The sequence below is a fragment of the Anser brachyrhynchus genome, assembly GCF_964034855.1.
Source record: "Anser brachyrhynchus genome assembly, chromosome: 1".
Lineage (NCBI taxonomy): Eukaryota > Metazoa > Chordata > Aves > Anseriformes > Anatidae > Anser > Anser brachyrhynchus.
In genome coordinates, this window is record NC_137694.1 from 195,032,512 (window position 1) to 195,137,983 (window position 105,472).

A 105,472-nucleotide genomic window follows, 5' to 3' on the forward strand; every position below is an offset into this window, starting at 1 on the left:
AAAGCCAGCTATAGCTCATGAAGGGCAGGATCAAGAAGGAACTGATGATACCAACTGCAAAAAGGAAAGCTGCACTTTGCTGTCACTGGATCTTTGGTTGAGTAGCAGCAGACCTGGGCTCATTAACCCGAGCATCAGCACTCTGCTCACACACCTCGTGCTCCACCTAAGAGCACTTCTTTCAGCTGCAGACAACTCGCCGCTTGCAGCAAAGTGCTTCAGCCAGCACTGCCATGCAGAGCACACACCACAAAGTGGGTACAGATGTTTATAAAGGTTGTTTTTCTGTTAATGAGGACAGCGAACTAATGCTCTTTACCCTCTACACCACAGGAAATTTTCCAGTCCAGCTTCAGTGCTGCTGCAGGAGACAGCCAGGAGAAATATTTCTTGAAGCCTCACTGCATGCGTACAATGGAATTTCTCTACTGCTATAAATATGTGTGTAGAAATAAACCAGCCTAAAACTACTCCGCTCTTAATTAAACCAAAACCTGCTCCCTGCAGTGAGTATAAACACTGAGTCTACTTTATTGAAACAACTTTCTACACTTTTTTTTTTTGGCTGTTTCTTTTATTTTCTGTTCTCTAGAGAAAGCAGCAGCCAGTTCCTCACAGGTCACAGTTTGGAGATATGAGTGGTGGAATAAATTATGATTATTTTTTTTAAAGAAAAGTCCAGCTTTTCATTCTAGATTTTCAGTTTCAGCCTGCAGCACAGCCTCTGGGAACACTCTATGCCCCAGGCTTAACAAGGACCTTAAGACTGAGGATGTCACAGGCCACAGCTAAAGCACAAGTGGGCAGTAAAATAAGCTCCACAGGAGAGCAAGCAAGAGCTCTACAGGCGAAAGAACTTCACACATAGCTTCATTAAACCCATCTCCCTGCAAGACAGGAAGAAAAAATCACCCAAAGCAGCTAGATTATAGTGACACAATCTGACACAGAGCCAGATGACATTTGCTGATTTTATTTGAAGTTGACACCCTGGGAAAAGTCATAACAACTAAGAAGATCACACCAGTAAAAAGGTAGCAGGGACCTTCACACCAGCTCCATAAACTCCCGTGCAAAAGATTAAAAATAAACCAGTGCAGACTAACATGTTGCAGAACTAATTTAAGTGAAAGAGATGGGAAAGGAAAGGTGAGTAAGATTTGAAACAGTGAAAACTGTTGTTAGAAAGTGTTATAAGCATCAAGAGCAATACCAAAACCTCCTGTTTTACGTATTATTACCATGTATTATTTACGAGCTAAACATACATACTTTTTTGTTATATTTTCATACAAAACATGCCCTGGTTAATCTCTCCAACTCTGGATTTCTGATGTCATTGGAGAAGACTAGTTATTGCAACACCCCTAGAGTTCAGTTCTCAAAGAATGCAACTTCTTAGCCCTGCAGAGAAATCCTGATCCCCACCTCACATCCGAGCTAAGAAGTTTCCCAAGAAGTGTAAACATTCCCATTGCTTTATTTATTTAGTAAGCAATGCCCCAAGCTATAACCAGGAATACTATAACGAACCTGATCCAGGTAAATTCAGACCACTCTTCAGACTAAGGAGTTATCACAAAGCTGTCACAGCCCCTTTGAACTTATCTAGTAAAGTTGCTTACATCTGTGTTACTACCCATCTTCAAAATAAGACACGTAGTGCTTCAGTTTAGAATGACATAATTTATTCATATAATTCACAAGTAGTTGGACACTACTCCGAGTTTAATCTCCATATGCAAGTGATTTACACAAACATATAATACTAAAATTGCTTGCTTAGAAGGTAAAAAATACCATGGGTATGAAATGCCATGGTAGATGCTGTTCAATATACTACACATTCTTTGTGTCAGACACTTTCACTCATTCATGTTTTTAGAAAAAAATGTGGTTTGCCATTTTTATTTTTTAAAGTAGTCTAGGAAACTTACGTGGTTTTGCTCTAAACCTTCTAGTCAATTATTTCTCCCAGTTCTTATGAACTGAATTGACAACCAACGCTACAGTTTTAGTAGTTCAAAAAATATATATTTTCATTTCTGCTCCCCTGAATTCACCAAGCATGGTGTGATCAAATCACATTGCCTTCCAACATGTGACACAGAATAGTAACCCCGGTACAGCCAAAGGAACATGCAGGAATTTATGCTTCAGCATGGTGGTGTTGGTGCCAGCAACCAGTAGTTGTGTGTTTGCACTTCACTAGGAATGTATTAGCATCACCAGATCATTTGGTATTCATATAGCTGTGGAGTCTGATTGTAATTCTGCATAAATCTCTTACTGAAACTTGTATCTCATAAGCCTCATTAATTCTGCATTAAGCATATATGGCTGTGTGGAGAAAATTGGACTTTAATGTGTTTGTCTGCATCAGATTAAGTTACACACATTATCTTCTAGACGAGGTCCAAACATATATTTTGCTTGAAATGCCAATAATCTTAAAACATACCGAGAAGTTAAAAAGCTTTCACAATACAAGATCCAGCTACTTATTCCACATATACAAAAACACAGCTAGAGAAATACATTTCAATTGTTCAATGCTGAATTATGAGGAAAGTCTAAAAAAATAGAAAAAACTCTGATACCTGGACATCTATTCAGAATGTAACACTGCATAATGCCGCAATATGAGCACCCATTTAAAATGAGAAATCCCCAAAGAGAAGCATAAGGGGATCTAGTACTTGTGACAAAAATAGATGAATACTGCACCAAAAACATGCATACAATCGCCATGGTCTTTCAGTATGCTAGTGATGGTCTAAACAGTGACCTAACACAAGAGTGAGACAGTGTTCCCAAATAAAATCAAGTGAGTAACTACATATTGATTAAACTTTCTGATGCAGCAAAATGAGGGCACAAAGCCATCTCAGGGTTCTGGAGCTGTTTCAAGATTCGCTTGTGAAATTTCTCTCTGACACGGTTGAACTCCATTATATCCAGTGGGTCCTCTTCAACCCAGAATTTGTGGAATTCATGCATTAAGTAGCCTACAAAAGAATAAAAAGAATGAGAAATACAGTAAAGATTACAAAATTAGAAAGAAACCTGCAATTAATAACTATGATGCACACAAAGAATTCTGGTCACCAAGGTCTGAGACTCCATGAAGCTATGCAGGGATAAGATTAAACCCACCTGCAAGACCCCTGCTGCAACACTATATATGACTTCTAGCGTATGAAACTAAAACAACTGGAAGTGCTTGCTGCCATAGCATTGGCATTACACATGCTGGACATTTAACAGCTGGAGATTCACTTCAGGAAGACATCTCATGCTTAGAAAAGTTTCCTTGATTTGGGAATATTTCTCCTTAACAGAATTTTAGGGAAGCTTTTTAGAAAATTCACTCAGGGGCAAACTCGAGATTTGATGAACATTGGCAGAACTTCTTCCAATAATTACAAGAAATCACTAAGCATCTTGACATATGGATGATGAGCTATTAATGTTATTTGGCCATGTTAAATGATACATGAACTAAAACATTAAACTAATGAGTAGGAGAAGATACTACTAATGATATTCCACTGGTCTTTTGTTTATATTGAAGTTCTGCCTCACTGATTTTTCCCCTCATAGAAACAGTGCTTAATATCCACTAAAAAGTGTATACTGGTAAGTAACTAACAGTTACAGCTTCCTCAGACACAACATAGTTTTACTTGTGTGTGCATGACCTTGCAGGAAAGGTTGTTTAACATTTATGTCCATGGTCCTGGAAAGACAAGCAAGGTGATACACAGAACAACTAGCTTTGGTAAGATATCCTTGCCTTACGAAGAAGCTTGATGACAAATTGTGTTTAACACACAAGCTTTTTTTTTTTATTAAGGCCTTTACCCTATTAGTTCTGTGCCACCTTAGGCTTGAAGAGGAACCAGCACTGAGAAAAACCTTACATCTAGCACCAGAACTTCAGTGAACTGGACACCACCTCTTGATCCCAGCTTCCACAGCAGATCAACCATTGAGGATGCATAACCTTTCATTCTGACACAGCAAGGCATACAAGTTATTTGTGCTTTCAAGAAGCGATGACATTTGTTGTAAAAGGGGCTTAATTGCTTTTATTCGTTTATTTCATTGTATTGTAATTAGAAATAAAAAACACATAACTCTAGCTTAAATTTCACTCTATATTTACAAAGTCACATTTTTTTCCTCTCAACCTGTTTGAGAAACTTCATTCAAGAGGTATCTTAAGCACATCTTCAAATCTTAGCAGATATTTAGGTAGATACTTATCTGTCCTTTATTTATCAAGCTGACCACTGACAAAGACAGAAGTGTAACAGCTAAACTGCTCAAGTTCCTACCAGCCAGTGTATCTAGGGCAGCAACCCAGAAGCCATCACAAGAAGGGGATCCCTGCTTCAGTATGGAATCTGCCCATGTAAGATTTTGGGTGAATGAGTCTTGAATAGCAACCTCAAATGCCTGCATTATTTAATAAAAGATGTGCAGGTCACTAATATTTGCTATTTATACGGTCAAGCAATAAAAAGTATTATAGCTGCAAAACAAAAAGTCTGCTACCTAAATAGCCAACTTGCACAGTTTTGGTGGCTTTTTTTTTTTGAATTAACATAAATAGGGAAAACAGCGCATCTTGACTTGTGTTATCAGTTCCTTGCCTACATTTCAAAAAACATTAGAAATGTAGCACCTGCTGCTGTGCCCTTCTGGCAAGGATGCACAGTAGGTCTGTGCTGTAGAAGGGATGCTCAATTACAGGGGAAAGAGATGGAAAAAGAATTAATGCTCAGGGGGGACAAGTCTACTGAAGGGTGCAGTGAGCCACTTGAATGCAGATATCTTAATACAGATGGATTTATGGGGAAAATACCTTAAGTTTCTTCTTATTATTTAAAAGCAGTTTAAGCAGGTAGGAGGGGCACTAGTTCACGCACTTTGTTTTGTTCTACTCCCTGGTTTGATGGTGGCATGCATCACAACTAAGAACTGGATTCAAGTATTCTAAAGTCAGGACAGCAAGACCAGCATGATGGTATTTGTGCTGTGTCAGCCAATTTACAGTACTCTGTTATTTGCAAGAGCAGAAAAAACAGCATTAGTAGGAGTACAATAGGAGTATTTATCCCCCCCTCATTACTTACAGAAGGTCTGCTGAAAGTGGGTGAGTGTTGGTGCCTCTGGAGCAACATTGTAGAAGTGGGTCTTCAGAGCTCCACTCACCAGCAGGTTATATGCAAGGTCTGTTATGTTAATACCCACAATAGCAAAAGAGTAGCTGTAAGAAAGAGAAACATTTGCAGAGAGCTTGTCTTCTTTCCACAGGCTGTAAGAAATTGTCACTGACATGGCAGATTAGGTGATACTGAGGTGTATTGACTCTCCCTCATCCACTTTCCAAGTGTGATGGAAAACTAGAAAAACATTTATCCTGTCTGCTTTCTACTCTCTAATGGCAGTGTTTCCCTAGTGAAACATATGGTCAGAGTGAAAACAGGAGTTTCATCACTGTGCCAGTGTTCTCAGTGGAGCAGCAGAGATTCATTCCTATGAAATGAAAACAAGCCCGGGAGTCCCTGGACTCAATTCTGATACAGGGTAAGCACTCCACACGGTGGCTGTGCCTGCAAGGTGACCTGACATTTGCTGTTTTAACCTGTCTGCCCAACTGGAATTCAGTATCCACAGTTAGAAACATAAAGGTTTATACAATTGATCCCATAATGATATTCATATGACTAAGAAGCCTGTGAAAGAGACGCAGCTGAGTCACCTCCCATTTCTTCCCAACACAGAACTAGATACACAGCCAAAATCCTAAATCAGGGCATGCTAGGAACAGAAAAGAGAATATCTAACCTATGAAACAACACCCTGTCCTGCTAAGACAGATCAGCAAGGAAAGTGTATTTAGGCACAATGGAACTCAGAAGTTAGAAGTTCTTTCTGAATTTGTAAATCTGTTGAATAAAAAGCTCAAGATTTCTGGCAATGACCACTTCACAAAAAAACACAGCAAAGCAAACTTGTTTAGTTGCAGAAACAAGTCCTTAACAGCAAGTTCCACAGTTCCACAGAACAATGAAGTACTGGCATTAAAATACTGCATTACAGATTCTCAGTTACACTCAGTTATACTTTCTTGAAAGCAGATCAGAACCTGCCTCTGACAGAGACAGGTGAGACTCACTCATATTATGCATTAAGAAGAATTAAACAGATATTTATAACTGCACTATTCATAGCACACGCAAGAAAGCCTTTTCTTTGTTACAAGATTCCACCCTCTACCCCCAATTCTTACTTCAAAGTAGGTTAATCTTCGATCAAAACGAAGATATGGTTAAGACAATACATGTTAGTATGTACACTGAAAAAAATCCTTAAAGAAGTAACCAAGCAATACTCTGTTCCCTTCAAATATGCAGCATCAGTATTAACTGTTGTGTTCTGGCAAAAACTTACCCAATTGCCTTATCAAACTTTTTCTTCTCCCATTCAGCTTTGCTGAATTGGCTGGAAAAAATAAAATGCAGATATTAACATGAATTGCTAGTTGACATATATTTCCTTCTGATTTCTTTGTTATTACAACATTAAATAAATAAACTGTATTTTACTTCTATTGATAGGGCTAATCCTCTTTAACTCTGCTTCTGACTGAATAGGTATAGGGAGACTGGAAATAGCTAGAAATAGCTAACTTGGTTTATGGCATCACTGGTAAGCTTGGTAATGATGACCAAAGTACGTACCTACATCACTGCTCTCAGTAAAAGCCAGTTATTTTCTATATTGGCCATAAAAACAATCCACCTCAATTAATTTTGAGCTGCACAAAAACCAGAAGATACCACATTTCTTTCAACAAATGGACGATGATTTTAGCCTTCATTTTCTCAAAGACGTACATGACATTCATCACTGGAGATGCGATCCACTTGAGGAGGCAAACACAACCTTTCTATTGCAGGAGTATTTTTCATGTCCAACCAAATTAGAAGTCATTCAACAGCCAAAATTAAGGAATTGAATTTCTTGTTGTTAAGCACAATAATGCAAATGTTTTCAAGAATACAGAAGATCCCTTCCCATAAAACAGAACTGGAAAGGGAAGCATTTAAATTAAATTTGTTCATTTGTTTAATGTTCAACATTAAAAAAAAGCTGCATGATGCAACTATCAGCAGCTGATATTCCACTAACCAGGTTTTACCTGCATCTACTCAGTGTAAATTTAGAAGAAATCATTGCCTGCATTTATCACCAGCTACAAGCAGGCAAGGGACTGACCCTCACCAGTGCGCTATGGTTTAGAGTCTGGTGGGAGTTTTACCTTACCTTACCGTAAGGCAGCTCTGAGATTGCAGGCTTTAGATCCCAAATTATAGACACCTAAGTGTGCAAGTGTCCTTCTTGGACTATACTTGAATTACAGTAAGCTTATATTATACTAAAAACCATGCCCTGAACTTCAGGCAAGTAAAATATTTAAGAATTATTGCCTTTAAGTATTAAAGTTGCTGAGAGTTTCACACCCACCCTGACCTGTTACCGGGTGACATACGTTGGAACAAAATTTTGCATCTTATGTGGTTTGGTGTGCAGGATTACACCAGTCTATGCTTATTGTCTAAAAACTTAGTCGTTTTTGTAGGTTGTGGCATAACATCTATTAAAAAACCCCAAGCAAGTGTTGAATAATAAAAGGTGGTACTCTTAGGATATGGACAAGCAATGCAGTTCAACAAAAATAGAAGCTACATTGATCATTATCACATCAGAAACCAGCACTGCTGCTAAGCAACCACACCAGGAAAACACCACAGGCACCAGGAGCAGCATCTGTCTTCTAGCAAATGCTCTTTCAAGGGGTAAAAATCGCACATGCTCACACAGAACTGCAAGATGGTCCTTGGAAATCACACACAGAAGTGGAGAACACTGATGGGATTCTCAGCCCTGACAGCAAATATTCAGCATCCGTGCAGTATTGTTTCATTTCCTATGTAATCTTCTGTTCAGTTAAAATTCTTGGCTATTTTCTATAATACTGTTTAAGCATTGTGACAAAGCCTTTTTATCAAGGCACATTAATTAAAAGCATCCATTGGCAGCACAATACAGAAAGGGAAGACCAGACCTAGGGGGATACTGTAGTGAGAAAGTAAGTGTGAATATATAGAAAGAAATGCCAGACAAACTAAATTTGAGCATTTAAGTCAAAGATCAAAGTCTATCGCACTTCCATTCCCCTCAACCCTCCAAGCACTTTTTGTCACAGAATTACCATTGCTAACTCAACCACAAAACACTGGGGAGATCAAAAGCTATACAGGATTCAGATGCAAACACCCCTGCTATGGGGGTATCTAGCACTACTGGCAGAAGAAGAGGGGGGAAAAAAATAAAAGATGTATTTTGAGACAACTGATTCCTGTGGAACTAGCTAAGAGACACCCATTCCCCCAGCAATTACGGAATAAGTCTCCTCATGAATTGTTGTTCACAATACGAGGTTTTCGGCACATGAAGGTACCTGATCTCTCAGAAGTCAGGATATTGGACTAGCCAGATCAGACCAATCATTAGTCAAGGTAGTCAAAGTATGTGAATAATAAAGTGGATTTTCAGCTATGCTAACAAACTCTTGGCATAGAGTGTTTTGGATTATAAAGCCAGTCACAGCTGCTGTGACCATATTTGCACTGCTGAGACACCCTCCCAAAAGTCACCCCAAAACTGTTGGATTTGTTGGTTAAATTTGTTACTAAATAGATCTTAAAATAAAAAAATGAAGTAGCGCTTTAGCTACAGCAAGCAAGGTTGATCTTATTCTTTATATATTTATTAGCATATTCAGATGTACCCAGCTGTGCACCATCAGCTTAAGTTGAAATTAACACTGCAGCGTTTAGAGAAAGGAATAGGGATCTCTGTGTTGCATTAACGATTTTCAGCTTATAACACACCAAATTGCAGCATGGTTTGATCATTATTTACATGTAGAATCTTATAAAACCAAGAGAAAGAAAAAAATACCTTAGTTCCTTCTTAGAGACTTCCCTTCATTATGAAAAGAAAAAAGAATTAAAACAAAGGTAAATAAAAACATAAAATCAATTGAAATCAGAAATTAAGTGAAAACATTTAACGCTAAGTTTCTCTATTTCTAAGATTCAGTATACAAGTTTTCCTCTTAAATTTGATCAATTTTCAAGATCAGCACTTGAAAACAGATAGCATGTGGCAATACTCACACATGTCCAACAAAAGGAAAACACGGTCCCCTTCCCAAAACAACAGCCAGTACAGTACTCTCTCAGATTATTCATTTCTAGGCTAAAGCATTACCTGTATTTAGGCTGAAGAGAATCAGAAAGAACTTGCTGGGCTACCTCAGTGTCCCATTCAGCAAAATACCTGAAGAGATACGTTTAGGTTAAATTGTTAAAACTTGCTTTGCCTTTTTTTTTTTGTTAAGTCACAAGCTGTCCATACATGCCCATGCCAGGCCCTTTAAATATCACTACATGCACTATGCAGTATTAATAGCTTTAACATGTTGAATTCATTCAGCTACCACTCAGACCCCCAAAGAGAAAGATAAAAGCAGCCTGAAATGACAAGTGCAATCCCATAAGCTGCTAGTGAGCGTGGGTTACCAGGCTCGCCTTTCTGCCCATCCTACAAAAGATCTATTGCTTATTACTAGTGCATGTTGACTGCAGAGCTGAAGATAAAGCAGATCAGGCTCCTTGATCCGGCAGATTCACTAAGCAAGATAAAAGTCAACACAGGAGACTGTGACGTGAAATACGTGGTAGGAAGTCCAGTGGAAGTTCAGAGCAGACTCTAGAGTCCAGATCCTTCACTGGTCTTGGCTAGAGATGACATACAGTCATTTATTTTTATTTTTTTTTAATGTCCCTCAACATAGAAAAACAAAGTATTTATTCCCCCCTCCATCCCAGGGAGAGGTTATTTTTAGCAAAATAAATCTTGTATCTATTACCTGCAGCAGATACAAGGGCTGGTGGAAATAACAGGGACCAATCAATTCCTAAATTGCTAGCCCCAGATGATACCAAACACCTGGCCTGCACAAGGCAGAGGGAATATTTACGTAAACCTCACTGCTTAATATTGGGTATAGAAAAATTTAAAAAGCAGTCCAACTACAGAAGTCTGCCATCAGTGGCCAGACTTCAAGTGTTTTACTTAAGAATTCAGTATAAAAATTCCAAAACAAGAAAGATGAGCAGTAACATAACCCTCCCACCTCCCAGGGCATTCTGTTTAAAGAGATCCTCCAGATATTGGTGAAAATATATTTTACAGTTTCTCTCCTGGGGGAAGAGTGTTAACTTACTGTATTACAGGGAGGGGAAAAAAAAAACAGTTAGCAAGCAATATAACCTTGTTGAATGAGGAATACTAAGAGAAAAGACCCCCCCCCCAAAAAAAAAAAAAACTGGGAAAGAAAATAAGTTCTTTCAGTTTTTGATATGGAGTCCCTAACGCTTTTCAAAGTTATTCCCACAGACTTGCTAAAAAAACCCTGCATATTATGCTGCTTTTCAAAACTTTGGATACACATAAATACATCTCTAAAGGAGCATACTTACACCAAGTTATATAATCCCAGCAGACCCATCCCTCTGAAGTCTGTTTTAGGATCATCACCTTGGAAACCAATTTCACACCACTGCTTCGAAATCCGAGCTTTCAGTGGCGAATTGGGCTTCAAGCATTTCCACAGCTAGGAAGATCACAGGTAGAATATAATTAAGCCTCAACACATTGGCATGACTTTTTCTTCTCTTTAAAGCAAGGTAAAATCTCGTGTAACAGATCTGTATTGCTATTCCAGCAACCAGAGCAGAAGAACAAATGAAATTCCTGGGGGTGAAGAAGGTTGCAGGGGGGAACCAAACCACTCAAGTTTTGCAGCCATTTCAGCCCTAGAAGGTCCTTCTGACCTTATCTGCAAGCGCAGCAACATCTCGCACAAGGACTTATTTTGTTCGTGCTTTGTGTATCAAACTAGAGCCTGCCTCCATAAGCACCGAGATAGGAACGGGCTGAAAGTTGGTTGTAAATCACTGGCAGAGAGGAAGGCAATCAGCCCTCAGGTCCCTAAGGCTCCACAGCAATCTTTTCTCCAGCATCTTTTGCAAGTCTCCAGAAGGGTAATAAATCGAGGGTGCTGGCTTGGCTACCACAGAGCTGAAAAGCAAATTGAAGAATACAGAAAGAAAAAAAGCCATACAAGAACAGCTCTTTCCACCTTCGTATTTAACTAAGGGGTGAATCATTCATTGATCTCACAAAAAAAATAAATAAAAAGGAAAAAGTGATTTAACAAGCCAGATCCTCAGCTAGAATAAATCTACTTAGCTGTGCTGGCCCAGTGACTTAGTGCCTAAATATCACGTTGCTAGGCACCTAAAAGCAGCCTAAATTGACATCTGACAAATACATACTTTTCTGCACATCTATGTGCCATATTGCAAACCTATGCTTTCCAGAGTGTATTGAGAAATCAGCTGTTACCCATAAACCATAAGCTGGTGAATATGGCCTCAAGACACACTTAGATAAAAGATAAAGCCTACCCAATGGAAAGAGGAGTATGCACGTTTCTCAAGTAATCCACACAGAAGGTGTATTAATTTTTAGCAATTCAGACTGCATTTAAAGTTCAGTACCTTTGGAAAGTTAAAACTTTTAATGATTTCACTTTGCCACGACTACATAAAGCATCATGCAGTGTTTAAATAATATTTAGTGTCTTCCCTGTTCATCCATCGACACTAAACACAGTATTATTTATTAGTTCAATCACATTAAGTTAATCTTCCTCTCATTCATAAATTGCCCTCCTGGTAAACATGAATAAACGATAGGCATTAGGAACTTGAATTACCCATTGCAGAGACCACTTAGCAAAATACCTAGAAGCAAAGAAAATCTACTGGCTTATTCTTCCCTAGTGTGGACTGGAAGCTGAATTAAACCATTGAACATCTTTCTATTTGACATGACAATTAATTTACAGCAGGCTTTTTGCTTTTGCAAGTGCTATTGCACAGGTTACGCAGAAGACAGATGGAGACACTGATACTTCTTTCAGCATTAGGAATTTTACAGTGTAAGCTGCACTGTTTAACTTCCCTTCTGACAAATGCTCAGGTTCTACTCTGCTTTTGTCTTTAAATGTTACGTGACTACACATCACAGCTACCATTTTCAGGAGCAGCTAAGAACCAGGTCCCCAAATGCCAGGTGGCAAGAAAAGAGCCAGCTCCTCAGTGCTCCTCACCCATGATCACCTCACACCCTACTTCTTGCACACTGGGCAATGCAGGTGCACAATGCGTTTAGGAATATTTTCCTGGAGCAGGGGCAGAGTCAAAGGAACTGCTTAAAGTTTTCAGTACTTAAACTTACTTTATTTAAAAACAGTAAAAACAGATTTCAGTACTTTTATTTAAGAACAAAACCTGATTTATTTTTTATTTTAAGACCTCTGAAATTTCTGTAAGAAAGCATTTTCTTTCTGTACAAGTTAACGTATTCACTATTCTTGCCGTTTCTCTGAAGCATCTTGCACTAGCTATGATCAGAAGTAGGATCAGAAGAATCAGAAGAAATACTGGGACTTGCTATTCGACTATATTCCGTCCTCTTTATTCTCTCCTCAGTTTCCTTCCAATATAAAAAAGCTCTCTAGCTCTCTCCCTGCTTGCAGCTTCAAGACCATCTTCTTCAAAAAACACTTATCTAGTGCTGTGCAAGGTTTTCCTTAAAGCATGAAGTAAAACCCAATTGGTATGGTTTTCATTGTTGTTCATGTATTATCTAAAGAATAGTCTAGTTTTCTTTTCATTTGAAAATACATTCAGTAAATGTAAATGTGCACATTATTTCCCACCCTGCCCTACACTGTGAAAGCTAGAGGCTTATCGCTGGGATATATGAACAATGTCTTTAAAAACACAAGAAACTGAGGAGAAAAAAAAGGTTTATTCTCATTATGAGAACTTGAAGAAAGGTGTACTGAAGTAGGACATGCTGCTGTTTTTTTCCAGAGCTCAGCACTGAGCTGTTACCTGCAGTAAGAGCTGTATATTCAGTACCTAGACACAGTTCAGCCAAGTGACACGTGCTCATCATCAGGGAACAAGCTGCTTGCCTGGCAAGCATTACACCCAGACTAGATGAGCATGCTGTACGGTCTAATCTCAAAGCAGGTACATGATGAAGGGACGTGATAGTATCTCCCAATGTCTTAAGAGGTTTATAAACTAGCCCTTTGGAGTTGGCATGAATAAAGGATGCCTTATCGGTGTCTCTTAAGCACATACCTTCAGGAGCATTTCCTCATGTTGCGGGTTCTCCGAATCGTACGGCTCTCGGCGCAGCTTTTCAACCTCTACAACCAGATTCCTGTACCCGACGATCTGCAGCAGGCAGGCTTGAAGAGATACTCCCAGCCTGGGGGTGGAAGACAAATGTAATCCAACTAAGTCATGTGTAGCCATGCCACAGCACTACAGCATACATACCCGTTTAATAACCTGTTTAACGTTACATCAATGAATTTCAATCCAACATTTTATTTACTGTTAAAGACTTTCCAGGAGATCAGTATTATATTAAATAAGGCCTTGTGAAAGGCATAGTCTTATTTAGTGCCCTACTTTGATTAAAAAGCAAATAAAAATGGATTTTTAAACTTGAAATGGTGAATTTTTCCATAGGAAAGTCTCATAAGCATACACAGCAGCTTTCAAAGCCTATTACAATCACATCACTGAATCTTCCCCCTCATTCAAATGGCAGCTTCCTAAACAATGCCCTGAAACCAGAGAAGTGAACTTAAAAAGGAAGGGGGGAACTCAGCAAAAAGCTAAAAACATGCATTTTATTTCCATGCCACCATAGCCTGCATAAAGAAGATTAAAAAAAATGAAGTAACAGTTCAAAGATCTGCCTCTAGGTAGACTTTTTTTGTTGGACTCATGTTAAGAATCACAATAATGGTTCTTTTCATTATTATGCAGATCAACTTGATGCATCCTTAAAAAAAAAAGCCAAACTTGGCTTTGAAGGTTTTAAATTACAGTTATTTAATTCAGTTTTAGGTTAATTTTTTTTATAATAAAATAAAAGTCATAAGCATGGCAGTTTTATATTTCATTTGAATATTTGATTATATATAGGAATATGACCTTGATTTTAAAACTTATTTTAAATAAAGGCTAAAATGATCTGAATGCCTAGTATGAATTTGGACCACAGTTAGATCTATATCCTCACTGCTCAGTGGAGCACGGGCTGTGCTGATATCAAGCTGCACAGATTCTTTATCTGCCCTATCTGGTACTCCGAAATACTTTGTTTATTCCATAATACTGTTAAATTTTCCTTAGCAGAAGGATTTTCACCGCTTATCTTTTGAGATTAATCCACAGAATAAGAGAGATGTCATCATTAGGCCATTTCTCTTGCCACAACTGCGTGCTACTTCTGTCTGTAACCCTTTTTGAATAACCTAAGCAGCATTTCCCCCCTTTGGTGTTTAGTTTTCGCATGCTTCACTTGCTATACCCTACAGTATTATAGAAAGGCTGCATTTCAAAGAAAGCTGAGAAGCCTGACAGAATTGCCATAGTGCATCACTAAGGCACAGCCATCATGTTTTTAACTACTCAGTAACCTCACAGTAGTTCAGAGCAAAACACCACAAGCAGTGGAAAAGCAGAGCAATTTTATATATTAAAATGTTATTTTTAAGTTCCAAGCTGAACACCATATACTAAGCAAGCAGTATTTGAACTTGCTATTTAAAGCCAGTCAAGTACTCTGCAATGTTGTTCATGGAGGAAGGGGAATTTCTTCATGGAGGAGGGATTTCTTCGTTTTTTTCACGGAGGGAGAGGGAGCTTTCCTCCTTGCCCCAGCAGCACTGAGCAGAGGATGCAGATGAGCTGCTGATGCCTCACCCCTCCTCCTGCCATCCCTGTGCTGGTGGTGGTGGTTCTCAGAGTGCAGGAGTGACCTGCTCACGCTCCCACCCCGTGTGGAGCCTCAAACTGGGAGTGTTTCACAGGCTGCTCCTGTAGTTGGTGCAGATCGCATGGGTCACCACCTGGTTATTCAACCTACCCGCTTCCACCACCGGATATACACACTTATCTCAAAGGCACTGACAAAGGGACACTACTCTGGGCCGCCTCCTCTTCAGATCACAGCAGCCCATTGCTGTCAAGAACAGCTCGGAGCAAACATCCCTGGGATGCTAGCTCAGCTCTGCAAAGACGCTACATGGACAAAACTGACTGCACACAGATTTGTGCAAACACACAGCATGACACGTCCCTGTGTCCTTACCCAAGGAGATTTTAAGTGTCTGCTACACAAGGGAAGGTCAGAGCTTCCCAACAAGACAGTTTGGATGCAGGTTTTTTGATGTTTGAGAACAGGCAAACCAATGGATTTTCCTTAATCCTGCCTAAAGAAATAGCTGACCTGCTTTTGCTGAAGTTTCTCCAGAAGAGTTTAGCATAAAGTAAGTGCCTTGCATATAAAGCTGCAGTCCAGATTGCTGCAATTTAGTAGAACTGTAATTAACGTAAAGTAGGGAGCAATTTAGTGGCAGGGTTTGTCTTCATTCATGTGGCACTACCTCGCACTTCCCAGCCCCACATTCCTCACTGTTTTGAATAGATCTCAGCAAACTAAGGGGGGATGCCATGGAGTCAGGCATGGGAATTAAAGACTCAGTCCTGTAAAACACCCAGCACATAATTTCTTGTCCAAAAACAATTAAGCATTTGTTCTGCGCTTAGTATATGAACTACACCTGGGTTAAATGAAAAATATTAAGTTTTGCTTTCTTATATGAGGACCAGAACACTCAAATGTAACCTAGTTCAGGGGCAGGATTCAGGCAAGCACCATTCATTTGCATCCCTCCTCTCCCTCTCTCCCGAAAGACAGCTTTTACTCAGAGGCCAAAGGCAAAGCCACAAGAAGAATCAGATGATCTCTGGTGTCACACAAATATTATTTTAATGAATTCCCTGCTTCTTCTTGGCATTATTCCACCCTGTTACCCAAGTGTCCAGTGTTGACAAGTGAGTACTTCAATTAGCCCAACTGCTAATGCTGCGGTTACTAATGTCTACAGGTCAGGCTCTGAGCTATGCACGTTTATATTCTGCATTTTTTCCTGGTATGTCACCCTCACTAATTTTTCACCGCTGTTTTTTTTTCCTCTGCATTTCAGCTATCAGTGTCCTCTGCAACACTGAGTATCTAAGCTGTGGCACCCTCCTCCTTTGCCCACTGATACACAATATTTATACCAATAACAGAAGTGTTACTACATACTCCTGAAATACCTGGCTTTAGATTTAGTGGTTTGTTGTTAGTCTCTTCTTACCACTAAGATCTTGGAGCATTAAAAAACTGTGTTGCGTTGTTAAACCTTGTGTTTGAATAACTCAAAGCAGCTTTAAGACAGAAACAATACAATGGTTTGCCCGTTATGACAGACCAACTTCTTCCCTGCCCAAAAGGCTACCTACAGCCTTGCTAAGAAGCCATCACTGTCACTTCCATGACCACCTGCCTTGGCACTATTTTATCCCTGGGGAAGTGGTCCCCATAAATCAATGCATCAACAATGTACTAAGTATGATTCAGGAAGCAGCTAGACAAAGAAACTCAGGACTTGCCTATTACAGTCCCCACAAAAGATAGTTCATTTTTCCATCAGTTTTTTGACAGCAAAGCTTAAGCTGCAGCTTACACTGAGAAACAAAATTCATCTTCAGATTGTGTACCAAAATAGCTATGAAAAAACAGCTGTCCACGGACTTCGGTACTGAAAAGAAATCAATAATTCCCTGTTTATTTCATAAGGAAGTCATGAACTTACTGTGGATTTATATCTGGGTTAATCTTTTTCAGCTCCATGATGTCATCTATAGTTTTTTCAATAGCATCAGGGTGAACACTTACTGAAGTTTGCAGACGCTAAAAAGAGGTTTTAAAACACATTAATTCTTATGGAAGCTATTGTTCAATGGAAGTTAACAACGGTAAATTTAATACCCAAAAGCTTCTAGCTTAAGAGCCAGAAGAGCCAACTCTATATGCACACCTTTTCAGCGTACTCAACCCTAATGACTAGCTTCAGAGCACCATCCCCACATGAAAACTTGAGCTGCTTCTCCATGCCCTTGGAGCCAGTCAACATGTCTGCAACGGCTGCTAGTGAAGATGATCTGTGTTGAGGCTTTCAGCTGAGAAGCAGCTTCAAGCCACCCACCTAATTACTGTGGGATTGCTACCCTTCATTTTGACACCCCCCTCTCCCAACATATTGCAGTAACACAAACACATTTTTTCTTCCTCTTGCACATCATTGCCTTGAAGATACCTCCAAAAGTTCAATTTAAAAAAAAAAATAATCAACATGCCTTCCAAAAAATTAAGGAAAAATTTTCTGGTGCTCTGTCTTAAAATTACATAAATTTATACTGCATCTAAGCAATTTTCTTATATAAGAATCGGCCTTTTTTATTGTGCTAAAAGTACATTTGGAAGTGCCATGCCAAACTATAAGCTACGTGACACCATTCTCATTAGTTTTGAGGTAAGCTTTTCAACAGCACTGGTTCTCATACCAAGGAAAAATGAATGGTTGAGTAATCTTAATGCACACACAAATGCTTTTTTCAGATGAGTGAGAAGCATTTATATTATCACAACCAGTGCTATAGCGAAAGGATGAATTGAAAGTCTTCTCCATAGTGTATTTAAAAAGAAAGCAGAGATCTAAGTTGTCTTTGCAATCTAAGTAATGCTGACTTCAATCTCTTTTATCCTTGCTTTAAAGGCAAAGAAACAAAAAGTTGTTAAGTCTGTAAGTGACTGACTGCAGATTACAGAAGTTTTGGATAGGATGAGGAATCCACCTAAGAAATCCTAAATTACAAAACATCACCCTTATCTCTTCCATGGCCTGTTGCTCCCTTGATTCCAATAGCGCCAGCACCACATTGTGCTGTCCCTGGAGCACAGGACACTCCCCCCAGCTTTGGGAAACCACCTGCCGTGATGGTCACAGCATCTCCTCACTAGGAGATGCTTTTAATGTGAGACCATATCAGCTTCTAAAGTGATTTTGTGGGGTGAGTAAACAGCTGACTGAACAAGCTACTGGATACAACAGGAAAGTTGAACTGAGATCTTTCACTCACCTTACTTTTTGAACCTTTCAGTGACGCCTCTGTAAGAGAACAGTATTTGAAAGCAGAGTGTCAGACAATTTTAAATGAATCCAATATAAATTTAGCTTATTATTATTTCTTAAAGTCATGCTATTTTTAGCACATGCAGAAAGGTACACAGGCATGCAGAACTAAGTTCTTCAGTTACCTATTTTCATAGTTCTGGCAGCTCCAGGCTTTGTATTGTAACAGATCCTTTGCAACTCACATCGCCCTGTTAGTTTCCTCACCACAAATTTCAGGCAGCGCCACAAGAACTTGCAGTAGAAATACAGGCATACCTGGATAAACATCCTGTCAAAAAAAAAAAAAGCCTGATAATAAGACTTGAGCAGATTTTGTTTAGACAAGACACCACCCAAACAGAATGTACTTCCTCACCCTAAATTCTCATTGCATAATGGCAGCTTTAAAGCAAAAGCAGCAGTCACACTACAAACATTTATCCTAATAAATGTTAAAGGACCAGAGACTTCCTGAGGTTCCTCCTGGCCTGAATCATTCTGTCATCTTATGAAAGCCCAGAAAATAAACATCATGAGAAACAGTCTATTTTAAAAGTTTTTTGGGTTTTGTTTTTTAAAGCATTGCAGCTGTTACCTAAGCCCACACACCACGTGCTACCACAATTACATAACACACCCCAAAAACAGGTTTCATAGGCTACATCTCATTTGGAGAAAATTTCACTTTCTTGTTTCTATGATTATGAATGCCCAGCCCCTATACCGTGCCCTGCCACGATACCCAGCTACCCAGCCGGGAGCACAAGGACATGAGATGGAATACAAATAGCCCAGTGTCCTAGGGGTCAGAAGCATATCTCGGAAAAGGCAAATTGCAAAGACTTGACAATGGAAACATTGGAATCTGGGCACGGTTCTTGGCAAGCTGCTCTAGGTGGTCCCATGCCCTGCTCAAGGAGGGCAAGATGGCCTCCAGAGGTCCCTTTCGACCTCAACAACTCTGTGGTTATACTCCACGATTATATTCTAGGAAAACATCAATACAGCTTTAATAAGCTAGCTTGCTGTTGAATGGTCAGAAATAATTTGATCCATTACGTTGTCAGCTGTGCATGTGTAGTCATTAGTAGCCTATTATCTCTTCTACTTACTGTTGACACTTTCAAAGGAAAGTTAGTTGTTAAAAGCCTCCATATTACCCTTTTCAATTGAGTTTGTTGCTTATTCTGAAATACTAAATTCTAGATACTAAAATCAGTATAGCTTTTTTAAAGCTGAAAGAGCTCCACCGCTTCACAACGCATCCTGAAGGGTATGTTGCAAAAGGACATTCAAGAGAAGGAAGGTAAGTTAACTCATGTTAATGTCCACAAAGGAGTTTAATCTGCTTTATGTTCACTTTAGCTTAATCCCCTTTACAGGGATTAAGCTAAAGAAAAATAAAGCCATTTTATGCCTAAATGAAGGGCATCCACACAAGTATTTAACATGCTTTAAAAACATCCACTTTATCTTCACACTTTCAGTTAATTCACTTAACATTCCTGAATGCCTGTGTGTAGGCAACCCCCTTGTCTTTATGCAACATGAAGCCTCTGTTGTATATACAAAGTGAAACCTAAAGAATAAGGAATTAATTCCACATCAGAATCGAACTTTAGGCTAGCAAAAAAGTTTCAGTTGCTGACCTTGAAATATGTGGGTCCTCCCACCCCAAGATGGGCTGCTCACTGTCATGCGAATTTTGTACGTGCTTCACAGCAGATGATCAATTCAGTGTTAAAGAACAAAACCAGTTATCAGAAGCTAAGTCCATCAGCAGCCAAACAGAAGTATAAGCCCTTTAAAGAGCAAGTCTCATATAGAGTCAGCTAAAGCCTTCAATTGCAACATTTAATAGTGGCTTGAAAACAAACCCACAGGCTAACACTAGGCGTTTCAGTTTTTTCAGTAGATAATTGATGTCAACCATCACAGAGTTGACTAGCACCCTTTCCTCCCTGTCAAGAATCTGCACACAATGCACACACAGCCAGCCCTCAGCCTCCTCAGCACACCCCAGCTCTGTACTGAGGCTGAAGGTCCAGAGAAACGGATTCAAAAGGGTTAATGTCAGACCGAAAGGTGGAATGTAGTAAAACAAAGTTCTGGGCTTTCATCGCACATTTGTAGCAGAAATTACACTCTTTCTTTTTGGCCTGTTTTGCTTCCAAAGGTTAGATCTCAATTGGAGCACTTCATTACCCAGAAAGCTCATTTATATGGAAAAAAGAAGACTCACTTAACTTCATATAACAGCCCATCTGAAAAAATTTCTTTCTAATGAACAAGAGACCCACAGAAAAGGGCAACTCCTGTAAGAAAGTTCATGCCTACACTTAATCAGCTCTAGTGCTGAAACATCACAACTCATTTCACTACTCAAAACCTTCTTTTTTTTACCATGGTGTGTGATTCCCAGTAGAAAAAAGAAATAAGATGTTTTAGGTGTATTTGAATTAATCTTTGGGTTATATGTGCTGCTTTAAGGTTCAATGACAGATTAGCAAATCAAAGGAAAAACTCTACATGGGATGGGATGTTATCTTCCAGGGTTGCAAAATCACATTCACAACTGAAAGTTTGATTTGGCAGTGGTTTGCAGAAAGAGTAACTAAGTAAAAATGCACCAAATAAAGAACATCACTACAGCACACAAACACTACATTGATTTACTAAAGTGTACTTAGCCACTGTTACTAATAAAGCAGACAAACACTAGTTTTGACTAGTACGCTAGTTCTGACTAGTTAACTTATAAAAGAAAGTTTGCCTTTGAGGATACCTTCAATTTTCTACTACTCATCCATCTCAAGCTTACAACAGCTGAAATCTTCCGTTCGTAACACGAACAGCATAAAAAGTAACACAAGTTTGTTTTCAGTGGGTTGTTCTTTACAAAAAGGTGCTCTTGCTTGCAGAAATCCTGTAATAAAAGCACACTCATAAATAAAAAAAAGATAAGTTTTATTTTAGCTGCTAAGCACTTCAGCTCACTTCAGCAAAGCAGAGACACTGGCAGCTATAAACAAAATACAGCCTGCCATTACCAAGAGCCCTCATGGAAGCCTTGCAATGAGCCACGTGTCTGACTGCCACAGTGGCCTTAACTTGTTTGTTTTAGAGTCTGATTCCAAGCCTTCTCTCCACTGAATCTCAGTGTTTTTGGCTTTTTTCCCTGCTTGGCCTTGAAGGCTGTCTTGGCATAGAAAACACAGCGTGCTTCACTAGAAGTCTGCGTTTACAGTTTTTAACAGGGATTGCACAGTGATGCCTCAGTTCCTGAGGTGAGCTTCAAGAGCAGAAGTACTACAGAAAGGAAGGTGTTCCTAAGAACACCTCTTCCCAACCCTGATGCAAGCCCCTTCTCCTCCCATATTATATGCTACGGTAACGGTCTACAGATTGCGTTTATACACGCAAAGGATATTAGAAGAGTTCATATGAATATTCTCTCAGGTAAAACAAGAAAATTGTGCATAGCCAGATGCTAATGCACACAGGCCTAACCAACAGGCAATTCCCTTGCTGCAACCATGCTACTTCAATACTACAGAAAAATGTACTTATTTATTAGGGCTCCAAAACAATACAAAAATACATTTGAAAATGAGCATGTGTTTCCTTGCATGTCTAGAAGAGACTTACTAAATACTATCTGATATTTAAAGCCACTACCACAACAGTCTAAATTACAAGTATGCATAATGCAACATTCAGTATTCCACTGACATGACAGAAAGTCCAAGAGTTACTGCGCAGCATTCTTGGAACTGATGAAAACTGAAGGTACTTACTCCCTTCCTTCATTCCCTCTCTGGTAATTTTAGAATATCATTAATATCATAGCTAGTAACAAACAAATACCTTGAGTAAAATGAAAACTAGCACTGGCTACCTAGTTAAAACGATTGGACTTAAAGCTAGATAAATACTACAAAAAACAAACCAAAGAGCTAAAGATAAAAGTCACTACATTTACTTACACATCATTTTCTTCTCTCCTGTGTCCTGTTTTAGGTCATATGGATGGGAAAGACATTTCTGCAACTATTTTTCCAGAAGGACATACTCAGCTCAATGAAGAAAGTGTTGCACATCAGTATTTCCTTACTATTCTGATAATGTCTTGAGAAGTTGAGGACACAGAAGTTAGCCATGGATGGACAAGATGACCATATAGGTGAGTTAGCAAACGATACCACATTGTGAAGGTTTAACTAACTTGACCATCTTTAGCTTATTTGTGCAACTTAAGCTGTGTATACGAGCTCAACCAAGAAGTAACTACCAATATAATTTTTTCCATATACACGTGTGCTATTACCTCTGTTAAAAGAAGAGATTTTTATTCTGTGCTTTTTCAGACTTGACAACTGAAACCCATCTTAGCTCTCCATTTAGAGATGAAAGCAAGTCACCATGGCAACTTAAGAAAACATGAGTAGTTTTTAACAGCAGCTTTCCACTCTTCTCTTGCTTCCTACTGACTTGGGTTTTATTTCATCTGATGTGACTCCAGTCAAACAGAACTTATGCTTAAAGTCTGCTAGTGCTTACAGACTGTTTTGCAGTAGATCAAGAAAAGGTGTAAGGTTTCTAGGATTCATTGAAAAAACTGCCTGCTACAGCTGGTTCTCCAACTTGCTATTATTTCAGATTTTTCAGAGAAGTTACAAGCTAAGTGGAAGTGTCACTAAGAGACTCCTCAAAAACCTTTTACAAAAGAAGGCACCAAAGGATTAAACATCTCACTGAGAAACAGTTCTATTATTTCATAAACAATACTTCAAACTTCAGGAATAATTCAGAGGAGAACAAGCTGAGAAAGAAAAGCAGTCTAGAACAGCTGCTTTCATTTAGACACAGCCTTAGATTAGAGGTATAAATATCAGAGTCCTGTAGATTACTGGCCAATGTCACTCCCCTAAATCTGGAGTCATTCCAGTTACTGGACTGCCTGTTTCAAAGAAGTTTCTCTTTCCCCTGCAAAGCAACAGCTATTGAGAACAGGTAGATGAAGAGGCAGAGAAACTTCAGCTACACTAAAGATGAGTCTAAAAATGACACATAAAATATCTGGACGTCAAAGTAGCTACCACTACTAGCATAAGCATGTAAGCATGTCCCCTTTCTTAGCTATTCTGATGTGCAATACAGCCTGGGACAGGCAGAAGTGCACGAAGTAATTTGGACCAAGGAAGAATGCACAAGCAATTTATGACTTATTTTGAATTCTTGCATTTTAATTGTTCAAGTGCCTTAGGATTTAAGTTTATTAAAAGCAGTCTTATTACATGGCACCAAAGCACACATTTTTCTCACATCTTTTTAATTATGGCCTTATTCAATATCAGAATTTGATTATAAGATGCATTTCTAAGCTTCTTTTACACTGGCAATTTCACTTTCCAGCTAGAGCAGAGACAGTGACTGTCAGTGAAAATTAGTAACTTCAGGGTCAAGCCATTTTGCATTAAGACTACCTTAGAAAGGATACCTAAAAAACACACATGCACAAAAAAGAAAAACACCACCACCTGCATAACCAAAGACTCCATGCAAACAAAACCAAAAATCCTTCAAAACTAAACTACCTGATCCACACCTCAAGTAAATATATGTATCAAAATAGTAAAACATTATGCCATCGTTTTTTAAAAGGGATGTTGCATACTTGTCTATTGTTTTAAATATCAGTAGGAAAGGATTCATCAACTTCATGTAAAATACATTTTACCTATGTAAACAGCATGAAGCAAACTTCTTACTGCTTTCCTTTAAATAGGAGGATGTACAGGTGTAACTTGTACAAAACTAAGCAATTGCAACTGTGGAAGAGTGGTCAACATTGTTTTACATGTCCATTGCCTTTCATGTGAGGTTCCTAAAGCTCCATATATCTGTGGATCATACTCAGGAAAGTGATGTTTCCCCTCTGCTCAGCCCTGGTGGGACGCATCTGGAGTATTGTGTCCACAGCCATGTTTGCCAGTACAAGAGACATGGACTAGTCCAGAGAAGGACTGTGAAGGTTAAGGGACTGGGTCATCTGGCCTACAAGGAGAGGCTGAGAACTTGGGGGAATCTTATCTACGAGCATAAATACCTCATGGGGTAGTAAAGAAGATGGAGCCAGCCTCTTCTCAGTGGTGCCCAGTGACAGGACAAGAGGCAATGGGCACAGAGGGAAATGCAGGAATTACATTTAAACATAATATTGTTTATTTTGAATTGTAAGGTTCATCAAACAATGGAATAGGTTACTCAGAGGCTGTGGATTCTCCATCCTTAGAGGTACTCCAAACTTGACTGGATGCAACCCTGGGCAACCTGCTGTAAGTGACCGATTTGAGCACAGGAGTTGAACTTGACGATTTGTCTTCCAGCCTCACTAGCCACAGAACTATGCAACAGTTAAAGAACAAACAGAAAATCCTAAATAATAATAATAGTTTTGGGGAAAAAAAAAACAAAAAGGACCCCAACAATTCACTGACATTAAATACAAAACAGACTATGTAAAAAGAGAGACAGGAGATTTTAACTTAGTTATGAAAAGCACATCCATCATCTAACAGAGGAATAGTAGTCACAGCAAAATCAACACTGAAACTGCACTGATTCCTTACTTTCTATATTCACATCTGCACTGTTTTGCTTAAAAGACAAACTTCTGTAGCAGGAAGCCCTGATGCAACATATGCAGACTTGCCCTTTGGTAGCAGCAAAGACAGCGTGCCTCCTGTACAAACACCTAACTCAGAGGTGAGTGGCAAGCCTATCTGCTGATGAGACTGTAGAACTTCTCTTCCTAGAACCTGGATTTAAAAGCCACTGCTGAAAGTCCTCCTTGGGTCTCCAGGTGACTATCTACTGCCAGAAGCTGCTGCAAGTAAGCTACTGTCACGGTTCCGAGAGAGCAGTGCAGATTGTCTTCACTTTACAGATGAAAGCTCCTCTTTTCACCTGTTTACTGGCATTTTCTATGCTGCAGTCAACAAGATGACTTGCAGTTTGTGTGGACTTAAATGAACGCATCAGTTTTAAACACAGATAATCTATCCACACAGCGTGGTGTGGAATTGTGCAAGTATATCTGAGCTAATTCACATGCTGGAAGTTGCTGTGGCATCAACCCAGCTTTCTGCCCTTTCACTGTTCCTTTTCTGTTCTACCTTTAAAACAGAGGAAATGGCTCTATAGTAAGTTGAAAATAAAAGAAAGTTTCGTGCCACAGAATCTGAACTTACACAGCATTATTCTGTCAGAACATCTTACTCTTTCTTTCAGTCCCAGGTTACACGTAGTCCTTCAGAACTAACAGTGGGACAGTTTGTTTCACCTGCACAGCCTCTACTCCTCTAAGACTCAACTCCCCACAACTTTTGAAGCTCCTCTCTTGCTTATCATCCCTGATTTTTTACCCTGTCCTATTGTTTTAGCGTATCACATTGGTATCTAAACTTACAGGAACACCATCCAAGCAGGAAAATGGGTAAGATGGGAATTTCATGAAGTATAGATGGCATCAGCGTCATCTAGTCCAATTTCTGCTCCATGTTGTGCACCAAAGGAAAGCTCTTTGCTACAGAGCAGTCCTCACCAGCAGTACACTGCATTCAGCATGGCATTTGATCTTGACAATTTATGACAATTTTAAGCAAGTTCCTGGGCTGCTACTATTGGTAATGGACAGACACCAGGGTACACAATATATGTTACCTTTTTCATTTTCCGGCTGATTTCCAAGTTGGAAGGCTAAATACCTTGTCTTGCACACAAATTTGGATCTGCAGGGACTGCTGTAACTATCACAAACCTGCAACCACAACAATCATGTGCAACAGAGCTTACTGTTTCCAGTAAGCACTCTTCTTGGAGGATGACCATAGCTTATTCATAAAAGCTAAGGACAGTAAGAAATAAGTAAGAAATTTGAGAAATACTCATATCAGTCCTACATCAAAGAATTAATCTGAAATACAAGAATCTGGATTTTTGTTAAGTAAACAGAATAGAGGCTTCATATTTCATGGGTTTTCCTGTTTGAGGAGCTGTGTTCTACCACATGCTCCCCCTCACCTTCTCCACATTCAGAACACTGGACTTTATTATAGAAAATCCTATACTGTACCATTTAGATAAGTTGCTTTTCTCTACCATTGCTCTCAGCACCACCAAGACTTATCCTCAAAGCCTTTATGATTAATTTTAGAAATATCATGAGAGAAGTAGGACTTGGTTTCTTCAGGAGTACCACAGGAACCTAAATACCAAAAACAGCATGGGTTCTCCATGGGAGCTGCAGGGACCAATCCTCTCACCACCCTGATAAGGTCAGGAGGAAACACACTAATGATTAGCCTAATAGCTCATTAATTCTTAGCTGTTTTTTGTGAGTGTTAGCAAATAAATAATTACTTTACACTTTTCACCTGTGCATGTTCTGCTTACAGAGTCTTTTTGCAGCTGGCTCAAAGATTCCTGAAGAAACCAATCCAAGCACCCCACAGAAATGCCTGGAGCAAGGCTGGCATGGCAATAGTCATTACAGATGATCAGCCTAGAGGTAATGATGCTGATACCCATAGCATAAAATATTCTTTACTATAAACAGTCTAAAAAGAGAGAAAAATAGTGACAGATGCTCTATACAGAAGCATATGTTTCAGTCCTCTTGAAAAGGTTTCTCCCAAGCAGACAGAATATGATTGCTTTGGCTTATACACAAGTTAAGCTCTTGAAAAATATTAATTTATAGGAGTGCTCAATGCTCTCCGTTGACTACAGAACAAAGACGACACGAGCTTTCGCAGTGGAGGTTAGTGTTTGCAAGCAAGTCATACACAGTAGCAAGTACTCATTAGACATTCCTCCTAAAATGGAGCACAATCAGCTTCAAAAGTATTTGTATTTCTTCAGCAAGCATCTCCCCTTCTCTGCTTTTACAAGCAGCACTCCAAAAATCCAGATAGCCAAGAATGGGGAGAGGGAAAAAATCCTAACATTTTTCAAGCACCGTTCTGTGTCACTGTTTTTCCTGTTTTCCCCTGACACATTGAGCACTAGAGATCCACTACTGATACGGTGCAATCCAAACCCATATGACACTTCCCACATTCTTTGTTTCTATAAAGAACTGAAAAGGAAAAGCTTAAATTTAAACAGCTTTAGCGAAATCTAGGTGAACAGAAAGCAGTCTGGTATAAATTAGTTATCAGTTGTATGGAAAGTGTAAAGAGCTAAAACACTTGACTCACAGCAGCAGGGAAGTAATTATAATCATTTAACACTTCAAAAAAAACCATACAGAACAGTTACCTCAGGAAGTGTTTCATGATGGCGGTTTTGCTTGTGTTACAGGAGCCGTAATCAATTGATCACTGATAGCCTCTTCTTTGCAGGCGATACCAGTGCTGTAGAAATAAAATTGAGATGCATTTACTAACAGAGGAAAAGAAGTGGTACTTATGTTTTCTGCATTGCTCTTGAAACAACATCTTTCCCACATATTTCCATAGGCATTTAAGAAGTCTTATGTCAATAAAAATAAAAACCATAATTTAACGCTCTTCAGCCTGTGCACATATTTTGATCAGACTATCCATGTCTCTTTTCTGACAAGTCAAATATTTGAATAAGAGCACAAAGTAAGAACATTTAGATTTTTCTTCAAGCTTTTTCAAACACTTGTGTACGTCAAACACGCGAGGCTTACAGCAGCTTCCAAGTGGCAGTTTCAAGAGACACTCAGCTCTCCCAGCTGTTTGGAAGCCCTTTGCTCTCCAGAATTTGCAACAGCACTTGGAGACATTGGGTAAAAGTAGCTTGTAAGCGAAGAGTTACTGTTGGGTCCTGATTTAATTCATAGAATCATCTAGTTTGGAAAAGACCTTCAAGATCAAGTCCAGCCATCAACCTGACCTACTGAACCCTATAATTCAATATAAGGGATGTTAGGTGATCAGCTTCCCTGGTGTCAAGTTTTATGAAGAATTGATACATATGATATCTTAAAATAAATCTATTTGACCAGGCTGACCATCCATTCAGAGATCTGATGTCCTACAGTTAATTTTCGTTACGATTACAACTTTGTTCGAGTGGAGAAGAACAAGAAGAATTCAGGTCAAAAAATAAAAATGCCAAACAACTTCTAAGTGTAACCCTGCCCATGCCCCACAGCCTCTCCCCCATCACCTCTTTACTGTAGGTTTCCCAAATGGATCATTCATATATGAGCAATATTTAAGAGATTCAAACTTCTCAGATTACTGTTCTTCATATCCTGCAAGAGTCAACACAGCTTCCTTGTTTTCTGCCAGAAAACAGCATTGTTCCACACTGTTGGGACAGCTTAATCTAAGATTTAAAGGGAACAAGATAACACAAGTTCTGCACCAGTACAAACCACACACACAGGCTTGAAAGCTACACTGTTAAGAAATTATTTAAGAGCTCATTCTTCATTAGCACTGCATGCAGCCTGCTGAAGAGTACCAGAAGGCCTTCAAAATCTGGCCTCTTTTGTCATATAATGGGAAGCTGTAAGTCCAGAGAACCTCAAATTATTTTTTTTTCCCAAGATCCATCAGCACTGAGGAGATAAAAATATTTTCACCCTATCCTGTTCTTATTTTCTTTCCAATATGTAACTTGCAAGTTTTACATTATGCTGTTGCGTGTTGACAGGAACAGAAGCAGCATTTAAGTTGTGAAAAATACAGCTATCTTGTTGAATTACATCACATACCGTTTACTAAAAATATATAATCCCTGAACTGTAAAAGCTTCATTCATTTATATTGTTTTTGACTGGCTGAATCATGTTGCTGTCCCCTGAATACAGCTGTAATTGGTGCTGGCTGCAGTGACTCTTTCTTGCAAGGGCAGAGAGAGAGGCTAACATCAAACCCTGATTTGTTAATGAACACGGTAAGGCAGGCTCCTAATGCTTCCCTCTACAGCTTTTGATAGGCCTTTGATGACAGCAAGCACAGGCGGCATGGGAGACAGGCAAAAACTGGAGGGGATGTAACCTGCTCCCCTTCTCCAGTCTAATAACTTGCTGTTTAAAAGATAGTCTGTGAAAGACTCTCACAGCCGAGTCTCAGCTTTTTAGCATCAACTTGAACAAAGGCAGCTTCACCGTGATGTTTGACCCACGAGGGCAGCAGGGTAAGGAACACGCCAGAAGCACCAGGAGCTGTCAGATCAACCCCTCCTAAAAGGGTGCACTGGCCTCAGCCTCAGAGGTCAGCTCCTTCTTGATTCTGATCAAGGTCCTCGCTGGAAATACATCAGGAGTAAAAGAGCAGCAAAGGGAAGAGAAGTCACACTTGCCTGCACTCCAGGACTGTCTCATCAAAGCATGGCTTGGTAGGAGCTGCAAAGCAGCCTCTCTCCAAGTAGAATTATCAGCTAGAGCCAACTGTAAGTTAGTACAGTGATAGAAATCAATGCCAGATCAGAGGGCAGGAGTTTCCAGTCATTTTCAAACACGTAGGACTTGAGGTCAGCATTTCCCACTTCTGCATGCCTCCGTAAGTGATCCGATGGTAGAATCCAGCGAAGATTGTGTGTGTGTAGGAAATGTTTATGCTAAGAAAATTATTGCCACAACTCACAGCTGAGTAAGTTCAATTATTCATAAGCCTGTAGAGTCACAACACCTAGTTTCTACAAACGGCTTTTCCTCACAAAATGTAATAATTTAAGTTGGGAAGGAAAAAAAGAAACAAAACTCCAAACAAAATAAATGAGTACTCTAATTTACTTCCAAAGTTGTTACAGCATCTGAGTGAGCAAGAAAAGCAGCTATAGCTTTGGACTACGTTTATACCACTTTAGAGCAGTTTGTCCCAAAAGGAGAAGCATCTGTGGTCCGGGAGAGAGAACCGATTCTTATGCAATTTACCCTTAATTGCAAAGTTCACAACACTTGCAGGTTTGGGGAGACCCAAAGATCAGTTTCTCAAGACTCAAACTCCTGCAGAACTGCCCCTTTTTGCCAGGAAGAACCAGATTCACAGCTGAATGCAAAAAGCCAGCAGACCCCCAGTGGGGAGCAGCACATTGGTCACAGCAGCCACCCGTCGCTCCAGGAGCCTATGACGACACTTTCACATGGTGTCACTCAAACCATGAGCTTGCATTTGCTTTTCCCTCCCACAACACCCAAGTACCCCATTGACTGTAAATGAAGTGGTTTCAACCGGTTTATCTTAAACCACACAGGACTTTACTCTCCTAGAGCTAGCTGCAATTTTTCTTCACTGAGACGCAGTACCGTTACATAGAACAGCAAAACTGTTTCAAGTTCTTTATCAAAATATAAATTCCTTAAACAAGTATTAACTATTTGGACTCACGAGGCTGTTTATGGCCTTGTAAGTAGTAGAGCAAAACAAGCAACCATCTGAAAGGCTATCAGTTGCTGTAGGGTCAAAGAAGTCAAGAGAAAGACTTAGAAGTCACATCTTTCTCTGGAGCTGATGGCTTACTTTTTCTACCTCCAAGAAAGCTGCAGATGCAGTTGAGGAAAAGATGTCTTATTTAATGTAAATCACCATATTCACAGAGTAAAATATAATACAAGGTAGTTGTATTTATTTTGCAAGCTAATGACTCACCTGGCATACTGCAAACATTTTTAGAAGGCTTATATCCCAATTGTAAAGAAGGAATAGCTGTGCTGAGGAGACAAATCATCAGAACTATTAAGATGAGCAGGCTGAACACAGGACTTTGTTAATGTAGATGATTAGATTACAGTTCATCGAAACTTTCCTCCTCAAACAAAAAAAAGACGTGTTTGAAGTAGAAGGCAATAACTGTACAGTCACCTTAAATTCAGGAGAAAAAAAAGAGACCTTATTTTTAGGTTTAATTGTTGCAGTTTTAAAAGGAGGTTCTTCTAAATTGAATACCAGCAACCATCATGACATTGACTTCAGATGGTAACTTCTGTTTCCAGTAGCATTCCAGGTTGCCACCTTCTCCTCATTGACCTCAGAAGCCTACACATTTGTAAGGAGTAAGTCTTATATCACCAAAAGTGTTTTCCTGTTGTATATTTTTTGGAGATGGAAGAGTTAATGCTTCTCTATCCTGAACACCGACATGCAATAGGTTGAATTAGAAAGGGGACAAGTATCTATGTTACAAAGCATCCCAGGAGGTCCTAGGAATAGGGACAGCAAGCTGGTCAAGAGCCAGCAATACGCAAAGTAAGCAGCAGCCCAGGGTGCTGTTGGCTGGGCAGGAGAGAAGACAGAGGAGCTGGGCTTGTTTGGTCCGTAGTAGAGATGGCTTTGGGGGATGTAAAAGCAGCTCCCAGTGACTGCTATGAGGTCAGAGGAGACACAGACTGGCTCTTCGCAGCTGCACAGGGCAGGAGGGCGAGAGATAATGTGCATAAACTGAAAGAGGAGGTTCAGCCTGGATAGAAAGGCAGAACACACACAAGAACAATCAGGAAGAGGCACAGGCTGCCCAGGAAGGTTGTGCAGTCTCTATCCTTAGTGGTTTTCATGCCGGACAAAGCCCTGAGCAGCATGGGCTGACCTCACAGCTGAGCCTGCTGTGAGCACAAGGTTGGATCCTGACCTCTTGAGCTCCCTTCCAGCCTTTGATTTTCTGCTTCTCCCCAGTCATTCTTATGGAGAGATCTCAGATGTCATGAGCTATGTCTGTTGCATAGAGTACTTGGACAGAGTAACATCAGGGTGCCCAAGGTCTTGCTATTTTATTAGTTTAAGAGCTACCAACTTCTCACTAGCAATCATATATAATCAGCAGCACTTCCTAACTTGCATTGAAACCTGAAGGTGGAATAAAATTCACTTTAAAAAGTTATTTAGCAACCCAGTAAAAACATAGGATCTTTGACAGTCTCAACTGCAGTGTATTCGTTTATATGTCTTTAAACATTACAGTGCATACAGCACGTAGACCTCTACTACTTAGAAGACATCCTTGGAAACTGCTCTGTTGCTGAAATGGCTCGTGGGAACAGGTCACCTCAAACTTAAGTTTTATGGAGTTCAACTCTGTGTTGACTCAGAAGTGGCTTTGCCCTATGTTAACAGATGCAGCCGCTGGCAGGACCCACCTCAAAGACCAAGAGCTGATACCTGTTGTGTGAGTTCAGTTTCCCAGCTCAGTACAGAAGGGAGTTTTCATTTCCATGCACTCAAGACAAGGCTGTATTCAACTTCAAGTAGAAAGAAGCCTTGGAACAAAATGTCACACTTGATTGATGAAGCTAATGAGCAAGGCTTGACTTCAGTCACACTGTCACAGGTAATAAGATTTTCTCTCCTAATCTCCATCACACATTGACATTTTGTGTTTCTGTATTTCACTAGGAGAGTGAAGGAAAGGCTAGACATGAAGACAAACTTCACCGAATTTTAGTCCCGTCTAAAAGATTCTTTGACTATGAGCGCATACAACGCTTAACCAATACTAAGAAAGAGCCCTGAGTAAAAGCTTCAAATTACAGCAGGGTTGGGGAGGCAGGGGAGAACATGAAGTCTCCCACCAAACAGCAGATCTTTTAAAGTCTCTAGTTGCACAGTCTTGCCAACACTTCACATCAGTCCATTACTGCCTCTTTAAAGTGGTAAATAGCCTCAGAGATGTGTGACAGAAACAAGTAAGCTTCGAGAGGGTCTCACAGTACCTGTAAGTGTAACAGAGAGAGAGGGGACTGCCTCCAGAAATGAGCAAACTCATTTGCCAAACCTCATATTGCAAGTTACCTCTAACAGCATCCAGTTACGTCTACACACTGCGGTAGATCCTCAACGGGTAACAATTACCTGGCAACTACTAAGCAGGTATGCCGCTTTTTGCCACAGGTAACATCAAACCACAGCTCAACATCACAGAAGTCTCTCATCAATTCATTATTGATCTCTGCCATTGAAAACAAAAAGACTATTATTCCATACCCGACTATTTAAAGACAGAGTCCTAGAAACTCGGTAACAGAAGCACACAAACATACTTTTATTCTGTATTCAGAACTACGGCATTAATTACTTTTACTAATTTCTATTAGCTCTATTGTATTAATGTTCAATGATGTTGAGGAAAAATATATTAAGTTGCTCCAGGTCAGCAGTGAAGAATTCATTGGGCACATTCTATTTCTAATGTGAAATTAAAGTCAGAGAGGAAGCTTTCTGCATCCCAGATTACAGTAAACTTCCAGAAATGCAGCCAGATGCTCACATATTGTAGTTCATTTAAAGTGTCATCTCTGTCTTCAGTGTTTCCATCCTTAACAAGCTTTTTTTCCCCTTTAAGTATTTTATCCAGAAGAGGACTGAGTAGATAACATCAGCTAAAAAAAATAAGTCTCATGCTTGAAAATTGAAAACAGCCTTCAATCTATGGCAAAACATTTATTTTTGCTTCATGCATTATAAAAATGCATCATTTCTAGCCGTTTCTCATGAACTTTCATTTGACCCCTGACGAGTTCACCCAGGAGGACAGCAGCAGCATCTGGGTGGCTCAGGTCTGCCTACATGGCTTTCAGTGCAGTGTTTCTGGCCTACTTGCTCTGTTTCCATACATACTCTACAACAGCTTGTACCACGAGGAAGTCTGTTCTAAATAAAACATCACACTTTGTAGCAACATTCCTTCAAGCTTAGAATAAATCCTACAAGACTAGATGCATAAAATCAAGAAGAGGCAGCCTGGTTAGCTCCCAGACTCATTAGTGCAGAAGCTCCATGAAAGAAAGAAAAGCAAAAACACCACCCAAAATACCCCAACATGTACAAAGTGACTACTTTCAGTGAGTAAGTGACACCCTTTTGCATTCCCTTCATGGTTTCCACCTCACTGCCCAGATTACCAGGGGATATAGGTAAAGGGGAAAGACGAAGTATGGACTTGCTACCAAAATTAAGTCCAGGTTTGCTTTAGAGCCCCACCAATTCCCAATACACAGTACCTTATGTGGAAGAAACATCCTATCAATTGGTCACAGACAGATCCGCAACACCAAAAGAATTGCACCAGAGATGCCTACTGTTTTCTCCTACCTTTACAACATCCGTTATATCTACTTGGACTAGGTAGAATAAATCCTGCCATCATCCAGCCAATACAACCTCACAGCAAGCATCAGCCTGAAAGCATGTAGGACCATGGACTTTCACATTTATTTAGTTAGCTGGCAAAGAGACAAAACAAGGACAGCAGAGGTGTCAGGGCAAAGGCCAGACAACGCTTTCAGGCTATAGGAACACAAAACAATTTATTTACCCTGGAACTTGGTGAGGGTCAGACAAGTCATACTGATCTAACAGAAAATTGTTTTAAGTGGTACCCAGTTCTCCTGTCACTGCCTTCAGATTACTTTGACATGCCAACGACAACTTTTCCATGGAGCTGTCCAAGGCAGACATGCAAGAGTAAAGCATGTAAGAGTTTATGCATGTCCTCCTATGATTTTATAGGCCCACTGTTCCCTAAAACAGGGCTCAAGAATAACCACTTCCCCTTAAACAAGTCAGTAGATAATGCCTTAAAGTACCATATTTGCGAAGCAGTGAGCACCCTATGGCAAGGGTTATGCTCCAACTTTTAGCTGCCCGAGGTCATGCAATCTGCAGATGGACCACAATAAATGAGCAGCATACTTAATCTGTAGTCAAGATGACTAAAAAACCCACTGCATTTTTTTCTCCTCCAAATTTCATAGCCTACTATTTTATCTCCTGGGTGCCGCTCAGTGAGATGTTCTGCATCCCAGGGGGTAGGAAACCAGGACAGTTCCAAGTACACGACCTTGCTAGAAGCTCTGGGTCTTCTGAGCTGCAAGCATGTGAGTTTTTGCAAGGTAGATTGCTCTGGTTTTTACTAATGTCTGGGGTGATGAGAAGTGGAATAAAGAATCTATTTGCCCACAGAAACCAGAAAGTTTTGTTAAGTTGCTGCTCTAAATACTGCAAACTCCATGCTTTGGCTGCAGCCAAAAGCCCTTCTTTAGGGAAGGGAAACAATAAACCACAGCAACCCTTCCCGGGGAGGGAAACACAAAAAACAAAAGCCAAACAGTAACAAGGTCAAAACTCACTTTAGGGGCACCTTCCCAAGTCTATCATTCAGACAGGCCTACATACCAGCAGTTACCAGTCGACACTTCAGCTTGCAAGATTCACAACCCTTGTTAATGGAAACTAAAATTTGGTAATATACTTCTGAACACTAGAACCAACTGTATTTAGACTCATTTCACCCTCTGGAGCTTAAGCTAAACCCAGGCAGCATCAAAATCAAACTCCACTTCTGTCAGAGGTGGAAAAAAGCTCGGATGGAGTTCGGTGACAAGTACATTCACAGCAAGGAGGGAAACAGTGGCAAAGACAACCCACTAACGTTACTAAGAAAAAAGTGAAGAAAATCTGCAAGAGGTGAAGACAAAAAGAATAGTTTGAAGGCTAATAGTTATACCTGCTGGTAAGCAAGATGGATGAAACACTGTCATACAGGGCTCAAAAAGTATTCTTCTGTGATAGTTGTGGAAGATGTCCTTCCTCAAGAAGTAGGAAGATGGTCAGCAGCAAGGAGAGAGTGAGATTCCATGGGGCCCTCCTTCCTCTGCCTCCTCCTCCTCTGTTCTGACAGGTTTTGCTTTATTTTAGGTGCTTACTCTCAGGTAGAAAAGGATCCTGGTAAAGATTAGATGGCAGAAGAATGAAAAATGGGGAGAAGACAGCGTGGGAAGAAGAAAAAGAAGAAACATGAAGACCATTGGAAACTGGTCCTGAAACACTATTACCAAGGGGGAAGAACAAAGCAAAGCCAGGAAGAACGCAAACTAGGACAGGATGATTGACACCAGTGCCATAATGCACTCGTTCTTAACACAATCCGACACCAAGAGCCTTCTTCCTTCAACATCTCTTTCTATTTAGAATAATAGCAGGGCGCAAACATTTTATAGTTCTACCCTTTACTACAAAAGCAAAGCAACAGTTAAAAATACTTTTTAAAGAAAAAAAATAAAACAAATTTCCAAAACATTTGCAGCAGACACGCAATAATAATTCTGTACTGTGAACTGGAAACATACCTGAGATGGTAGCCCATATGATATAGCACAATGCGCATATCCAAATTTCCTCCGGGTTTTTGACAACTGAGTGATGACCACAATTTCATTTCTCATGCTTCAAAGCTACTCCCAAATTGCCTGGTTTGTATATGTTGTTAACTGGACATGCATGAGAACAAGACAACTCCCTGCTCATTTTGTGCCACTCAACTTGCCCCTCAGAATCTTAAACTATCCCTGCAATATGATAAATGAGAGGGAGGGGAAAGAAGAGTCACTAGGTAAAACAGTCTATAGTATCAAAATTTTCTGTTGAAACGTTTTCTCTCCCAAAGGGAAACTTAAATCTAGTAGTTCTCAGGCATCTTATTTGCATATAGGAGCCTAAAGACTACAAAGATCAATGCTGTGTAAGGGCACCAATCCCTGACTCAAGACACTCATACTGTAGGTGGTTGGGACAAGCAAGGTTCAAAGAAGAACATGACTACCTCATATCCTTGCAGACTTCATAGTGGTCCCCCTCCAAATAGCTTGGGTAGACTGTATGGCCTCTTCTTAATTTGCACCCAGGGCGTGCGCCTCACTCCTCTCCCTTCCTTTGCTCCTCTCCCTTCCGCAAATGGTACAGCAAGAACTCCTCTTTTCCTCCTTCAGTCCATCTGTTCTCCTCAGGCTGCCTTAACACTGACAGCGTGAAGGCCTAGCAAGCCCAAATTTAGCAAACCCCACATCGATCTTCATGTTTCACAGAGGCACAACCTGTTTGATGGCACGCATCCAAGCCAATGTTGATATGGATGTGGCTTTGTGAAGGCAAAGTGGGAAAGGGAATAAAAGACTTGCTCTTATAACTGCCTGCCAGAGCTGTGAAAAAGGACTACAATTTCCATGACCACAGGATTTCATTGTAGTAAGGTGCCTATTCCTGTCACCTACCTGTCCACCAGATTGTGCAACTATCATCAGTACAGCAAACAAATTATTGCTACACCATGGACAAGTCTCAATACCTGAAGCATTCTGGAAAAAAAAATGTATTTTTGATATGTATATAATACTTCTAAAATATCAGTGGCAAAACCTCTGTTAGTAATCAGTACAATCTGGAAATGGCCACAGGAGCCCATGCTCAATACGCTGGTCCCATTAGCATCACAGTTTTGGGGCCCTAGGAAACTTACCAGTTCACTTTTGGCAGACTCAGACACAGGCACACAGTGTGGCAGATGGAATACACCAAGGAATAACACCTCTGCTTGTGAAATTGATACCCAGTTGTACACAGACTGTTTCTGTAAAGAATGCTTATTTAGGACTTTCTTCCTTATGCACCTTCAGAAGATATCAGTTAACTGTGAGTGGATTAGCAGCATGGCACAAAGAGGTGTGGAGACAGGTTCTTGTATGACTGATTTTCTTGGGTTTGGTCCTACCACAGTCTCTCTGCCTCAGCATCCTTCTCCAGGAAGCAAGATACATACTTACCACACAAGCTACAGCTATATCATACTAACAGAAGGGGCTCTGCCAAGGAAAAAATCGGTGCCAAGCATTTGAAACTGAAACTACATAGCAAGGAAGGCGGGGGAAGAAGGTGTTTGTTTTTAAAAAAAAAAAAAGCACCTGATGCAGATGCTGGACAAGCTCCAGCTCGGTCCCTGGGACTGGATGCCCAGTGGCAGGCAGGATGCAGTAGGAATACTCCCAAACACGTTTTTTCATTTATTTTCAGCTGCTCCTAGGCTAGTCTACAATGTGAGCTGAAGAACAAAAAGCAGGGACAACTGGGACATTTGCTTAAAAAAAACCCTGTGAGCTAAAACATTAGCATACACATGCCTATTAAGACTGAAAATGCCCGTGAAGTAATTCTGGGTGCAGTGACATCAGAGGGGGGACGCTCACAGGTGCGCAGCTTCCCATGGCCACAGTGCTCACAACTGTACCTCCCAGATCTGCTTTCACAAGTCACAACTGCACCTGCTCAATCTGTAGATTATTTGCAATTCCAGTCTCTTCACCTCCTGTATTTCTCCCACTCTCCAGGCTCCCCTGCACATCTGTGACCGCAGCTGGCCAAAACATAATGGGACACTCAGTCCAGGGATCTGCAGACAGATTAGTACATGAAAACACCAAGCTCAGCCACTTGGTTACAGGCAGGTACTAGCTTCCAGCACTTATCCTGGATATATCTTCTTGAAGGGTCTCTCAGCCAAAACAGAAAGCTGAGAAGTGCTTGCTCACATCTTGTTGGAAGCAGGGGACAGAGCACTCCAGGATGAACTGCCAGAAGCGTTTTAAGCTTACAAAGCTGGTGTGGGGCTCTTAATTGGTTTTGTGCTGAAGTGGATGAGAACTGCTCACTCAATTACAGCTGAGAGGTACTTTCAGGAAACCAACATACTTTGTGGAGTCTCAGTAATTGAACAGGGATGCTCCTGGAGCAGGACTCCTGGTTTCGTTTCATCGGGAGAGTTCAGTTCCCTCCTAGTGAGACTGCTCTGAGACCTGAACCAGCTCGTGGCAACTGGAGAAGGTCTCCAGAGGATGCAACAAACACTCGAGCTGGCTGTAAGCCAGCTTGCTGGTGTTAACATACCTACAATTTGTTTCAAGGCAAGCAGGTTAGTTTACCGCTCAGATGCTTGACTTCACTGGGAGAAGGAACGCTCGCACAGTCCCACACGCAGTCAAGATGTGACTCAGGAAGCTGCTCCTGCAGCCCCTGCCGTCATGCTTCTCTTTCCACAGCCTGGCAGGAACAAGCAGCTTTTCCAGCTCGAGCTCAGGCGCTACCACGCGTCTCCCAGCTCAGACTTGGCACATGGCGCGGTGCAGCACAACTCAGCACTCGAGCTCATGGTACATGGATGTTAAGCCTGAACCACAGCCTCGGTGCTGCGCTGCTGTGACCAGTCCCTGCATCTGTTCACATTAGTTTCATTTTTCATTCTGTTTTTCCTCAATTTATCCCCCTTTCCTGATTGGATTTTCATAGTCCAGCTTCCTTTCAGATATTCCAGCAAACTGAACTCTCTTTAAAGGGCTGAGTCCTCTTCTTGCTGCCTCCTTCCCAAAGCCTGAATTCTAGAAAAGTAACATATTTCATGCAGTCTTTTGGCCTACATCACAGAGCAGAAGATTTCAAAGGAATGTCAAGTAAAACAAGCCTTCCAATCAAGAGAGACAAGCAGATGTTCATTAAAAAAAAAAAAGCTTCATGAGCCAGAGGACATTAAATCCAACAAGATTTGATCTCCAGGCAACCCCAGCTTGTTCTCCTTGCAATTTTCTGCTAACACTTCAAATGACCCCCTGGGAAAAATAAAGCAGGCCTGGCTCTGTTTACCCCTCATGCCCTGTCTGCACAACTAAACAGAATTTTTGCTAACATTGGTTACAGCTGATCACGGCTTAACTGTAAGTACAAATTCTCCGGACAGCATTAAAATACAAGAAGCTTTAAATACAAGCAGCAGCTTGGAGCTACACAAACATACATCAGCATTTGTGCAACAGCATTTCCTCTGCTTCCATCCCTGTAAAGCTACACTCCTGCAAGCAATAGCAAGAGTCCTTTGTGCAGGGGAGAAGACATAAAATAATGCAACACAGCCCTGAAGTTTTCCAGCATAAGTACAGCTTAGCTCAAGGGACTGTAATTCCAGGGCAAGAGCGACAGAAAGATCTGCGATCAGAGAAGAAATTATTGGGTTCACAAGAGTCTGTGCAGTCAATGCGATGCTGTCCCATAGCTAATAAAACCCTGCCTCAAGAGCTGAGCAGGCAAAGGATTTGTGGGCACTTGAGTTATACGCTTAGCCCTAGCAGGTTTTCATAGCAGAACGTGATTTACTGTGCATCGGTGAACCAGCAGGAGAGTTAACAAGTGTGTTGTTTGCTCATTTCCCATTGTTTAGTGCTTTCCTGGAAGTATTTTCTGCTGGCTTTCTGTAAACAGGGATACACACAGTATCTGATGCTGTCACATGATTTCACTCCTGAAAAGTCATAGGCTTCCTGTCGCTGAGCATCTATTAGGCTCGCTGATAATCTATTGTTGCAGGAATGTGGTTTGCATTCGTTTCAGCTCAAAGACTGCTGGAAATATGCAAGTTATGAGCACCGAACAAGTCAGAAGATATTTCTAGATGTAACTCCACCTGTTCTGTTTAGAAATGCAATGGTATACATATATATATATATAAGCATGCTCTCCTAAATACCAATAAGTCTCTCTTGAATTTGCATCCTGCTAAAAACGCCAAATAGACTTAAGTATAAATACATACTAAATTACTGCACATGAGTCTTTAGCTGTTCTCATCTATGGAGAGGAGATGTTCTTACCACAGGCACACTCAGCTGTCTCAGCTGTTACAGGCTCCAGCGGCACAAAATAATGTTCTTTAACAACACCTAACTAGGTGTTTGGGAGGGCAGGCAAACAGGGAGCAGGCTGCAGCGCCGGGGATGATGCGGGATTTAGGGAAGAGATGCCATTTCTTCTCTTTTACTTCATTTCGGGATAAATTAGGCTTGCTGTGGGCGAGGACAGGGGAGATGAATGAAGCCCTGGGTTTACTAAAGCATGCAAGCCACGGCAGAATTTTCTTTCCAACAGTTGCTAAAATGGCTCCTTTGTTCCAAACGCCTTTGTCGCGGAGCCGGCTCGCTGCGGTGCCCACCGGACCGGCACCGGGGCCACCTGGGCGCCCCCCGGCCGCCCCCTTTGGGCTCCTCGGGGGCGAGCAAAGCAGCGCGGGGAGGGCAGGCACGGCGCGGGGGGCGGCGAGCATCAGCCCTGGAGTTACTCGGGAGCCAGTGCAACTTCAGCCCGCGAGAGCCAGCGGAAAAAAAAAAAAAAAAACCAAACCCACCCGGGCCAGGTGCCCCCGCCGGGGCAGCCGAAGCCCCCCCCCCGGTGCTCCCCCGCCGAGGGGGGTCCCGCTTTCGGAGGGGCCGTGGGGTAAGGGGCATGGGGAGCAGCCCCCGGTGCCGAGCCAACTCACCGCTCCGCTCCGTTACAGCCCCATGGCGCAGCGCAGCCGCCGGCCCGGGCCCCGCTCCGCTCCTGCGGCGCCCGGCGAAGGTGAGGAGGAGGAGGAGGAGGAGGAGGAGGAGGAGGAGGAGGAGGAGGAGGAGGAAGGCGGTGCCGCCTACCGGAGGGCGAGGAGCAGCGCCCAGCCGCAGCCTGCGGGAGGAGCGGGCCGGACCCGCCCCGCGGGGAGGGGACGGGGGGCGAGGGGCTGGGGGGCTCCGTCCCCTCAAGGGCAGAGCCCCTCGCCCTCCGGGCACGCTGTGCAAATAGGGTCGTTTATGAGGGGCATCTAAACAGCCTGGCCCGGAATTAATTAATTAATTACCCGGGCAGTCCGTCCCGAGGAAATACTTGTGTCTGTCCGTCTGTCTCTGGGGGTCACGGGCGTGCTGACGGGGCTCTCCCCTCCCAGAGGGAGGCCGGCGGTGCCTGAGGTAGCCCCAGGAGCGCTTCAGGTTGCCCCGTGCTGTAACTGCTGCCAGTGGCAGGAGGGACGAGTAGTCTGGTAGCCCACTGGCAGCTTTCTTTGAAGCCGTGAGCAGGCTGTCAGGCCACATTCGCATCCCTGCCTGGTCCCATAGTGTCTTAGTTTTCGGATATCCTTTGAAATAGAGGTTAATTAGCATTTGCAAAGTGTTTTCCGTGCCTAACCTGAAAATAGCACTCTGCGTGCCTGTTAAAGGGACATAGTTTCATTTCTTCCAAGTCTCCTTTTCCAGTCACTTCAATCCCACTGTCATAGAATACACGGCTGGAAGGGACCTTAAAGATCACCCAACTCCAGCTAATTATCAACTGTTACAAGAGGTATGGTGAAGACACTAAGGTCACTAAGTCACACATTTAAGGATGGCTAGGAAATGCTGTCCATGTCTCCCAACTGAAGGCAAAACAACCTGCTTCTTAACCCTCCTCTGCTGGAGATATGTTCTCTTCCATGTCTTGACACCGACGTGCCTGATGCCCCTGGCTGGCAGCTGCAGAGCTGGTGGGAAGGCAGGGACAGGCCTCAGCAGCCTCCATTTAGCTGTGCTGTCCATTAGCCAAGGCCCAGCGGTCCGAGGAACCCCACTAAGTGATGGGTATCAAGCTGAAGCCTTCCTGCCTCATCTCTCATTTGGGTCATGTCTTGCACATCCAAGGAAGGTTTCAAGCCTATTTCCATGTGTGAACGCAAACAGAAAACTAATTCCTTTTCCCCTCTCCTGCATTACAGTGGTGTTCCTATTAACTATATCCCAATTAACATTATGCCAATACAGACCCTTGTTTTCAGTTTCTGAGCCTGTCGGCAACTGTTCTAGCACTAGACAGCAGAAGTTACTTTCAGGGGCTTCAGTAGCAGAGTTCAAAGATGCTTCCCAAAATAGGTTTACAAACTGAGCTTTGAGAGACAATTCACTCGAAATTCTGCAAGATGCATCATGAGCATTGAAAGACATATTCACAGCACAGAAGTAGCCTCCTTTCCCAGACGCCATACTCTTGTCCACAAACATGGAGGCATTTAAAACATAAGCTGGAAAGGATCAATGACTGTAGCCCCTTCCTCTTACAGCAAACTTAAGGGATTAAATCACTGGGCATGGAGTTTCCAGAGGGCCTCCTGCCCATTCCCAGGTCATAGCACCTGGTGTATGGTAGTCATACAATACCATTTAGGACTGGATGGGATTACTGAAAAGCCCCTGTTATCCAGCTGTAGTTTGATGTACCCATTCACTCAGCATTTTAGGATGGAAGTTACCTGTGCTTACACCTCTTCTGTTGAGCATCACTGTTCTCATGGAAAGTTAAAGCTAAGCAACATTTTAAAGCTGTCAGGGGCACAGATTAAAAAACTCCTAGCTCTTTTGATTATAAAGAGAGAACTTCCTACTATGCTGTACTTTCCATCTAAGAGCATAATTATATTTATGTCAAATGACAGAAACTATGCATTACAGCAGAAATACTTTCCTCTACTACTTCTAAATACAGGCTGTACGTTAGGAAAAAGGGATAGAGGACTCCACTAGTTGAGCAATGTCACACTTTCTCAGCAATAGCTCATGCAGCCTGCTGTATGCAATAAAAATAAAAAGAAAACAGCAAGGTCACCTGCATGATTAATTTAGTATTGCAAAGAAGGTGACAGAAGTGGTCAAAAAAAAAAAAAAATATAACAACCTAGCTCACATATTGGTGAAAAAATCAAAAGCGCAAGTCCCTCATTATTTTGTTTGGAAGCTCTTGTTGTTGTTGTACCATTCACTGATAAGGACAAGATTGATAAAGAGCAGGCATGCCATGCCCTTGTGAAGAACCTGCTGTGTTTTGACACCACATAGTGCTTTTCCCAGAAGTGCCACCCAAGCATTATTAAATGCACCATAAGGAGCTACTCTTCAGCTAATGCTTTCATAGTATTATTTCATTTTGACAAATAAGATTTTTCATGTTTTAGTAATACAGACAGTGGCTAAACGCCTTAGCTGTATTCATATTCTTTTACTTAAAACAGATAGAAGAATATATTTTACCTAATGCTAGAATAGATATAAAAATAGTAAAGAAAGATAAGAAAGGAATAAAAAGAACCTCCTATTTACATAAAGGACCTTCTTACCTCAGTTTTAGAAGCCAATAACCCAGATTATCATTCTGTTTAGATTTTGTTCAGGATGAAACATGCAACTCTCAGCATAAGTTAAGACCTTCTCAGGCTGCTTTTAATCCCCCTCAGCTGCCCTGGCCTGCAGCGGACCCTTTCGTCAGCTGGGAGGTGTTGGGGTGTGATGAGCCACACCTTCATCTTCAGTCGTGTTGCTAGCACTATTCCTGTGACCTGTGGATCAGCTGAAAGTTTGCATTTTTTATTTCTTAGTGCTTGATCTTCTGGCTCTACTGAGACGGGTGTGATTTAAGAGTCTATAATATATTAGGCAATTGGTGACAGTGCTGTGCATTTAAAAGAAAATTGCTGTAATGGAAGCATACTGCTAAGTATAATGATACTCATGATATCAAAGGAACAATAGTGGATTAAGTACTGCAGGACCAACTGCTGTGTTTTTTATTACTTTGAGCTGATCAAACTTTTTTGCTTGTGGGAAAAAGCTCTGTATTAAAAAGGCTATGGTACTCTTGCCTACTGGAAGACAAGAAGGCTGATTTCAGTTAAAATGACTATTTGCTCTCCCTCTGTATGAAAATACATCACACCTCTTGTCATTTGGAACCCCGTGCTTTGTATGAAACTGCTGAATGTGGGCTTTAGAGCCCCATGAGAAATGACCGAACGCTGGTCTGTGGTGAACTGGAGGCTTTCCAAAGTCACAAACAGATGACAAAGGAATGCTGTAATTAGCAAGTCTGATGCTAACGCTTTTGTCAAGATGTTGAGGGAAGAATCAAGCTCAGATTACCCAGGGTGTAGGATGGCATCAAGCAAACACACAGCTGTGTCTTCTGGGAGGTGTCATATGGTCCAGGTGAACAGGACACTCATGTCAAAGTGCAGACAGGAGGACAACATTTGTCTGAGCACAGCTTATCACTGTTTTCTGCACAGGTGCATTTGGATGTAAGCTCCCTGCCAAATAAAAAGTACAGTAAGGGGCAGGAATCTGAAGTTTGGGAGGCTGCTAGTGGGAGCAGGAATCACAAGAGAGGTGCGCAAGCTCGGTAGTGAAAGGTGCCAATAGTAAATTGTTTTCTGACCATGTGTGCAGGACAGGTGCTCCCAGTACAGTTCTTACTTCTACATCATCATAGCCAGAAACTTTTATATATCTGCCTGAAGCTTTATGGTTTGTATTTAATAAATAAAAATAAATATAAGAGGAAAAGGGAAACAGGCCCCTTGGGGATCCATACAGATCCAGAAACAGAACTAAACATCTCCAAATTTGCTTATATATAAGAATTGTAGCACTTTTGGATCTTTTCATCTTAGGATACTCATGTGCTAGTTGGGTTAGCATCTCTTTTGTATGTCTGATACTGCACAACATATCTACAAACCTTTTGATCTTATTCTGCATAATCATGGCGTATCCTTGCTGGGATTTATTGGGTGAGGTCTGGGGTTTGTAGTTCATTCCTCCCCATTCCAAGCAGTGCCCACGTAATGACCATGATCCCAAATTATGTGATGCAGTAAAGGATTTCCCTTTTTGGTCTGCATGTAAATTCAAGTAGGTGCTGAATCCATTCCTGGGACAGTGTCCTGTGCAACTGACAGATGTATGGGGACTTTCCTGCAGATGTCCTCCCCCAAAATGCATTCCTACAAGTGAGCTGCAGAACACTATAGAAATATGTTGTAAAGAACTATCTTGCTGTGGTGAAGAGAATAGTAGGATGACAAAATATGTTTCCAGTCCTTACCATCTATAATTTTGTTTGCTTAAGAAATCTGGTTTCCAAAATTAAGAATGATTTTCTGACTGAATGTGAAATCATTGCAATATTTGAAATTTGTGTCAACGTTCCGCTTTGAAATATTGACCAGCTGTCAGTGCTTTATGCCTAGCTCAGGACAAGCATCAAACACAGAAATGTCCTGAGATGGTGTATTGCATGGCTCTCCTGCATTGATATTATTGCAACTACAGCACTTTACACACAGCCTTCACAATCATTTCTTAAACCTCTCTCCTAGATACATTGTTTATTTACAGTGCCACACTTCATTTCTCTCGTATTCCTTCACTGAAGATGCTGTAAAGTTTAACATGGGAGACAATAGCAAAAGCATGTAGATGATGGTAACAAGAGAGATGAAGTGTGTCAGGTTTGCTCATATAGCCTTTAGAGAGATGACAGCTAAGTGAGGCAGCCAGTATGCTCATTTAGCTTACCCGTCTCTTGAAGCAAAGAATTCTACCAGAAAGGACTTTGTCTTCGTATGAATTAAGAGCATTTAATGTCATTATGCTTTAACTTAAATCAGTGTTTGATATTTTCAAGTAGAAATAGTAAGAAAAAAAGACAAGAATTTCAATTATTATATGCTAAAAGTGCTTGCATTTTTATCCTAATAAAAGTGAACAATCTTGAATATGCTGATTAGCATCAGACTGTGTCCTAATCTTCTTCACTAAGATCTGTTCCAACCATATTATGTATGTGTGAAGAAGAAAGAACTGTATTTATAATAAAGAATTTCTTTGAAAACAAATTTTGATCAAGGGAAAAGAAGAGACACGAACATTCTTTATCTATTCTTCTTTTCGTGTATCCTCTGCAGTTAATCAGATCCATACTCTGAATGCATATGCTACATTTCTTTCAAGGATTACAAGGTGTTACACAAGCAATGATTCATAAAGATTCACAACCCTTGGTGAGTTGGGTAAATATTTATTCAAATGTCACATAGACTGACAAACTGAGTCACAGAGAAGTGATGTTTTACAAAAAATCCACTAATTTTGGATGAATCAATTTTTTGGCCTATCCAGTTGAAACTCTTGCAACTTCTGTTTTTTTCAGATGTGCTGAATATGTGTACAGATCCAGAGAAGTCCATGAAAACTGGATTACAAGCGCAAGCAAGTGGGGTGACCCAAATAACTGTTCATGTTTCAAAATTGTAACTTAAATTCCTTTGCTTATGGTTGCACAGCTATTCTTCCAAATAAGGTGAATCTATTGCATGAGCAAGAGCTAATGAGACCTCCTGAGATGATGCCTGTAAGGGGTTGTGAGCATAGAGTCCTAGCCTGTGGAACAGATTGCAGTATTTTCTTCAGTCCTGTTGAAGAACTGAGGATCTGACTTATAGAAATGGAAAAGAGCTGAGAAAACTTAATATTATTTAGTTATATGTAAACAACACTATGCATTTAAAAATTAGCTTTGCAGATTGTGTCTGGACTGCAAGCACTGTGTCCTAAAAAATGTATTGACTGATGAAATAGGCATATTCACTGCCTATTTCATATGATTGTCTTTATCTTACATTTATACCCTGAAGGATAACTGTAAGAATAGTGGTCTCCAGATATGCAGGAAAGCAGACAGCCTACCTAGTATAGATATATATCAGGGAGGATCCCTGTGTAGAGTTGTTTTCTGAGCACCTACTAAATCCTAATTGCTTGTGACAGAACTGGGTTTTGCCAGGTTAGTGTAAGATTTTGACTGTAGGGCTAGAAGAGAATAATATAATTCAACCAGTAATTCCAAAAAATAATGCTTCCTGTCTCATTGTGAGAAACAGGTGTAAAGAGCAAGAAGAGAATGTAAAGCGTGTGCAGGCTTTGAAGAAGAGACGATCATTTTCAGCCTTTGTGTTTTGAATCTAACATGACTTTCAGGGCTAAACTAAAAGATGTGTTGATGTGTTCAATAATTTGGAGGGAGATCAATATTTCGTATGTTTCTTTCAGTACTTCATATTGTTCTTCTACACTTTCTGACACCCTAGAAATTATACTAGGCTAGCACAAGATGATCTTCCCCAGGCTTTGCCTGAATTGCAGAGAAAGAGTCAGCCAGGCAATGAAAGCAGCATTCCTTATTCAGCAGAGCCAACAGAGGACTCAGTTATTTTTTTGGGAGAAGTGGTTCTGAAAGTGATTTATGGATGTAATCATCTCCAAGCCTAAAGTAGATGGACCATGGACATGTCATGTAGTACTGCAATTGTAGAGTATTTTCAAATAAAAAAATGTTGATAAAGGTGTGTAGTGCCTGATGAGGTACTGGTAGAGGCTCATTGCTTCAAAGTGCATGAAGACTGCTGTCCTAGAGCAGTGGAAATGCCAGCAGTATTCTTACAGCAGAGGAGTCAAGACTTTGGAAATATTTCAAATTCTAAGTCTCCAAGATTGCTTATGGTCAGAGAAAACTTAGAAGATCAAAACTGAGGGCAAAACAACTGCCTGCAGTGTGTGTTTTCCTTAGTATTGGTGCATGTGGGATTTTGGAGGCAGGGTACCATTCACTGAGAGGTTTTATGTGAGTAGAAAAAGCTGGCAGGAGACAGCATGTCAGGAGCTGCACTGGGAGCTTTTAGTTGATCTTCATGGATATCATGCTTTCCAGTAATTGTGCCTAGGGAATTTACATCTCTTAGAGTCTTCCTTAATCAAATGAGGAAACCCTCTGACAACGTTTGTGTGCACATGTCAGGAACCTTGCAAGAGCTGGGGCTCTGTACTGGCAGTGCCAATACTGAAAGGTCTTTAGACCTGTGGCATGCACATCAGAATTGCAGTTGTTTCTGTCTTGTGCATGAAAGTTCAGAAGAATTTTCTTAAGTCTTTCCAGGAAAGGATCAAGCATTTTGCTGTTCATTGAAGCCTCCAGAATTGTGCTCCCCCTTCTAGTGACGTATCAATGATAACCCACCAATGCAGGCACACCCCTGTAGTGTACCATAGAATGACTCAGGTTGGAAAAGACCTCCAAGACCATCTAGTCCAACCTATAATCTAGTACTGACAAGTCCACCACTAAACCATGCTACTAAGTTCTCCATCTACACGTTTCTTGAAGACCTCCAGGGATGGTGACTCAGTATCTGGCTATGGAAGTTACAATTTTCTCCCTGCCAAGTCTGATAACACGTTTACATTGCATTAATGCAATCTCAATGTGTAGCAGAAGTGCTTGGTTTAGCTAGCCTCTGCCCAATCCTAAACATTCACTGACCTTTTAGGTTCCCTGGCTGATGAGGTCTGTAGCAGTCTCAACACAGCGCTGAGATCTACCTGCTCAGAAACTCAGAAAAAGTTGTATCATTGCGTCAAAGAAACTTGCTGCACAGGAGGATTGTACTTGACAATGTTGGAAATGAACATACCAATAATCATGTGTTTATGACACAAAAGTGTTGCTAAATCATACAATGAGAGATTGTGAGATTAATGCTATTTAATGTGCTTCTTTAAGTTCCGATACTCTGAGTCTAAAGATTTCAGGAAAAAATCATCTTCTATTAAAGGAAAAGGAAAAAAAGTATTCAAGCACACTAATATTATTTAATGTTTTGAGTCTATTGAGAATAAAACATTTTTGTTTGCTAGTATTTGAAAATAAAGATAAATCCTGCCTTCAATGTAATAACTGGCACAACCCCCGTTGATTTTACCAGGGCCTAGATTTCTCCCTGTCTCTGTTCTTGGTCTTATGCAATCGCTAAAAGATTCTGAAAGTTATTCGGGGCTTGCTTTTCTCTGTTTAGAAAGAAATATGCAATCTAGCATTGAACAGCACAAATACAGAATCAAAATGACATGCAGCACAGAGCCAGCCTTGCTATCTTCCTGAAAAATACAAGCCTTTGGCATTGCAGAGGTTTGTTACGGAGAATTTTACTATTGTAAGCGGCAGCAGTAGCACATTTTGAATTTAGGTCAACAGATATTTGTCAAAGTCCCTCACTATTACACGCATGCTATCCTAAAACAATCCATCTGTGTCTCATCACTTACTATGGTACTCCTTTATAGTACCATACAGTACCCACTCCCGGGTGATTTTGAGCTAAGAGGTTTCTTATTTCTGTAACAAAATGTTATTCTGGAACATATCCTGTTTGTCATGATTCTTAAACTGCAGCTTCTTAAATCAAGAGATTTGATACAACAAATCCTGCTACCTTCCTGTGATATTCTTATAATTGGCTTTGAAAGTGATGGAAATCCAATGTGATCACATTAAGCTAAAGCATGGCTTGGATTGCAGTAGTATCAAAGGGAGTGAGATTGTCTTTCCATGCATGGATCCATAACCTGTATATTGTTGAAGGAAACAGAAGTGTTGTTATCTGTTTACTTACTATGATATGAAGTGGATGGGGAATTAGAATACGCAAATATGGCAAAGGTGAAACAGCTAACAGCATAGTGAATATTGTAATTTGCTCCAGGAATAAGTCATCAGCATTTTATTCCTCACCTACAAGTAAGTGGGAGCATGACATTCTGCTTTAGAAGATGTTTCCTGGTTATCAGTTACAAAAAAAAAAAAAAAAAAAAAAATCAACCAAAAGCCAAGTCTTTCTAGTAGAGATTTTTTTTTTCTTAAGAAAAATATGAAATTAATTAGTTAACGAATTCCAAACTAGGATATGTAATGAATTTTAAAAGCAAAATACTATTCTAAAAATGATTTTTTTAAAGAAAAATTGAGATTTCTCCTAAAGCGCTTTTAATCAGTGATTATATTAACATGAAATGCAAATGTGTTTGAATCCCTTCTTCTGTAAGCTATTTTGTGGGTTAGTCAGTGATGATATTGTTAACCATAAGGAGATGTATTTTTACTTGTCGTCAATAAGCATAGTAGTATCTGTGGGAAGAATCTGTGCCCATGTTAACTGGCATTAGAAGGGATTGCACAGTGCTTCAGGGCTTAAATTGTAAAGGAAATGGTGGTTCTGATTTGACCAAAATAAGCTTGTATTAAGAAAAAAAAAACACAAGCAAAACAACAACAACAACAACAAAAAAGCCACATGGCCATTTTTTAACTGTATTACTTTTAATTGGTGGAATTTTCTTACGTGCAAATGTTGTTTATAGAAGTTATATTGATTTATAACTTGATATGTTTACAATGGAAAAACTGAAAGGTTATTCCAATATGCATCCTGAATTCCTGACTACTGTTAATCATAAGAGGATATTTCAAGAAAAAAAGTACACAGTATGTCTCTTCTCCCCCAGAAAGCAATTCTGAAGAGAATAAAGCTGAATAAACCCAAACGATGGCTGGAGAACATAGGATTAGGCAGCTGCCCAAATCTCTTGGTTTGTGCTCTGAAATGTAACGTCCCACTAAGCCTATGTGCTATTTCTTACCTACCAGCAGTGAGTCCCAGTGGGATAAAACACACATAGACCGCCAAGTACAAGAACTGAGAGCCCACACAGTCAGGGCTTTGAATTGGAATGTGGGCACTTAACAGAAACAACCTTTGGGCAGGTATTTTCCACTTCTCAGAACAAATGGTAATGAAGTACAAACTGAATTCATTAAAATCATCCTTTCAGTAGTTTTCGTCTTGCATGGTTTCCAGGGCTGAGAGCCTCACAGAATATTCTCATAGAGACAGTGGCTGCTGGCACTGCGTGGTTGTTCTTTCCCCTATTCATTCTGGCTTATAAAAAGACCAGACAATGCTGATACTTAGTGTCTGCAAGGGTTAACACGCTCCCCGCCATACTCTCATTAGGTAGACATTTCATATCCGTACTGTATGTGTGGGAAAACTTAAGCATAAGATTTTGGCTATCACAATATCTTGTGAGGGTACACGTGGCCTGTGTGGGTCAAAGATGGAGAGTGATGTAGGGCCACCGACTGTGGTGCAAGAAAAGAAGTGGGACTCCCTTTCTGACAAAACACTGTCTTCACAGGCTGCCAGATGTGCCCCACCGGCTTCATATCCTCGGTGTGCTTGTACCTCCTGCACATGGGATAGCTTTGTCCGCAGCACAGGTCATGGTATGTACCGCAAGCAAAACATACCTTTTTCCTGGGTAAGCACAGCCCTACCTAACTGCATGGGTAGACTCTTACAGAGTGTGGATCTGGGACAAAGTCATGGAGCTGGCTTCTGACTGCAGGTCTACAAGGCTCGTTGGCTGCCTTGCATACCACCCACCTGGGAATCCCACATCTAATTGATCTTGAAAAAGGTTAAATACCCACAGAGGAGGTTGAGAGAGAGAAAAGAAACCAGCCTGGTAGTTAAATAGAGAAAAAAAATGCAGTTTTTAGATAATAAGCTATAGTGAGAATAGCCTGCTAATAGAAAAAAGTAGGTAATGTTGAACTTCAGTGTTTTGGAGAAAGAAGGAGGGAGAGGTTATATTGTGGTGGTGTAGCATAAGGCTAGATTAGTTTATGATGGCAGAGAAAAATGAAGGGTAGAGAAGACTTAGGCATTTTCTCTCTGGCTCAGGATGACTTTATGGCACAGGGAGCCAGTGAGCTGTGCAGGTACTTCTTTCAGCAAGGAGCAGGTTGCTCAGCAGTGCAGATTTACTAAGCAGCCTTAGTGGGGTTATTCACGAGCAGAGAAGCAGTGTGGGGAAACACAAACATTGGCTTAGTGTTCATGTGGCCTTAGCTTTATTGTGTTTTTGCCCTCCTCTGCCCCTAGCGCAGGGATTGCTAAAGGTCGTTTTATCAGTGCTGGCTGCAGTGGTGGCCTCTGTGAGCACTGACAGCATTATAGCTCTGGGTGATAGCTCTGTGTCAGGTTTTGGGGTCTCAGCTGCGGGTAGGGTATGCTGGATGGGTCTGCTCTGGTTTGTGTATGTAACACTGTGCTTTGTGAAACAACTGATCCCAGCACGGGCCGAATGCTGTTGCCCCACTGGGGATGTGGGTTCAAATGTTGCTGTGCTTCCGCTGCTGGCTCAGAGAAAGAATTTATACACTGAAAGGAGGATGACGACGATCTTGTGCACTTCACTGGGGAAAAACAACCGTGTGCTTGTGACAGGAGACAACGAGAGGGCCGCAGCCACTCCCCTCTCGCCGCACACCGCCCAACCTCGCGGCTCCCCGGGCACCGTGACACGGCCCTAGCCCATACCAGCGCTCGGGAAAACCCATCGGAGAGCCCCGAGCACAACCGCAGAGGGCTTTCTTTTTCCACCCAGCGACCTCCCAGCAGTGTTTTCGCTCAGGAAACGACCCCCTCAGCCTTGGCCGGCCGGCGGGGACCCGTCCCGCTGGGCGGGCTCAGGGCGGGGCGCCGCCATGTCGGCGGGCGGAGGGGCGGGACTGCCTGCCCCAAGATGGCGGCCGCCAGCCAGGTACCGTGCGGCGCCAGCTGGGGGAGAGGGGGGCAGCTCCCCAACGGAAAGGGGGGCGGAAAAAGCTGCGCAGATTCTTGTTGTTATTACTTTTACTAAAGTAAAAATATCTACTATTTTACTATTTTTCACGCGTGCCCAGAGCCCGTAAGTTTGGAGGAAATGGGTGGGAGGTTTAGGTGCTGGTTTTCAGTGGCGAAAACGCGGTGGGGATACCGACAGGGATGCGCTGGCGCTTTCGGGTATTTTGGGGCCATGCTGGAACATCCAGATTTCGCCATCAAAGTTCAGGAATTTCACTTCCACGAGTTTTGATGTGTGTGTGTATGCAGTGTCTGCCTACGTTTGTGTTTCGGTTTCTGGGGAACAAAACCGACCCCAAACCGGACGATAAGCTGCCGAACTTCATAAGTGGGCGCAGCGCTCCCCCCGCTGGCAGCAGCCGCTCAGCTCCGCACACACCGGCATCCCACGGGTGGCTGCTAAACTTTAAATTAACCCCTGTTGTAATGTCAGACCAGTTACTGATGCTGTAACCTGAGCTAGAATTGCAGGGGAGGTTGTTTCAGTGTATTTGCTCCATGCTTTTTTTTTTTTTTTTCTACCCCGATAGTCATGTTGGGCTTTGTAAAGTGGGTGTGATGCCACCAAATGCAGGTATCTACTTGCATACGCTTACATACAACTGAGCATGGTTCCTTAACTCTGAAATTATGGCAGACTGTGGGGTTTTGTGGCTGCAGAACTGACTTCAGGCAACTGACAAGGCAGAGAGTTCAGGCCCAGTTTAGACAAAGATGGAGAGAGGGTTGTGCTGTCCCAGCAAAGGCAGGTGGTGCTGTCTGAGATGTCTTCAGGGGTTGGGGACCTCTGAGTGATGTTGACAAGCGTTACACAGCATCTGGGGAAAGTCTGCAGCTTTTTGAGCAGCAGCTGCAAGGCCAGGCAGCATGGGTTGGGGCATCTCCACGAACTCTAAATACCTTTGTGTAGGCTTCCGAGTCGTACCTTGTTTGGCCCTTGTGTTGTTTAGTTCAGAGGTAGTGAAAGGATATAAAGTAGTCTTTCAGGTGTGGTTTCTGTGCTAGTTTGCCAAGTATTAGGCAATGACTTCTTAGCTTTTGCCTGGAGGATGTGGGAATTTGTAAGGACCTTTTGTCTGAAGCCTGACTAAACTCAGAGCTGCTTTCCCCTGGAATTGGTTCGAGTCACGCAGTACATGGAAGTGTAGATACTTTATAAGAGGCCTGATCTGTTCAATTCCATATCCTTTTTGTTCTGTCTGGGTCTCTTTTGTACAGACTTTCCATTAGCAATCTTTCTGGTCTGGGCAATGTAGCTACATGCTTTTCCTTCTGAACCAGATTTGCATGGTTCCACAAAGTAAACCATCCCATGTTGTTACTATTTTTGTAACCCCATCCTACTGAATCAAAGATGTCTTTCTCTTATACTTCCTTTTGAAGTCATTTGAGACTGCTTATCTCCACTGCTGAGAAGATGAGAACCTGCACGCAGGCAGTCCGTGAAGTTACTGGCCTCCTTTCACCCAAGTGTGGCACGGAAGGCTAGCAGGCCAAGACATTTGGACCAAATATGTCAATCGGACATCTTGTTCATGGATAAGCTTGCTGAACAAGCCTGCAAATTGGACAAATCCTGGTAAGGGTGTTTGCTAACAAATTCAAAATGAAAAATAATCTTACAGGAAGGATTGGCTCTATAACCAAATGAGATTTTCAGCCTCTACTCTTTATGCTTCTGAAGTCACAGGAAATAATAATTTCAGTAGTCTCCTTTTTCAGAAACTGTTCCCTGTTACAGTTTATCACTAGGAAGATTTCCTTTTCATACATTATTTGTACATTGCATGTTAGCATGGTTATGCTTGAATTAGCTCTGAATAAGAAACTCAAGGAACTGGCAAAAGTCTCATGGTGGTAGGATGGATCGTGGTGCTTAGTAATTGGTTAGTTTTTTTGTCATGCTCAGGAGTACGTTTTAATTTTATGTGGTCAGGATCTCTGTAAAAATTCAATAGTTCTATTTGGCCAGGAAGTCAGGGTTCAGACTGTTAGGGCCATGCATGCACCATCTCAGAGTTGATAGTGGGAATCTGACACAGTTTCAGGATAGATCTGTTAGAGCCTGCTATGCCAGTAATGTGCTTGCTTTGCCAGAAATTGTTGTTGTCAATTTCTTTGCCTGTTGTTTGAATTCATTTGGAGACTGCTGTAGAATTGGGTTTGTGAGTGGAAGAGTACGGGCAGGAGAAAGAACCAAAAAATAGTGAGGAGAGGCAATAGACTGAATTTGCAGCAGTGTTTATGCTGCTCCTTTTTGGAATCTGTTATTACCTGCTGCTGCTGTCATCGTTCTCATTCCCTTTAAAGAATATTTCTTTCAGTACAGGCAATAGTTGTGCGTTTTGATGACGGTAATGCTGCAGCAGTCACAAGGAATATATACTTATGTATCCTATGTGTCTCTTTAATATTTTTATAACAATTTTACTATCATATTTGCATTTGTTTGAAATAAAATATTTGCTAAGACATTCAAAACAAAGTTGCATCAACTACTATTGTGAAACTTTTTTGACCTTTACCATTTTCCTGTAGTACACTGTCATATTATCATGACTGTGTCTGCAGTTTAGATATTATGAATATGAAGTCTTGCAAGCCAGAAGATAGGCAAATGGATGATAGACTGTGAAAGCAGCTGACACATTTAAATAAGTAAATATAGTTGTGGTTGACATAACTTTTTTCTTCAAGCAAACAAAGACCAAAAAACCCCACAACATTTTTTTGAGGTTATGTGAAGGTGGGGTGGAAAGATTGTTATCAATTCAACAGTAATAAAAAATGGGAAAGGACAAACAGCTGCAGTTTGATTGTCCAACTCTATATTGTTATGAGGATTTTGGGGAAAGAAAAAAAGAAAGGCAAAGTCTAGCCACATCAGTGTCTGCAGCTTTGTCATAGTCTTAAGGGAAGTCTGGACTGTTCCTCTGGGTTTGAAGAAAGTGTGAAGAAAGAAAGAAAAAGAAGCTAGGCTCAGAGGGGTGTAGGAAGCTGCTGTGTAATCTAAGTGATAGAACAGAAGTGGCAAAAGATGCAACAAAACCTGGAGAAGGCCAGTGAAGCAAGGTGGGGACTGGGCTCTTCTCCCAAGCACCAAGTGACAAAACGAGGGGAAATGACCTCAAGTTGTGCCGGTGTGTGTGTGTTAGGTTGGATATCAGGAGAAATTTCTTTATTGAAAGGGTTGTGTGGCATTGGAATAGACTTTCCAGGGAAGTGGTTGAGTCACCATCACTGGAGGTCTTCAAGAAATGCGTAGATGTAGAACTCAGTAGCATGGTTTAGTGGTGGACTTGTCAGTACTAGATTATAGGTTGGACTTGATGATTTTGGAGGTCTTTTCCAACCTGAATGATTCTATGGTTGTATTCTATGAAGAGGTTACATTTTGGTAGCTTATTGGCAGGTAAATGGTATGTTGCCAGTAAATTTATTGTGTTAATTGATGTACACAGTTTTCTGTTTTTTTCTCATGACAAGTGTGTGATTTACTTAAGGTTTGGTCTTCGAAGGTGTGCTAAATGAGGTATGGAGCATCCTGATTGCTAGTCCTTGAGCATCTATGTGTGAAAAAAAAGCAGTTTTTGCCAAACGTACTCACTTGAAAGTGGTAATTATGAAAAAGGAGGCTAAACAGGAACAGTTCATCTCCAGCTTGAGCATTCAGTGAGGCACTGACTAACTTAGAAGATAAAATCATACAAATCTCATGGGAGTTCCACATATATAAGAAAAAAGAAACCAACTGAAACTATTATGTGAAAACAGGAGGGGCAGGCAGCGTAAAAACTGCAACTGGATGTAGTGATACTGTGAATAAAGAAGTAAAGGGAAAGATAAAAACTGGAAAATGAAATCGAATACCATGGCAATCTTTATAAAGATTTATTTTACATTCTTTTAATAAAGGAGTTAATTAGAAAAACTTATAAAATGGGGAAAATTGACCTATTGACTGAGGAATAGTGTAGTTTGCAGACTCAGTTTTGTCAGCCCCCCAGTAGTTCATGAAGTCTGGAATTATCTTTTGATAAAGATATTAAACAGCACCAGTCCCAAGACAGACCCCGTTAGTGTCCTAAAAATTACTGACGAGACAGGGAGGTTTGCTGTATCTCTCTACAGCAGTATTTCGTTTTTTAGGCAAGACGATTACTATATGTTGTTACTTTTGCTTCCCAGATCACCAACGTGGAAGTTGACAGAACTGGTGAAGATCATTTGAAAGTCCATAAAATGAATAAGAAGAAGATAATGAGGAAGCAGGCCAGAGCTCAGCATACGTTGATGAGACATGAGGGGATTGAGTGTGTCTCCCATGCCACACAGGTGATTGGCAGTTCTGATTTTGATGGTATGAGAAAATGCTGTTTATCTGTGTTCCGTCTTCACATATACTTTGTCTAAAATGCAGTTCTCCTCTAAAAAGCACTTCCTGAAATTAAAGGTTTTCTGTGCCTCTTGAGTTCAAAGCAGAAGTGTACTTCATCAGTTTAATGTCTGCGGAGAGGCTTTGATAGTTGTAAGATTTTTTTTTTTTTTAATCTGAAACAGTAGCTCCCTGAGTTGGGGAGGAGAAGACAGCATGAGAAATGTTACCTTTTTGAAGGAGATGTGCTTTTCTCCTCTTTTCTGTATGATTTCTTTTCTTCTCTGGCTTTTAGCTTTTGTATCTTTTTCTGGTATACTTCTCCATCAAGTATAATTTATCTCATCTGTTAACTCCTTGGTAAAAAAACAAACACGTCTGTCTTAGAAATCTTTTCCACATTGTTTTCTTCACCTAAATTGATTTAGGCTGTGGCTCTGTGGGAACTGAACTGTTTGACTGACTTTCAGCTGTTAAAAACAGAACTTTCTCTTCCTGTGCACAAAAGGGGACTAGACAGGGGGCAGTTTTGCTTCTTTCTTACGACAGTTAATGAACTTTATCATAAGATGCTTTATTTCCTAACCTACCAGCAAACTACCCATCTGTTTGATCTGTTACTTTTCTGCTACAGTAGAGAGTTTCAGGAGATCAGAAGTGGACCTGGCAAACACTGGTGTAGCAAAAGATAAGTGGTGGGAACTTTCAGGCAGAAAGAAAAAGTTCAAGAAGGTGTTAGTTCCGTCTGTCAGTTGTGGGAATTTGCTAACTTGGCTTGGAACATATTGTAGAGCTATACCGCTTACTCTAGCTTTGTTCATCTTGATCCTAAAAATTCTTCCCATTCAGATACAGAAATATCTGTTAGATCTTGATGCTTTGTAACAAAGTTGGGCTTGGTTTTCAGGTGGATTTCACACCATGTAGGCATATTCTAACATAACCCAGCAGTCTTGTATATATTGTATGCTTCTTGGGGTAGGGACAGCACTTTCCTAGTTTTGTGTGGAGGTGGTCCATGATCTAGGATTTGTTCCCCTCTGCCCCAGATACCTAATCATCTGTCTAACGTATCCAAAGAGTAGTTGTGGGGTCCAACAAGCTCCTCACGGATGACCACATTTTAATATTAAAAAAAAAAAAGTATGAAACAAAATCGTAGTGCTAGTGATAAACTTTGTCCTGGTTCTGTCTTCTCCCAGCTTCTTGTGCACTCCCAGCCTCCTCACTGGCAGGGCAGCAAAAGAAACTGAAAAGTCCTTGGCTTACTGTAAGCACTGCTCTGCAACAACTAAAACAGCAGTGTGTTATCGACATGATTCTCACCCTAAATCCAGAACACAGCACCATACCAGCTACTAGGAGGAAAATTAACTCTGTCCTAGCTGAAACCAGGACAATATCCATCACTTATTCCATACCATTTATGTCATGCTCAGGTCACGCACTTCCCAATACATTAATCACCACTTTTTCTGTGTATGTTTGTGTTTATATATATGCATATATAAAATGTCCATTGAGTTTGTTTAGTTCATGACTTTGGGCTCCACCTGTCACGACAGTCTTTCAGGGCAGAAGAGATGGTGTGTGCTCTTGGATTGTTGCATGCTGAAGCCAATTCTGATTCCATCACCACCGTGCTTGTCGAGTTCTATCAAAATTCATTTGGCATTCATTTGGCATTTGGTGACTCTTACTATGTTACCATTGGTAGTATGACATATAGCAATCATAGTAGTGATGACAGATTATATCGTAATTAACATCATGCAGTTCAAATCGTGGGCTAATCGAGGTATGCATTGGATTTCCCCATTTTTCAATATTACCCACCAAGTGCACAGAGATCCTTGAGTAATCCCACGGATGGGTTTGCCTTTGCCTGAGGCAGGCATAGTCCAGACTGTCTTCCCTAGCATTTTTTTACGTGCGCTACAGGGACTTTATCCTCTTGTACGCTACGTAACAGGTCTGGTTGGGCAGGTCCGTCTTGGTTGGCAGATGCTCTAGTGTTGACTAACCAGGTGGCCTTTGCCAAATGTGTGTCCCAATGTCTGAATGTCCTAGCACCCATTGCCTTCAGTGTAGTCTTTATCAGTGCATTATATCCCTCGATTTTCTCAGAGGCTGGTGTATAAGAGGGGGGTATGATATACCCTCTCAATACTATGCTCTTTGGCCCAGGTACCTGGGGTTGTTTCAGAAATAAGTCTCATTGTCTGATGCAGTTCTTCCTGGGGTGCCACCATCCATGAGTCAGTACAGAGATGGAGCACTGGCCACTCTTCCTGTTCAGCAGTATTTAAAGCCAGCTGGATGGCCTTCACTGCTGCAGATTGGATCAATTCACATTCTCCTTCTCCAGTTTCTGCAACTTGCCTTGTAGGAATCTATACAACAGCCTTCTACCTCCAGTGCTTCCCCACAATATGACAGGACTTACCAGTGAACAAGGCATATTGCTTCTCATTTTTTGGTAGCTTATGATGCAGTGGGGCTTCTTCAGCATGTGTCATCTCCTCCTCTGGCGATCTTTGCCTTCAAAAATCTTTTTTTTGCCTCCAAAATCTTTGCCTTCTGGCCACTCTATGGTCACTTCCTAGATTCCTGGGTGACTGGGCTTTCCTATTCGATCCCGTTGTGTGGTCATTGTAACTCACTCACTCCACATAGCATCAGCTGCATGATGTGTAGAGGGCACCCTTCCTTTGAACATCCAACTGACCCCAACTGGCCAAAGGGATGTCCCATACCATATGACACCATGTTGAGCAATTAATATGGGGTGGCTGGCAGGGGTTGGGGGGGACTGCTGCTTGGGGAGGGGCTCGGCATTGGTCAGCAGGTGGTGAGGAATTGCGTTGTATATCTCTTGTTTTGTACATGATATTACTTTCATTTTCTGTCTTATTAAATGGTCTTTATCTCAGCCCACAAGCATTTACTTTTTTTCCCCCCTCCAATTCTCTCCCCCATCCCGCTGGCGGGGTGTGTGTGAGTGAATGGCTGTGTGGTGCTGAGCTGCCTGCTGTGTTAAATCACAACAAACTTGTGCAGAGAGTACAGAAAATGCTTTCAGGCTTTGTGTAATAAGTGATTTTACTGAAATTGCTCAGCCATGAGAATGTGAACAATCTCTGTACATGCTGCTGTGGTGTAGTGAACGTCTTTGTAGGTGACCTGCCTACAGCCAGTGAGAGCGCTGGTTTGAGTCTCCTCATTTCCTCTGCACACACAGGCCTTCCCCTTAGTAATCACCCTTAGTAACATTCCAGAAAATAATAATTAGTGATATGGTCACCTTTGAAAAATGTGATCGGTACGGACGGCCTGATGTGTTGCTGACGGCAAGTTTAACAGCCATTACAAAAAGCATAATCACAGCAGTATCTCAGGTGTGCTCACTGATTTAAAAAAAAATCTTTTTTTTGTTGTTAATAATCTTTCTGTTCAGTTTTAAACATAATTTTCTGTCTTTTAGGGAAGTGCAACACTACAATTTGAAACTATTGAACGCTTTGCCAGCTGCTTTCAGAAAAGGTCATAGAGCATTTATAGCATTTAAGGAAAAGATTGTGTGAAAGCTTTCTGGAAAGGTATTGCATGGAGTCAATCAGAGTAAATTGTTGCTAGTTGTTTGGAGTTACAGGGCTCAGTCAAAACTTCTATACTGCATCCTCTTTTGGCCTTAGAAAGGGATTTAAACTTCCATGATTAGACTGAACATCCAGTTATAGCAAATAGCTCTCTAGATGTCAAAAAAAAATGTTTTTTAAAGGATTGTGGATTTGCAAAGGATATATTTTTTTAATAATAGCCCTTTCTGAAGTTCTGTTTTGTTGTGTTTCTTCTAATATTTAGCAAACCAGCAACAGTATCACAAACTGCATACTCATTGATAACTTTGTACATAAATCACAATGAAGACCTGGAATAAAGCAGTTAATCATTTTCAAAGCACATACAGGATAAGGAGATGATCTGAGATAGCCAACATGGCTTCACCAAGGGCAAGTCCTGCCTGACCAATCTGGTGGTCTTCTATGATGACAAAGGAAGACCGACCGATGTCATCTACCTGGACTTCTGTAAGGCCTTTGACATAGTCCTACATGACATCCTGATCTCCAAATTGGAGAGAGATGGATTTGATGGGTGGGCCATTCAGTGGATAAGGAGTTGGCTTGAAGGTCACACCCAGAGAGTGGTGGTCAATGGCTCTATGTCCAAGTGGAGGCCGGTGACGAGTGGTGTCCCTCAGGCGTCTGTCCTGGGAGCAGTACTGATATAATATCTTTGTTAATGATGCAGACAGTAGGATCGAGTGCCCCCTCAGCAAGTTAGCAGATGACACCTAGATGAGTGGTGCAGTTGAAGTAAAGGATGCCACCCAAAGGGACCTGGACAAGCTTGAGAAGTGGGCCCATATGAACCTAATGAGGTTCACCAAGTCCAAGTGCAAGGTGCTGCACCTGAGTCGGGGCAATCCCAGATGTGAGCACAGACTGGGAGAAGAACTCATTGAGAGCAGCCCTGCAGAGAAGGACTTAGGGGTTCTGGTGTATGAAAAGCTCGACATGAGCCAGCAGCTCAGAAGGCCAACTGCATCCTGGGCTGCACCAACAGAGGGGTGGGCAGCGGGTGGAGGGAGGGAATTGTGCCCCTCTGCTCTGCCCTCCTGAGGCCCCACATGGAGTGCTGCGTCCAGGGCTGGGGCCCCCAGCACAAGAAGGATGTGGGGCTGTTAGAGCAACTCCAGAGGAGGGCCATGAAGATGGTCAGAGGGCTGGAGCACCTCTCCTGTGAAGAAAGGCTGAGAATGCTGGGTCTGTTCAGCCTAAAGAAGAGAAATCTCCAGGGACACCTCATTGCAGCCTTTCCGTATTTAAAGGGGTCTTATAAAGAAGATGGAGAGCAACCTTTTACTCCGGCAGATAATGATAGGACAAGGGGGAATGGTTTTAAACTGAAAGAGGGGAGACTTAGATTAGAGGTTAAGAGGAAATTCTTCACTGTGAGGGTGGTGAGGCCCTGGCACAGGCTGCCCAGAGAAGCTGTGGATGCCCCATTCCTGGAAGTGTTCAAGGCCAGGCTGGATGGGGCTTTGGGCAACCTGGTTTGGTGGGAAGTGTCGCTGCCCATGGCGGGGGGTTGGAACTGGATGACTTTTAAGGTCCCTTCCAACCCAAACCATTCTATGATTGTCCTCAAAGTAATCTGTTTTAATAAGGATGGGGCATAAATCCCTTTTGTTTATTAAAAATAATAAAAAGGGTGAATTCTCAGATAAGAGTGTTGGAGCAGAACTAAATGGTCTGTTTACAGAGGCCACTCTTTTTTTTGGTGAACCTGGTGTGACTGGGAATATCAGTCTCTCTGTGCTTAGAAAGACTCCTTGACAAAGAAAACTTTCATAACAACGACAACAAAAAGGAATCAGTCTTTGAAGTTTTTTGTTTGTTTGTTTTTGTTAGCAGTAACTGGGCTCTAGAAAAAAATTATTTTAGAAAACTCCAAAATGATGTCTGCGGGTGTCACTTTTTGCGTACAGAACACTTCTTGCATGTGCCAGTTTGAAGCTCAAGTGGTTTTATAATAGCATTTGCAAGTATTTCTGCCAGAACTTGTGCTGGACAGAGGTTGCTTTAGCTTCATATACCTAGCTAATTGAAATAGAACTATTTTGTGTGGAATGTATTAAAAAGTAATCATGGGATTGCTTCGTTTTTCTTGAGAGCTGATTTCTTAGTAGAGTGTTAGTTTTAGTTCAATCAGCAGTAATCAGTAATTCTAAATTTTCTTTTTTCTCTTTACATAGAACCTAGTTATTGCCAATGCTGGCCTAGGTAATGGGATGAGTAGACACCAACTGCTCAAGACAGTAGAAGAATACGGATTGGTGGAAGCACTTTTAATGCCACCAAATAAACCATATTCATTTGTGAAATATGGGTCAACGGAAGAAGCCAAGAAAGCCTTTGATGCCCTCAATGGAAAAGAATTAACTCTGGGAGACTCTGGCCAAAATGTTGTACTGTATAGTAATTTTGTGGAAAAAGGTATCATTTTTTTGCTTACCTATAACTTCTTGCATACTTCTTCTCTTTGCTTTTACTTCTTAAACTGTAAATGTAGCTAAAAGCACACAGTATGTAAGTAGAGAAAGAGAATGAAAGCCAGAATCTAAGATTCAGCACAGAAAATAACCTTTTGTCTTTGTATTTTTTCTCTTTGTGTTCAATGATAGGATACTTGAATTTGAACTCTTTTTACTTGGAGGCACAAGGTGGCCACTTAAGTAATTTCAAGACCATTCAGTGCTGCATTTGAAGGTGTTGTGATTAAGGAGCTAAATTGGGACCCAGGGCATCCCTGAATACTTCATTGGACTTCTTGTGTGGTGATGGTCTTGTGATCTCTATCTTAGCTCCAAGACTGAAAATAGGCAGAATAAAATTTCTGCTTTTTTTCCTTTTTCTCAAACTTTTTTTTATGGCTGACTGTAAGCTATTTTGTACAAGAATGGTTCCTCTGTCTATGAGTTTTTATAGTGTCTAGTGAAAAGACTTGGTTTTACATGGTCTGTACATTCTGTCAGTGAAAAGCTTTTAAAATAAGGACATCAAATTGAAGGCCTCTATACCACAGGCATTTTCTGTTTTTCTAGGTTTTGTATTATGGTTGTTAGTATTTGGTTACGAATTGCTTCCCTAGACATCAAATATCAAAAAAATAATAGAAAATAAGAAATCATGTTTTTTCCTGTTAGTGGTAGGTGGAATATTAGAATTACAGTGGCACTCCGCTTTTTAGCTATCAGCAGAGGTAAATGAAAATTGTAGAAAAACTAAAATGCTGGTAGAATACTGAAATGATTGGATTTTTTTTATTGTTATTTTGACAGGAAAATCACAGGTGGTTTTGCATTCGGGTAGCGTGGAGTCTTACCAGTCTTATGCAGTAAAATCTAAAAAAGTGCTTTTTGTGATGCAAAATTTGGGCCTTACCCTGTTTTCTTGTGTCAAAAATGAATTACTCATTCACCAAATTAGATACTCCATTGTATCATTAAAGCAAATATTCCTACAGCTATAATATATTCCCATACATAGCAAATAATCCTATGGGGAACACCTGGTTTTATTTTCCCTACAGAGTGACAATATTCTCTTTTTCCATACACCCTAGTGTTCTTGAAGAATGCTGTTCCTACAAACTTGCCTCCAGGCCTCATAGTCATTGAAAAGGTAGTTTCTCCAGAGGAAGAAAGGAGGATGTTGGAAAGTATTGACTGGATGGGAGATGAAGATGCTCAAAATGGTGGGTAAAACTGAAGAAATTCATACCCCCTATGATTTTATGCTGTTATTTCCTACAGTTTCAGTTTACAAGAAAGTCTGCATGTTGATAAATGTATTGTTTGAAATCATTATGTATTTGCTTTTGGTATTTTAGAAATTGGGTCTTATATTACAAGTGACAAACTACTGGGGCAAAGTGGTCTGAAGTGATATCCTGATACAGATTTACTTGAATAAGATTGCTACATCCAAAACCAACAATCTTCTGTAAAAAACTTACATCCTACTTAAAAAACTTCCTTTCTTTTAAATCAGAAATAAGTTAGTGAAACACACTTTCTGGATGCTTCTGTGCTTTCATACGAGTTTTGTGGAATCAAATCTCTTAATAAGTGAATTGGTCTTGGAATTCACTTCAAGATTTTGGTGTTTTTTTTTTTTTTCTTGGAACAACACAAATGGCTATATTGACCTTAGTTAACATATAACTTGTTGACTGGTGAAAGTGAAGGATCTTGCTGTATCCCTAGGTTATCAATCAAGTGCTAGGCCAGAGGTCAAAGCAAGAATAAAGATGCATTAAACAGGAGTCAAGAAAATTGGTACTCTCTACTTCCTGCATATACAAAAGCAGGGTCAGTTTGACTTTAAAAAACAGTGAATGCCTGATACAGTTACAAAAGGTAACAAGGCAGAAGAATTGTGCCGTGAATAACAAGGGTCACGTAGATTGTTTTAGCTCTTATTAAAGAATGTTTAGGTTTAACGGAGGTCAAATGGAAAAGGGAAGCGTAGCAATTTGCCTCTGCTATTTTATGTAGTCTGATCTTATTTTAAACTTGTGTCTTTTCACAGCCCAGAAAACTTTAAAGCATAGAAAAGTAAAACATTTTGGATATGAGTTTCGCTATGATAACAACAATGTTGATAAAGACAAACCTTTACCTGGAGGTGAGAACTTCCCTAAAAATTAGTACTTTGCACTGATATTTGAACCGTTATATAAAGCCTTTGATCCTCACTGAGGTATGGATGTGAGATTGTAATGAAAGGAGAACCTTCACTGTATCTTAAGCACACATTGAACAGTGCTTTTGTGAATGGGATCCATTCCAGACTGCTGTGACTATTTGAAGCTTGTTTTCCAGAGACTTGTGGCCAGGAGTTGCTACCCTTTGTTGAGGTCAAATCAAATAAGGCTTTTGGGATTGTAATCGTCTTTTCTTTTACCGTTACTTTATTTTTCTTTTGTTCCATAAGATGATTTTGTGTTTAAAATTGCATATTAATTTGGGGTTGCAGTATGTATTGCAACACATATTTATCTTGATGAACTTGAAGCTTGCTGGATGCACAACAAAATTTTCCTTTGGACTGAAAGCAATCTTGAAAAGGTTTGACTAACTCTTAGCTGGAGATGAGAGCTATGAAGTCAGAGCAAATCAAGTGAGTCATCTTACAGTCTTAGATTTAAAAATAGTAAAACCGGGGGGGTTAAACCCATATGAAATCTGAAGGTGTTTAAGGTCATGCAAGGATAACTGTGGTGGATGTAGCTTTCAACAGATGGATTCTGGTTACTTTGTAGTTCTAGCAGTGAAACTGTATATAATCATAAAAGTATTGATATTTGAGTGTTTTCTAGTCCTACAGCTAGTGCTCTTTATGTGTGAGAAGAGCACAAATGGAAATACTTCATTGGGGGAAAACAAAAAATAAAAATCAATAGATTTGTGAAAGGGGTGCTATTAACATGTTTGTGGGTGTTACATCCAACAGAATATAAATTATGTCCTCTGGTAAAATAGCACACTAAAAATACATTGAAGGACTCTTGTTCCTGTTTCAAAACCATATTGACTTCAGCAGATTTATTTGGTGATACTTAATTCAATAGCAGATTTTTAGGGGGTAATTTTTATCTTTTAGTGAGCTTTCTGCACAACTTCTGACTTTCTGCGTAATAATTATGGTTCTTGTCTGCAGCTTCCTTATTGCAGTGGTTGGTGGAAATTTGGCCCCTGATTTGATATGCTTTTATTTACATGCAGGGATAACATAGTTTGCATGTCTTAGGGGTGGGCCTGGTCTGCCTCTAAATGTGACCTTGGAGGAACGGCCTTTCTAATTGTGAGATGTTACATATATGTGGTACTTGTAGATCTGACCAACAGTTCTGATGTGTCTTTTAGAACAAATTGGTAGTGATTATTATTAAAGATGGCCTTACATATCTATGAAGCTGTTTCTCTGTGTATTGCCCAGTTATTATATTTCGTGTGAATGGAAAGGATAAAAATGTAAAAAGTTGTCTTGCCTAAAGCTTTGTTTCTATAAATAGGTCTTCCTGAAATTTGTAGCTTGTTCTTGGAGAAGTGCTTGAAGCAGGGATATATCAAGCATAAACCTGATCAACTGACTGTAAATCAATATGAACCTGGACAAGGTAAATTTTTTTATCTTTCAAAAATTTTGAGCTTTTTACCTTAATTGAAATTCAGAAGAGAATAGCATCTAATGGGACAGGATTTAAGCATTTGCTTAATGTATTTACTCTGTGACCTGAGATGTTTGATATCAAACCTAATGTCTTCATACTGGTTTCTGAACCCAGGAGCTTGTGTTCAGAAGTACAGTTTTTGATAACACTGTTACAGAAGTTGATGTTCCAGAATACAAGGCCGTAACATGGAAACTCAACAAAAAAGAATACAGGAATAAGCAGTCATATTTGTTTTTGCACTCATGTACTTTTTCATTGCTTCTCCAAACTCTCCTTGCTCCCTGTAATGTGCGTAGTCTCCAGAAAACAGCTCTTGCTGTTACTATGTGGTATAATGTTAGTATACATGATATATAGGCTCTTAAGTATGCTGCAAGAAGTGTTCTCTTATCTGGGGAATAAGAAATTTCTCAATTTCTGTAATCTTTCCCAGACTGGAGAGAAATTTGCTTCTCATCACACCTCTAGGGAATAAATCATGTGCTGTGCTTTTTGCGAAGGTCAGTCATCAAGGCTAACTATCTGGCTTCCTCTAGAGTGGATATCTAATTTGTCCTTAGGAACGAAGGACAACAGCTTTTCTTTCAGAATCAGTGTCTGACAGCTAGTTTAGTGTGTGCCAAACAGGAGTCTGAAAAGCTGATCACATTTGTTTATGTATCTGCCGATCTCTTAAATTGTTACAGTCACCTACTCCTGGCAGGGACCTCAGGAGATTAGCTCGAATTGTAGATTTCTATCAAGAACAGAAGCAGTTTTTTAAAGACAAAACAAGATAAAGCAATACCCTTTCCTAAGTGCAAATTGTTAGGATATAAATGAACACAGAGTGCAGCCAGATTAATGCCTTTAGTATCTGTGTTATGAGCCAGATTCTGTCACTGGACCCTAAACTTGAGATTTTAAAAAGTGAATGATGACTAAGCCGTATCTAAACTGTAGGGGCCACGTTGAAGACACATTAAATTAATTCCTTCTTGAAAGTACTTTTTTCATTCAGGGTCCTAATGATGTTTAAATTTTTGGATTTATACTTGAAAGTAACCACCCACATTTGAGTGCTTAGGTGACTGTCTCTTTCTATGTGCTGCATGGGTGGAGTGTAAACAGCAGGAAGGTCAGTGTGGTCTTGGTTGAATTGTTTGGGTGATGCTGAACTGTCCTCTTGTTGCACAGTGAATTATGCTGCCTTCAGTGTGCATCTGAAGGAAGAGTTTCAGTGCTTCATACAGAATAAAAATTATGAGCAAACACAAGCAGATGTGTGTCCTTGCGTTTCAAGTCTGGCTGATTTTCTATTAAACTAAATGTTGGCCTCATAAAACATTAGTATTGCTTTCAGTGAAATGAATGAAATTCAGATTATTTATATCTGGAGGTAAAATCTCGTGTATAATGATGTTTTGTAGACCTGACTGACGGTGTTAGGAAAAAATGTTTTCAACTAAGAAATTTGATTGTGTTAAAATACGTGGCACAGGTTTCAGGGAACGGCAGTTTCTTTAATTAAAAAAGAAAGAAAGAAATTGCTGTCCTTTTGGAAATTCTCAAATACGTGTTTACTCATACACACCCCAAAATAATTACCCCCCAGGGGTTAGCCCAGTAATGGTGTGTAGATTTTTCTTGAGAACTGCAAAGCGGAGGGGCAGGGTTTGACCCTGACAGTATCTGGTTGTAGTAGTAGGTCCTAATTCTGAAGCTGAAATCCTTTGCACCTTCATTTGCTTAGCAACACAAGGGGTATTTGGGGTGATTCCTTCCTGGGGAAGAGTGAGGGAGCAATACATGATTGTGGATGAGCTAAGGCCCAAAGACACCCAGCATAATTTAACTGTTAGTTTTAAGCTAAGAAGAGAGCATAATGATTTCAGGTGCTTGCTGCAGCGAGGCGACCAGTAGGAGTCTTCAGTGGGTGAGTGAGGCCTTCGGGTGCTCTGAACTGTCTTCTAGGTATTTCCACTGATTATAGAGAACACTTAGGTTAGCTGTGTGGTTAATATCTTATCTGGGCATGTAAATCCGATGGGCTGATCCTGTCCTGAATTGTTTTGGAAGGCTCCTTTATAAATTTGTTTGTTCGGCCATACTTCCCATTCAAAGTGGACATCCGTGTAAATAGGGTTTGCCTGAAGAGGTACCCCTCTGTTATTATAATGACTTTTTTTCTTTTTGTGTGCAGGAATCCCTCCTCATATTGATACACATTCTGCTTTTGAGGATGAAATAATCTCTCTCAGTTTAGGAGCTGAGGTAAACTTATATCTGTATATATTTTGATGATGCTTTACTGAGTAGTTTCATTTTTATATTGTTTAATACAATTTAATTTGGTTTTCCATGGTGTTTGTTCACACTCATTTGAGTTCAATCTCAAGCATGCAAGGTAATGTGATATGCTAATTAAATAAGCAACTGCAATGAGATGTTGTCACAGGATGATTTGCCAGTGATATCCTATTTTTAAGTCTTAGCATCTAGTGCTGCATTGACCTTCCTTCATTTAGTATTCATCTTAGGGAGTATATCACCCTGTTTATGTTTCTAATTCCATTTTTTTCTAATTCCATTTTTTCCTGTGTCATCCCCTGTTCCCTCTGGTCTGTAATATTTATATTCAGTGTGTTTACAGTAAGCTAATATAGATGGGTGGACCTGTAGAGGGTCTGATCAAAGTCTGAACCCTGTTGAACTAGTCACAACACATGCAGAGGTAGACTCTGATCTCAGGATCTTCCAAAATTTGCAGGTGATGCAGGCAAAAAGTAGGAAGGGAAGTGGAAGAACAGCGAAGTAGAATGAAGCTATACAATGTCCCAGTAGTAGGGCTGAAAACAGTCCATATCATCCAGTCCTCTAGTTAGTGTCCGTACTTCTACTCTTTCTATTGCAGTTCATGTGCTGCACCTATGCCCATCCTGTTTTACAAATTTAACGTTACCTGCTCTGCCTTAAGCACTACTGCAGCAAGTCTTTTCTACTTGGCCGTTGCACCTCCCTGTGTTTTCCTGAGGGTGTTCATATTCTAGACATAGCTGCGTGGCCTATTCCATTACGATCTTGTGCTTTTTGTTACAGGGAAGGTTTTTGCTGTATATTCCCGTGGTGCTGTATATTGCTGTATATTCCCGTGGTGTTGGATAACTAGATGTTTAACAGTGTTAAGAACAAAAGGTCATTGCAGTGGGTATTAGAGGTTTGATTTTGTTGTTATTTTTTGTTGCTGTTTTGATTTTTTTTTTTTGTGTTGAAAAGCTGCGAACCCTGTGTGAGGACAATCTAATCCGCTACCTTGTTCTGGCAGTGGTGTGTAGAGGGCACAGATGTGTGTGCATATAGAGTTAGGTGTACCTGCATACCAATAGACAGTGTCCTTCTGTTATGAAACAGCAACTTTGATTGTTTCTCTTGGTTTGTCTTACTCTTTAGGCAGAGGAGGGACCATGGCTGACTGTTACGAGCACTGACGTTCTTTGTATCTTTAATCTGGGTTCTGACACCGACTTTTTTTTCTTGGATGTTTTTTAGTAAATGTGTTACTTCTGGGACTAGAGGCGAGTCTGAGGAAGAGTAGCCTTCCCAATATTGTGTGTGGCAGTCGCACTTCTGTGTTCTTGATCCCTTGAAAGAGAGGTGTCAGTGTTGCCAGTTCTCTCAGACAGGTCATGGATGCATTTGTTAATCTAAGCCACAAAAACATTAAGAAAAGCATCAGGTTAGAGTAGGAAAATCTGGAATTAGTTGTGATGGTGTTGCGAACAGTGTCATTAGAGTCTTCACTCCTTTTGTTTTGGTGTGTGCCAGTCTAGGACTGATTTCCCTATGCTGCTTCTGCACTTAGCCTACTTTCTGTGGTAGTGTTCTGATCTGTTCAACTGCAGTGGCATCTTTTAACAGTGTCAGCACCTCCATGCTAGATAGCACGTGAGAACATCCATCTCTTCATGCAATTTCTCTAGGGAAAAAGCTGTAATTGATCTTCTGTGCAGTTTATCAATCATAAGTTTAATTTTCTAATACATGCTGAGTATTTAGAGCAGCACAGCAGCAATAGATGACCCCGCCTTACCGCTAATCCTATGTTGACCTTGCAAGTGAAAATATTACTTTAGTTTTCTTTATAAAAGCTATATTGGTGCTGCTGTAATTTCACATCCTTTTCTGCCTCACTCTGCAGCCCCAGGCTTTCTTACCTTTTCCATTTCAATTAAAAGGCTGACTCTGACTTGGATGCTCTCTTACTTCATCAGTGAGGCACCATAGGCAGTGCATTTCCAGATGATTATATTACAGCATAGCTTTGTGATGGTCTCAAACACATGGCCAAAAGCAGAGTGATTTTAATCACCTGAGAAATACAAAACTTTCTGTGAGGAGGACTGCCTGGAAGATTATGATGCTGTTAAAAATTGGAATGTATATAATTCAATCAGGGAAACAGCTAGACTTTGGCCATTTATAGATACTTCAGATACAGGCATTGGGAGCTAACAGACTGTGTCCAAGTTTCAGTGCCTTTTCCTAATGGGCTACCAATGAACTTTTTCATATTCAGTCAATCAAAGCACACATGCAGTAAAACAGACCAGTGGTACAGAAAATGCTGCTTTATTTGATGCCTTTGCTTTCTGGTACTTTTATAACTTTTTATGATTTCTTTAATATATTTTTGTGCACTTAACTTTTCATCTGATTTTAAAATGTAAACAGCAGCTGTAGTAATATGTGAGTTAGTTATTTTAGGCGTTTCTCGAAGCCTACTACTCTATTCCCATCACGGTTTATAAAATGTATACACTCTGATAATAAATAGTTGGAGTTGCATATATGTCAGCAAATCCTGATTCTTTTCTGTTCTCTATTCTTCTCCTTGTAGTGTGACTTAATGTTTTTTTTCACCAGAATAAATTAGGCTGCAACCTACTGGAAAAAAATGCATAAAGCCTTGTGTCTAGTCTTTTCTGTATTCTTCTCAAAAGAAAATGCACACATTTAAATAGGAAGTGTCATAAAGAAAAAACCTCGCAGCCCAGCTAGTTGTGTAACCTTTTCCTGAAGTTGGCAGACCAGACACTTGAGAAGGAAAAAAGAAATCAGAAACGCCTCATAATTCTTGTTGTTAAGTCATGGAAGGAACTTTTCTTCCCATTGTTTTTATGCTTGTCCTTCCAGGGTCTGAGTTAGGCAGCTTCTAGTAACTAGTAATTGAAATAAATGCCTTGACATACGAAAAAGGAGTTTGAGGCAGACCAGGGGACTAAACACAAGTGCCTTCCTAGCCTAGTGCCTTAGTGATCAGCAGCATAGGTTTACAGACTTCTTGTGATATCTTCACAGAATTGTTTAGGTTGGAAGGGACCTCCTGAGCTTATCTAGTCCAAACCCTGCTCAAGCAGGGTCAGCTAAAGCAGGTTGTCAGAGACTGCATTTAGCCTGTCTCTGCAGATGGAGGCTCCAAAACTGCCTGAGCAACCTGTGTTTGACCTCTGTCCGAGTTTAAAAAAACAAAAAAACAAAAAAACAAAACAACAACAACAACAAAAACCTTATGTTCAGATGGAATTTCATGGGTTTTAATTTGTGCCTATTCTCTCTTGTCTTGTCCATGGGCACTACTGAGAAGAGTCGGGTTCCATCTTCTTTATTGCCTCCCATCAGGTATTTATTATACACATAGATAAGATCTCCCCCGAAGCTTCTCTTCTCCAAGCTGAACAGTCCTTGCTCTTTCAGCTTCTCATATGAAAGATGCTCCTTCATCATCTTCATGGCCCTGCGCTGGATTTGTTCAGTAAGTCCCTATGTTTCTTGTACTGGGGAGCCCGGTCTGTTCCCAGTACTGGAAACAGGACTCTGAATGCATCCTCACCAGTGTTGAGTAGAGAGGAAGGATCACCTCCCTCGAACTGCTGGCAGTGTTCTTCCTTACGCAACCCAGGAGGCTGTTGGCCGTTTCTGCCACAAGAGTGCATTGCTGGCTCACAGTCAAGTTCACCAGGACCCCAATATCCTTTTTGGCTGAGCTGCTTTCTAGCTGATCAGCTTCCAAATTGTGATGGTGCCTGGGCTTATTTCTGACCAGGTGCAAGACTTGGCACTTCCCTTTCTTGGACTTTATGAGGTTCTTGTCTGCCCCGTTCTCCAGCCTGTCTAGGTCCTTCCGAATGGCAGCACTGGTGTGTCGGTCAGTCCGCCAGTTTGTATTGTCTGGAAACTTGCTGGGGGGGCACAGTCCCATCGTCCAGGTAATTAATGAAGATGTTAAACGGTGCTAGCCCCCGTATCGACCCCTAGAGGACACCACCAGTGACATGGTCTCTCACTGCCCTTTGTGCCACTGCCACCGTCAGTGATACCTTGCAGCCTGAAACACACTGTTGAAATCAGTCTTTCCATCTGGAGAATGAGTTTATCCAGTAAGAAAGCACTTTGGACTGTTCTGTTAGAGGAATCATTGTAAGTCTAATTTGTTTCTGCAAAATTCATTTATGTTGAAGAGGGAATAGATATTGGCATTAGAATGTACTTTTTGAAATATGAACAATCTGGGGAAGGGTGTGATTCTTCACAACACTGCATTTGTAGTATAGCAGATAGCCTCCAGCAATCCAAGTTATTAAACTTACATGAAATGAGGCAGAAATGTAGGTGTGAGATTCTCATTCCCATCTTAGTCGCATGGAACAACTTGGTCTATCAAGAGGCGCAGTGAAACCAAGTGGCTCAATTTTGTTGTAGTTGCTGCAATATGTTGTGCTTTATGGAGTTTACAAGACATTAAACGATTTGAAGGAGAAAATGTCGCTATTACTTTGGGCTTATGTCTATCTTATACAAACCACTACAAAGTTTGAAGGTAAAGCAGTGAGACATGTGATGTGTCTTGTCCCACAGTATTCCAGGAAAGGTGAGAGTGTCAGGACAGGCTAATCACTTCTCAGGTTTTGATCCATTTCTTTGGCATCTCCTGGGAAACTGCAGAATGAAGTGAGACTTCCAGAATGCCCTATGGGCTTCTAATGACATTTTATAAACTATCACATTCACCGTTTTTTATATAAGCTGATATGCTAAAAAATATTAATGAATGTCAGTTTTGATGCTAGGATATTGAATATAGTTTTCTTCAATTCAGAAGTTGCCGTAGTGGGTAAAGAAAGGCAATGGGGAAAAATCAGTCCAAAGTGATTTTATTAAGTTCAACGGTAAACCATATATCCCTGTGTCTGTGAATTTGAACAGAGTGCTGCAAAACAGGGAACAATCCTTTCTGTTAAGAATTTTCTGTACTGATTTGATTTGGATGTTATTTTCAGCGCTTCCATTTGGTGTCTCTAAAGGTATGCAACTTTACAATATTTCATCCTAGGAGCCTGGCCAAGTTTGCAGCTCTCTTGGAAAAATCCTAGTCAAAGCCTGTCTCAAACTTCCTTTTGCAGGCTTGCAACAGGAGCTCGATCAATATTGAGATTTCTGTTTTTCTGTTTTTCCTAATTTGCCATTTAACATGCTGTTATGTAAACCTTGATTCACTGGAGTTTTAGAAAGACAGAGGTAATGTTTCTGTGATAAGCTAAGTGCCGCTGTGAGAGTACCAAACTCAGAAAGGAATTTTCCCTTCCTGGCAGCAGATCTTACCCCCAGTAAATAGCGAGTGATACACTGCACTCTCTCTTCCTATCAGCCCTGCCTCATTCTCTCAGAGACTACTGGGGGACACCCTCTGCCCCCATGCCAGAGGGTGAAACAGTTGTGGTCTTCCCGAAGGGTGTGTTGTGTTGCCACCATGCTCTAATTTTGGTGTTCTGTTCTCTTTTCCTAATGTCTATCCCCAATATGAAAATCACAGGCTTGTCATTTTCTTTTCCCTAGCTTCTGCTTTTGCCCCTTGAGTGCCTTACTCTACTTCTAGTCCCTGTGCCTCCCCCGGCAGAAAACTGGCATAACCAAGGAGGGCTGCTCTGATGCCCTGCTGAGGCTCCTGCCCTAACTTTGGTGAAAGGGAAGCCTCAGGGTTCTGAGTCAGACTTGTGGCTCAAGGTTAAACACCGAGGCTGCGTGCATGCATCATCCCTGTCTTCCGCTTGACTTCTGTTCATCTGAACACATGTCCATCATGCCCTAGCCTGCAGATATTAAGGGCCTTGATCTGTAAAGAAAAGTCGTGACTCTCTTAAGCCCTGAAAGCAGAGCGATATTACAAAGAAGTACCCCGCTAGATCTTTTGAAATATGAATGACCAGTGGTAGTCATAGAACTGCTAGAATGAGGTACCCTGCTATTACTCTTCTCCCAGGCTGGGAGTTGACCATTTATTCCTGCGCTTTTGCTTCTTATTTGTTAATCTATTTCTAATCTGTCTTGATTAACAAACACAAATCTGTAGCTGTCATAGCAGCAGCAGCTGTTCTGTAATAAGCTGCTTGAGAGATCTTATCAGAAGCCTTTCGAAAGCCTAGATTGTATCCAGCCATTGACAGTCAGCACCTGTTTCAGTTCTTGCAGGAGCTCTAACAAGGTAGGCAGGTACTGGATGTTACTGTGTTAACTGTGTGGTCTCAGTCATATTTTGCTTATTTTGCTTAGTTGCTGATTTATTTTGATTTACTTTTTACATTTTCTTTTAGGGGAAGGCACAAAACATCTTAACTCATTTAAGTAATTACTCTGATAGAGGCTCTACGACAAAGCTTTAACTCTGTCCATGCTAGCAGCATAATTGTAGTGGGTGAAATTATAATAGTAGCAATCCATGTTTAAAATGAGATTGGGTTGGCAGGACCAAAACGACTCTTGGCTTGAATGGAAGACGTTCATTTTAATTGCTAAGATCTAATGATGAGTTCAGAGGTTTGCTCAAATGATTGTGGTGGTATTCGTGAAGCTCAATAGTGTGTTTTTCAGATCTGTAAGACAGGTTTCTTGAGCTGTAACCTACAGTCATGGATTTCCTCTGCTTCTGAAGAACAGTTTGCATCAGTTTCTGTATCGTTTAGTTGGAAACCCAAAGGGGGCTGCATTTGTAATTAATCATCAGTTAGCAGTTTTTACCATTAAAAGTAGTTTCTCATTTTTAAAAACTACTGAAGAATTTCTCTATGTGAAATTTGTCCTGAGCACCACAAGTTAAATACATCAGGCTTCGTAAATGTGTTGCTGTTCTTCATGCTTGCTCTCTATAAATGTCCTGTGTGTCTCTTTCTGCCCATGTCATTCCACAGTGTACTGTTATTTGAGCTTGGAAACAAATAAAGTGAACAAGACCCATTGAAATCAAGGGAAAGCTACCTGATGATATAAATGAATACAGAATTGAGCCCTTGAGATAAGTAACAATGCCTGCAGCCCTTCATGGGAATTTTTATAATAGTCTTACTGTGTTTTCAGGGAAAGGTGAATATTCAGTAAATGTACTGTTCCAAGTTTTAATTTCTGTGCTGGATATTGTCTCACCTTTTCATACATGATCCCGTTCACAGATATCAACGTGTCTTACTGATATTTCCACCTGATCAGTTATTTTGATCTTTGCAAGGGTCATGAAAGCCCAGTTTCATGTACATTTTTCAGAGGGATCCTGTGCCGCAATACCTAATCACCTCCTTCCACTCTCCTGTAGCATTGGTTGTTTATAGGGTCTTCTCATTGTTTCTCTAGAAGCTGTATGACAGTAATTTGCTGTGAAACAAGACAGCAGCACGGAGATCTCACCTTCCCCACTACCTCCTTGGCTACATCAGAGGAACAAAATCAAAGTTAAGCTATGAGAGAACCTGTATTTTAAAGTTTTGTATGTAGAAATATTCAGTTTTCTGCTCTTCCATCTTGGTGAGACATTCCAGCTTCCAGGTGCATCTCTTTGTATGAGTTGTTCCTGTGGTGAGTCGCAGACATCAGCATTTACTACCGGTGGGCCAGTATTGGGCCAATAGCTCTGGAAAGCTTTCTCCCTCGTCTTCACTTTATCAGATTCATGGACACATACTGCATAGACTCGTAGAATAGCTGAGGTTGGCAGGGACCTCTGGAGGTCATCTAGACCAATTCTCCCAGCACAAGCAGAGTCACCTACAGCAGGTTGCTCAGGACCGTGTCAAGCCAGGTTTTGAGAATCTCCACAGAAAGAGACGATTCATACCAGCCTCCCTTCCTTTCCCTGAAAGAAAGAAACTTGTCATCTGCCTTGCGTTTCTGTAAAGCTGTTCCCCGCAGTGCAAGACCTGCTCACTCTTAAATTGACTAAGATCTTGTGTCAGCCCTGAGCAAGAGCAGACTGTAGTTAGATTGCTGTGGGAATATGCAGAATGTGCTGGGACTTGAGATCTCTCTCCTGGCTCTGCTAGAGTGGGAAGTTGTCTTACTGTATTCTCTGTAGCAGTTTTGTGTTGCTTGCATGTGGACCATTATTTTGGCTGCTGAGAGAGGAAGGCAGAGCTGCAGCTCCTCCTGGTTCCTATCAGTGTGCTTCCTTCCACCCAGTTGGTTACTCTTTTTAGCATCCTGCATTTTCTTTGAGCCGCTAGTGTTGAGAAAGGGATGTGAGAAGAATGTTCTCGTGCCCTCCTCTGGGCAGTTACATCAGCATTGTGTCCACTGCTGGAATGAGAGACAAAAGAAACTGCAGTTAGGATGACATAATTTGAAAATGAAATTCACTCACTATTGCATGGAAGAATATGTAGATATGCTATGAAAAATATGACATACAGTTCCATTTAGCAGGATTTTGTTTTGATTGTTAAAAAAAAAAAAACTATGAGGGAAACACATTTCTAAAATGTTTGAAGTCTGCAATAGGGCTTAAGATTTTCTGACTGCAGTCCTAGCTGTTAAATAATGAAGGAAAACTGGATAATTATTTTATCAACTTGGTTCTGTCTTAATGTTATCTCCAAGCTTATTTGCTTTTTTTGTAGTGTGCTTACTTCATATGCTGAGGCAGTGTTATTTCATTTCCAGTTCCCAGTTGTCTGTTAATGCTTTACTATGACACACAAATATATAGATGGAATTTTTCAGTGGAATCAAACAGACCCTGTAGAAACTATCTTGCAATTCCATAGATTTTGTTAGAGACTAATTGATTTTCATATCATATGAAGTACAAAGTTAGCTAAAAATCTTGAAAAAATGGATTAGATTATAACTCGATATTGGTGTTTATAAACTAAAATCTGTTTTTTCTCTTGCTTCACTTCACTCCTCCCATGTACCCTTCACTATGATACATGAGCTACTCTTTTGTGGTGGATTGGATTAACTATTTAAATATGAAGTTACTATTAATTCCTGTGAAAAATATAATAATCGTAATAGAAGAAAACTAATACATTTAGTATATTTACAGCTTAATTTATTTTTGAGCCAAGTTTTATGTTGTCATTCTTTAAATACTGTTCTGCTATATTTGCCTTAGAAGCCTCTGTATTGTTTGAGTAGAATTACTCGTTTCTTTCTTTTTTTTTTTTTTAAGAATTTTTAATCTCTGGAAGAGATTTATCAGTGGAAGTTATTCCTATTCCTCACATTATTTTTAGAAGATTGGTACTTGGTGCATGAAATGAAATCCTGGTGTCTGCCACAAATTAACAGCAAAACAGACTGAGCTCTAGGGCATTAAAAAGTCGTTATCTTTAGCTGTTGCATTTCAGCAGCAGTTCAGCTCTGGAACTCAATAGAGAAACCTAATTTCATTAGGTGGTGATGTCATCTCTATTGTTACAGGAGCCTATTTTAAGACTGTGGCAAGTTTCATGTAGAAACGACAAATAGTAATAACAATCACAAGTAGTCTATAAGCAAAGAAACAAGCTTAACTTGTTAAGCTCCTGCTGTGGTATATTGTCTCCCCTGGCCTTAGATAATACCAGTGAGTATAGCAAATGGGGTTTGAACTCTGCCTGCCTTTATACTCTGTGAGCATCTTGTATACTGCACCAATTTTGTTTCTGTTTTTCTTTTCAGCTGTGTTGAGTGTTTTAATAGTTTCTCCACAGAGCTCTTATCCAGCAGAGTTGACTCTGGAAATTTTGAGTGAGGAACTAGCAATTTAGAGAGGTTACAAGTGTGCTGGAACCAAAGCTATCAATCCTGTGATGTTGGTAGTACACTTAACAGATAGATTCTGAATGGGGGCAGAGAGAGCTGTGCTCTTAAAGGAGCAGAAAGCGGACAGGCAGCCTGTTGGTGAAGTGCAGGTGAAGCTCTGGTCTGTTTGCTAGGGCTGCAGGAGAGCACTGGAGGGAACCCAGGTTGATGGTGCAGCTGGAAGCAGGGACAACTGCATGTTTCAGAGTTCCTTGTGAGGTGTTTCTCCTCCTCCTCTTCCTCCTCCTCTCTTAGAGCTTACACCTCTCTGCAGTGCATGTGCATGTAAGCCATCAACTGTAAATTCATGGCCAGATGCTGATGCTGTGGTAGAGCTCTTGTGCATAACTTTCAGCTGCAGGCAGTGAAGACACTCACTGAGCAAGTAAAGCAGTTAGAGGGTACGAGAGAAGAAATATATTGTACGCATGATGAAAATCAGCAGCATTAGAACAACACCTGTCCAAACATCAAAATATTCTCTTTGTTTTTTCTCTTTGTTTTACCTACTTGAAAATAATATGTATATTTCAGATGTGTGGTACTTTCACAATAGAATTATAGAATAGAATCACAGAATGGTTTGGGTTGGAAGGGACCTTAAAGCCCATCCAGTTCCAACCCCCTGCCATGGGCAGGGACACCTCCCACCAGACCAGGCTGCCCAAAGTCCCATCCAGCCTGGCTCTGAACACCTCCAGAGATGGGGCACCCACAGCTTCTCTGGGCAGCCAGTGCCAGGGCCTCACCATCGTCTGAGTGAAGAATTTCTTCCTTAAAGCTAGTTTATATCTACTCTCTTCTAGTTCAAACTTGTTACCCCTCTTCCTATAACTACACGGCCTGGTAAAGAGTCTCTCCCCATCTTTCTTGTAAGCCTCCTTTAAGTACTGGAAGGCCACAACAAGGTCACCTCAGAGCCTTCTCCCCTTCTCTTCCTTGGGGCAAAACACAGCAATTGTGTCAATTTATAAATTATTTTTAACAAGTCTTTCATTATCATGCTGTTTTTTTGAATTACCCTTTATGACCCTAGCAGACATTGTTGACCAAGAAGATGGCTTTTGTAATGCTTTTTTCTTTTTTAGTTCTATGCCTTTGTCTGCTAAGGAATGACTCTTCTGTATGTATTTAAGCCATGTTTGTGAATTCATGTTCAGATCCTTGTCCCTTAGTAGATTTCCCTTCTACAGTGAAGATGTAGAGGATTATGAAACGGGCCATATGGTAGTTTCTGTAGCAATAGATCAAAACATGTATCCCGTCAGCTCTTGTGAGCTATCATGCAAGAATTAGTTTGAAAAAACAGGATTTGGTTGTCTTTTGTTCTGTCAGTTCTTTGTTATTGTCGTGGTCTCTGGGACTGTCGTTAGATGGAGTCATGAGAGCGGCTAGCTGACCTTTGCTTCAGTCTCAGGCTGAGCAGATCCATCTTTTCATCCTGCTGAATTACAGAGATTCAGCACCGGACTGTTTACATACCACTTCCTCAGTGTGTAGGGGGCAAGTTCGTAGTGACGGTAGTGCAGGAAGAACTTTTAATTAAGGCAGGACTGTTTTAAACAGATTTGAGGCATCTGATGAATCTATACTGTTAAGTGCTATATTTAATAACGTGTCATCAGTGGTATTCAGTCCAGGATTAAGACACTTAAAATTTAATGTTTGCGAGTAGGTGTGTACGTGTGCACTTCATGCCTGAGCTCTGCTGTAATCAATGGGGATTGAGTCAGTCCAGCCTAGGGAGTGATTCAGGTTATGTTAATGTAGGCACCTACTGCCTGGCTTCACAGGTTCCAGTGCCCTAATAGGACTTTTAATGTAAGCATTAAGAATTTACAGGCAAATGTAGTTGTCTTCATCTTGAACTGAATCCTACCTTAAGTCCTTGGAGTTATCTTGGCATCCTGTACCACAACATTACAAGCAGAAAGCTGAGACCTGCAGAGGAGAGTAGGATTTGATGACCAACCCTGGTGTTTGTGGTGAGTGGGGGAAGATGATCTTCCACTGTACTGGATGATGAACATGCAGCATGTTTTATCCATGCTATGAAGTATCCTGAACCTGTAAGGACTTGGAGCGTTAGGACAGCTAGGAGGTTCGTGCTACACTAGTAAGTGGTGTGAGAGTGTTACCCCAAATGTAAGCATTGCAGGTCCTCCTTTCTGGAACTGAGTCTCTCATTACTGGAAGGGTTTCCTATCCCACATTTGGCAGTATTTTTTACTCAGCCAAGGACTGGTTTGTCCTGTATTGGTTATTATTTATGTTATGTGGAGGCCCTGCTCACAGTCCCTTACACTGCTTCTGCTCCAGAAAGTTTGCCATTGAAGATTATAACTGTCAATGACAGGATGATAAATGTACGGGTAGGGTGGCATGGGAACAAGATGAAGAGTTGTACACGTGTATTTGTAACCTCAGGAACATGGAAATTGCTGATTTACGGCATGTTTCCACATATATTTATAAATGACTAGTGATTTTTGAAAGGTGATATACTCTTTTTGAGCCCTGAAATCCTTTCTTTTCTACTGAGATACTGAAAATCTCTTTTGAGATCTTACAAGTTTTTAGTATGTGTGGAAAAAAAGATAGGCCAGAGCAGCATGCACACAGATGTGCACACTAGAACTCTGTAAATGTCATCATAGTTGCATAATAAAGTTGCACTCATTACAGAACATCTGTGTCTGTGTTGAAAAGGCTTGTTCAGTGGTTTCTTGGAGGACATTTGGTACAGCATGAAACATGTGAATAGGGAGTATTTGCTTTCAGGATGTGGAGTAATACATCAAGTACAAGTCTGTGGAGATGTATTTGAGGGTACAGAACTGATTCCTTGTGTTGTCTTGGCTCTGTTTCTTGAGCAGATTGAGCCCTCTGGAAACCACTAGGATTAGGATTTTGCCTTTTTATTATAGAGTCATCTTGTGCTCTTCCATTGAACTGTACTCCATTACAGATCTAACAATACAAATTACACAGTATCAGGAAAAGAAAATGAGAGATTTGATACATGTGGGGCAGCTCCCAGTATGTCAGTGTAGGACTGCCCATGGATGTAAGGGAAGACTGAAAGGATGGAAAACATTGCAGAGAAGGCTAAGTCAATAGAAGAAATGAAATGGAGGCTAACAGCATTAGCCTCTTGCTTTCTGTGTCCTAAAATAATTTAAGCTAAGACCTAGGGAGGCCATTTATTAAAGATTTAAAATGGCATGTTTGCAAAATTGAATAAATTGGATGTTGTTGAGAACTTGACTAAGTCTGTCTCAGGATTCACAGGAGGACATTGAGGTCATATGCTGGGGTTGGATAAGTATTTTACAGAAAGGACAATGATATACCTCTGGTGGAGGAGAGAGGGAAGCAGTAGTAATGCAACTGATCCATTGTACTGTAGGTAAACATTCAACCTGATCTCAAATGCTTCCAGGGAGGGGGATACATAATAGCTGGGAGAGGTACTGCTATCTGGTTCCCTGGATACAATCTCCTTGTGGTTATCAGGACAGTTAACAGCAAGGTGAGACCTCAGAAGGAAAAGAATGCAGTACTCTGTTTTGAAATAATGTTTGAAATAATTGAGGTCTAGGATATGAATGCTTAAAAACTAAGAGGAATAAATAATACAGGAATAAATCTAAATAAATACTATATATAATATATTCGGATATAAATAATATAATAAATAATAATAGAATAAATAATAGAGGAATAAATAATGCATTGCATGGATCAAAAGTTGAATACAATTTTTGAAGAACGAGAACCTAGAAGTATATTAAATATCTGATTAGCGTCACCGTAGTGCCTAAATAGATAAGCAAGCTTAGCATGAGTTGGTATGCTTTAGCTTAAATCTGATATGGGTGAGGCTTGGTGCAGGTGTTAGAGACTTTTGAAGTAGGCAGTAGTGAAATAACATTTCATCATCACGATCATCAACGTTGCACTCATTTTCTGGAGTATGACTAGAGACCATGATACTGGATGTAAATATCAGGTTACATAGGACAAATTTCCTATGACATAGGTTGTTTGGGAAAGGTAATCCTACTTTCTGCCCCTAAATATTCAGAATATTCCTAAATTCCGAATTTTGTAAGTTAGCATGGTTTTTGCAGTCAATGAAAGACACTCTGAAAGGCATTGATTGATTCCCTGAGTCCTGTATAGGCCAACAGGCTCTCATCTCTGCACTGTGTTGTTCAAGCTCTGTGTGGGGGCTTTAAACCTCTCTGCTGTCTTTGAAGTAGATATTCTTTTTCATCTGTTTTACATGTGGGAAACTGCTATGTAGGCTAATAATGTGTCTTTTCTCTGAAAATTCAGTAAATAATGTCAGAGACTTGAAAAGTATTCCATGTTGTACTTTTTTGCAGTCCACTTTTTTGAATTTTAGAGTATGTTTCATCTAAGGCAGTATATTAACATCAAATACAAATTGCGTCAGAGACAAAGCTTAGAAAAAAATTGTTGTTCCACACCGTAGCAGTGAAATTCTTATTGACGTTGTCCTTATAGTCCCATTGCTTCACTTCTGTTTTGCCTTTGGATCATTACTTATTTGATAGACCAGTCATTCACCTCCTTCCCCCTGCACTTTCGGGAGGTAGAGTACTGCTGCACTGAAAGGTAGCACAGACTTCTCACTCCCTGAGGAGTTAAGAAAAACATACTTTCTTCCCTCTTACTTTCATGCTGCATTCTTTTCTTTTTTTGTGTGTGTGTTTAGCTGTATTTTATGCCAGAGGAACAATGTTTGTGATGTGGGTGTTGCTTTGCTTTGATGTTTAGCATCCTTGAAAGCTGTTTACTGCTTCATGTGCTCCCTCGTCATGAACACTCTTAAATAACCTGGCACCATGACAAGATATTTAAATCCATGAGTAGGTATTATTAGCTTTTTGCGTTTCTTTCAAGTTTTTGGTGTATATATAGAGAGACACTTCTTCCACACTACAAAGCAAGAAGGTAAAAGTTGTGTAAGATCAAAGCATCCACTATTTTTATTTTTGAATGTAATCCCTGGGTGATGCACCATGGGCTAGCAGGAAATTTGATCTTTATTGACTCAGCCACCTAAGAGAAAAAAGTAAATAGGTTAAAAAAAAAAAAAAGTAATTGGAAATAGCTCCCGTGGAGCAAAGCTGTCATGAAGCGGATTGATTCAGCAGTGGCAGAGTTACTTTATTGACTGTGAGTCCTTAGTAAATTAAAAAGCGGACTGAACGCGTTAATCTTTTGTGTGTGTGTGTGTGTGTCTGACAGTGACAATTGAGAATGTTCTGTCAGGATAAAGACATATAGGAGTTGGGAATGTTATCTACTTCAGTCAGTAATAGGCTTTTCAGAGATAAGAATGGAGTTCTTCAAAACCCTTCTGGGTTAAATGTTCTTTACTGTACCATAGACAAAGACTAGAAGTACTTTGGCTTGGTTTTTAAGCCTTCAGGTGCAGGTATTCTAGATAAAGGCCTGAAACAATGCAGAAATTGCACTAATTTTCTTCAAATGTTCACAGTGGGTTCCTTAAATGTGTTTCTGTCTGAATTGCAGTGACTAATTTGTTAAGAGAAAATTGCAGAATTTCAGTATCCTTCAGCTAAGGATATCTGTCTGCTTCATAAGCAAAATTCAGTTTTGAATTCGGATTTTTGACTCTTCCCATTACAGCTAATTACTTAATGTCATTGCTCATTTGCAAGTAAATTAATCCTTTATTTATATTTTGCCCCAAATCAGCACTGCTTGACATAAGGGTGAAATTCATGTAGAAGGGGAACAGCCACACACTGTGAGATAATAATACAGAAACTTCTCCTCTACAGGAGAGAGGAGGGAGCAGCGACAGAGCTGGGATCCTTTGCTGCTGAGGATTAGATTTGCCAGATACTTCGTACAGTACATAATCTGTTTTTCAGCCTTAAATTCTGCACCATCAGAAAGTTGTTTCACGTGTTTCTTGTTAGCTTATCATAGCTGAAATTCAACCAAGAGCACATAATCTCCACTTTCACTGTCTATTTTCCTGCCACTTCTGCCTGAAAATCTAGCTACTGGGGTTGTTTTTTTGGCCTGTCGTTCCCGACGTGCTACCTGCTGTAGAGCACTCTGAACCTCTGCTGTTTTGGGTGCACAGTTGTTACCTGCCTTAACGTCTCTTGCTAAGACACTCTGGGAGGCATACAATTGGTGGGGGAAGAGAAACTGGAGATGCATGAGGTAAAGCAGTGCAGGGTTAGAGGAACTGTTTCCTTATACTTCATACAGAATGCCCAGCCTGAAATGGGAATCCCCACATGAAAATGTAAAAGGGGCCAAGGCCCTCTTCCAGGCCCTGGAGAGAGATGGGAACTGGAAGTGTAGGATACCCCATACAGCTGGCAAGCACTGACTCCTGGAGAAAGCGTAACTCTTGAATGTCATCTGCAAGAACTGGGCTTTGTTGTTACTACCAGATAGCAGGACAGAGGGGTAACTGAGCCTCCAAGGAAGGAATTTGGACAGCATCTCTTTTTCAGTTTATTCTGCCATGCTCCTGAAGAACCCAGTCTCATGCTCCTTACACCTGTCCCTGAGCAGCAGTTGGACAAGGAAGCAAAAGAGGCTGAGGTGTCCTCTCATCCATTTAATCCAGCCACTTCTCTCTTCACTTCTTCTCATGCTTTTCCCCTACTTGCTGTTCTTGATCAGTCATCCTCTTGTTTCTTTACCTTACCAGAGCGTTGCTTTTCAGAGAGGCTTGTGCCTAGCCATGCTTTGTATGGCACAGCCTCCCCGTTAGATCACTGAAGCTTCTTTGAGGATACCTGGAAGCAATTGCAACATGCAAGGGAAGGAGTATATTAGAAAGCGTCTGCCATTCATTTTTTTGTGTAGCTGTTGAAGTGTTTTGTAATCATTGATCAGAGCTCACAGGTAGGCTGTATTCCTGTTCTTCCCTATACCCTTTCTGTCCCAGTGTTCATCATGCTGATTTCCTTCCTCAAATTTAGGTAGCTCAACAGGAGCAGAAGCTGTTGCTCTGTGTAGGTGGTATTAAAGGATAAATAATTTTTTCCCTAAAAATGTAAATGCCATTGTAGTTTGCTCCAGTGTGCACAACAATAAATAGCAATAGTTGCAAGTGGTAATTTGTAGTGTTTAAAACAGTCTTGTTTATTCAGTCTGTCTTGTGGCGTTTGTTTTTTTTTTTGTGCTGAATGACTAATCATTGCACCATTGTTTTCTTTTGATAAATGCATCTGTATGCAGAAGCAGAACTGCTTAATTTGTTTCAATCTGGTGTAGCGTAGTAAGTCTGCTTTTAAATTGCATCCTTAGCAGGTTGCAAATCAGGTGGCACCACTTTTCATGGTGTTTGTTCTCAATGTAGCTAGAACCACGACTTGAATGATTTTTGACCATTTTTTTATTGGTAAGTCTTCCTTAAATCATTTGGCATGCTTAAAGGACCTGTTCCTTGTTTTTCACAGCAGGATTTTCTCTCATTTGGGAAATGTAAAGGGGTAACGTTCCTAGCCCAAGCAGAAACAAAATGGAACACTGCTGTCTGGGCTGTGAAATTGAAATAAAGCTGAAAGCATTACCTCAGTATATTGCTGTGGCTAGAAGCCAGGTGGCACACAAGAAAAGGCTGCTCTGGTAGTTGGCATGTTAGTCAGGATCTTGGGAGACTCCTTGTCCTTTTTGTGCTGCAGACCTCTAAGAACGTGGACAGGTTGGAAATGATTTATCTGCCCTAATACTGGTTCTTTAAGTGTTATGTATCTACCCTGAGTTAATTGTTTCAGCTCAATCTGCTGAGAATAAATGGGCATTTCCAGAGGGCGTGGGGTCATCCCACATCACTTAGCTGCATTTTAGACTATGATGAATCGCCCTGTGGAGACATTTGTCTCTCTCTGCATAAACCTCACAAAAAGACAGTAGCTGACTGCCTTAGCCCAGATGTGTCACTTAGATAGCAAGTGGCCCCTCTCCTTATGCAGTTGCCTTTAGTTGTAAGGTAATAATCTCTTCCTACATCACAGGTACATATAAAGATTCAACAGTGCTCCCATGATCTTGCAAATGAAATTGTTGTTGTGAAAATAAAATATTTATTTTAGTATTTCAATTGTATTATTTATAAGATTATATATATATAAACTTTATGTCAGCCTTAGATTTCTGAACACACTGCTGAAAGGAAGAGATCTTATGGATGCAGGACAGAAACCTAAAGGCTTTTGTTTCTTAAGGACATATGTCGCTGTTTTGTGGCAATATTCTGATTAACACAATGAGGAGACAAACAAAGCTTGAGACTTGAAAATGCCTGGCGTATGTGTGATGCTCTGTAAGCCATGCTCATTGCTGGTGGTTGTTTTTGCTTCTTTTTAGATTGTGATGGATTTCAAACACCCCGATGGCCACACAGTGGCAGTTATGCTGCCCCGATGCAGTTTATTGGTGATGTCTGGAGAATCCAGATACCTGTGGACACATGGGTATGTGTAAGAGCCCCTGCGTGCTGATAATAGAAGGAGAAAGTATATTATTCTTCTACTTTGATAATGATATTCTGTATTTAGAATTACTCTGAAAGAAATCAAGAGGTTTTAAGATAACTATACAAATTCCCTCCTCTGTCTAGATGCTGCTCAGGTTAAATTGAAGGAAAAAAATGGGAATTTTAGGAAGCTAGTTGTCAGTCCACAAGATCACAAAGGGAAGTCTTCCTGGGCTCTTTCCCATTGATTTAGGACCACTTTAACTACTGCTAAGGCTGCAGTATAGTGAACAAGTTTGGGATCCTAGGAAAAGAGATTTCTTGAAAGGTGTCTTGAGGCTTTGCTTATTGTAGAGTTTCAATAAGATTTTTAAATCGTGCACTACTGGGAAATACTTACAATAGGAGCACTGAAATTGACAAAAAGGCAAAAAACTTGGTGAGCTTTGAGAATGACAGTAGTGCGCTTCAGAAGAATAATATGTAAACCCTCATACTGGACAGAAATGCCAATGGTAAATGTTTCTTCCTTTGTTTGACCCAAGCAGTCACTGGTTACAGCAGTGAATTGGAGAGACTAATTACACTGTGTAAATTAAACATCAAATCCTTTTATTGGCAGACTTCCTGCCTTTTAATTTTACTGGTTAATTTGTATTATGAAGAAGGGTGAATATGAACTCCCCGACGACGTTTACATTGTTCATTTTTATAGAGCACTTACACTACCTGTATATTTCCTCGTTAAATTAAATAATTGTAAAAAGAAGCTGGTACTCCTGACATGCATTATTATAGAATCATAGAATCACAGAGCCATTAAGGTTGGAAAATACCCTCAAGATCATCTGGTCCAACCGTCCCCCTGCCACCAATGTCACCCACTAAACCATGTCCCTAAGCACCACCTCCAACCTTTCCTTGAACACCCCCAGGGATGGTGACTCCACCAGCTCCCTGGGCAACCCCTCCCAATGCCTGACTGCTCTTTTGAGAAGAAATGTCTCCTCATTTCCAACCTGAAAGAAGTCCACGGCAATGAAGTCCAGCATTATAAACTTCTTATTCTGTTCTGTCAAATACTGTCAGCCTTTTTTGGAAGGGTTATCTACAACTCTGAGAACGTGGTTGCTCCCATGCCAGTGATGTTGCTGGCCTGGGGAGGAGTGGCCCAGGGGAGCTGGCAGGGTGTCTCCAGCCATGTCCCATTGCCCCAGCCGTGGTGTGGGGCAGGCTGGGGTGACACCTCCATGAGGGCGGGCTGAGGCCAGGCAGGGGCATCAGCCAGGGGTCTGGACCCAGAGCAGCAGGGCCGTGGCCATGCACAGACACAGCTGTGACACATCTGGGCCGTGGCTCAGGCATGGTGCAGCAGGACAGCTTCTGCTTAAAAGCAGCTCCCAGGGGAAGGAGAGACATAGTCTTTGCTGAGGCCCCTGGCTTGCTTCACAAGAGCTTTCTCCAAGGCCACCAGCTCTGCTCTTTCCAAGCTGGCCCAGTGCCCGGGCAGTCAAACTCCCAGGAGGGGGAAGGACATGTGCAATGCACTTGTGGTGATTTCCAACAGGCATTCAGTCTGGGTAGTTTACTTGTCTACTAAGAACTGGAAAGAAGTCATTGCTTACTTCGCTTGTACTTTCAATTATGGTTGTGTTTTAGGAACCAAGGAAGTAGTCTACATTAAAAATGGAGATCTCAGGTCTTTCTACCCATATATTCCCATTTCTGGTGCTTGTCTGCCTTCCTTAAAAAATAGTTTTTCTGTATGATTAATATTTTTAAAAGCAGTAGTGGGCCCAGATACTCAACTGGGGTAGATGAGTATTGGAATCTCTTTATTTCAGAATGGGTAGTACTTCTTATGTTTTTCTTTTATATTTGTTCTATTATTTTTCTGAAGTACCTGTTGTTGCAACATCAGATATTTCTCAGGGCACAGCCTCACCTGGTGCACATTGTTACTTGATGGGTATCTTCTGAAACCAGGTAGAACAGAGATAACAGGGTGGGCTTGCACAGTTTGCCAGTAAAGAACAAGTTTTCCTCCATGCTAGTGAAACATGCTGTTGCAATTAATGAGATGAATAATCCAGCAAACAAGTGTAGTTAATTCACTTGCAAACGTAACATCAAAATGTATTTAAGATCATTTGTGATGCCTTTTATCTATTCCCCAGAAATCAAATTAGAGAGCAAAAGGTTCATTTTTGGAATCATTCTGGAAATGTATTCACTCTATGTTTGGATGCCAAGAGAACTAGAGACTTTATTTTAATTAACCCTGTTAACAAAAGGTGCACAGGAAAAGGATTTTTACAGCATTTTATTGTTGACATTGAGAATATTGTTTTCAGTCCAGCCTTTATCTAGCATTCTTTCTTGTAGCATGGGCAAAAGGAAATCATGCAGATTGGAACCACAGAACCCAGAAAAAGAAGGCTTATATCTGAAAATATTAGCTCCTAGCATTCACAGCTTATTGCTGCAGATATAAAAATTACTTTATGTAAACAGAAAATCAAATAACAGATCTGCAAACTTGGGATTTGAAGTTCTGCTGTCAAGGGAATCTTGGCCATCGTTAGCTGGTTATTTCATCATAGTTTCATTAACTGCCATGGACAAGGCAGTTTTTTTATTAGATCCCATCCTTCCCATGGCTGTCTCTGGGAGATTTCTACTAGGGCTGCCCTGTGCTGTCTTTGTGCAAGATCTCCATGGATCGTCAGTGATTTCCAGACAGGAAGGATCTGTGCTCTTTCCCTGTGATGGGACTAAAGATTGGCTTCCTTGCGGTAGGAAAGGTGACAGAACAAAGTACTGGCACGCTGATCAGGCTGCCTTCTTGGCATTCAGATCATTCGTCTGCTTGGTTAAGTACAGGCACTGATCAGCAGTTTCGTGTGGCCTGCAAAAGAGTTCCAGTGGAAATATGAGTTGAGACCAACTGTTCTGCTTTATTGAAAAATATCAGAGACATTTCCCCCTGCTTCTAGCTCAGCTTATGAGGGTTAAACTCAGCTAACCAATATGGAAGTCGGTTTTATACTGAGAGTTTTTCTTTCTGGGAATCAAGGACTTTGAAGTCAGCAGCTCCGAAAAGGCTTCACTGAGGCCAATTCCTTAGAGATTATTATTATTTTTTTTTTCCCTTGGGAAAATTTCTGCATTCGTCTCCTTGATGACTAAGTTCAGGAAAGGAAAATGTATCAGTGACAGTAGCAGCTTTGAAGTACTAAGCTATTTCCCTAAAGAGTTTCGGTTTTCTTCGAAGAGTATCTACTTTATCCCATGTGCAAGTGATAGGAAGCCACATGCGGGTGCAGCTGTATCTCTTCTCTCAAGCTGTGTTTCCCATTTTACTTTCTAATTTTCCTCTTGTCAACTTTGAGAGAGATCTACTGTAGAGCTATTCAAAATTCTAAATTTTGGTACCTTTTGCAATGTAAATCTTTTCATAAAATTGTTTGAAACTTTTTTCACCTCCAAAAAAATGTTCCAAGTCGCTTTCATTTTATGAATTTTATGCTTCCAAAAATGTTTTTATTTTCCATTAAGATCTGTGTCAAATCCAGAAGTAGCTTAAGAAGCTCTGTTCCCAGTTTGCTTGATTGATAGGTTTTGGTCAAGAAAGATGTACAGCAGAGCTGTACCCTTCAGGCATTTTTGCAAATCTCCGAAGTGCTAGTCTTTGCATCTTCTGCAGTCAATAAATGGAAAAGCAATTCTGTTGCAAAGCAGGCTTTGTGAGAAGGCTCGTTTGTAACAAGCAACTTCAATCTGCTAGTTTAGAGCTAGTCAATACTATTCTAGGTCCGTAGCCTCCATTTTAACTAGTGTATTTTAGCTTTAACGAATATATTTCAGATAAAGGCCTAAAAAATAATCAAACTTATGGAGGGAAAGGAAGTAGGGGAAGGGAAATGTAGTTCCTTTCAATTAAATAACACTTTAATTAACATCATTAGTTTATGTGTCAGCACTTCTTATTTTGTTCTCTGAAATTGAATAAGCTGAAAATAGAAGCAGCAGTACATTAAATGGCATGTTGTAATCACACTTGTCAGAGCACTTAAGAATTGCCTTGTTATAAAGATGGATTGTTTATTTTTTTTCTGATGCAAATTAAATTATTCTTTGATTTTGTGTTACTTTGTTTTAGGATTACACCCAGAAAATATGATATCATTCAAGCTTCTGAGCTGGGACAGAAAGTTGGAACGATCACTGCTGATGTTGGAGATTTAACACTAAATCAGAGGAAAACAAGGACATCATTTACATTCAGGAAAGTGAGGAGAAGCCCCTGCAACTGCAGTAAGTGTCTTGAGGTGATCTCCCAGTCAAAACTGGTATTTGCGTATCATCAATATATAAGCGCATTTCTTGAGCAAATCTGTTTATCCCTTTAGATAGTTTTGGCAGTCCTGGTAGTTGTTCCTAAACACTACAGGGTTAGCCATACCATGTGGTTTGAATTAATTGCATCCGCGTGGTTGCTGGAGTTTCAGTATACAGGAAGGCATTTGTCTAACACTGGAGTCAGATGATTAATACAGAATCTTGTGTTTTATTGGGACCTTAAGTACTGGAAGAATGTAATATAATAGAAGTAGCTAATATTCTTCAGATTTTTATCAGTTCTGGGTATTTGAAGGGGACTGTAGTTTTGTGAAAATAAATACATTAGAGAGGGAAAAGCAGTCAGTTCCGCAATGATAGAACCATGTAAGTGACTTAGGGCAGTACAGATAATAATTGACAGATTGCTCAATCGTTATGTGGAACCTGAAGTCCAATTGTGCCCTCAGAACAGCATTTCATGGGAATTTCAGAGGCAGAATTGCAATGGCATGGTCTTTGATGCTAGGGGCACTGTCTCAGTTTTGAAAACACAAACCTCGTTAATAGAGTAGGATGAATGATTGCTGTAGACAGCCTCTGGTACACATGGGCAGGTTGCTTGCTGTAAAATCATCAAACAGTGCTGCAGTTTAACCTGTGTTTCAGTTCTTAAAAGGAAAAGGACGGAATGAAACACTCGTTGCAATTTAATATTTCACTTTTACTTCTGTTTTGTTTTGCTAAGTAAGTTTAATTAATATGGAATGACTTTAAATAAAGAAAAATGTTCTTGTTTGCATATCTGTTGCTACATCTAGTTTACCCATCTGTCTGTGACAGCCAGAAAGGACAGAAAAGACAGATACAACCATCATTTCCCCATAACGAGATGGAAGCCTCAGAGCTGGAGCAAGAATATGTCCACAAGGTGTACGAAGAGATTGCCACGCACTTCAGTAGTACCAGGCATAGCCCGTGGCCCCGAATTGTGGAGTTTCTCAGGTCACTACCAGAAGGGTCAATAGTCGCTGATGTTGGTTGTGGTAATGGGAAATATCTAGGCATCAACAAGGATCTGTACATGGTAAGTAGTAGCCAATGTCGTTTGTTCTCATCAGTACTAGTGTTTATTCCATTGTGCAGTTGTACTATGTTGGAGCTTCAGATGCAGGAAGAGTGCCAAGAACAGAAAGCTGTTGCCTGATCCAAGATCAATTACCAATTGTGTTAGGCTTCCTGATCCCTTCGCTATGTGTGTTAACCTTTATTTCAAAACAATTTTTGCTTTGCAAGTTAGAGTATGTTAATAAAAAAGTAGCGATGGGTGCAGAGGATTGAAAAATTTGTAATGGATGTTACTGGTTTTTTGTTACTGTTATTAAGTAAGATTATTAAAGGGAAAATAGTTGGGCAATTTGAATTCTTCCAAGAAGTGGCTGATGTGTGGGAAATGCAGTGTACAATTTGTTGAAATCTCCACGGACAGTACTTGTTTTAATACGTCTTCAGTTCCCTTTGGCCTAATGGCATGGCTCGTTTGTGAATGATCCCATGGTTGGCCTTCCCACCTGAATCTGTGCATAGTCCCAGTAAATATGCCAACATAAAATGCGTGGGGGAGTCTCAACTTCAGCACAGATTTCTGTAATTTCTCTCTCACTCTTTTCCTCGCTTTTCGATAGTCCTGATGTCATTGTTCTTATGTTCTCATCACCTTCCCTCTCGCACAGTCTGCGCTTAGCTCAGTTTTACTTCTCTCCTTTCCTATTATGGGAACATGAAGCACATACAAATATGGACCAACAGACTGTTTTTACTGCAAATATTTCAGAGACTTTTTTGCAGGGTCAAACTTTCTGTTGTTCCTTTTACCCAAAACAAGGCTTTGAGAGGTGTGCATTAAGCTGTCCCCTGTTCCAGAACTGGTTCTTTCATGCGTTTGTACTATGAAACGCTTAAAAATCCATCAGGCTTGAAAAATTCTATGCAAGGCAAAACATTCATTATCAATAATAAAAGTCAGACTTGTTTGTCTGTTGCAACAGAGAAACAAGAGTTTCTGTACTGCTATTTATATTCAGCTATAAGACATAAGTTGTTATTTACAGCCCTGTCTGTATTTGTAATGCATTTATTTTCATTACTGCTTTTATAAGCTAGGAAAAAAAACAACTGATTTATAAGTAGGCATGTTAGTGCCTGACTGCAGTAGCCTGAAAATAATTATTAATGTTCAATACATTTCAGTCTTTTGCTCCTGACTAATCACTTTCCTGTAAGAAAAATCTGCAAACCTAACTAGAGGGGAAAAAAGTTTTCCAGGGTTTCATGTAGGTCACCGAGTGCTAGAATGAATTCAGGAAATTGCTGCTGTATAGGTTTCTGGTAAGCCTTTAAGGTAAAATCTCTGAGTTGCTGTATTCAGAAATTCCCAGGACCAGGCTGTGTCCTGGAGCCCACAGTTAACCAACGGAGGGAAAGAAAGATCCTGCATCTGCTGGCAGTCAGCTGAATGCCAGCCCTTCCCTCCTGTTCCCTTAGCAGTTAACTCATTTCCTACATGCCTGCACAAGTCCAAAAAGTGGAAAGTAACAGTGAAAGAGAGGAGACTTTTAAAGCAGTTGAGACAGTTGAAAGTTAGCATCTGGAGATGGTTTCCTTCAGCTGGCCATTTACCATGGGTTGGGCACAGATCTGAGGCTGAGGGGATACTTCGTGCTTTACATACCAGGTGCGTTGTTGGGATAAGAGGATGGTCTCTAGATACAGGCCATCCGTTTCCTTCCTCATTTCCTACTCTTAGCTCGTGAGCATAAAGTCAAGCCAGAAACTTACTTATTTGCATCCTTCCTTCACAGCATTGCTGTGGCTCTTGTCACGTTTTTATGCACAGTGCACAGGAGCTCTTAGTCTAGTTGGGAAAGAAGCAAAAAACAGTACAGCCATGCAGCTTGGGAGTGTTTTTTCTCAGAAATACTGAAAATTAGGCAGAGGGACCTGAGGCAAGCACTTTCTGAGGTCAGGCGATGTACTTTAAAGGTTACTGTACATTTTTAGACAGGATGCTTCAAGTAGCAGCTCTAATGGTGGGTCACAGCTAAGGTATCTCTCTCGATGTTTTAATCTTCAGGCACTGCCCGAAAACGTCTCCGCTGTGGCCTGAGCTGTTGAATTTGCTTCAGCTTCTTTAGATGATTACATAGAGCCTTACCTACCCGGGTGTCATTGCGTTACAATGGAATGCGTGTGAATCCAGCTACGCTCAGCGAAAATGACAGCACCGCAATGGCTGCGTTGTTCTGACACAGTCAAGGAACAGCAACTTCGTGACAAGCACAAGTTGAGGTTAAGAATGTTTGAGAGAGAGAGAGAATCCATGTCTGATGTAGTCAGGGCAAAGACTGGAGAAAGAGTCTCAGACTTTTAGTCTCAGATTACTTTTATTTCTCTGTCTTTCCCAGCTATTTTTATTGTTGGAAGGAATGCAAATAGAAATGTCTACAGTTTTTTGTTTGTTTGTTTTCCTACCCAACCTCATTTGGGGGAACTAATTACTTTAACAGTATATATTTAAGCGTTTTCAAGCTTAATGTTCATATGTATAAGCGGAGCTTTTATTTTTACAGAGCGCAGTATTTCAGCCTTACCCATCCCCCCATCACCACAAGGGTTTCCTTCCAGAGCCTGTTGACATCATTGCAGTGTATCTCATCCATTTTTATGAGCTGTAGCTCTGTCTCCCAGGTTCCAGTGTCCAGGCAGGTGTGGTGATGTGTAAATCACCACAGGAATGTGCAGCATCCCCGTGGGGCTAGGGTGTGAGTGGAAGGCATGGAAGCCTTTCAGTTTTGTGGTTTACACTTGCAGTTGAACTGATAAACTGGTGGGAAATCCAGTAATAACTGACCATGCGTTGGGTAGCTGTTTTTCTTATATAAAAAGAAATGACTCTACTTGCCAGAATACTGATGCTAGGAAGAAAAATGATGGCAACACAGGAGCCCAAATGGTTTGTTTTAATACAGACACTCCTATTTCTGCACTGCGTGTCATTCAAAGGTAGTCAGTAATGTTTCTTGTATTTCACGTGACCTTGTAAGTCACCCCACTGCAGTGAGATGCGTATCTGTCTTTATTTTTCCCCCTGCATTATTGTCCCAAGCTGTTATCAACTGGAACTGTATGTAAGTTTGATTTTTTGGGGAATGGGGAAGAGGGACTGTGAAGATCAGGTGCATTAATGTTGCGTACTGGTGAGCGGTTTTTAGTTGCAATGGATCCGTGTTGCTTGAGAACAGATTTCTATTTGAAGGACTTAGTAGTAAGTAAAAACAGGAAGGACAAAACTATCTGACAAAGGTATACCTAGAGCCAGGTCACTGTATATTTCAGTGACTGAAGGATGAGGCAGAGGAACCTTTCCTGCCCTTTTCTCTCACTGAATCAGGAGTCATTAAAGTGATGGGAGTTCTGGGCTCAGGAGGCACTGGGCAAGAGCAACGCAAAACCAGAATGAACACTGACTTGTTCAGCTTGGCTCTGTTGCTGTGTAATTGAGAAATGAGCTTCCCGTTTTAGTCATAGCAGTTTCCACAGGCACCCTGACTGCATGCAATGGAAAAACAAAACACGGGGTGAAGAGAATGCTGAAGGCCTGGCAGACCAGCTGGAGCAAGGAGATTTGTCTTCCTTGCTGTGTCTGTGCTGGTGTCTCTTTTTCCTGTGTGTGTGTATGTGTGCTGGAATGTAATTTGGTTCCTTGAGGCTCTGACACTATTAGTTATAGTTGAGGTGTTTCTCTGGGGAGCCACATAATTCCATTTGGTAGTTGGATTTCAGAATTAGATGTAGTTTTCTTCATCAGTTTCTAATGTGCTGAATCAATCAGGTTCCCAGATACTTAAATGAACTAATTCAACCAGGTAGAGTTAGTAATAATGAGATAACATAGAAAGAAAATATATAATGGTGGGCACCGTTGACCTGCCTTTACCTATCTTTATTTAAGCGTGCAAGAAGATTTATCTTTTGCAGATTTGCAGTACTGTTACAAAGCTTGCTATTTATCTAGTGTCTTTTGGCCCCTAATGATCAATTCCAAACCACTGCATTAATAAGGTTTTATAAAATTTAGTTTAACTACTCCTAGTTGAAATGGTGTAGGTGAAGTTGCCTGGGAACCTGAAGGATCGGGATGGGGTTTCTGCCTATCTTATTGCTTTCCAAGGAACCCAGTGCAGAGCTGCTGGAAATTCAGACAAATCACAGATTTTGCATTTCTTTCTCCCTTCCCTTCCCCACGTCTTTTATCTTAGTCTTTTTTGATGCTTCTTTAATTTATCTAAAGGTTTGATAATACACATTTCCTGACTTAAAACAAGAGTTGGATGTAAATGGTTTTATCCAGATAAAATGAAAATCAGTGGCAGATATACCTGTAAAAAAAAAAAAAAAGTGTTTTGTGAGTCCAGATAAATAGGTGTCAGTGACCACTCTGGAGCTCCTGAGATCACAAAAAAACAGCGAAGAAGTTTGTAGATGCCTGCCAAAAAGGCAGGGATGTAGGGAATGGCTGCCTGGAGTAAAATCGATGAAACCTGAGAAGCAGACCTCCTCTGAGGGAATACTAAAAGGAGTAGAGCAACTTGCTTGGAGGCCTGGCTAAGAGGTGGGTTCAGCTGAACAGTCAGCTGTGCTGTTGGAGATACATGTAAGAAATTGCATGGCTGAAGCAAGGAGTTTAATCTGGAAAACTTGGAGAAAAGCTGTAAGAAATGTTAGAGAAGAATCAGTTTGACTCACCAAGGAATGTGCTAGATTAAGGTTCTTTTCTTTTTGGACACTGAGCTAATAGCACTTCCTCTACCTTTCTACGTAGTTCTAGAAGAGCTTAACAAGGATAGTATCCTATGCTAAACATAAACATTAGAAATATGAACTGGCAAAAATTAAAGCGTTCCAGTTACCTTTTGAGATTTTTTTAATGATTTGATTGTTTAATTGGAGAGAGAGAGAAAAAAAATAAAACTATTCTGTATCGAAACATGTCTTTGAACTATTTTCTGTAAATGAAGCTTCATAACATCAAAGCTTCTACTTGCTTCAGAACTAGAAATCAGTAACAGGATTGGGAGAAGTTGAGTTTGAGGTCTCTGTCTCTTGCTGTAAATGGTTTCTTATGGGACGTCCATCTTGTTTTGGAAAATGCCCCATATGTTCTTAAAAATCATAGATAGGCTCGATTTCCGCCTGTAAGCTCGTACTACACCACTGAAGTTAACTGCTTTTTGCTAGGTTATTGGTTTCTAAGAGACTGAAACCAATAGATACTGGTTTTGAATGAATGCGTGTTTCTTGTAAGCTACAAAATACAAGAATGGGGTGATAAGAAGTCTAGTTAAAATATCATGGGGAGATTATTCTAATAAGGATGCTGAATTTGGTTAGCTCCAGCACCAGGCAGGTTTGTGGTGACTCCCCATGTTCAGCATTTATGCATGTATATGTAGCACTTATTATAAAGTAAATAATAAAAACAGTATAAAGGTAAGCCTAATATACCTGTTTCAGAACAGCTGTGCATCCAAATGGATCCATTTCAAGGCTTCCATTTTCCTTGCAAAATGGAATCTTTTTGTTTGGATGTAGATCCACTTTAACAAGGATGACATGACAAGGAAGCCTGACTTCGTAATTATTTGATGTAATTTAGATGCAAATGAGGACTTCACATTCTGGCAGTCATGCCTTTGTTCTTGTTCTCAGTTCACTGAATTTCATCAACATACAACGTAGTCCTTTTCAAGGTCATTTTAGGAGGGGAGGATCGAACTTCACTCTCCAGCCTGTTTTTACTGTGGTAGTGTAGTGCCCGAGCAATTCTTTCTGGGAAAGACAGTGGAAGTTGCAAATACTCTTCTTCCTTCTTTTTTGGTCTGCATCAAATTGGACCTCTTGAGTTTTATTAAGTACCCTGTGCTAATGTCTTAATTGCAAAAGTAGTTGAGGGCACTGGTAATGAGGCGTGGAATCACCAACACGCAGGTTGTCAGCTAAACCTGCCTCATGATGAGGGTAATTTAAAGACACCTCAGTTGGTTTCCAGCATGAAATGGTGGGGATTTATGTTTACTTCCAAGTAAACAAGAGTTCCCTCTTTTATTCACTTTGTGCTTCAGTAAGTTCTGAGAGGAGGCCAAGAAATAAATGGGAAGGAAGCAATACGAGGATTGATCTTGATCTTTTCAGGGCTGTTCAGAATTAATTGGCAGGATGATATGTACGTAGCTGTAGTGCTGGTTTTGTGGAAAATGATCCTGGGTAGTCAGACTGGCATTTCCACAACAGTTTCATTTACTTTGGACCAGAAGTCAGGGGCATCAGTAGATAGAAGCTCACTTGGAAGCTTTCAGGAAATCTGACTGGAACGGATTCCTGGTTTTCTTCAAAGTTGTGATGGTAGGTAGAAAGCTAAAATAAATTGAACTGATAAAATGAGAAGTTATGTTGGAAAATATATTTATTTTTACTAATTATTGCAAAGACATTTTTAATTTTAGCAATACTGTTGTCTCTGCTGGGTTGATTAACCAGAGCAGTTTGCTATTCTTCTTGCATTGAGGATAGTTTAGTATTCTTTTTGCATCAAACAAAATAAACACTGTCAGAATTATTTATATAGGAACCTGAATCTGTGCTCTGGTATTTGCTTGTTGCTGATCATTGAAAATCAAAATAAATGCAACGTTCTGATGCAGGCTGAGTTTGATATATATGGCTTGGTAGCAGGGCTTTGGTTTGAGTAGTGAATGTGCGTGGCAGACATGCAAATGAGAGTGGTACATGCCTCACGCTGTTTGTTCTTACAGAAGAGTGTAGACTAGCTTGGATTTAATTGTTTTTATGCAAGCATGTAAAAAACTTTTTCTAGATGCTTTTTCCTTGTATCTTTGGCTTGGACACTGGGTAAGATTCAAAGGGCAAAAGAAACATTTAATGAGGTGTTCTGAAATGCTTTCTGGGGATCATTTTGTTTGGACTGTACAGGAACGTTGAAAATTGTTGTGCTGAATATGAAAGCTTCACCTTTTGTGCATTTTGGTGCCGAGGTTGAAAAGGACTGTACCTGAGCACTTTCTTACACTGAAATGACAAAACCTGTGTGATTAATGAAGCTGTGTGACATGCCTCAGAGATGCTACTGAAGTCGACACTTTGGTGTTTATACTTGTAGATTCAGCATTTGTGAGTTCAGAATTTGGCTGCTTAAAATGTCATCGGATTACAAGTGGCAATTGAAAGGAAACAAGAATACTGAGGTTAGGTTGGGTCACCTCTTCCTTTGCTATTTTCTGGCTCTTCTGCTATTTTGAGACCAGTTTTGAGAAATGTTGTGCTGAAAGCTGTTCTGTCTTACGCTGGTTCAAAATCAAGGTGCTATAATGAGCTGTCTAATAGCCCATCTGTTATCTTTCAGTTTTAAATACACACTTTTTTTCTTTCTTTTTGTCTGTACCCAGCAATCATATATGCTACTTAGTTGACCCTCTTTTCTCATGCTCACTCGTGGTTTTGTTTTGAACTAAAATGTGTTACCTTGGTAGGAGACTGTGATGACTCTATTAGAGTAAGCATCGAGTGAAAATCATTTTCCAGTCTTGTAATTATCCTCTTAGGAAAAGCTTAATGAAACACTTTCTGTTACAGATTGGCTGTGATCGCAGCAAAAACCTTGTGGATATTTGTGGAGAAAAAAATTTCCAGGCATTTGTCGGTGATGCCCTGTCAGTGCCAATCCGAAGTGGTTCTTGTGATGCCTGCATCTCTATCGCTGTCATTCACCATTTCTCAACAGCAGTAAGTCACCCCCCTGTGCTCCACTGTACTGCTGTGTTGCTGTGCAGAACTACTAATGGTATAAAAAACTGCTGGTTTGGGCTCATGGGAGCAAAAGGGAAGAATAAGTGGGGTGAAATTCAAGACTTGCGTTTGGTATAAGCAGTTGTCTGAGCAGAGTTAAGCTGTTACACTGCTGCTGCCTTCGAGACATTCTCTTTACGTTCTCCTTCTCCCTGTCAGGTGCACTTGCTCCTCCTGGCACTTGGATCTCTGATGTTTGTGTTTCATTCTGTTCTGCTTAAAATTAATGACTCTGGAGAAGGGGCTTTGCTTTGGGAATCAGAAGATATATTACTTCCTAACTCAGATCTTGAACAGATCTCATGGTTTTTCCTCTGTGCCTTCATTCTTCATCTACAAAGAACAACAGGGACACTGGTCGTCTGTCTGCCTTCTCTCTGGGTTGTGTAAGCTTCTCCTGGCAGGAACCGTGCAGCTGTAGCAAGCCCATTTCTGGTAGCAGAAATGAAGTGAATGCTTCCAGATGCAGTATAAAAAGTAGGGAGCAGTCTGTTTTGGAGAAGACTGACATATCTTCATTGGGGTAGTTAGAGGAACTGTCTTTGAGCTCTAAATCTTAACTCCTTCAGCTGCAAACTTAGTGTATGTATTGTTAGGTATGGTAGATTTGAATCTAGGATTTTAGATATTGATTGACTCTCTTGAAGAGACTGTGTGTCGTTTCGAACTGGGCTGAAACATCCAAGAATTCCTAATCAACACAGCACTGTTTTCAGATGGCAAGAGAACTGTGTTCAGGAAAATGGCTTACCTTGTGCATAGTGATTGTCCCCCTGTGCTCTGCTCTGGTGAGGCCGCACCTTGAGTACTGTGTTCAGTTTTGGGCCCCTCACTACAAGAAGGACGTTGAGGCCTTGCAGCGTGTCCAGAGAAGGGCTACAAAGCTGGGGAAGGGTCTAGAGAACAAATCATATGAGGAGCTGCTGAGGGAGCTGAGGTTGTTTAGCCTGGAGGAGAGGAGGAGGCTCAGGGGAGACCTTATTGCTCTCTACAATGATTTTAAAGGAGGTTGTAGTGGGATGGAGGTCAGTTTCTTCTCCTAAGCACTAAGTGATAAGACAAGAGGAAATGGCCTGAAGTTGCACCAGGGGAAATTTAGGTTGGATATTAGGAAAAATTTCTTCACGGAAGGGGTTGTGAAGCATTGGAACAGGCTGCCCAGGGAAGTTGTTGAGATACCATCCATGGAGGTCTTCAAGAAATGTGTAGATGTAGTGCTTAGGGACTTGGTTTAATGGTGGACTTGGCAGTACTAGGTTAAAGGTTGGACCAGACGATCTTAGAGGTCTTTTCCAGCCTAAATGATTCTATGAGTTATTTACCAGTGCCTGGCCATTAGTGGGTTATGGTGCTCTGTACTCATGCATGTCGGATAGAAATGGACATTGCCCAAAATGCAGAGTGGAAAAAATTCCTCTGGTCTTCATTGTATTGGGGTGTGGGCAGATAGATGGCAGTAAGCAGGACGTGCTGCCGGTTCTGTTGTTATGTCTGTCTGTTTATATACCAGCTTCCCACTTCTGCTTTCCTTTTGTAGGAAAGGAGGCTGGCAGCTATCCGTGAACTAGCCCGGCTTCTGAGGCCTGGTGGAACAGCACTCATTTATGTCTGGGCAATGGAACAAGAATACAAAAACCAGAAGTCTAAATACCTTAAGGAAAAGCACGGCAATAAAGACAAGGAGGAGGAAATCAATTCTGGCATGGCCCAGAGACTGCCTGGTGATCAGATGCCTGATAGCAGCAGCCAAGACTCAGCGAGTACTGACCAACTCCTTGGTGACTCAAAGGACAAAGGCTGTGGTGCAAAGCCAGTGGCAGACTCCAGACTGCCTGTTCACACCAACCGAACCTCCTTTCACTCTCAGGATTTGCTGGTTCCCTGGCACCTGAAAGGTGGCACTAAAAAGAGACGGGAAAACGTTGAGACTGTGCTGTTTCCAGCTGGCTCTAAGGAATCGCAAGGACCCAGCCCTGTTTTCCACCGCTATTACCACGTGTTCTGTGAAGGCGAACTGGAAGCAGCGTGCAGATCCCTGGATGGTGTGAGGGTTCAAAAGAGTTACTATGATCAGGGAAACTGGTGTGTGGTTCTAGAAAAGTTGTAGTCCATGGTATTTCCTCCATTACCTGGTTTTTCTGGAAGTACTTTTAATGCAGGCTATAGCTATTACCTCTTTTAAAATAACAGAATAAAAGATTGTTTGTTGAATTAATAACTAGCACTGTGTGCATGTGTTAACAAAATAATGACCAAACTCAGGTACTACCTCCATGGAGTGTGTATTTCACTTTTGTGAATTACAGGGAGGAGGATGCAGCAGATAAAATATTGGCCATGGAAGTCAGTAAGGCCAGGGTTGAGCTTTTAAAGTCAAAGGGCCTGGTTCTCCACTCTGTTACACCAATTTATGCTGATATAGCTGTAGTGGCCTCCCTGTGAACCACCAGTTAATCGAAATGGAGCTCTGGGCTGATCAGTGCAACCAGGAAATATAAAACTGTTTGCAGTATAAACTTTGGGTCAGACAGGAGGGAACAAATGGCATGTGAAACAGTTTGGCTGAAGAGCCAAATCATTGCCTGAAGTCTAGCAGAGAGTCGTGCCTGGTTTGGCATCTGTCAAGGGGTCACAAATCTTTTGCAGCTTGCAATTTACTCTCTTTTCAGAGTCGTGATACTAATAATTTCCTCAAGGGGAACTGGAAAGCCAGTGGGGATGCCACAATTGTTTTTTCTCTTCCTTGACCCTCAAGCACCCTCAATTTGTGCTGTCACTCCCCAGGTTCCTCTAGTTCTTCATTCTGATGTTGTTTGAGAGCTGCTCTGAGGTGTGAGGTTGCCCAGTGGGACTTCTCGGAGCAGCTCAGCTAAACGCCTGCCTTCCTGGGAGCACTGGGCTCTGCCCCTGCAGCATCACCAGAGCTTGTGGTGCGGTGCCAGCTTAGGTGCCCCTGAAAAAATCAGGGAAAATATTAAATTAAGGGTAGAAGCAGTGCAAATTTGCTGCAGGGCAGTTTCAACCGATAAATGCTGGTAGCTGAAATGAGTTTTATTTGTTGTGCTTCAGAAGAACTGACGCTGAGCTGGCTGACTCACGGTTACGCAGCCGCTGCTGCCGTTGCCTGCAATGACCAGCACAGAGTCACAGCTCGATTTATTTAACACAGCCCTCGTGCTATCAAAGGGGCATGCCACCTGCAATGCCTTTCCAGAATTAAAATATAATGGACTCGCTTTTTCAGGGTGAATGGCTATCGGTGTCTCTGAAACCCAGAACTGCAAGGCTATACCTTCATTGCCTTTTTCACTGATTCATTGCCTGGGGGTAAGCAGGTCATTGCTGCTGTAATTAACGACATCTAATCCAAGGTGCCCGTAGTGACAGGACAAGGGACAATGGTTTTAATCTGAAACAGAATAGATTTGGATTGGATACCAGGAAGAAATCTTTCACAATGAGGATGGTGAGGCCCTAGAACAGCTTGCCCAGAGAAGTTGTGGATGCCCCGTCCCTGGAGGTGTGGAAAGTGGGGTTGGCAGAGCTTTGACTGACCTGACCTAGTGAGCCCCCCAAAGAGCACTTGGAGAAGACGATCTCATTCCTCAGCTGCACATACTGTCCCTGGAGCAGCAGCCTTGTCCTAGCTGATTTCTTTTGTTTGAGCCACGTGGAGGCAAAGAGGCACATCCTTGGCAGGTGAGCCCTCTTGGGTGTGCTTGGGAGTTGGTTTGCGTATATTCAACACGTATCACGTAACTGGTAAGCAAGGTCTTCATGTGTGCTTGTGGACTGGATGGTGAATTTCTGCAGGAGAAGCCTTGCTTGCCCATTGGTAACATCGGTAGGCTTGTAGGAGTGACATGAGCAAGTCCTGGTGCCCTCAGGTGAGATGTGCAGGGGGAAACGGAAGACTCGCCCATGCAGAAGCATGGGTCTTTGCTGGGTGTTTCAGCTCAGTGTGTGTCCCAGCAGAGCCACACAGGGCAAGGGGCTGAGCTCAGACCCTTGGCCAAGAGGGGAACTTGCTTATCCTTGCTTCTGCTCACAGCTGACATACCATGGGCAGAGGGCAGTGCTGGGAAGACATGCAGGAGTGTGCTGTGCTGGTAGTTATTTACATCACAAGAAAAGAGAAACACCG

The 105,472-nt window shown here is 40.9% G+C and overlaps 2 protein-coding genes and 1 long non-coding RNA gene across 18 annotated transcripts; 2 read left to right on the forward strand and 1 right to left on the reverse strand.

Moving 5' to 3' along the window:
* Window positions 1-1,671: 1,671 nt before the first annotated feature.
* Window positions 1,672-44,176, reverse strand: ELMOD1 (ELMO domain containing 1). 10 transcript variants are annotated; one of them, XM_080557371.1, is made up of 12 exons: window positions 44,051-44,176; window positions 27,635-27,729; window positions 18,454-18,599; window positions 18,276-18,304; window positions 16,949-17,046; window positions 13,368-13,497; window positions 10,626-10,759; window positions 9,352-9,420; window positions 9,040-9,063; window positions 6,463-6,513; window positions 5,142-5,275; window positions 1,672-3,008 (listed from the first exon to the last, which is right to left on the reverse strand). In XM_080557371.1, exons 2-12 carry the CDS (start codon window positions 27,649-27,651, stop codon window positions 2,836-2,838), a joined length of 1,005 nt encoding a protein of 334 aa, XP_080413497.1. In that variant the 5' UTR covers window positions 27,652-27,729; window positions 44,051-44,176; the 3' UTR covers window positions 1,672-2,835. The 10 variants fall into 10 exon arrangements, with proteins under 10 accessions (XP_080413497.1, XP_080413498.1, XP_080413495.1 ...); XM_080557372.1 differs by lacking the exon at window positions 44,051-44,176 and adding an exon at window positions 41,794-42,033; XM_080557369.1 differs by lacking the exon at window positions 44,051-44,176 and adding an exon at window positions 41,414-41,621.
* Window positions 44,177-45,052: 876 nt separating this feature from the next.
* On the forward strand, window positions 45,053-49,594 carry LOC308178582. Its single transcript, XR_013939837.1, has 3 exons — window positions 45,053-45,095; window positions 46,676-46,771; window positions 46,921-49,594. It is a non-coding gene; the product is annotated as an uncharacterized lncRNA (long non-coding RNA).
* Window positions 49,595-52,672: 3,078 nt separating this feature from the next.
* On the forward strand, window positions 52,673-103,546 carry ALKBH8 (alkB homolog 8, tRNA methyltransferase). 7 transcript variants are annotated; one of them, XM_080603922.1, is made up of 13 exons: window positions 52,673-53,207; window positions 54,674-54,869; window positions 57,479-57,562; window positions 63,487-63,727; window positions 64,857-64,988; window positions 65,825-65,920; window positions 67,311-67,415; window positions 69,655-69,725; window positions 87,957-88,063; window positions 92,228-92,382; window positions 93,228-93,493; window positions 101,116-101,265; window positions 102,866-103,546. In XM_080603922.1, the coding sequence occupies exons 3-13, from the start codon at window positions 57,533-57,535 to the stop codon at window positions 103,433-103,435; spliced, it is 1,923 nt and encodes a 640-aa protein (XP_080460048.1). In that variant the 5' UTR covers window positions 52,673-53,207; window positions 54,674-54,869; window positions 57,479-57,532; the 3' UTR covers window positions 103,436-103,546. The 7 variants fall into 7 exon arrangements, with proteins under 7 accessions (XP_080460048.1, XP_080460049.1, XP_080460046.1 ...); XM_080603923.1 differs by having other exon boundaries at window positions 52,674-53,207; window positions 57,479-57,650; XM_080603920.1 differs by having other exon boundaries at window positions 52,676-53,207; window positions 57,479-57,625.
* The last annotated feature ends 1,926 nt before the right edge of the window (window positions 103,547-105,472 follow it).

Excerpts from the sequence above, each read along its gene's own strand:
- ELMOD1 (XM_080557371.1), bottom strand. Across the intron at positions 18,305-18,453 it reads TGCCAGAACTATGAAAATAG|AGGCGTCACTGAAAGGTTCA; the intron begins GTAACTGAAGAA and ends GTTCTCTTACAG. Across the intron at positions 6,514-9,039 it reads GTCTCTAAGAAGGAACTAAG|CCAATTCAGCAAAGCTGAAT; the intron begins GTATTTTTTTCT and ends TATTTTTTCCAG.
- ALKBH8 (XM_080603918.1), top strand. Across the intron at positions 69,726-87,956 it reads CTCTCAGTTTAGGAGCTGAG|ATTGTGATGGATTTCAAACA; the intron begins GTAAACTTATAT and ends GCTTCTTTTTAG. Across the intron at positions 93,494-101,115 it reads TCAACAAGGATCTGTACATG|ATTGGCTGTGATCGCAGCAA; the intron begins GTAAGTAGTAGC and ends TTTCTGTTACAG.